This window comes from Salvelinus alpinus, chromosome 11 (assembly GCF_045679555.1).
Source record: "Salvelinus alpinus chromosome 11, SLU_Salpinus.1, whole genome shotgun sequence".
NCBI classification, from domain to species: domain Eukaryota; kingdom Metazoa; phylum Chordata; class Actinopteri; order Salmoniformes; family Salmonidae; genus Salvelinus; species Salvelinus alpinus.
This window is the reverse complement of record NC_092096.1, coordinates 42,183,818-42,327,996: the sequence shown is the minus strand read 5'-3', so window position 1 is coordinate 42,327,996 and position 144,179 is coordinate 42,183,818. Positions and strand designations below refer to the sequence as shown.

Sequence of the window (144,179 nt, the reverse complement as noted above, 5' to 3'; positions counted from 1 at the left end):
ACACAGGAGGCAGATGGTTGGAGTCTTACAATGTTTAATAATCCAAAGGGGTAGGCAAGAGAATGGTCATGGACAGGCGAAAAGGTCAAAACCAGATCAGAGTCCAGGAGGTACAGAGTGGCAGACAGGCTCGTGGTCAATGCAGGCAGAATTGTCAGGCAGGCAGGTACAGAGTCCAGAAACAGGCCAGGGTCAAAACTGGGAGGACTAGAAAAAGGAGAATAGCAAAAGGAGTACGGGGAAAAACACACTGGTTGACTTGACTAAACATACCAGATGAACTGGCACAGAGAGACTGGAAACACAGGGATAAATACACTGGGGAAAATAAGCGACACCTGGAGGGGGTGGAGACAATAACAAGGACAGGTGAAACAGATCAGGGCGTGACATATACGTACATATATTAGAAAAAAACTTTTTTTGTAAATAATATGATTAATATCATTTTAAACACTTCTACATTAATGTGGATGCTACCATGATTACGGATAATTTTTAATGAATCAATTCAAAATAAATCAAACTGTATTTGTCACGTGCCGAATACAACAAGTGTAGACCTTACTGTGAATGGTTACTTACAAGCCCTTAACCAACAGTGCAGTTCAAGAAGAGTTAAGAAAATATTGACCAAATAAACAAAAGTAAAAAATAAAAGTAACAAAATAACATAACAATAACGAGGCTATATACAAGGGGTAACGGTACCGAGTCAGTGTGCGGGGGTACAGGTTAGAGGTAATTTGTACATGTAGGTAGGGGTGAAGTGACTTTGCATAGATAAATAACAGAGTAGCAGTAGTGTACAAAACATACCCCAAACACGCATACTGACACAACACAAACACACAACACATGCATACACATTACACACATGTACACACACTTTTACACTACATTTGTAGTGTAAAACCACACTCTCTTTTCACTCTTATTATTATCTATCCGGATGCCTAGTCACTTTACCCTGCCTAAATGTACATATCTACCTCAAATACCTTGTACCTCTGCACATTGATCTGGTACTCCCTGGTGTAAAGCTCCATTCTTGTGTATTCCTCATGTGTTACTATTATTATTATTATTTATTTTACACTGCGTCGTTGGGAAGGGCTCGTAACCAAGCATTTCACGGTAAAGTCTAAAGCTAGAGCCATTATCAAGAAGTTTGGACCTCTTGGTGTAATGGTTAAGGTGTTGGCTTGATAGTAGCTGGACCTGGGTTCAAGTCCCAGTAGGGGCTACCACCTGAATTTGTGGCAATATATTCCTCACAGTACACTAAATCCAGCGCTATTGTTGCTGCTTCATCAGTCAAAGAAAAAGGGATCATTCTCTTATCCTCCTTGAGTGCTTGTGTTTGTTCCCTGGTAATACAGGTTAAAGTCTCTCAGCTCTACATGAAAAGAATCATCAGTCGGTAACAGCAGATCAGTAGTCCCAGTCCTGCACAACCCCTTGGCAGTCAAAAGCTTGTTGTCATGCGCAATGGGAAGTGACATGTATTGTTGCATTGTGGTTAAGAGGTGATGACACTGACAGGCAGTGTTATGTTGTTGACAACAGGATCTCTCTATGGAGAGATGAGACAGGAGAGGGGATATGGCTGGTGTTGAGCCCAGAAGCAGTGCTTATCTGTACAGATCACCTCCACGTGAGTCTCCGACTCCGTCTTAAATGTCACTCAGTGTCGCCCAAATGTAGTACACTACTTTTGACTGAGCCTATGTGGCTGCCAAAAGTAGTGCACTGTCACGGCCGTTTAAAGGAGTGGACCAAGGTGCAGCGCGATTGGAATACATCTTTTAATTCAACGAACAAAACTTAACTAACAAACTAAACGTGAAGCGGGCCCCGGACAGGAGGGAGACTCCGGCAGCTCCGGACAGGAGGGAGACTCCGGCAGCTCCAGACAGGAGGGCGTCGCTGGAGGCTCCAGACTGAAGGGCGTCGCTGGAGGCCTCGTGCCATGGATCATCACTGGAGGCTTCTTGCCATGGATCATCACTGGAATAGAGAGACACACAGGAGGCCTGGCTCTGGGAGAAGGCACCGGACTCACCAGGATGGGGAGACATGCAGGAGGCCTTGTCCTTGGCCGAGGCACCGGATACACTGGGCCGTGAGGGCGTACCGGCGGTCTCGAGCGCAGAGCTGGCCCCACCCGTTCTGGCTGGATGCCAGCTTCCACCCGGCAAATGCATGACGCTGGCACCGAGCACACCGGCCTGTGAATGCCCCGCCTCGACACCGTGAGCATCACCCCATAGCACGGGGCCTGACCAGTCCCATGCTCGCCACGGTAAGCACGGGGAGTTGGCTCAGGTCTCCAACCTGACTCTGCCACACTCCCCGTGTTCCCCCCCATTTTTTGGGGGGGGGGGGTTGCCTCTCAGGCTTCCTTGCCAGCCGTGTTCCCTCGTACTGCTGGTTCCCCTTTCCAGCTGCTGCCGCTCTCCTGGCTGCCTCCACCTGTTCCCATGGGAGGCGATCCCTTCCAGCCAGGATCTCCTCCCATGTGTAGGATCCCTTGCCGTCCAGGATGTCCTCCCATGTCCAGTCCTCTCCTCCACGCTGCTTGGTCCTTTTTTGGTGGGTAGTTCTGTCACGGCCGTTTAAAGGAGTGGACCAAGGTGCAGCGCGATTGGAATACATCTTTTAATTCAACGAAGAACACTTAACTAACAAACTAAACGTGACGCCAACGTAGTGCTCACAGGCAACTAAACATGGACAACTACCCACCAAACCAACATGGAAAATGGCAACCTAAATAGGCTCCCCAATCAGAGACAACGATAAACAGCTGTCTCTGATTGGGTACCCACTCAGGCCACCATAAACCTACAACCCCTAGACAATACCAAATCCCCATAGATAACAAAAAAACCCTAGACAAGACAAAAACCCTAGACAATACAAAAACTAAACAAACCACCCCTTGTCACACCCTGACCTAACCAAATAATAAAGAAAGCAAATATAACTAAAGTCAGGGCGTGACATGCACTTAATATAGGGTGTCATTTGTAATTTGTCCTGAAGCTCATGACAACATACTCTAAAATGAAGTATCCTATGCCAAAGCACAAGCAACTCCCCCACACTCGGGAATGGGTCAAGACTGGAGTTCTGTAGAAAGAGGTTCCTGATATTTGGTGTCTAGACACTTAGAGGCACTGTCTGTCATGTCTACATGACCACACGTGACTACTGTGACCGCAAAGTCTCTCCCGAGACACACACACGCCCCTCGATGTGGAAACGTTACTGCTTGGCTTACAGAAGTTCCACCATCTTGTCATGCAAAGAAAAGAGTGGGGTTATTTGAGTGCGACCAGAGAGCGTACATTCTTCGAGACTGTGTGTTTAACACAAACAAAAGGCGGACAGCAAACATACCAATGTGTGGTGATGGACAGATCTATTTGACATGGCCTGTCATACAGTACAAACACACACAAGCACATACACACCCACACCGGTTTCCTTGGATACAAAGAGCAAGACTTGTTTACTTCTTCAGCACCATATGCATAGCCACTCTAGTACCTACATGTACATATTACCTCAATTACCTTGACTAACCGTTGCCCCTGCACATTGAATCTGTACCGGTACCCCTTGTACAGTGGCTTGCGAAAGTATTCACCCCCCTTGGCATTTTTTCTATTTTGTTGGCTTACAACCTGGAATTAAAATGGATTTTTGGGGGGTTTGTATCATTTGATTTACACAACATGCCTACCACTTTGAAGATGCAAAATATTGCATAACTATTCACCCCCCCCCCCCCCCCAAAGTCAATGTCAATGTCTCTATAAGCTTAGCACATCTAACCACTGGGATTTTTGCCCATTCTTCAAGGCAAAACTGCTCCAGCTCCTTCAAGTTGGATGGGTTCCGCTGGTGTACAGCAATCTTTAGGTCATACCACAGATTCTCAATTGGATTGAGGTCTGGGCTTTGACTAGGCCATTCCAAGACATTTAAATGTTTCCCCTTAAACCACTCGAGTGTTGCTTTAGCAGTATGCTTAGGGTCATTGTCCTGCTAGAAGGTGAACCTCTGTCCCAGTCTCAAATCTCTGGAAGATTGAAACAGGTTTCCCTCAAGAATTTCCCTGTATTTAGTGCCATCCATCATTCCTTCAATTCTGACCAGTTTCCCAGTCCCTGCCGATGAAAAACATACCCACAGCATGATGCTTGGGGTGATGAGAGGTGTTCTGTTTGCGCCAGACGTAGCATTTTCCTTGATGGCCAAAAAGCTAAATTTTAGTCTCATCTGACCAGAGTGCCTTCTTCCATATGTTTGGGGAGTCTCCCACATGCCTTTTGGCGAACACCAAACGTGTTGGCTTATTTTTTTCTTTAAGCAATGCCTTTTTTCTGGCCACTCTTCCATAAACCCCAGCTCTGTGGAGTGTAAGGCTTAAGGTGGTCCTATGGACAGCTTTGCAGCTCCTTCAGGGTTATCTTTGGTCTCTTTGTTGCCTCTGATGAATGCCCTCCTTGCCTGGTCCGTGAGTTTTGGTGGGCGGCCCTCTCTTGGCAGGTTTGTTGTGGTGCCATATTCTTTCAATTTTTTTATAATGGGTTTAATGGTGCTCTTTGCGAAGTTCAAAGTTTCTGATATTTTTTCTTAACCCAACCCTGGTCTGTACTTCTCCACAACTTTGTCCTTGACCTGCTTGGAGAGCTCCTTGGTCTTCATAGTGCCGCTTGCTTGGTGGTGCCCCTTGCTTAGTGGTGTTGCAGACTCTGGGGCCTTTCAGATCAGGTGTATATATACTGAGATCCCGTGACAGATCATGTGACACTTTATTTAACTAATTATGTGACTTCTGAAGGTAATTGGTTGCACCAGATCTTATTTAGGGGCTTCATAGCACTTTTCCGTTTTTTGTGTTTTCACATTTTTTGAAACAAGTTATTTTTTAAATTTCACTTCACCAATTTTGACTATTTGTGTATGTCCATTACATGAAATCCAAATAAAAATCAATTTAAATGACATGTTGTAATGCAACAAAATAGGAAAAATGCCAAGGGTGGTGAATACTTTTACAAGGCACTGTATATAGCCTCGCTACTGTTATTTTACTGCTGCTCTTTAACTATTTGTTATTACTCACTTATTTTTCTTAAAACTGCATTGTTGGTTAAAGGATTGTAAGTGAACATTTCACTGTAAGGTCTACACCTGTTGTATTCGGCGCATGTGACAAATACAATTTTATTTAATTTGATACAAACCACACAAACACATCCATGCTAACGTGTATCAGTGCTGATTTAAAACTGCAGCAGTGTGTTTTTCTGCTGTAAATATTTCCACCAACAACACCATTAGGAAAAGCCAATTACAGTGAGAATGATTAGCAATGTTTCTCTCTCTCGTTCTCTGCTTTCCTCAGCAGCTGTTCAGCCTGCTCTGTCTGATATGAATCATGTTAGAGCCAGATGCTCTATACCACCGGATTGATTAGGGAGTAATGGCTTAGCAGTAGTAGTGTGTGTGTGGGGTGTGTGTCCGTGTGCGTGCGTGCGTGGTGTTATGGATCTGCACAACGTGTGTGTATAGGAGTTGCCAAGGAATTCACGAAGGAATTCACAATCCATTGGGAACAGGTTAAAGTGTCTTTTAGGTGATTCAACATTCCCAACACATATTCCCTCTCGGGCTGTCATTCACTCACCCTTCTGTGGGAATGTTTTCCTCATCAGCCTACATTAGTATTCAAGCACACTACTTTTTTAGCATTGAACGACAACACACGGGAACACCAAGGTTATCATCTATGGGTGTGTTCGTAAAATTCAATCTGGAGTGCGCTCAGAGTGCATTCGCGTGCGTTCGTAAATTCAGAGCGTTCTCATATTGTCCTTTCATAAGTTCAGAGCGTTTCGCGTTTCGCCTCGGACGCTCTGGCCGAGGAGTAGGGTTGATCCAAGCATTCTGACCTCACAACGGCAGTCAAGCACCCAAGCACCTGGCTAACGTTGGCTAGCTACTTCCAGACACAAATGAGAGAACACCTCACTCTGACCATTTTACTCTCCCTAGCAGAGCTGGTTAGGCTGTTTTCATGTTATCCAGTGCTGTGCTGCTGGCAACAATTTAAGCTTTCATGCCGACATTTACTGACACCGGCCATATTCAACGGGTGTTGAGCGTTCGTAAATTCATCAGTTATTCTGCACTCTATCACACTCAGACGAGAGTGCTCTGAAATCAGAGTAGATGGCCAAAGAACATTACAAACGCACTCTACGTCTCTCTAGCTATAGCTCTATAATCATAGTCATTCTAATTCTATGCCTGTAACACCCAAGTCATCCACCGTTGGTCAGTTCAGATATGACTGTATAGCAGTGTAATGTGAAGCTGAAATACTGGCGTGGCCGTTTGAGGAAGTGTTTGACTCTCACCTCATGGCGAAGCTGTATGCAAATAACAGAGGCAGGATCGGTGTGTGTGTGTGTGTGGTGTGTGTGTGTGTGTGTGTGTGTGTGTGTGTGTGTGTGTGTGTGTGTGTGTGTGTGTGTGTGTGTGTGTGTGTGTGTGTGTGTGTGTGTGTGTGTGTGTGTGTGTGTGTGTGTGTGTGTGTGTGTGTGTGTGTGTGTACTGTAGATAGAGGCTGGAGGAAGGGAGGGAGATGTGTTACAGGGATAGAGAGAGGGATGGAGATGAACAGGGAGGTGTAAATTGCCAGTCTGCTTCATGGGACTGGCCCCAAAGTAAGCTAGGAGAAATGGAAGAGGAGTGGAGGGGGGGTGTTATGGCCTGTGAAGGGGCTAAACTGCCCTATTCCACTTCTCACAGATGGGCTCATGCAAAACAGGACCGTTTCTTCTCCAGCCTCCCAGGCTAAAAGCCCCATTGATCCAACATGTTACTTTACAGAGCAGGGAGAGAGAGAAAGGGATATAGGAGGGCGGATAAGGAGAGATATAAAGCAGTACATGAGGGGGTAGGAGAGGGATTGCAGGGTAAAGGGAAGTCAAGGCAGGAGTTCAGGGGCATGCAAATTAGCAGCAACACAAGGCCTTGGACTGGAGAACACTGTGTGGGCTGGTCTTAATCTCAGGTGGAAGTTGCCTCTAAACATTGAGAAATAGCATTGCTTTCGCAACTAATTAGGAACATCAGGTTAGCTTCACCATATTCTGTTCTCACCCAGGGGTCTTGAAGAGTGTTGAACGTTCTGCCTCAGTGGTTTCCTGTGGTGTCTCATCAACTGCCACCCGAGACAATACAGCCCACAGCTACACTCGTAGCCCATTACTCACATTACACCAGATTCACACCTTCTAAGATGCCATGTTTTATTCATCTCTAGAGATTAGGCGTCTATAAAGACATCTACACGTTGCCTTGGGAGACAAACATGGAAATTAAATGATTACGCATCTTAATCAGCCTTGTTATCTCCACTGCCCAGTTATCTTCAATCCCTAGTAAACACACGCACGTGCGCACACACATGGATGTATGTGGATAGTGTGCTCTATCGAATGCACTCTAATCAGTCCACACAACACACATATGCACACCAACTGCACGCACACACACACACGCACATATGCATGTACGGACAGACACAAACATATTCCTTCTTGGTATTGGCTGGGTGGAGATAGATGTTGGTAAGCAATGCCGACAGTATCTGCGGTATCCTGTGTGTGTGTGTGTGTCAATCAGGGCCTCTCGCTGCCCCATCGGTATGCAGGTTTGCTTATCCCCCCGAGGACAGTGGGAGTGTGAGATAAGGTGCGTATGTCTATGCATGCTTGCATAGACATACAGGATACCTCAGGATACTGTCGTTGCTTACCGACATATCCACCCAGCCATGGAATACTAAAAAGGATATGTTTATGTGTCTGTCCTCGTGTGTGTGTGTGTGTGTGTGTGTGTGTGTGTGTGTGTGTGTGTGTGTGTGTGTGTGTGTGTGTGTGTGTGTGTGTGTGTGTGTGTGTGTGTGTGTGTGTGTGTGTGTGTGTGTGTGTGTGTGTGTGTGTGTGTGAGGATCTAAGGGCAGCCCATGATATGTGGTCAATCTCTGGCTGTAACCATGCTCCCCTCTCCCCTCCTCTGACCGTGGTCTGGTTCCCTGTTTAGTACAGGAGAGAGGAAGAAAGAAGAGGTCTGTTATCTCTTATTGTCAATCTGTGCTTCTGCAGACCTCTCCTCTGTGTTCAGTATTGAAGACATGTTTCTTCTCTACAACTCTCCAACACCACTCTGCCCTCACCCTTTCAAAAACTGAAACAACATATATTTCTCTCTCTCCCTCCCTCTTGTCCTCCCTCCTCTCTCCTGCTCCTTCACCTCTCCCCTCTCTATTTTATCCTGTTTTTACTCAGGAGTCTTCCATGTGAAGAGCACCCAGCCAGTCATCGGCTGACTTGTTTTGAGGCTGTTACTCAAAACAATGACTATGTAGTTCATACTTGAGAAAACCAGTGCGCGTGACTACACTCAAGCAGCAAAGTAGTTTAAGAAACTACTTGTGAGGGAATCCTGTCCTGCCTGAGGAGCTCAGCAAGTGTCTTTGTGTGTCAGACCTAAAGCGTTTCTCTGGATTAATAGACTGCGGAAAGATCAATGTCGAGGGCCAAATGAGCTGGAAAATAAGAGACTGAGAAGAAAAGAGAGGTTTTCTGCAACTGATGTCACTTTTTATACTGTAGCTTTTTACCTCGCATTAACCAGCTATCAGGGTAAATTGTATTAGTCATGCACAATTTCACAATGTTCTGCACATTTTTTGTTTTCTTAAACGACAGAAATTGTGCCTGACACTGGCCTGTAGGTTGTTGCAAGTGTAATGTTTGGGAAAATTAGAGCCAAAGCCATATTCAGATGCATTGGAAATATGAAATGCAAGGTAAATCTTCTTCAAAGGGAGGAAGAGTTAAGCATCGACCCTCTGGAGTCAAACATTAAAATTCATCTATCGACCCAAAACGTCTTGACAAGCGGCTAAATTTAATTTAAGATGTTCTCTCAGTGGTTCCCCTGGCGCTATAGAATCAATGATATTTAATTCTGTGTTAAAGATTTTGTACAGGGAATACAGTTATTCAAAGCGGAAGTCACAATCATCTGAGGTAGCAATCCACCTATTAGACTTGTGTATCCAACCTTTAGCATGTATGACCTAATAGCGGATTAGTGGATCCAAGTCATCCGGTCCTGGGTTCGTATCCATAAAGCATCTCAGAGCAGGAGTGCTGATCTAGGCTCAGGTCCCGCGTCTCCATGTAATGTTATTCATAAAGATCTAAATGGTTAAAGTCATCTCAGATCAGCACTCCTACTCCGAGATGCTTTTAACACTGGCCCCGAGTGTTTGGCGGTGAATCTGTATTTGTGTTGTTGGTGTCTCTCTCACAGCCTAATCGACTCTCCTCTCCACAATGCAGCTGTGGATTTCTCATCACCATTAGTTGGTGAGAGGGGGAGGTGTGACCCTCCATAGTGGCGGTGTGTTGAGTCTCAGCTGGCTTGACTACAGCGGCATTATACCTCTGCTGTGGTTCCCTTTTTGCAGTTACTAGGAGCTAATAACTTCTGTGTTCTTAGCCTTTGAGAGCTTGCTGATGTACAGACTACACATACTAGTCAACAGGCCTGGGCTCAAATTTGACTTGAAATAATACTTCATTTGGGCTTGATTGAGCTTGTTTGGTGCCATGGAACCAATGGAATGGTTGCAAAACCATCCACATGTGTGTGTCCCTGTGAGCTCTGGTATGATACCCTCTGTATTTTATTGGCTCTCATACAATATTTCTGATAAGCTGGAAGATTGGCTGATCAAGTCTCCTCTCATTAATATGTGTCATGTGTGCCTGAGTGGTCCAGGAAATTACTTTAGGACTGAAATAAAGTAATTACAGTTGTCTGTGTCGTCCGAGGTACGAGCGAGGAATTCAAATTGCATTCCCACCCGAGAGCCAGAAAGTGATGCATTGCTGCATGTATCTACTGTAATGTTTTACTGCTGCTTTGATTATCTCGACCCCAAAGATTGAATCTACATTTTCAGCACTGTGAGGTATTGTTGTCCGGGTACATAGAAGGGACTCTGTATGGTGAATCTGCTCCAGCAACACTAAGCTTTGTTGTGCTCAGAAGGAATTGTAAATTAAAACCCTGGTTAGACCTTACAGAGCGAAATGAGAAGTACACACACATACAATTATATGAGGATACACACCTCATTATGGGGTAGTACCTAACTTTAGTAGCCTGATCATACATTCATAAATATGGTAATTTGAATTCAATGAATACCAACGATATTATCATAACCACAATATCTTGGGCTATATGTCTCGCTTAAGCAAATAGAACGTGGGTGTTATCTGAGGTTACTCGAGCAATTTAAAGTATTTCTGCAGTTGATGTCTCATCGTGTCTGTCTGTGCTAGGGGCCTTAGCCTCACCAAGTTAATTTGGAGGAACTCGGCGATCCTCTGAACTGAAACTAATTCCCCAATAAGTGACTGTTATTCAGGGTGAGGGGACAGAGGACTGACTGATAGCAATGCTGCTGGAGGTCTGTGTCAAGGAGGGGAGAGAGAGAGAGAGGGAGAGAGAAAGAGAGAGAGGTGGGGGGAGAGAGAGAGAGAGGTGGGGGGAGAAAGAGAGAGAGAGAGAGAGAGAGAGAGAGAGAGAGAGAGAGAGAGATATGGCTGTATGTTGTATTCAATGGCACTAGCAGCCCAGATAGTAACCATACTTTACAGAACTGTGTGTGAGAGAGATTCACTTTAAAGGCAGTTATTTAATTAAACACAGGGTCAGATGGGTGTGTGCCAGGTTGCAGTGTCTATCTGCTATCTTAGGAGAGCATGAAAGAAATGATTCAATACAGACAGAAAATGATTAGGTCTGTGGTGTGTGTGTGTGTGTATATTTCCATGTCGGTGTGTGTACACCTCTAGGGCTAACTGGACGCAAATCAAATCGCTGCAATAATCTCATCAACCGCTGTGTTACATTTGACAGATCATCTCAGCGAAGCAGGGAGTGAAAAACACAGTAATGACACATTCAAGAGACTAATGACTAATTATAGAATAATACCCTTAATACCCTGGCTGTTATCTAACTGAGTGCTACACGGACCCAAAGCTGAGATAGTTCATTAGATCCTGCTGAAAGCCTGGCTGGAAGATCAAAGGGGTTTCTGGAGACTTCCTAACATCGAGAGGAACACGGAGACTCTATCCGTCAACCAAATGGAGCGGTCTTTACCTGAGTTAGATACTGCAACGACCTCTATCTTTATGTCATCATGTAAGGAGGACTACATCTACTGTGTGTCTGAAACGTGTCTGATTAACATGACTGCTCGTGAGCTCTCTTCTGACATGTTTTATGACCGCGGTACACAGGTCTTAGAACTGAGTGTTTGAGATGTGTTGTAGAGGCACTCTGTTGGGAATTCTAAGGCAAAAAGGTGATGGCCTCAAACATAGCTACATGTACACACAAACACGGTCCCAGATGTGTGTTTTGACCTCATGTTGAAAATCCTCTGTGTCCCTGCGCCTGTTCTCTGTCGTTTGCCCAAGCCCAGTTCACACACACACACAGCTTTGTAGCTGTATCAAAGCATTAACTATAAACATGCTGTATTACCCCTAAGCTTTAGAGATGGGTTTCTTATTTTTACTGACTACGATCAGCGGTCCAAAACCTGATGCATGAATTAAGGATAATGAGGAAAACGTGTGACTTCAAAGGAGTGGGAGCAGTTAAAAAGCCTTAGACTTGTGGCAATGTGCCTCGCAACCGATTTGTTTACACACGACTCCAACCCCAAGAATTGAGACTGAAAGAAACACATTTGTGGAAAAATTGCTTTCTGTTTGAGAGAGAGAAAAAACATGTTGCTTTGGCAAATGTGTTTTGGAGCTATTCATAATCAAATCGGTCACATACACATATTTAGCAGTTGTTATTGCGGGTGTAGCGAAATGCTTGTGTTCCTATCTCCAACAGTGCAGTAGTATTATCTCACAATTCAGCAGTAGTATCTCACAATTCAGCAGTAGTATCTCACAATTCAGCAGTAGTATCTCACAATTCAGCAGTAGTATCTCACAATTCAGCAGTAGTATCTCACAATTCAGCAGTAGTATCTCACAATTCAGCAGTAGTATCTCACAATTCAGCAGTAGTATCTAACAATTCAGCAGTAGTATCTCACAATTCAGCAGTAGTATCTCACAATTCAGCAGTAGTATCTCACAATTCAGCAGTAGTATCTCACAATTCAGCAGTAGTATCTCACAATTCAGCAGTAGTATCTCACAATCCAGCAGTAGTATCTCACAATTCAGCAGTAGTATCTCACAATTCAGCAGTAGTATCTCACAATTCAGCAGTAGTATCTCACAATTCAGCAGTAGTATCTCACAATTCAGCAGTATTATCTCACAATCCAGCAGTAGTATCTAACAATTCAGCAGTAGTATCTCACAATTCAGCAGTAGTATCTCACAACTCAGCAGTAGTATCTAACAATTCAGCAGTAGTATCTAACTGTAATGCGATGCTACTGGCGGCAGAGAAGTCAGGCGCAGGAGAGCAGAAACTGATTTACAACGGTTGTGTTTAACAACCATAAACCACATTAAACAGAAGGATAAAAATAAATGGGTCAAACAAAACCCGGTAAATACCAGCATATCATGCACAAGCACTACAACAAACAATTACGGACAAGGACATGGGGGGGGGGGGGAACAGAGGGTTAAATACACAACATGTAATTGATGGAATTGGAACCAGGTGTGATGAAGACAAGACAAAACCAATGGAAAATGAAAAGTGGATCGGCGATGGCTAGAAGGTCGGTGACTGTAGTATCTAACAATTCAGCTGTAGTATCTAACAATCCAACAGTAGTATCTCACAATTCAGCAGTAGTATCTCACAATTCAGCAGTAGTATCTCACAATTCAGCAGTATTATCTCACAATCCAGCAGTAGTATCTAACAATTCAGCTGTAGTATCTAACAATCCAGCAGTAGTATCTAACAATCCAACAGTAGTATCTAACAATCCAGCAGTAGTATCTAACAATTCAGCAGTAGTATCTAACAATCCAGCAGTAGTATCTAACAATCCAACAGTAGTATCTAACAATCCAGCAGTAGTATCTAACAATCCAGCAGTAGTATCTAACAATCCAGCAGTAGTATCTAACAATTCAGCAGTAGTATCTAACAATCCAACAGTAGTATCTAACCATCCAGCAGTAGTATCTAACAATCCAGCAGTAGTATCTAACAATCCAGCAGTAGTATCTAACAATCCAACAGTAGTATCTAACAATCCAGCAGCAGTATCTAACAATTCAGCAGTAGTATCTAATAATTCAGCGGTAGTATCTAACAATCCAGCGGTAGTATCTAAGAATTCAGCAGTAGTATCTAAGAATTCAGCAGTAGTACCTAACAATCCAGCAGTAGTATCTAATAATTCAGCGGTAGTATCTAAGAATTCAGCAGTAATATCTAACATGCCAGCAGTAGTATCTAACATGCCAGCAGTAGTATCTAATAATTCAGCGGTAGTATCTAAGAATTCAGCAGTAATATCTAACAATCCAGCAGTAGTATCTAAGAATTCAGCAGTAGTATCTAATAATTCAGCGGTAGTATCTACGAATTCAGCAGTAGTATCTAATAATTCAGCGGTAGTATCTAATAATTCAGCGGTAGTATCTAATAATCCAGCAGTAGTATCTAATAATTCAGCAGTAGTATCTAACAATCCAGCAGTAATATCTAACAATTCAGCAGTAGTATCATACAATTCTAACAATACCAATTCAGAACTGGACTCCAATCCAGGGAATATAAAAGGTTTGGGAAAGAAGCCTGCTTCCCCATCTGTCCCCATCCATCCTGTAACTGTGGAGCAGGTGTGTCTCATGTATGAGTAACGATAGGTCTGATTTGAAGGCTCTCCCACTTCATTGGGTTGGTTTGAAAGCCGTCTATTTTTATTGGCTAGTTTGGCCAGTTCCTTTTGTGAACAACCCCGCCCAAGCCCTGAACTTTGACTTCCCTGATGGATGTCTGCTGTGGCGAGGATAGTAGCGCGTGAGTGTGTGTGCGCTCGTGGGGCGTGCGGGTGTGTGTGTATCCGTGCATATTCGCGTACGCACATTTGAGACTGTGTGTGTGTGTGTGTGTGTGTGTGTGTGTGTATTCCTCTGGATGAATGGACTCCGTCCACCTGTCTCGTCTCGTGCTATGCCGTCTCTCTTTCTATCATGAATCACAGTTATGAGAGACGGTTAGTCATGTTTGGGTTAAACTCAGTACCTGTTCCCGTCAACACACTGCCCTCGCGGTGGAGACCAGACATACAGTATGTGCCCACACCTTTCACCTATGTGGTTGTGGGTGTGTGTCTACCTGTGCTGTGGGGTTAATCAGCTCTAGTGTCTTGACATGCAGGTGTTAGGATGATGGGGTGTCGTTTTCCTAACCATCCATTCACTCCTCCTCTCTATCCCTCTCTGTCTTCCTCTTGCTCTCTCTATCCCTCTCCCCCCACTCTCTCTGTCTCTCTCTCCATTGAGGGAAGCCAGGAGTGACGGATGCAATCATGGATGGAGAGTGACAGGCGGTCGCAGGAGTGATTTGGTATGCAGTGGCCAACTCCCTCTCACACACACACTGGGCCCCTCTCACCTTCAGACCAAGGTAGGATTTGCTTTCCCTCTCTCCTTCTCTCTTTTCTCTTCCATCCCTCTCTGCCGCTCTCCCTTCTCTCTCTCTCACACACACACACACACACTGCATCAGGGCCTCAGGTAAGGGACCTCTTAGTGCCAACAGATGTTTACAGTCAGATTGAGGAATATTCATGACCTGTTGTTGACATTTTCTCCCCGAATCCTCTAAACGGAGATTCGTGCTTGTTTACAAAGCGCTTAACATTGAAAAGGTTACGAAATGCACATACTGATTATTTATGGTCACAAGGGGCTGAAACAGGGGCAATTTTAAACCTAAATATATGAATTAAAATGTATTTACCGCTTTGAGATGCTTTAATTCCTCTCAAGCCTCCCACACGACGTAGCAGCCTACTGTACATCACGTTAACATTCACCACAGCAACCATTTAATTACAGTAAAATGGCTTCACTTTATCATGTTATACTTATCATAGATAAAATACTGTCAAATAATGAATTGTTCACCAACTAGCAGAGAGTTTACCATAACCCCATCATGCTCGTATGTGTTATACAGTATATTCCATAGTCTTTTTTATTTATTTTTATTTAACCTTTAATTATACCTGTTATTCTCATTGAGATAAAATCTATTTTTCAAGAGAGACCTGTATATCTGGTATTGTCAACACTGAGGTTTTTACGATTTAACGTCTGAGAATCCAAGCCTGAAAGCCTGAGTGTATTCCAGTCCCAGACACAGTGTTATATTAGCATTCTGCTCAGGCTGAACCACTGCTCACTGCTCACACATTGAATTAGTGTGTGTGTGATACAAACACACACACATACACACAGCCTGCAGCTCTTAGATCAGACATGCAGCACAGGGTTCGATGAGGAATCCAATAGTGTCATGCTCCTCTCTCTTTCTCTCAATCTCTCTCTCAATTCAATTTCAATTTAAGGGCTTTTATTGGCATGGGAAACATATGTTGACATTGCCAAAGGAAGTGAAATAGATAGTAAACAAAAGTGAAATAAACAATAAAAAATTAACAGTAAACAATACACTTACAAAAGTACCAAAAGAATAAAGACATTTGAAATGTCATATTATGTATATATACAGTGTTGTAATGATGTGCAAATAGTTAAAGTACGAAAGGGACAATAAATAAACCTAAATATAGGTTGTATATTTGTTTTATTTGTTTACCTTTATTTAACTAGGCACGTCAGTTAAGAACAAATTCTTATTTACAATGTGTAACGATTCTCTAGCTCTTCCTCCTCCTCGGACGAGGAGAGGAGAGAGGGATCAGAAGACCAATGTGCAGCGAGGTATGATGACATATTATTTATTACAAGGAACAGACGAAGACGGAAAACTCTTGAACAACAATACAAAACAAACGAAGTAGACAGACCTGGACTACGAACTTACACGTAACGAAGAACGAACGAACCAGTACTGACTACAAACAAAACGAACGAACGAACGATACAGTCCCGTATGGTGCAACAAACACTGACACAGGAAACAACCACCCACAACAATCAATGTGAAAACACCTACCTTAATATGGCTCTCAATCAGAGGAAATGAAAACCACCTGCCTCTAATTGAGAACCATATCAGGTCACCCTTTAACAAACATAGAAACACATAACATAGACTACCCACCCAAACTCACGCCCTGACCGTCAAACACATACAAAATAACAGAAAACCGGTCAGGAACGTGACACAATGACAACCTACCAAAAGGCAAAATGCCTCCTGCGGGGACGGGGGCTGGGATTTAAAAAAAGTATATATATATATATATATATATATATATATATATATATATATATATAAATATAGGACTAAAGACACATCACAACAAGGGAGACAACACAACACTACATAAAGAGAGACCTAAGACAACATAGCCAGGCAGTAACACATGACAACACAGTAGCAGCACAAAACATGGTACAAACATTATTGGGCACAGTCAACAGCACAAAGGTCCAGAAGGTAGAGACAACAATACATCACGCAAAGCAGCCACAACTGTCAGTAAGAGTGTCCATGATTAAGTCTTTGAATGAAGAGATTGAGATAAAACTGTCCAGTTTGAGTGTTTGTTGCAGCTCATTCCAGTCGCTAGCTGCAGCGAACTGAAAAGAGGAGCGACCCAGGGATGTGTGTGCTTCGCGGACCTTTAACAGAATGTGACTGGCAGAACGGGTGTTGTATGTGGAGGATGAGGGCTGCAGTAGATATCTCAGATAGGGGGGAGTGAGGCCTATTTACAATGGTGTTTGTTCTTCATTGGTTGTTTTTTTCTTGTGGCAACAGGTCACAAATCTTGCTGCTGTGATGGCACACTGTGGTATTTCACCCAATAGAAATGGGAGTTTATCAAAATTGGATTTGTTTTCGAATTCTTTGTGGATCTGTGTAATCTGAGGGAAATATGTGCAGAAGATCTAGGTGCTGCTGTTGGCCCTCCTTGGTTGGGGACAGAAACACCAGATCATCAGCAAACAGTAGACATTGATTTCAGATTCTAGTAGGGTGAGGCCGGGTGCTGCAGACTGTTTTAGTCCCCTCGCAAATTCGTTGATATATATGTTGAAGAGGGTGGGGCTTAAGCTGCATCCCTGTCTCATCCCCCGGCCCTGTGGAAAGAAATGTGTGTGTTTCTTGCCAATATTAACTGCACACTTGTTTGTGTACATGGATTTTATAATGTCATATGTTTTCCCCAACACCATTTACATTTACATTTAAGTCATTTAGCAGACGCTCTTATCCAGAGCGACTTACAAATTGGTGCATTCACCTTATGATATCCAGTGGAACAACCACTTTACAATAGTGCATCTAACTCTTTTAAGGGGGAGGGGGGGGTTAGACGGATTACTTTATCCTATCCTAGGTATTCCTTAAAGAGGTGGGGTTTCAGGTGTCTCCGGAAGGTGGTGATTGACTCCGCTGACCTGGCGTCGTAAGGGAGTTTGTTCCACCATTGGGGTGCCAGAGCAGCGAACAGTTTTGACTGGGCTGAGCGGGAACTGTACTTCCTCAGAGGTAGGGAGGCGAGCAGGCCAGAGGTGGATGAACGCAGTGCCCTTGTTTGGGTGTAGTGCCTGATCAGAGCCTGAAGGTACGGAGGTGCCGTTCCCCTCACAGCTCCGTAGGCAAGCACCATGGTCTTGTAGCGGATGCGAGCTTCAACTGGAAGCCAGTGGAGAGAGCGGAGGAGCGGGGTGACGTGAGAGAACTTGGGAAGGTTGAACACCAGACGGGCTGCGGCGTTCTGGATGAGTTGTAGGGGTTTAATAGCACAGGCAGGGAGCCCAGCCAACAGCGAGTTGCAGTAGTCCAGAGTGGAGATGACAAGTGCCTGGATTAGGACCTGCGCTGCTTCCTGTGTGAGGCAGGGTCGTACTCTGCGAATGTTGTAGAGCATGAACCTACAGGAACGGGTCACCGCCTTGATGTGAGTTGAGAACGACAGGGTGTTGTCCAGGATCACGCCAAGGTTCTTAGCACTCTGGGAGGAGGACACAATGGAGTTGTCAACCGTGATGGCGAGATCATGGAACGGGCAGTCCTTCCCCGGCAGGAAGAGCAGCTCCGTCTTTCCGAGGTTCAGCTTGAGGTGGTGATCCGTCATCCACACTGATATGTCTGCCAGACATGCAGAGATGCGATTCGCCACCTGGTTATCAGAGGGGGGAAAGGAGAAGATTAATTGTGTGTCGTCTGCATAGCAATGATAGGAGAGACCATGTGAGGATATGACAGAGCCAAGTGACTTGGTGTATAGCGAGAATAGGAGAGGGCCTAGAACAGAGCCCTGGGGGACACCAGTGGTGAGAGCACGTGGTGCGGAGACAGATTCTCGCCACGCCACCTGGTAGGAGCGACCTGTCAGGTAGGACGCAATCCAAGCGTGGGCCGTGCCGGAGATGCCCAGCTCGGAGAGGGTGGAGAGGAGGATCTGATGGTTCACAGTATCAAAGGCAGCCGATAGGTCTAGAAGGATGAGAGCAGAGGAGAGAGAGTTAGCTTTAGCAGTGCGGAGCGCCTCCGTGACACAGAGAAGAGCAGTCTCAGTTGAATGACTAGTCTTGAAACCTGACTGATTTGGATCAAGAAGGTCATTCTGAGAGAGATAGCAGGAGAGCTGGCCAAGGACGGCACGTTCAAGAGTTTTGGAGAGAAAAGAAAGAAGGGATACTGGTCTGTAGTTGTTGACATCGGAGGGATCGAGTGTAGGTTTTTTCAGAAGGGGTGCAACTCTCGCTCTCTTGAAGACGGAAGGGACGTAGCCAGCGGTCAAGGATGAGTTGATGAGCGAGGTGAGGTAAGGGAGAAGGTCTCCGGAAATGGTCTGGAGAAGAGAGGAGGGGATAGGGTCAAGCGGGCAGGTTGTTGGGCGGCCGGCCGTCACAAGACGCGAGATTTCATCTGGAGAGAGAGGGGAGAAAGAGGTCAAAGCACAGGGTAGGGCAGTGTGAGCAGAACCAGCGGTGTCGTTTGACTTAGCAAACGAGGATCGGATGTCGTCGACCTTCTTTTCAAAATGGTTGACGAAGTCATCCGCAGAGAGGGAGGAGGGGGGAGGAGGGGGAGGAGGATTCAGGAGGGAGGAGAAGGTGGCAAAGAGCTTCCTAGGGTTAGAGGCAGATGCTTGGAATTTAGAGTGGTAGAAAGTGGCTTTAGCAGCAGAGACAGAAGAGGAGAATGTAGAGAGGAGGGAGTGAAAGGATGCCAGGTCCGCAGGGAGGCGAGTTTTCCTCCATTTCCGCTCGGCTGCCCGGAGCCCTGTTCTGTGAGCTCGCAGTGAGTCGTCGAGCCACGGAGCAGGAGGGGAGGACCGAGCCGGCCTGGAGGATAGGGGACATAGAGAGTCAAAGGATGCAGAAAGGGAGGAGAGGAGGGTTGAGGAGGCAGAATCAGGAGATAGGTTGGAGAAGGTTTGAGCAGAGGGAAGAGATGATAGGATGGAAGAGGAGAGAGTAGCGGGGGAGAGAGAGCGAAGGTTGGGACGGCGCGATACCATCCGAGTAGGGGCAGTGTGGGAAGTGTTGGATGAGAGCGAGAGGGAAAAGGATACAAGGTAGTGGTCGGAGACTTGGAGGGGAGTTGCAATGAGATTAGTGGAAGAACAGCATCTAGTAAAGATGAGGTCAAGCGTATTGCCTGCCTTGTGAGTAGGGGGGGAAGGTGAGAGGGTGAGGTCAAAAGAGGAGAGGAGTGGAAAGAAGGAGGCAGAGAGGAATGAGTCAAAGGTAGACGTGGGGAGGTTAAAGTCACCCAGAACTGTGAGAGGTGAGCCATCCTCAGGAAAGGAACTTATCAGGGCGTCAAGCTCATTGATGAACTCTCCAAGGGAACCTGGAGGGCGATAAATGATAAGGATGTTAAGCTTGAAAGGGCTGGTAACTGTGACAGCATGGAATTCAAAGGAGGCGATAGACAGATGGGTCAGGGGAGAAAGAGAGAATGTCCACTTGGGAGAGATGAGGATCCCAGTGCCACCACCCCGCTGACCAGAAGCTCTCGGGGTGTGCGAGAACACGTGGGCAGACGAGGAGAGAGCAGTAGGAGTAGCAGTGTTATCAGTGGTAATCCATGTTTCCGTCAGTGCCAAGAAGTCGAGGGACTGGAGGGACGCATAGGCTGAGATGAACTCTGCCTTGTTGGCCGCAGATCGGCAGTTCCAGAGGCTGCCGGAGACCTGGAACTCCACATGGGTCGTGCGCGCTGGAACCACCAGGTTAGGGTAGCGGCGGCCACGCGGTGTGAAGCGTTTGTATGGTCTGTGCAGAGAGGAGAGAAGAGGGATAGACAGACACATAGTTGACAGGCTACAGAAGAGGCTACGCTAATGCAAAGGAGATTAGAATGACAAGTGGACTACACGTCTCGAATGTTCAGAAAGTTAAGCTTACGTTGCAAAAATAAAATAAAATCTTATTGACTAAAATGATATAGTACTGCTGGCGGTGAAGTAGGCTGGCTAGCAGTGGCTGCGTTGTTGACTGTTTGAAAGTGTAGCTGGCTAGGTAACCTATAGCTGGCTAGGTAACCTCGACAATTTCTCAAAACTACACAATTATCTTGGATACAAGGACAGCAAAGACAACTATGTAGCTAGCTAACACTACGCTAATCAAGTCGTTCCGTTGCAATGTAAGTTGTAATGTGAGTTTCTACAGTGCTGCTATTCGGTAGAAGTTGGCTAGTTAGCAGTGTTAGCTAGCAGTGTTGACTAGGTAGGAGAACGGCAGCGCGGCGGACGAAAATAGCTGGCTAGCTAACTAACCGAATAAGCTAACCGAAGCTAACCGAATAATTACTCTAAACTACTCTAAGCTACACAATTATCTTAGATACAAAGATAGCAAAGACAACTATGTAGCTAGCTAACACTACACTACACTAATCAAGTCGTTCCGTTGTAATGTAATCGTTACTGCAGTGCTGCTATTCGGTGGCTAGCTGGCTAGCTAGCAGTGTTGACTACGTTACGTTACGTTACGACGTTACGACGAAAATAGCTGGCTAGCGAACCTCAATAACTACACAATTATCTTTGATACAAAGACGGCTATGTAGCTAGCTAAGATCAAACAAATCAAACCGTTGTACTGTAATGAAAATGAAATGAAATGGAAATACTACCTGGGGAGCCCAGCGGGAATGCGACTACTCGCTCCAAACCGGAACCGGAACACCACTTTCCATCAATTTGTGTAGCAAGCCCTCGTGCCAAATTGAGTCGAAATATTTTTTGAAATCAACAAAGCATGAGAAGACTTTGCCTTTGTTTTCTTTTGTTTGTCAATTAAGGTGTGCAGGGTGAATACGTGGTCTTTTGTATAGTAATTTGGTAAAAAGCCAATTTGACAATTGCTCAGTACATTGTGTTTGCTGAGGAAATGTACGAGTCTGCTGTTAATGATAATGCAGAGGAATCTCCCAAGGTTGGTGTTGGGGTCAAATTTGTCTACACTTTTGTGGATTGGGGTGATCAGTCCTTGGTTCCACATATTGGGGAAGATGCCTGTAACGGCGTTCCTCTTCATCCGAAGAGGAGGAGCAGGGATTGAACCAAAATGCAGCTTCGTGATATGACATGATATTTATTGAACAAGACAAAAACAAACTATACTTGAATAACTAACAAAAATAACAAACGACGTAGACGAACCTGAACATAAGAACTTACATGACACGAAGAACGCATGAAACAGGAACAGACTACATAAACCGAACGAACGAACGAACAAACAAACAAACCGAAACAGTCCCGTGTGGCGTAACATACACAGACACTGACACAGGAGACAACCACCCACAACAATCAATGTGAAAACACCTACCTTAATATGGCTCTCAATCAGAGGAAATGAAAACCACCTGCCTCTAATTGAGAACCATATCAGGTCACCCTTTAACAAACATAGAAACACATAACATAGACTACCCACCCAAACTCACGCCCTGACCGTCAAACACATACAAAATAACAGAAAACCGGTCAGGAACGTGACATAACCCCCCCCCTCAAGGTGCGTACTCCGAACGCACCACCAAAAGTCTAGGGGAGGGTCTGGGTGGGCGTCTGACCACGGTGGTGGCTCAGGCTCTGGGCGAGGTCCCCACCCCACCATAGTCAATCCCAGCTTACGTCTCCCCCTTAGAATGACCACCCTCATATTACACCCACTTAATTTAAATGGTAACCTTAAGATAAGGGGCAGCACCGGGACAAGGGGCAGCACCGGGATAAGGTAGCTCAGGACAGAGAGATAGCTCAGGACAGAGAGGTAGGTCAAGATAGAGAGGTAGCTCAGGATAGAGGGGCAACTCCGGACTGAAGGGCAGCTCCGGACAGAGAGACAGCTCTGGACTGAGGGGCAGTTCTGGATAAATGGCAGCTCTGGGCTGAGGGGCAGCTCATGACTGGCTGACGGCTCTGGACGCTCATGGCTAGCTGACGGCTCTGGACGCTCATGGCTAGCTGACGGCTCTGGACGCTCATGGCTGGCTGACGGCTCTGGACGCTCATGGCTGGCTGACGGCTCTGGACGCTCATGGCTGGCTGACGGCTCTGGACGCTCATGGCTGGCTGACGGCTCTGGACGCTCATGGCTGGCTGACGGCTCTGGACGCTCATGGCTCGCTGACGGCTCTGGACGCTCATGGCTGGCTGACGGCTCTGGACGCTCATGGCTGGCTGACGGCTCTGGACGCTCATGGCTGGCTGACGGCTCTGGACGCTCATGGCTCGCTGACGGCTCTGGACGCTCATGGCTCGCTGACGGCTCTGGACGCTCATGGCTCGCTGACGGCTCTGGACGCTCATGGCTGGCTGACGGCTCTGGACGCTCATGGCTGGCTGACGGCTCTGGACGCTCATGGCTGGCTGACGGCTCTGGACGCTCATGGCTGGCTGACGGCTCTGGACGCTCATGGCTGGCTGACGGCTCTGGACGCTCATGGCTGGCTGACGGCTCTGGACGCTCACTGGAAGCCTGGTGCGTGGAGTAGGCACTGGTGGTACTGGGCTGGGGCGGGGAGGTGGCGCCGGAAATACCGGACCGTGCAGGCGTACTGGCTCCCTTGAGCATTGAGCCTGCCCAACCTTACCTGGCTGAATGCTCCCCGTCGCCCGACCAGTGCGGGGAGGTGGAATAACCCGCACCGGGCTATGTAGGCGAACCGGGGACACCATGCGTAAGGCTGGTGCCATGTAAGCCGGCCCAAGGAGACGTACTGGTGGCCAGATATGTAGAGCCGGCTTCATGGCACTTGGCTCAATGCTCAATCTAGCCCTACCAGTGCGGGGAGGTGGAATAACCCGCACCGGGCTATGCACACGTACAGGAGACACCGTGCGCTCTACTGCGTAACACGGTGTCTGCCCGTACTCCCGCTCTCCACGGTTAGCCTGGGAAGTGGGCGCAGGTCTCCTACCTGCCCTTGGCCCACTACCTCTTAGCCACCCCCCAATAAATTTTTGGGGTTTCTTCACGGGCTTCCGTGCTAGCCGCGTACCTTCATATCTCCGGTTCCTCTCTCCGGTTGCCTCCGCTCTCCTCACTGCCTCCAGCTGTTCCCATGGGAGGCGATCCCTTCCAGCCAGGATCTCCTCCCATGTGTAGCAACCCTTGCCGTTTAACACGTCTTCCCATGTCCATTCCTGTTTAGTATTCCACTGCTCGAACTCACGCTGCTTGGTTCTGGTAAGGTGGGTGGTTCTGTAACGGCGTTCCTCTTCCTCTTCATCCGAAGAGGAGGAGCAGGGATTGAACCAAAATGCAGCTTCGTGATATGACATGATATTTATTGAACAAGACAAAAACGAACTATACTTGAATAACTAACAAAAATAACAAACGACGTAGACGAACCTGAACATAAGAACTTACATGACACGAAGAACGCATGAAACAGGAACAGACTACATAAACCGAACGAACGAACGAACAAACAAACAAACAAACCGAAACAGTCCCGTGGCGTAACATACACAGACACTGACACAGGAGACAACCACCCACAACAATCAATGTGAAAACACCTACCTTAATATGGCTCTCAATCAGAGGAAATGAAAACCACCTGCCTCTAATTGAGAACCATATCAGGTCACCCTTTAACAAACATAGAAACACATAACATAGACTACCCACCCAAACTCACGCCCTGACCGTCAAACACATACAAAATAACAGAAAACCGGTCAGGAACGTGACAATGCCAGAGCTAAGAATGATGTTAAATAGTTTAAGTATAGCCAATTGTAATTTGTGGTCTGTATATTTTATCATTTCATTTAGGATACCATCAACACCACAGGCCTTTTTGGGTTGGAGGGTTTGTATTTTGTCCTGTAGTTCATTCAATGTTATTGGAGAAGTTCAATGTTCTGGTAGTCTTTAATAGTTGATTCTAAGATTTGTATTTGATCCTGTATGTGTTTTTGCTAGTTTGCTCTTTGTTCTTTGTTATAGAGCCAAAAAGATTGGAGAAGTGGTTTATCCATACAGTACATCTCCGTTTTGGATAGAAACTATTTGTATTGTTGCTTGTTTAGAGTTTTCCAATTTTCCCAGAAGTGGTTAGATTCTATGGATTCTTCAATTACATTGAGCTGATTTCTGACATGTTGTTCCTTCTTTTTCCGTAGTGTATTTCTGTATTATTTTATTGATTCACCATAGTGAAGCTGTAGGCTCAGGTTTTCTGGGTCTCTATGTTTTTGGTTGGATAGGTTTCTCCATTTCTTTCTTAGGTTTTTACATTCTTCATCAAACCATTTGTCATTGTTGTAATTTTCTTAGGTTGTCTGCTTGAAATGTTTTGATTTCATAGGGAAGCTGAGAGGTCAAATATACTGTTTAGGTTTTCTACTGCCCGGTTTACACACTGAAACATTTTGTCCAGGAAATTATCTAGAAGGGGTTGAATTTGTTGTTGCCTAATTGTTTTTTGGTAGATTTCCACACTACTCACCTTCCATCTACAGCATTTCTTAATGTTATTCAGCTCCTTTGGCTTTGATACCTCATGATTGAGCAAAGCTCTTTTCAAGTAGAGTGTGATTTTGCTGTGATCTGATAGGGGTGTCAGTGGACTGACTGTGAACTCTCTAAGAGACTCTGGGTTGAGGTCAGTGATAAAGTAGTCTACAGTACTACTGCCAAGAGATGAGCTATATGTGTACCTACCATAGGAGTCCCCTCGAAGCCTACCATTGACTATGTACATACCCAGAGTCCGACAGAGCGGCAGGAGTTGTGACCCGTTTTTGTTGGTTATGTTGTCGTAGTTTTGTCTAGTGGGGCATACGGGGGAGGGAATGTTGTCGCCTCCGGGTAGGGGTTTGTCCCCCTGTGTGCTGAGGATGTCAGGTTCTTGTTCAGTTCTGGCATTTAGGTCACCACAGACTAATACATGTCCCTGGGCCTGGAAATGGTTGATCTCCCCCTCTAGGATGGAGAAGCTGTCATAGTTAAAGTATGGGGATTATATTGGGGGGATATAGGTAGCACACAAGGAAATGTTTCTCTGTTGAGATAATTTCCTTACTAATTTCTAGCCAGATGTAAAATGTTCCTGTTTTGACTAATTTAATAGAGTGCTCTAAACCAAATTAGCATACCCCATGAGTCTCTTCCCTGTTTCACACCTGGTAGTTTGGTGGATGGGACTACCAGCTCTGTGTAACCTAGAGGGCAACCAGTGGGTCAATCTTCTTTATACCATGTTTCTTGTAGGATGACAATGTCTGTATTTCCAATTTCTTTGATGAAGTCTGGGTTCCTGCTCTTTAGACCAAAGGCAGATGACCTCAGACCTTGTATATTCCAGGATGAGATAGTAAAAGCTTTGTGTTCCATATTGTCTATTAGTTGTTTTTGTGTGGTTTAGGCCCGGACAATGACAGTAGTCTCTCTCTCTATCGCTCTCACTCTCTCACACACATGCAAACACACACACACACACACTCATATCCTACGCAAACTGCATTACAATAATCATGTCAAAGTCACAGCATTGGTATTCTGAGGATGTGTCAGTGAGAAAAACAAGCCTGTAGAGGTGTAGAAGGTGCTCCTCCAAAGTGAGACGATACACCAAAAAAATGATATGAAATAATGGTCACCCCCTTCACCATGAAGTACAGGATATGAATAGCATGATGCAGGGCTATGGTTATGGACATCATGCTGCAATGAGGACTATTTTAGGATTATTTGCAGCTAAGATTAGCTATCTGACAATGAGGTGTGTGGGATGACCATCTCTGTCTAGAACTGTATAATATCTATTTCACACACACACACACACACACACACACACACACACACACACACACACACACACACACAGCTTTATATTAAATAGGGCCAAGGGGATTCAGAGTGTAGGAACTGCCTCCGCTCTCAACATAAATCCTCTGAATGGTGATACAGAGCTACTATGTAGGAGGTTAGATACACCAGGGAGCTGAAGCATGTACGGACCTTTCACTCAGTGTGTATGTAGTCTGCTGTATATACAGTAGAATCCCAATGCATATGTAGGTAAGTCTTTATTCACCACTTACTTTGTCATTAGCCAATCTACTCCCGTCTGAAGGAGCATAGCACGCACACACACACACACACACACACACACACACAGACAGACAGACAGACAGACAGACAGACAGACAGACAGACAGACAGACAGACAGACAGACAGACAGACAGACAGACAGACAGACAGACAGACAGACAGACAGACAGACAGACAGACAGACAGACAGACAGACAGACAGACAGACCGCACGCACGCACGCACACACACAGACACGCGCACGCACACACACACACACGCACGCACACACACACACACACACAGACACACACACACACAGACACACACACAGACACACACACAGACACACACACACACACAGACAGACAGTAAGACAGTAGCCACCAGACAACTGAAGGCTCTTTGAGGGTTCCTCTTTTAATTTGTCTTGACTTGAGAAGGTTTTATATATTACTGACAACAGGAACAAACACAGTTCTCGCTTTGATGTTCTCTTCTAAGTGTCAATCACATCCTATTGTGTGCATAGTGTGTGTGGATGATGTGGGAGAATGTTGTCTGTTTGGGTTTCTGCTTGGTACAGGGTTCTCCTATAGTGGGGCGAGAGGTGTCTGTGGGTGGGTGTGTGCATGTAAGCTCATGTGTTTGTTAATATGGGCTTTTCCTGCCGAGCTGTTAGGTGTGTATCTAACTATCCCCCCTGTCTAAAGGGTTTGCATAGCAACATACAGCAGACAACAGACTCAGGGTGCACCAACATCATCCCTGATCAGCCCTACAGGCAGGCAGTGACAGACTCCAGACTACACACAGTAATTTACCCCTCCCTGTCCTCCCATGTGAAGGATCTGCCCTGCAATTTACCCCTCCTCGCCCTGTGGCACCATGTAATACACATGTCCCAGCACACAGCACCATGCAATCTACTTCGCATCTCCCGCTTGACTTTGCCTTGGAGAGGAACACACAGACAGAGCTACACCGGGGAATTATGACCTCTATGACGAAAGCAGTCAAAACAACAGGACTGTCTGGCATTTGGCCTTTCTCTGTTTAATTATCTGTGTGGATGATCTCAAGCTGTTATGACTAGAGTCTAAAGGATATCAGGAGGGTGGGGACGGTGGTAGGGGTTTATGTCATCTAAAGCGACATATATTTAATATGTAATACACTTGCAACCATCCCTTCGATTTAACCAAGGAGATAAAATGAAGAGCCATTGTAGAGAAGCAGAGGAAAATAACATATAGTAAATGGTGGAGAATGTATGTTTTTGGTGTGAAAGGGGGGATTTAGCTATGCGCTCTCTCGGTTGTCTTGGAAACTGACTCGCATCCCTGCGTTGCCTCGTTTTGCCGAAAAGAGTAAAAGAATGAGAGAGACTGAAACATCCAAGAGAGAGAGAGAGAGCAACCGAGAGAGAGAGAGAGAGAGAGAGAGAGCAACCGAGAGAGAGAGAGCAACCGAGAGAGAGAGAGCAACCGAGAGAGAGAGCAACCCGAGAGAGAGAGAGAGATAGCAACCGAGAGAGAGAGCAACCGAGAGAGAGAGAGCAACCGAGAGAGAGAGCAACCGAGAGAGAGAGCAACCGAGAGAGAGAGAGAGAGAGAGAGCAACCCGAGAGAGAGAGCAATCCGAGAGAGAGAGCAACCCGAGAGAGAGAGCAACCCGAGAGAGAGAGAGCAACCGAGAGAGAGAGAGCAACCGAGAGAGAGAGAGCAACCGAGAGAGAGAGAGCAACCGAGAGAGAGAGAGAGACATTAGAAGATTCATGTCATTTGACAACAGTCATCAAAAGGTGTCTTAAATGTCCTGATGTTTACGTGACAGTAAAACTTATGGCTTCAGTACATCAAAGAAACAAAAGCAACAACACAATGGTTCTCCAGAGGGATGGCAGCCTAACACTTGTGTCGTACAGTAATAAAAGGGATCCTCCTCAAGGGGAGGGAGAAAGAGAAAGAGTGTATCTCATTTAGCCCACCCTAGCCTGGGTAATAGATACGCCACACAGAGAGCATAGACACACACACACACACACACACACACACACACACACACACACACACACACACACACACACACACACACACACACACACACACACACACACACACACACACACACACACACACACACACACACACACACACACACACACGCACACGCACACAACTCATGTGAAGTAGAAGGGATTGATAGACTGGATAGACTCTCTGCGAGCAGAGACAGTGGGTTTGGCTGGAGGAAGACATTGTGTGGAAAACCCTTCCTCTGGGATCACTTACCACCAAAGTGAGAGCAGTTCTTCCTGATTCTGCTGTACAGTAGATACAGTACAGACAGACTACATACTGTACAGTACCAGTCAAAAGTTTGGACACATCTACTCATTCCAGGGTTTTTCTTTATTTTTGCTATTTTCTACATTGTAGAATAATAGTGAAGACATCAAAACTATGAAATAACACATATGGAATCATGTAGTAACCAAAAAAGCGTTAAATAAATCAAAATATATTTCATATTTGAGATTCTTCAAAGTAGCCACCCTTTGCCTTGATGACAGCTTTGCACACTCTTGGCATTCTCTCAACCAGCTTCAAAAGGTAGTCACCTGGAATGCCTTTAATCTACAGGTGTGCCTTGTTAAAAGTTCATTTGTGGAATTTCTTTCCTTCTTAATGTGTTTGAGCCAATCAGTTATGTTGTGACCAGTTAGGGGTTGAATACAGAAGATAGCCGTATTTGGTAAAAGACCAAGTCCATATTATGCAAGAATAGCTCAAATAAGCAGAGAGAAACGACAGTCCATCATTACTTTAAGACATGAAGGTCAGTCAATCTGGAAAATTTCAAGAACTTTGAAAGTTTCTTCAAGTGTAGTCGCAAAAACCATCAAGTGCTATGATGAAACTGGCTCTCATGAGGACCGCCATAGGAAAGGAAGACCCAGAGTTACCTCTGCTGCAGAGGATAAGATCATTAGAGTTAACTGCACCTCAGATTGCAGCCAAATAAATGATTCACAGAGTTCAAGTAACTGACACACCTCAACATAAACTATTTAGAGGAGACTGCGTGAATCAGGCATTCATGGTTGAATTGCTGCAAAGAAACCACTGAAGGACACCAATAAGAAGAAGAGACTTGCTTGGGCCAAGAAACACGAGCAATTGACATTAGACTGGTGGAAATCTGTCCTTTGGTCTGATGAGTCCAAATGTGAGATTTTTGGTTCCAACTGCCAATTCTTTGTGAGACGCAGAGTAGGTGAACGGATGATCTCCACGTGTGTGGTTCCCACCGTGAAGCATGCAGGAGGAGGTGTGATGGTGTGGGGGTGCTTTGCTGGTGACACTGTCTGTGATTTATTTAGAATTCAAGGCACACAACCAGCATGGCTACCACAGCATTCTGCAGCGATACGCCATCCCATCTGGTTTGCGCTTAGTGGGACTATAATTTGTTTTTCAACAGGACCAATGACCCAAAACACACTTCCAGGCTGTGTAAGGGCTATTTGACCAAGAAGGAGAGTGATGGAGTTATGCATCAGATAACCTGGCCTCCACAATCACCCGACCTCAACCCAATTGAGATGGTTTGGAATGAATTGTACTGCAGAGTGAAGGAAAAGCAGCCAACAAGTGCTCAGCATATGTGGGAACTGCTTCAAGACTGTTGGAAAAGCATTCCAGGTGAAGGTGGTTGAGAGAATGCCAATAGTGTGCAAAGCTGTCATCAAGGCAAAGGGTTGCTACTTTGAAGAATCTCAAATATAAAATATATTTTTATTTGTTTAACACTTTCTTGGTTACTACATGATTCCATATGTGTGATTTCATAGTTTTGATATCTTCCCTATTGTTCTACAATGTAGAAAATAGTAGAAATAAAGACAAACCCTGCAATGAGTAGGTGTGTCCAAACTTTTTGACTGGTACTGTACATACTGAGTGAAATCTCCATAACCTACCTCTAGCCAGTTCCCTGATGTATCCAGCCTCACACAATGTGGCCCTGCTACTATGACCATGGAGAGGATTTACTTTCAAAGCCGAGTGTTCGTTCCCCTTCTCTCAATCCCCACGGCCCTTATTTCTAAGTACTGGGCCTACATGGAGAGTTCAGTGTGTTTGTGTGTCTGTGTGTGTCTGTGTGTGTGTGTGTGTGTGTGTGTGTGTGTGTGTGTGTGTGTGTGTGTGTGTGTGTGTGTGTGTGTGTGTGTGTGTGTGTGTGTGTGTGTGAGAGAGAGAGAGAGAGAGAGAGAGAGAGAATGAGAGCCCAGGGAGGGGAGATTAAACAGTTTTATGGGAGTGGGAGTCGGAGATGGCCATGTCATTATGAAATCACCCTTGTGCTAGAATCAGAAACCCACAATGAGCCACTGGTTATTCAGTATACAGGGACCACTTTGTCCAGAGTGTGTCAGTCAACCAGGAAACTAATTATGACCATGGTGATAAAGGTGATTTCACTTGTGGTGCCAAATTGTCGACCTCGTGTATGTTTTTTGCCAGCGTGCAGAGTCGTGTCTGTTTTTTGGCTTAGCTGAGGGGCTGTGTTTTGCCAAGCATATGTTCCCAGGCTGTCTCCACACTCTGCACGGTCGCATGCACGCACACACACACACACACACACCACATGGTACAGGTTGTCACACTGCCGTTAGAAAGTGGGAGATTATACAACTAAATTGACACCTGGGGCGAGCATCAAGACACACACAACCCATGCACTGTAAAAGAAAAAATGATCTAGGTGTCTCAAATAATTATTATTAAGTAACTTGTTCCACAGCCTATTTTAGTCTTCATTTAAAGTGTTACATGAACATTTTGAGTTGGCCCAAACTTGGCTCGAACTTTAGAAACCTCAGTCAACTTAAAATGATGTGTTTGCTCAACTTGTCTAATACAGTATGTTAATCCAACTAGAAATGTATATTGGGCATCTTAACTAAAATGGTTGTCTCGAACACACAACCAATGCTTTTAACAAACAATGTTTTCAACTTATATATTTGACACAGGCCGACCAGTGGAGGCTGCTGAGGGGAGAACGGCTCGTAATAATGGCCGGAACGGAGCAAATGGAATGGCATCCTAAACCTGGAAACCATGTGTTTGACGCATTTGATACCGTTCCACTGATTCCGCTCCAGTCATTACCACGAGCCCGTCCTCCCCAGGTAAGGTCTTATGGTGACGTAGCAGGAAGATAGGAATGCCGTGAACACAAGAGGTTGTGAGTTCAAATCCCAGGTGAGGACATGTTGAATAATAATTACTGTATAAATGAACATGCACAATGTATGTCAACGTGTGTCGAATATGTAAGTTGAAAACATAAAAGCATTTTTTTTTTGTGTGTGGGTTTCCCTAACCTTCCCCACAGCCTTGTTTAGGTAAGATGCCCAAATAATTATTTCTCGTTGAATGAACATATGAGACAAGTTGAGCAAACACATTTTAAGATAATGGAATTTTAGCCTAAGTGAAAAGTTGAGTAAACTAAAAAAGTTACTTTAAGGTTGAGGAAGTTAGAATTTTGTCCTCATATGTACCCACATTTCAATTACACACTGAGTATAAAAAACATTAAGAACACCTGCTCTTTCCCTGACTGACCAGGTGAATCCAGGTGAAATCTATGATCCCTTATTGATGTCACTTGTTAAATCTACTTCAATCAGTGTAGATGAAGGGGAGGAGAGGTTGAAAAAGGATTTTCAAGTCTTGAGACAATTGAGACATGGATTGTGTATGTCTGTCATTCAGAGGGTGAATCGGCAAGACAAAAGTTTAACTGCCTTTGAACGGGGTATGGTAGTAGGTGTCAGGTGCACCGGTTTGTGTCAAGAACTGCAACGCTGCTGGGTTTTCCTGTGTATCAAGAATGGTCCACCACCCAAAGGACATCCAGCCAACTTGACACAACTGTTGGAAGCATTGGAGTCAACATGGGCCAGCATCCCTGTGGAACGCCTTTCAACACCTCGTAGACTCCATGCCCTGACGAACTGAGGCTGTTCTGAGGGAAAAAGGTGTTCCTAATATTTATTTATAAGAAAAAATATATATTTCACCTTTATTTAACCAGGTAGGCTAGTTGAGAACAAGTTCTCATTTGCAACTGCGACCTGGCCAAGATAAAGCAAAGCAGTGTGACACAGACAACAACACAGAGTTACACATGGAGTAAACAATAAACAAGCCAATAACACAATAAACAAGTCAATGACACAGTAGAAAAAAGAAAGTCTATATACAGTGTGTGCAAAAGGCATGAGGAGGTAGGCAATAAATAGGCCATAGGAGCGAATAATTACAATTTAGCAGATTAACACTGGAGTGATAAATGAGCAGATGATGATGTGCAAGAAGAGATACTGGTGTGCAAAAGAGCAGAAAAGTAAATAAAAACAATATGGGGATGAGGTAGGTAGATTGGGTGTGCTATTTACAGATGGACTATGTACAGCTGCAGCGATCGGTTAGCTGCTCAGATAGCTGATGTTTAAAGTTAGTGAGGGAAATAAAAGTCTCCAACTTCAGCGATTTTTGCAATTCGTTCCAGTCACTGGCAGCAGAGAACTGGAAGGAAAGGCGGCCAAATGAGGTGTTGGCTTTGGCGGTGATCAGTGAGATATACCTGCTGGAACGTGTGCTACGAGTCGGTGTTGTTATCATGACCAGTGAACTGAGATAAGGCGGAGCTTTACCTAGCATAGACTTATAGATGACCTGGAGCCAGTGGGTCTGGCGACGAGTATGTAGCGAGTGCCAGCCAACTAGAGCATACAGGTCACAGTGGTGGGTGGTATAAGGTGATTTGGTAACAAAACGGATGGCACAGTGATAGACTGCATCCAGTTTGCTGAGTAGAGTGTTGGAAGCTATTTTGTAGATGACATCGCCGAAGTCGAGGATCGGTAGGATAGTCAGTTTTACTAGGGTAAGTTTGGCGGCGTGAGTGAAGGAGGCTTTGTTGTGAAATAGAAAGCAGATTCTAGATTTGATTTTGGATTGGTGATGTTTAATATGAGTCTGGAAGGAGAGTTTACAGTCTAGCCAGACACCTAGGTATTTATAGTTGTTCACATATTCTAGGTCGGAACTGTCCCGGGTGGTGATGCTAGTCGGGCGGGCGGGTGCAGGCAGCGAACGGTTGAAAAGCATGCATTTGGTTTTACTAGCGTTTAAGAGCAGTTGGAGGCCAGGGAAGAAGTGTTGTATGGCATTGAAGCTCGTTTGGAGGTTAGTTAGCACAGTGTCCAAGGAAGGGCCAGAAGTATACAGAATGGTGTCGTCTGCGTAGAGGTGGATCACAGAATCACCCGCAGCAAGAGCGACATCATTGATATATACAGAGGAAAGAGTCGGCCCGAGAATTGAACCCTGTGGTACCCACATAGAGACTGCCAGAGGTCCGGACAACATGCCCTCCGATTTGACACACTGAACTCTGTCTGCAAAGTAGTTGGCGAACCAGGCGAGGCAGTCATTAGAAAAACCAAGGCTATTGAGTCTGCCGATAAGAATACGGTGATTGACAGAGTCGAAAACCTTGGCCAGGTCGATGAAGACGGCTGCACAGTACTGTCTTTTATCGATGGCGGTTATAATGTTTGGTATACTCAGTGTATGTAAATATTTTATGATCAGTGAATGCCATAATGTAGTTCTTTTGTTAGATACTTATCTATATTAGCTGAAATATTTATTCATTAAAATTTCAACACAATTTTAGCTGTCGCACTAGCTGTTCGGTACGAACATGGCATTGAATCATTGGAATTTGTCATGATATACAGAAGTTCCCTCCCAGGCACATGTGGCTAGGCAACCCCCACGGACTTGCCTAGGCAGGTCATGGCTAAAGCCAGTGTGAGGAACTTGCTACCAAATGTTTGTGCTATGAAACTAAATAAATACTGCACTCTGATCCACCAAACTTATTTGCTAGATTCATGATAGATTTGTTAGACAAAGAAAGGAATGTAATGTAGTTTTAATGGGATTTGCAGCTGTTGTTGGTAAGTAATGAATCTGATCGCTTCTGATATAACTTACTCATCCTTTAATAATAGTTAGTTGAAACAACTTGAATTGTTTACAGTGTGTCTGAGATTTGGCTTAAAATGTGTTTTTGCCTGAGGTGTTTACAGTGGCGATTTTAGCATGTAAATCTTGGTGGGGCAAAAAAAATAAAAGTGGGATGCATGCCAGCAAAGCCACTACACAACACAACACTAAACAATACAGGAATTGCACTATAACGGTGACAAACGGTGCCCACAAACTGTTAGGGCCTACATAAAGCTGTCCCAACAGCAGAGTCCCAACAGCAGTCCCAACACTTTACCACTGCTACAGTTCATTCAGCCTCATTTACTGCCCTTAAAAAAACATCGCTGATATGCCTGACTTGCTTAAACAAATGTGGATTCTACTGACAATTGAGGTGTACACACTATGGCATAAGGGGATGAGAAGAGGCAATCCGTAATTTCGATTATGACATTAATGGGCGAGCCAGGACAGACGTGGTCAATATAACTATTTGTTCAGCACTTTTGAAATGTACAGCGACAGTACTCAGAACATTGGCCTTTCTTACAGGGGGCATATAAGCAGACAATGAAAGCTCTTACAATATTCAATGATTACATTTCTCAAAACAGCTTATAGGCTACATGTGCACCACCGAATCAGAACAGTAAGCGAAATTAAGAGGTGAAAATAGACCAAATTATTAGGGTGAGGCACATGGGCTACTAACAGCATACATTTAGTATTACCTTCTTAGATACAGTATACATATCTCCCTGGCATATTACATAATTTATGCAGCAGCATACAAGACATTTTTGGACTCACCTTGTTGTGATGTGCTCACTTGAACAGGTGGGTGGCGCGGCGGTCCTTCGTGGGCAATTTTTGTCATCAAAGAAAGAGAAAGAGGCCAGATTTACAATTCTGAGTTGGATGACCATTCAAAATGTATTTCCCAGTCTGAGCTCGTTTATTCCCGACTTCCCAATAGCAATGCTGGCAGTTAGCCACTGTCATCGATTCTTTCCAAACCACTAATTGTTGAATTTGCGATTTCCTACTTGTTGTGTAATGTTTATGTCCAATGGCCGATGAGCACCGATACGTTTTATCTATCATTTCTCTTCATTATTTCTTTTCATATGACAAGGATTTAAAAGGATTTGCCAGTAGATTGTCAACTTGATTCATGATGATGACTGCTGGCTAAGACTTTGAAAGTAAGAATGTTGACATAATCAGTCCAATCAAATCTACTGTACATATAACATGATTTGATGTCATTTTATATGTGGCCAATGAGCTTGAGCCATCTTGGAAGGGCACTAATAATGTAACTATATGGCAGAACCCAAAGGGCTTGAATCTTTGGTGACGTAGTGTCCCCATGAGTGACAGAACACTGAGCCAATCACGGCACAACGCTCCTATTTTCAGCTGGCTTGCCCCAACACCACAGAAAGCACTGAGCTAGGCTGAAACACCTGTATTTTGGAGCTGCCTTACTACAGGAAACAAAAAAGAGACTGTTTGTATGCGGCTTTATTAACTCAGCGATATATATATTTTTGTACATTGTTTGCAAACTGATATATGACTCGTATTAATGCCAAAATGTTTATGAGTTGCATGTGCTGTAATCAATTATGTGTATAAACCCTGGATGACTGACAGGGGCGCTGTATTGAAGCACCACATTTTGGTACTCCTCGTCCATTGTAAAAATAATATTTTGGAAGCTATAGAAATGCATTCCTTTTTGACTAGTACATTCTATTACAAACACATTAATGCATACTTTTAAATTATATTATGTGAACTGAACATAAACATTTTATATTTATGGAAACCTATTCCTTAAAGTATTTTTTGGAGAGTACTTATGTTACTGTCCCCACTACAAAAAAGAAATACTAAAATTACACTTAATCTTGTCCTTGAAATGTTATTGAAGTACTGTAGAATTCCATTCGTTCCTACAGTATGGAGGACTGCTCCTTCTGAGGAGTACCAATATGTCACGGCTGTTGAAGGAGGAGAACCAAGGTGCAGCGTGGTGAGCGTACATTTTCTTTTTATTAGATATAAATGACGCCGAACAAAACAATAAACACTACAAAACCAAACCGTGAAGCTCAAAGGCTATGTGCCCTAAACAAAGTCAACTTCCCACAAACACAGGTGGAAAAAAAGAGCTACCTAAGTATGGTTCTCAATCAGAGACAGCGATAGACAGCTGCCTCTGATTGAGAACCACACCTGGCCAAACACAAAGAAAAAGAAAACATAGAAATAAAGAAACTAGAATGCCCACCCTCGTCACACCCTGGCCTAACCAAAATAGAGAATAAAAACCTCTCTATGGCCAGGGCGTGACACAATATGGCGGCCAGTTGCTTCAAAGCCTCTATACACATCCTTGGTATTAATGTCTCGTCTTGTTAGGGTTTGGGGTTTGGTAACACTTTAGAACTGTCATTAATAAGCCAATCTAAAGGCTCATAAATTGCTTTAGAAATGCAATTTACTATCTAACTATCTAATCTATCTTTATTTTTTACCCACCATAGAAATACTATTTCCACACTGGCACTCATGCACGCACGCACACACACAACCTCAGTAGGCTACAGTGCGTTTTGTGTTCAGGATAGATGAGCCTGTTTCCTGCTCATGTCTTTGAGTGAAAACGGCCCGACTATGAAAGTGCCTTTTTTAGATGGAGAAGTTCTGCTCCAATTCCCCGGACGATATATTCACCCTGCTGTTTGAAAATGGATGGAATCGCCTGATAGTACTGCTTTCCATGTTCTTGTTGGAATCAGTGGTAAGATTTTTTTTACCATGGCAACATCTTTGTCTACTACACGTATGGGCAAAATGGAGAAAAGACCAGTTTAAAACCAAGACAAAGATTTCTAAACCATTGGATAATTGTAGTACGCTAGGCATTTATTCATTGTTTTTGTACTCTTCTGATATTATAGGATGTTAAAAAAAATTGGCCAATCGGTTGGTATTTGGAAACATCTCATTTTGGACTTGGTGTCAATTTACACTGAGTGTACAAAACATTAAGAACACCTGCTCTTTTCATGACAGACTGACCAGGTAAATCCAGGTGAAAGGTATGATCCCTTATTGATGGCACTTGTTAAATCCACTTCAATCAGTGTAGATGAAGGGGAGGAGACAGGCTAAAGAAGGATTTTTAAGCCTTGAGACAATTGAGACATGGATTGTGTATGTGTGCCATTCAGAGGGTGAATAGGCAAGACAAAATATTTAAGTGCCTTTGAACGGGGTATGGTAGTAGGTGCCAGGCGCACTGGTTTATGTCAAGAACTGCAACGCTGCTGGGTTTTCCTGTGTATCAAGAATGATCCACCACCCAAAGGACATCCAGCCAACTTGACACAACTGTATGAAGCATTGGAGTCAACATGAGCTAGCATCCCTGTCGAACGCAACTCAATATTAGGAAGGTGTTCTTTATGTTTTGTATACTCAGTGTATAGTTTATACAAAACACGCATAATCTATTACCAGAATTACTTTCTAAACCTCATTTAGCCACGCAATCCAAAGTCTGACTGTCAAACTTCTGGAACCATGGGCTGACATTTTCCCAACATATGGGTCATAGAATCTCCACAAATGTTGATGACGTATACTGTCGCGTTCCGGGGCTTGGGCCTCGCTTCCTAACCATTTGGTGACAGCCAGACAGAATCACCTGAAATTGCACACACACACATGCACACACACACACTTATGTTTTTCTCTTTTCCTTTCAGAGTACCTGTCACCCCCCCTCCTGTGACGGCGGTGAACTTGACACTTCCAAAGGAGCAGGAAATTACGTTTGGGGGTTTCGAAGGGCCTTTTCTCCTCAGTCTCCCATTGAGAGGGCCAGACATGGCTGATGTGGGCTGCTTTCTGACTGGGAGCTGCTCTCTCCTCTCCCTCTTTTCTCTCTCCTTTCCCTCCTCTCAGCTCACCTCTTCCACTCTCCATATTCCCTCATGTCACTCTCCTGTCCCTGTCGTTTCGTTTCCCCTTTGTCGTTCTCCTCTCCTTCTAGCTGGACCTCCCCTCCCTCCATCCCCATAGCTCCGTGCCTGCACCAGTGAGGTGAATAGTCCACTGAGCATGAGGTCTAGAAGCCACCTAAACTATTCATCGCCCCTGTCACTTAGCGCCCGCCTCAACCAAGTCCTTTTAACGGGGCTATTGAGGGCAGCCATTGGGCTGGGGAGAAAGATGTCTGCATCTAAAATGGCACCCTATTCCCTACATGGCGCACTCCTTTTGACCGCAGCCCTATGGGCCTCAGTCCAAAGTAGTGCACTATGTATGGAATAGGGTGCCGTTTGGAATACGTGCATTAAGTCCCATCCATTTTTCTCAGCCGGTGCTTGTTCAAAGTGCTAATGGCCATGACGGCAGCATGTGTGCCTGTGCACAGTTCTGGTATGAATGAGTACACATGTCTCCTGTCTGGACTGGTCTACTACTCTGCTCTACTTCATAGTGAAGGCTCACCTGTTCACACGCGAGTTCCTGTTGATAAAAAATACTTAATTTACGGGTGAAATATCTTCAGTGGTGTCATAATCCAATTTTTATTTAGTAGTAATGCCATCAGAATTTCTCTCTCTGGCTTGTGGGGGGAAAAAAATCACACACTCCATCTTGGCAATGCAAGAAAGTAATGACTTAAAACATGAGCATGGCAGCCAAGGTTACAGAGACATTATCACTCTGCATGGGGGTCTGTGGTTTTACACAGCGGCATCCTACGCTGAAATCTGGCTGAAACAGGAAACAACACACACTCCCACAGACCTGACCGTGTTGAAATCCTCATACACCTCAGGACCGGAGGGAAGCCCAGAGAGAGAGAAATGGGAACAACAGTATAGTGGTTATAACCTGTCAGTAGTGGTTATAACCTGCCAGTAGTGGGTATTACCTGTCTTAGAAAAGAAAAGCAGCACAGTCTCATGCCTCAGATGCAATACGTTTAATAAACCAACATTTTTGACAGCTATGCTGCGTGCTTTCCTCAGGGTTACCTGTCTGAACCTGTCAGTAGAGGTTAAGATCTGTCACTCTGTCACTATGTCTCAACTCTGTCTCAGTTCAGTCTCAGCCCTGGTTCAGCTCCACAGCCAGAGTGTGATTGTACAGCCATGCTGGCAGCTGACAGGAATTCTAATGGAGAACACTGGGCTCTCGCTCCCAGAGCAGCGCATGTACAAGACAAGGAGATAAAATGAGAGTATGAGACGTATTCTTGGACGAGAGAGGAGGAGAAAAAAAAAGAGATGGCGTCTGAGTGGACTGCAGATCTGCGCTGGACAATTTCTTTTCTGAAAAGGGAAAGGGAAGGAAAGGGAAAGGGGGTACCTAGTCGGTTGTACAACTGAATGCATTCAACTGAAATGTGTCTTCCACATTTAAAACCCAACCCCTCTGAATCAGAGTTCAGCTTTCAGTATACAGCATCTGGAAATGGATGGTCTTAAGTCCATCTTTTTATTCCCTTCTCATTGCTAAGGTTGGGATGTGGAAAGGATATGCTGATCCTAGATCTGTGGCTAACTGGAGTTTTTCAGCAGTGACTGATCTGCGTCCCAAATGGCACCCCTTTCCTTACGTAGAGCACTACTTTTGACCAGAGCCCTATGGGCCTCACTCCCCCCTATCTGAGATATCTACTGCAGTCCTCATCCTCCACATACAACACCCGTTCTGCCAGTCACATTCTGTTAAAGGTCCCCAAAGCACACACATCCTTGGGTCGCTCCTCTTTTCAGTTCGCTGCAGCTAGCGACTGGAACGAGCTGCAACAAACACTCAAACTGCATCGTTTTATCTCAATCTCTTCATTCAAAGACTCAATCATGGACACTCTTACTGACAGTTGTAGCTGCTTCGCGTGATGCATTGTTGGCTCTACCGTCTTGCACTTTGTGCTGTTGTCTGTGCCCAATAATGTTTGTACCATGTTTTGTGCTGCTACCATGGTATGCTGCTGCCATGTTGTGTTGCTACCATGTTGTTGTCATGTTGTGTTGCTATCATGCTGTGTTTTCATGTGTTGCTGCCATGCTATGTTGTTGTTGTTGTCTTAGGTCTGTCTTTATGTAGTGTTGTGGTATCTCTCTTGTCGTGATATGTGTTTTGTCCTATATTTTAATTAAATGTTTTATTTTTAATCCCAGCCCCCGTCCGCGCAGGAGGCCTTTTGCCTTTAGGTAGGCCGTCATTGTAAATAACAATTTGTTCTTAACTGACTTGCCTAGTTAAATAAAGGTTATATAAAAAATGTAAGTAGTGCACTATATAGGAAATAAGTTGCCATTTGGGACGTAACCCAGGTGTAATAAAGCTCCAAGCAGCAGTGGTCTGAGACCAGGAAGTCATCTGACTGAGGCTCTAATAGAAGCTGACACGTCTCTTCTCCTAACTGGTGGAAAGTACTCTCCTTTCTTCTTCTACCTCTCATTTCCCCCTCATCCTTTCTTCTCTGAAACAGAAGCCCTGGAGACCTGATTTCCACCTCTGTCTCTTTCTTCCTTTCTCTCTCTCTTTCTCATTCTCTCTCTCTTTCTCATTCTCTCTCTCTCCACCCGTCAGACTGACTCTTTGACTCTATGCTAGACAGCTGAGGTAGAACCTTCTGGCCCTTATATTAGCCTGTATGAGAGGAAAATACCACAGTAACCCACCCTTTTGCTGGTCTTTTAAATTTCCTCCTTGGGAGGACAAAATAAACTATTATATTATATATTACAGTTGACATATTCAATACAGCATAAACCTGAGCAGCTTGAGATTCAGGCCTTGGGGTTTACTAATGTATATAACATTCTACAACACCGCCACAATACTACTGCACACTGTGGCAGGGGACATCGATTAGTGAGTGTCACACTATGTGAACACAATCAATCAAATCATTTCACGGGAGAACAAACTTGCAAGGGAAAAAAACGTATTGCATAAATGTTATGACACTGCAAAGTGTTGGTATGGCTGCAGGCTGTGTTGTCTTTACGTTTTCTGTAATATGTAAGTAACGATGCATGGGAATCGTGGAGAGAGAACAGCCATTGATTGTAGTTGGAGGCGTTTTGTCATTGAGATCTGTTTGTGGACCCTGTTTAGTTTTCTCATAGGTTTCTTCATATTGGAAGAGAAGCAACATTTAGGGGTGGAAATATGTGGATTGTTGGTTTATTATGTATGCTGTGAAATCTTCTCTCCATTGACAACAGAGGAACCTTATCGTCAATAAAGTATGTTCAACATCAAAGCAAATCTTATGTTTTGTGACAGCCTCAGAGGAGACATAGAGAAGACACACACACACACACACACACACACACACACACACACACACACACACACACACACACACACACACACACACACACACACACACACACACACACACACACACACACACACACACACACACACACACACACACACACACACACACACACACACACACACACACACACACACACACACACACACACACACACACACAATCCTCTCCGTAGCGCTGTGAGTAACTCTGAAAATACCATCAAATTGTGTTGCCTGGTGTAATGTTGCAGTTTTGTCTCCTCTCTGTTGTTCACTTCCCTTATCTCTCACTGGCTTGTTTTCAATCGAGACCAATGCTAGAAGGAACACAGCTCCTTTCTCTCTCTCTCTCTCTCTCTCTCTCTCTCTCTCTCTCTCTCTCTCTCTCTCTCTCTCTCTCTCTCTCTCTCTCTCTCTCTCTCTCTCTCTCTCTCTCTCTCTCTCTCTCTCTCTCTCTCTCTCTCTCTCTCTCTCTCTCTCTCTCTCTCTCTCTCTCTCTCTCTCTCTCTTTCTCCTCCCTCTACCTCTTTCTCGCTGTCTCCTCCCTCTCTTTATTCTTTGTCTCTCGATTTCTCCTCCTTTTCCCTCTCCCGCGCTCCCTGTCTTCTCCCTCTCTTTCTCTATCTCCCCTCCTGTTCATCTCAGATGGCGTGTAGGATTCTCCTCACATCCACAGTTCTCTCTCTCTCTCTCTCCCTCCCTCTTTCTCTCCTTTCCTCTTTCCCTCGCTCTAACAGCGTGGTGTATGACTGCAGCAAGCCACAGTTCCGAGTCCCTCTCCAACCTACCTGCAGCACACACACTGTGTTTCGAGACAGCGTCGACCTATGTGCAGTGCAGTCTCAAACAACACAACACCCGTATGATTGAGCACGTCTGGCAAATTTATTTTTCGTGGTCAAAACCAGGGGTTGGAACAACAACAACAAAAATCTAATTGTTTTGTTATGAACAGAACCATATTTATTTTCATTCCGTTCCACTGTTCCGGCCACTGTTCCGACCACTGTTCCGGCCACTGTTCCGACCACTGTTCCGACCACTGTTCCGACCACTGTTCGAACCAAAAGAAAGTAACGTTTTACATCATTCCTTTCTGTTCTTTTTTAAAACATTTAATTAGACATTAAATTACTTCAACAATCAGTGTGGATAGAGCAGCTTGCTATAGAGCGGGCAAGCTATTCTTAATGTGCAATGAACAGACAAATGTAGGGCGCGAGATGCGAGTAAAATTTTGCGGGTGGGGAGAGAGCCAGAGATGGTGGAGGAGGAGGCTTGGTTTGAAGTGCTGGGCATCATGTTATGACATGCATTATCTGAATTAGGCCCACACAATTAGGAGCGGCTTTTATGAAGGCACTTTGAATGTCTTTGAACATCCGAGAGATGGTTTAAAGGTCGACTTTGGACATGTAAAACTCTGCCCCTTTCTACATTTTCAAACAGAAATTGGGTGTGCCTTTGGTGGTTTGTCGATGTGTCATTCTGGTCAGGCGCGCTGCGTCAATCATATCTAGTTCGTTAGCTAAGCTAGCCACCTTAGCTAGCCAGTAACTCTTCCAGTATGTTTTGACGTCATTTCACAGGAGTGGTTTTTGGATGGAAGCATTAGAGATCAGTAAGAAATGGCACTTCTGTAGACAAATATCTTATCCATTCTTAGCATTAAATGGCCTGGTATGATGGTGCATTGATCAGTTATATACTGAACAAAAATATAAATGCAACATTCAACAATTTCAAAATTTTTACTGAGTTACAGTTCATATAAAGAAATCAGTCAATTGAAATAAATTCATTAGGCCCTAATCTACGGATTTCACATGACTGGGCAGGGGTGGAGGGCATAGGCCAATCAGAATGAGGTTTTCCCCAAAAAAGGGCTTTATTACAGACAGAAATACTCCTCAGCATGCTGTGCTGAGGGAATAAACACACACTCATGCACACACTTACACACACACACACACAGACACACACACACACAGACACACACACAGTCTTGTATAACTAACCTTGTGGGGACACACAATTCAGTCACATTCAAATTCCTATTTTCCTTAAACCTAACCCTGACCTTAACCCTAAACCTAACCCTAGCTCCTATCCCTAACCCTAAACCTAATTTTAATTCTAACCTTAACCCTAAACCCCCTAGAAATAACATTTGACCTTGTGGGGACTAACTAAATGTCCCCAGTTGGTCAAATGTTTGTTTGTTTACTATTCTTGTGGGGACTTGTGGTATAGTTAAACACTTCCGCACACACACACACGCTCACGTGCACACACACACACACACACACACACACACACACACACACACACACACACACACACACACACACACACACACACACACACACACACACACACACACACACACACACACAAACATGTCAATGTCAATGATACAATGGAGGCCACGTCATTAAAAAACACACGCTAACCTGCAGAGTGATAAATGATCACATCTAAATTTGGAAAGACATAGATACAAACAGATCACTCTCGAGTCAGATGTTAAAAGAATGTGTCATTTAGCCTATTCAAAACAAAAACTATGTTTCAAGTCAGGAATAGGCAGTTCTGATGCCGAAAAATATAGGAAATTCTTGCCTACTTCAACTATATTTTGCCTACTTCAACTATACATGGTAACAAAAACGTACTGAAAACACTACCAAGATTAGAATTTAGTTCAACTATCACCAAGCTACTGCATAATGTAGTTACAGTTTTTAACAATCACTTTGGCACTAATTTCAGAACCTTGTGGTCATTTTTCAAAACTCTAGACACAAAACTCAAAACGGTCATCACTTGTAACTCAGGCTGTCCAATGTTCAAAACATTGCATTGTGTCACGCCCTGACCTTAGAGAGCCTTTTTATGTCTCTATTTGGTTTGGTCAGGGTGTGATTTGGGGTGGGCATTCTATGCTTTGTTTTCTATGTTTCTTTATTTCTATGTTTTGGTCGGGTATGGTTCTCAATCAGGGACAGCTGTCTATCGTTGTCTCTGATTGGGAATCATACTTAGGTAGCCCTTTTCCCTCCTTTCAGTGTGGGTAGTTAACTTTGTTTGTGGCACTAATGCCCTGTAAGCTTCACGGTTGTTTTTCGTTTGTTGTTTTGTTGGCGACATTTTAAATAAAAAGAGAAATGTACGCTCACCACGCTGCACTTTGGTCTTCTTCCAGCATCGGCCGTGACAGAACTACCCACCACAAACGGACCAAGCAGTGTGGTAAGGGGGAGCAGCGTTTTCAGGAGGACTGGACATGGGAGGACATCCTGGACGGCAAAGGATCAGGAGCTCCATGGGCTCCATGGGAGGAGCTCCTGGCCGGAAAGGATCGCCTGCCGTGGGAGCAGGTGGAAGCATCGAGGAAGGTGGAGGCAGCGAGTAAAGGGGTACAGCGTTACGAGGGAACACGGCTAGCACGGAAGCCCGAGAGGCAGCCCCAAAAATGTTTTGGGGGGAGCACACGAGGAGATTGGCTGAGTCAGGTTGGAGACCTGAGCCAACTCCTCGTGCTTACCATGGGGAGAAGCGTGGTACTGGTCAGGCACCGTGTTATGCGTTGGAGCGCACGGTGTCTCCAGTGCGGGTTCACAGCCCGGTGCGCTACATCCCAGCTCCCCGCATCTGCCGGGCTAGGGTGAGCATCCAGCCAGGATGGATGATGCCGGCTCAGCACGCCTGGTCTCCAGTGCGTCACTTCGGCCCAGGATATCCTGCGCCGGCTCTGCGCACTGTGTCTCCGGTGCGTCTGCACAGCCCAGTGCGTCCTGTGCCAGCTTTTGCAGGGCGAAGATAACCATCCAGCCAGGAAGGGTTGTGTAGACTCTACGCTCGAGACCTCCAGTGCGCCTCCACGGCCCAGTGAATCCGGTGCCTCCGCCAAGAACCAAGCCTCCAGTATGTCTCCCCAGCCTGGTGAGTCCTGTGCCTGCTGCCAGAACCAGGCCTCCTGTATGTCTCCCCAGCCTGTTGAGCCCTGTGGCAGCTCCACGTACCAGACTGCCCATACGTCTCCTCACTCCAGTGATGATCCATGGCAAGGAGCCTCCAGTGATGATCCATGGCAAGAAGCCTCCAGTGATGATCCATGGCACGAAGCCTCCAGTGATGATCCATGGCACGAAGCCTCCAGTGATGATCCATGGTACGAAGCCTCCAGTGATGATCCATGGCAAGAAGCCTCCAGTGATGATCCATGGCACGAAGCCTCCAGTGATGATCCATGGCAAGAAGCCTCCAGTGATGATCCATGGCAAGACGCCTCCAGTGATGATCCATGGCACGAAGCCTCCAGTGATGATCCATGGCACGAAGCCACCAGTGAGGAGTCATGGCACGAAGCCTGCAACCAGGGTTCCCGGTCCGGAGTCTCCAGCGACGGTCTCCAGTCCGGAGTCTCCAGCGACGATCCCCAGTCCGGAGCCTCCAGCGACGGTCCCCAGTCCGGACCCTCCAGGGACGGTCCCCAGTCCGGAGCCTCCAACGACGGTCTCCAGTCCGGAGCCTCCAGCGACGGTCCCCAGTCCGGAGCCTCCAACGACGGCCTCCAGTCCGGAGCCTCCAGCGACGATCCCCAGTCCGGACCCTCCAGGGACGGTCCCCAGTCCGGAGCCTCCAGCGACGGCCTCCAGTCCGGAGCCTCCAGCGACGGCCTCCAGCCCGGAGCCTCCAGCGACCCGGAGCCTCCAGCGACGGCCTCCAGTCCGGAGCCTCCAGTCTGAAGCCTCCAGCGACGGTCCCCAGTCCGAAGCCGCCAGCGAGGGTCCCCTGTCCGGGGCCCGCAGCCAGGGTCCCCAGTCCGGGGCCTGCAACGAGGGTCCCCAGTCCGGGGTCGGCGGCAAGGGTCCCCGCACCAGAGGCACCACCTAAGTGGGGGGAGCCAGAAGCGGAGGGGGGTCTACGTCCCGCACCAGAGCCACCGCCGTAAAGGAAGCCGTAAAGGGGTACTGTCACGCCCTGGCCATAGAGAGGCTTTTATTCTCTATTTTTGGTTAGGCCAGGGTGTGACGAGGGTGGGCACTCTAGTTTCTTCATTTCTATGTTTTTCTATTTCTTTGTGTTTGGCCGGGTGCGGTTCTCAATCAGAGGCAGCTGTCTATCGCTGTCTCTGATTGGGAATCATACTTAGGCAGCCTTTCCCACCTGCGTTTTGTGGGTAGTTGTTTTCTGTATAGTTTAGTATCCTTACAGAACTGTTCGTTTTTCTCTTTGTTATTTTTGTTCTAGTGTTCTGATTTAATAAAATATCATGAACACGTACCACGCTGCGCTTTGGTCCACTCCTTCTTCATCAGACGAGCGTGACAACGCACAAGATACTGATAGTTTCCCTGTGTAGTTGTTCGTAATATCATTAAATATTGTAGTACAAAATATGTGATACATGTTTAATTATGCTACTACACGTAAATACATCACTGTAAAAGGACTAGTGGAGAGAATACTACAGACACAGTGGAATCATTGAACAAAATATGAAATTTATATGAAATACAATAAAATCACAACATAGGGTTCTTTGAATCAAAGCAACAAAAAAAATGCTACAAAAAAGAAACAACTTTTAAAGGTCAACTGCAGTGTTCCTCACCTGGCTTACTGTAAAAAGCAAAACAAAAGATTGATTACTGTACTTCTATATTTCCATCAACCCTGTCTTGTGGATTTGGCCACAGGTTCTCATCCACATCACAATGGATATTTTCATTAGCCAAACATCTTGGGAAGAATCTTTGGGCATGGCGAATCCAGGCCTGACACTGGTCTGCCGTGATGTCATTGCATGCGTCATCCATGGCCTGGAGAAGGGTGGCTTGTTCGTGAGGGCCCCTATCATATACCTTCCACCATGTGGAGAAAAAATCCTCAATCGGGTTAAGGAAAGGAGAGTATGGGGGTAAGTACAGGGTGGTAAATTGTGGATGGGCCTGAAACCATGCTTGCACCATTTGAGCATGGTGGAACCTGACATTATCCCACACAATGACATAGGTCATGCCATCAGCTCTACAGACCTGATTTAGCTAATCAAGGAAGGTTACATTCGAACAGTGAATCATGTGGCTGCCTGCAACTCAATATATAGAGTATATAGAGTAGAGAGCTTTAGATGTTGTTCGACCAAACATTAGAACGGGCAAGATGCGTAATCTAAGCAACTTTGACCGCGGTATGATTGTTGATGCTACACATGGTGATTCCAGCATCTCAGAAACAGCTGCCTTCCTGGGATTTATACGCACTACAGTCTCTAGAGTATACAGAGAATGGTGCGATAAACAAAACACATTCAGTGAGAGGCAGTTCTGTGGGCAAAACACCTTGTTAATGAGAGAGGTCAGAGGACAATGTCCAGACTCATTCAAGCTAACAGAAAGGCCACAAATGCTCAAATAACAGTTGTTTAAAACAGTGGTGTGCAGAAGGGGATCTCTTAACGTACAACACTGTGAATAATTCAGGCTGTTGTGGATGCAAAAGGGGGTCCTACCCAGTACTAGATAGGTGTACCTAATAAAATGGCCGGTTAGTGTACAGTAATGTCAAATCTGAAAACATGGTCTGGAAAAGTGGTACATGTTGGGAAAGAAACAGTGTCTGATAAAGAATGATGATGAAATATTACATCCATAGATAATGTAGTCCAATGTTCCACGGTAATTGGTGTCAATGGATGCAAGATGCAATAGATGGTATAAAATACAGTATATACATATGAGATGAGAAATGCAAGATATGTAAACATTATTAAAGTGGCATTATTAAAGTGACTACTGATCCATTTATTAAAGTGGCCAATGATATCAAGTCTGTATGTAGGCAGCAGCATCTCTGTGTTAGTGATGGCTGTTTAACAGTCTAATGGCCTTGAGATAGAAGCTGTTTTTCAGTCTCTCAGTCCCAGCTTTGATGCACCTGTACTGACCTTGCCTTCTGGATGGTAACGGGGTGAACAGGCAATGGCTCGGGTGGTTGTTGTCCTTGATGATCTTTTTGGCCTTCCTGTGACATCGGGTGCTGTAGGTGTCCTGGAGCGCAGGTAGTTTGCCCCAGGTGATGCGTTGTGCAGACCGCACCACCCTCTGGAGAGCCTTGCGGTTGTGGGCGGTGCAGTTGCCATACCAGGCGGTGACACACCCCGACAGGATGCTCTCAATTGTGCATCTGTAAAAGTATGTGAGGGTTTTCGTTGTGAATTCATGGTCAGATTTGCCTAAGGGAGGGCGGGGGAGGGACTTGTATGCATCGCAGAAGTTAGAGTAGCAGTGATCCAGTGTATTGCCTGCACGAGTGCTACAATCAATATGCTGATAGAATTTAGGTAGCCTTGTTCTCAAATTTGCTTTGTTAAAATCCCCAGCTACAATAAATGCAGCCTCAGGATATATGGTTTCCAGTTTGCATAGAGTCCAATGAAGTTCCTTGAGGGCCGCGTCGTGGTATCGGCTTGAGGGGGGGATATACACGGCTGTGACAATAACCAACAAGAATTCTCATGGGCGATAATATTTTGGGATTTGATTGTGATTAATTCTAGGTCAGGTGAACAAAAGGACTTGAGTTCCTGTATGTTGTTACGATTACACCATGAGTCGTTAATCATGAAGCATACCCCCCCGCCCTTCTTCTTCTCAGAGAGATGTTTATTTCTGTCGGCTGTACCGACTCCAACAACATATCCCGAGAGAGCCATGTTTCCATGACATAGAGTATGTTACAATCCCTGATATCTCTCTGGAAAGCAACCCGTGCCCTAATTTTGTCTACCTTGTTATCTAGAGACTGGACATTGTCGAGTAATATACTCGGAAGCAGTGGGTGGTGTGCATGCCTCCAAAGTCTGACCAGGAGCCCGCTTCGTCTACCTCTTCTGCGGCGACGTTGTTTTGGGTCGGCCTCTGGAATCAGATCACACGCCCTGGGTGGTGGTGCGAACAAAGGATCCGCTTCGGGAAAGTTGTATTCCGGGTCGTAATGTTGGTAAGTTGACGTCGCTCTGATATCCAATAGTTCTTCCCGGCTGTATGTAATAACACTTAAGATTTTCTGGGCTAACAATGCAAGAAATAATACATTAAAAAACAAAATATTGTATAGTTTCCTAAGGACTAGAAGCGAGGCGACCCTCTCTGTCGGCGCCATCTTGCTACTAGTTGAACTACAGTACATGAAGTTCACTATTCCCCAACATTGGTATGCACATGGCATGGGATGTGTGTGCGTGCACGTCCGATGTGTGTGTGTTGGATTTGATGAGATGAGTCGAGGACTGAGCTCAGTCCTATGTGGGCCTTACAGTACAGCTAATCCCTGACTCTGGTTCCAACTCACTGACTGTCTGCATCTCTCTCACTCGCTAAGTCTCTCTCTCTCTCTCTACAGCAGTGGTTCTTAACCTTGTTGGAGGTACTGAACCCCACCAGTTTCATATGCGCATTCACCGAACCCTTCTTAATTGGAAAAATAAAATATGATTTTTTCAAATTCAAAACATAGGTATATATTTTACTGGTGCACAAAATGAACCGTGCATCAACATCAACACCGTGTGTTCAAAGAACAAAATCATCAAAACATGATTTTCAAACAAAAACATAATAATGAATATTTACTGCAAATCAGTTTGACTTCTGCTGTTGCCTTTCAGAGACCAGTTCAGAAATGCGCGGCTTCACCTTGGCAAGTGCCACTCTCATGTCATTTTCGCAACAAAGTCTGTTCCTTTTCTTCGTTTTTATGTCCAGTATCCTCGAAAATGATTGCTCGCAAAGATATGTTGTAACAAACGGTATGAAAATCTCCAGAGCTTTCTTAGCAATAACAGGGTACGTTACCATTTGTTGACACCAAAACATTGAAAGTGTTGTTGTTCTGAAGAGTTGCTGTTGAACCTGGCTCTGCTGAATTTCAATGATTTCATCGAGGTATTCATCATTGACATCTGTTGTCTCAACACTAAACGTGAACGGCTGTCTCACCCATGCTGGATATGACTCTCTTGTAGGGAAGTATCCTTCGAGAGACTTTGCAAGCTCATCTAAGTGCGTGGAAATTGCTTGCTTCAGTTCCACGGGTACAGAAATGTCTCCGATTCCAGATACATCTTCGATCTTACTTACACAGTCGTCCAGCAGGGGAAAGTTTGCGAAGTTATCGTTCTCTGTTCGTCGTTTCCATAACGGTAGCATTTTTTGAAAAGCCTTCAGGTTTTCCTCTGCTTCGATGATGTTGACTCCACCGCCCTGCATCTTTTGATTGAGATGATTGAGAGCTGCGAAGATATCAGCCATGTACACTAAAATGAGAATGAACTCAGAATTTTTGAAGCAATCTGCATGACAATGTTGGTGCTCTTGCAAAAACAGGGATAATTCCACACGCACGGCAAAAACACGATTCAGCACCTGTCCCCGGGATAACCACCGAACGTTAGAATGGTACAGAAGTACCTCGAATTCAGAGCCCATTTCTTTACACAGCTCACTGAAGATGCGGTGCCTCAGAGCACTAGTTCGCACATAGTTCACGCATTCCACTACAATTTTTAATACTTCTGCCAGTTTTGGAGGCAAGGTTTTTGTTGCCAACGCATGCCTGTGCAGAATACAATGCGTAACAATGATGTGTGGTGCATCGGCTTTCACTAGCGCACCAAAACCAGACTTTCTTCCCAGCATGACTGGAGCTCCGTCCGAACAAACTGCAGAAACCATATCCCACGAAAGATTGTTGTCTTTGAAGAAGTCATCCACAAGTTTCTTCACGTCGGCTGCCTTAGTTGTTGTTGTAAGAGGCTTACAAAATAAAAAATCTTCCTTTATCACGTTGTCTTTCACATAGCGCACGAATACAGCAAGCTGGCTTAGATTGGAAACGTCTGTGGTCTCGTCGAGTTGAAGGCTGAATTTTGCCGGGCTTGAAATCAGATCTGCAACTACTTGAGCCAAGATGTCTTTGCTCATGTCCTCTATTCTGTCGCTGATGGTGTCATTTGAAAGAGGAATTTGGGATAACTTAACTTCAGCCTCTTTTCCCAGCATGATATTTGCCATCTTCAACACAGCTGGTTTTATAAGTGTTTCACCAATGGTGTGTGGTTTGCCCTGCTTTGCGATCAGGTAAGCAACTCCGTACGATCCTGTGAGGATCGGTTTGTTGATGGGTACAAAGCCGAGAACAGGCAGAGTAGCCTTTTCATCAAATCTGTCTCTCTTCACCTTGAATTCAGCGAGCGTTGTGTTCTTGTATTTTCCATCTCCATGCAGCTTAATAAGGAAGTGTTCTCTTAGTTTTGCCGGTGCTAGACTAGAATTGCTCGACTTGGCATTGCAAATCATGCAGTTAGGACGCTGACTCCCATCACGTTCCGTTATACATGTGAATCCATATTGTACATATTCGTCCAACCACTTTCTTTTTTTGCTCGACATAGTAAGTATGAAGGGATTAAAATATTAAGAAAGAAATCACAAGACGTACCATCACGACAGTCACAAGTCGACTACTGAGCGCACCAAATTCCCTGCAGCACAGATAGGCCAAGCGATGTAGCGTGATCACCTGCAGCCAATGATGGCCAAGCGGGGCGTGTCATCACGAATCATATGAGTCGGATGTGTGTCTTGACCTCCGCCGAACCCCTGAGACTGACTCACCGAACCCCTGGGGTTCGATCGAACCCAGGTTAAGAACCACTGCTCTACACCTATTTCTCTTTCTCTATAGCTCTCTCTCTCTACACACCTCTATCTTTCTCTCTCTCTCTTTCCATCTCTTTCTGTCTCTCTTTCTCTCTTCGAAACCCAAGTCCCCAATTGAGCAGTGGAGGCTCCTCAGAGGAGGAAGGGACCGTCCTCCTCAGTGAATTTCATAAAAATAAAAATGGTAAAATGTGTCCTTTTTAAGTAAAACTATGCTAAATATAACCACGTCAACAAATAATGTATTACAGTTTTCCCAATTGTTAACACAAGTTTGCTGAAGCTACATCTCATGTAGTCAAAACTCTAAACACAAAATACAAAACAGTTAGCCAATTTCCCCAAACCCCACAGACCTCTTGCAAAATGAAACACAGCAATCAAAATCATGTACTCCCTGCTCAAAAATAGAACTCTGCCTACAAATGAGACACCCACACACATCAAATTAATCTAACTTAGTGACAACCCGAGATCGCACTAATGTGACATGTTCAAAACACTAATATGAGAACCTATTTCAGTGTAAAGACTAAGATGTTCTTGTTATACTGTATATTGTTTGTGTGTACTCAAACAAGAAAAGAACACAAATTTAAAAAATGTGGTTTTATATTTCAACATGACTCAGTACATGTCAAACAGCATACTGTAAGCACACAGTAAGATTGCAAAAATACAGTAAATATATGTTGCATATGCAAAGGAAGAAAAACAGGCCTATACTGTACTGTATGTCAGGTCAACTGTACGGAATAGAAACAAATAACTGTCGAAATACAGTAAAATCGAAATCATAAATCAAGAAACAAATACTCCATTGCGAAAACAAAATCAGTCATGTCTGTTGTTTAGGTCCAGCCACAGTTTTTCATCAACATCACAGGCGATATTCTCCTTGGTCAGACAGCGGGGGAAATATATTCTGGCATGACGCATCCACCCCTGACAGGAGTCTGCTGGAACGTCACCACAGGCCATTGCCTGGAGATGGGCCATATGTTCATGGGGTTTGTGATCATACACCTTCCACCGCCATGCTAAAAACAACTCCTTAATGGGGTTGAGAAATGGGGAATATGGTGGGAGATGTAAACCAGTAAACCTGGGATGGTCATGGAACCAGTTGTGGACCTGAGCAGCCCGTTGTCTCAAATTAGAACATACATTTGATACTCAGGATCACCTGGCTCTCTTTGCTCTGGCTGAAAAATATTGTCATGTAAGGTGTTCAGGAAATTAAAGAAATGGGCAGTGTTGTATGGTCCTAGGGTGGCATGGCGGGGGAGGACCCCATTGTGGCGCATAGCTGCGCATATGGTGACATTTCCCCCGCGCTGGCCAGGTACCTCAATGATGGCGCGTTGACCAATGATGTTCCTTCCTCTCCTCCTCATCTGTGCTAAATTGAATCCAGCCTCATCTATGAATCATAGTTCCTAGGGGATGGGACTTGCATCCAACTCCATGATTCTCTGAAATGACAGTAAATACTGTAATTGATGTGTAGTAAAGTTCACTGGCAACATCAATGAGTCTCTAAAGTTTCAAGAGAGTAATACTAGTACATTACCTACTTGCACATATCGTGCCGTTTATCCTTCGCTCTTTGGGAATTCATTTCAAATGGGTCTCTGTGGATCTGCTTCCTCCGAAGACAGTGTTTCTTAAGGATGGTTATAAGCTCACTCTGATGTTATCGAATACGGCAGTGTTTTCAATAATCTGTTGTTCTGTAAATAGACGCGTTCGACAAAAACAAAATAGCATCCAGTACAGTAAACACTACAGAAATACAGTATACAAGATAAACATGTTACAAAGTCGTATAGCTCCCAATGTTATGCATACAGAAAAAACATGAAACATTTACTTTGTTTCCCCTTACAGTATGTATTGGAATCTACAGTCTTTACTGTGCTTTGCGTTGTACTATTGTCAAGTAATAAAGGTAGTAGATGGGTATGTACTGCAGACATTGGACCTGTTCTCATCATGGAACGTCCAGATGATGGATGCTATGGTGAAGCTGCTCCGATTGGGCTGCACTCTCTGCCCAGTCTCTCTCAAGGTCAAAGCATGGTTGACCACAAGGTCCACCACAGTCGCCCGATTTTCATCAGAGATTACTCTCCTTGTTCTTGGTCTTCCTCCACCTCCACCTCTACCTCTACCTCTACCTCTACCTCTACCTCTACCTCTACCTCTACCTCCACCTCCACCTCCACCTCCACCTCCACCTCTACCTCTACCTCTACCTCTACCTCCACCTCCACCTCCACCTCCACCTCCACCTCCACCTCCACCTCCCACTCCACCTCCACCTCCACCTCCACCTCCACCTCCACCTCCACCTCCACCTCCACCTCCACCTCCACCTCCACCTCCACCTCTACCTCTCTCTGCCAAATTTGCTTCTATTGTTCTCCAAACACAGGAGTTCTCCCCTGTGGCCTTTGTATCCATAGCAAAGGTCTGATCGCAAAGTGAACATTTACACATTTAGTGTTTGCACGTGAAAAGTGAAAGTGATGAATTGGTCATTGAGCCTGGCTTGTTGAACAGTGTTGCTTTTCATTTGAACACATGATATTTTAGTTGTGAAGGTTGTGCCAACGGTAGAGAATTGTGTGTTGTGTTTTGCCAAATGTTTGTTATAGAATTGCAATCTGAGTGTAAAGCAAAACATGTGCCAGTAGTACTGCAGATTGGCTGTATGGTTCAGCCAAATGAGTTACAGGTTTGGGTCATTGTGCCTCATGGGCCAGTTTTAGTGTGTAAACAATTGGGAAGAACTGTAAAACACACTATGTTGCACTGTCTGCACTGTCTGTCACCTGTGTCGAGATACAACTGAATGCTCCAAAGTCTCATAATTATTGCAGAACTTAAGATTTCGCTGCACAAATGCCATAACACGGACAAACACACAGGGGTTTTAGCACCATCATAGAAGACACTCTCTGGCGCAGAGCGGGCCGGTGTCTGGAGAAGACTTTAATCAGATGAGAGTGCATTACCCTGCTCTCCTTCTTCAGCCTCGTCTCAGAGCAAAACATATTATATTTGACAAAAATCCATACCACTCCATTTGGTGTGATATGTTACTTTATGATAGATTTCAATATTTTATCCTTTTAGTATGATCTATTACGTTCGACTGCTTTAGTTTGATATGTTACGTTTGGTATGGTTACATAAGACAGTAGGATACTTAAGGCAAAGACTAAAAAAGGGTGGTTGGAGGGTGGTTGGTTGCACATGACGTCTACTGTTACAAACCCAAAGGTTGCATGTTTGAATCTCATCACGGACAACTTTTGCTAATTAGCAACTTTGCAACTACTTACTACTTTTTAGCTACTATGCAACTACTTAGCATGTTAGCTAATACGTCTCCTAACCCTAACCTTAGCCCCTAACCTATTGTAGCATATCATACTTAAGAAGTCGAATGTAGCATATCACAATAAAGCAGTCGAATGTAATATATCGCTAAACAGGTTAAAGCAAACTGGTGCAATCAAGATGTACGATACACTACGTCCTACAATTCGTAATATATTGTGTGACTGCAATTACATTTGTAGGCCAATGTCATTTAACCTAATGTAAAGTAACATATCATACTAAATGGAGTGGCATGGATTTGACAAAAATATAATACGTTTTGCTCTGAGACCAGTTTGCTCTCTCTCTCTCTTCCCCCTGTAAGACAGTATCATGTGATAACACAAGTACTCTACTCCTCTAACCGCTTTCTCTCTTTATTTCTCTCTCTCTCTCTGGCCTCACCCATTATCATCCAACTACTACGCACTATTCACAATGATTATATCTACTACACGGAGGGAAAGGAGAGAGAGACTAAGAGATGAGAGAGAGTCCCTCATTCACTGTGCTATCTATCTCTCCTTAGACAAGGGACAGAAGGGTTGAGAAAGAGAGAACTCCCTTGAGAAGCCTGTACAGCCTCACTAGGCCAATGCAATCTACTTGTGAATCTGTGGGCCTGGTGACAGGACATCTGCTCCTTTCTGCATTGATTAGTTTGCCTGGTCAGATAAACCTGGAAGATGATGTAACAGTGAGGACAAATGTGGGATCATGTATGAAACGTCAAAATCAAATCAAATTTGATTTGTCACATACACATGGTTAGCAGATGTCAATGTGAGTGTAGCGAAATGCTTGTGCTTCTAGTTTCGACAGTTCAGTAATATCTAACAAGTAATGTCTTTATTCTTTTGGAACTTTTGTGAGTGTAATGTTTACTGATCATGTTTTATTGTTTATTTAACTGTTGTACTTCATTTGCTTTGGCAATGTTAAAATATGTTTCCCATGCCAATATATCCCTTGAATAGAATTGAGAGAGAGAGAGAGAGAGAGAGAGAGAGAGAGAGAGAGAGAGAGAGAGAGAGAGAGAGAGAGAGAGAGAGAGAGAGAGAGAGAGAGAGAGAGAGAGGAGCACAGATGATAAGCTTCTGCTAAAGATGTTCCCTCCTGTCCCGACTAGTCCAAGTGATTAATGACATTCTCTCTCTCTCTCTCTCTCTCTCTCTCTCTCTCTCTCTCTCTCTTCTCTGTTTTAGCACAGTGGACACTGCCTCTCTGAGTGTAGTTGGAGTGAGCTATGGTGGTTTGGGTGTATAAGGCTGCCATCTAGAGGTGCAGTAATTGTAAGAACACAATTGTTATTCAGGACCATCTTTCTCTCCAAAATATCCACCCAGAATTTTAGATGTATCGCACACACACACACACACACACACACACACACACACACACACACACACACACACACACACACACACACACACACACACACACACACACACACACACACACACACACACACACACACACACACACACACACCCTCCCCCATACATCCATAACAGAATAAATACTCCCCCCTCCACTCTCTCTCTGAAATATATATGAATACACTTCCCACATTGCTTTTCCCAAAACAACTTTTCTCTTTCCTCTCTCTACTTTATTCTGTGTTTCCAGACTGAGTCCCTAAGTAGGAAGTAGCTCCCAAAGTTCCTGTGGGGTTCTGGGAATCAGCTCTGTGTAACATTTTTTATTTATTTAACCTTTATTTAACTAGGCAAGTCAGTTAAGAACAAATTCTTATTTACAATGACGGCCTACACCTGCCAAACCCGGATGACGCTGGGCCAATTGTGCGCCGCCCTATGGGACTCCCAATCACGGACGGTTGTGATACAGCCTGGAATCAAATCAGGGTGTCTGTAGTGATGCCTTTAGCACTGAGATGCGGTGCTAAAGGCCTTAGACCGCTGCGCCACTTGGGAGCCCAACATGAATAGTAACGTCATTTCCTGGACGTCTGTTGTAGTGTTGTCTTATGGATACAAGAGACAGAGTAGAACTCATTTTAATTGTGTTAGAAGTGCTCCATAAACAGTGACTTTCTTTCTATTGACCACATGGAGGTGCTATAAAACCCCACCTAAATCAGGTCCTAACTGCAGAGCCTATCACTGGATAGAGGGTGCATCTCAAAAGTCTAAATTGGCTTCCTCTCCTCCTCTCCTTGTCTCCCCTTCTCCCCTTCGTATGCATTGAAGGAGACAGAATAGACGAAAGCAGCATAACAATGTTTACCTATCAGGTGTTTGCCCCAAACAGAACAAATCTTCCATATGGGTGCAAAGGAATGAGAGAAGATGAGGAGAGGAGGAGAGGAAGCCAATTTAGACTATTGATACGCACCCAGAGTTCACCAAAAGGCCACCAACTCTTCCGTAGATAGATAGTGTTATTAAGTCAGCTAATTGCGCATCGTAAACCAACACAACACGTAAACACATGAGCCAAAACGCTACGATGATCAATGAACACATTGATCTTTTCTGGGCTTTTCTAGTAGCCCCATCCTCATTATGAGGTATCGTTCATTTTGACTAATTTTGCAATTAAACACAAGGACACCTCGGAAAATGGAATATCATTCCGGGCATGTTTATGAGTTTGGCAAAGAGGTTCAGCTGGCTTAACTCTGGTTGCTAAATCTCTTTCTGCTGTAGCCAACTTTGTGGCATGTCAACAACAAAGAATTCTGCCCGAGCAGAAACAGAACGCTACCTTTTATAGCTTAGCTACACTCCTGAGTCTTAAATGATCAAATGATCATCTTCAACGTTTCTCGACATTGAATGAGAACAGTCAGCTGTCAAGGTAAAGGAGTTTATGGCAGTGTGTGAGTTACACAGTAAACCTGCTCCTCCTTCTATTGATCCTAATGATCCACTGTATTAGCCTACAGACCCTATCTGTCTTTACCTGGGGACACAGTTATGACAGCTGATAGGAGTTACGTGACAGAGAGGTAGAGAGACTAGGAAGGAAGATAGACAGACAGAAATCGACCTACGGCGAGAGAACAGGCTGGACAGAAAGAGACACAGAGAAACAGACAGAAGGAGGTATACAGATACAAAGGGAGGAAGAGAGAGACCGAGAAGAAAAGAGCGATAGAACAAGACAGCAAGAGAGTGAGAGAGAGAGAAAGAGAGAGAGAGAGAGCGAGAGACACAGAGAGAAGCAAGTCTGTATTCTAGACTACAGACAACCAGTGAGGGGACCAGGAGGTGTAACAAGGAGACAGTTGTACCCCGTCTACAGAGCTCTGATTAGCAGGCTGGGTCACCCTCTACGGAGGAGACTGGAAGTCAGTGGAGGGGAACCAGATAGGCCAGTGGTGCAGGATATGTCAGTGCACCATGGAGGCCCACAGAGACAGACTCCAGAGTGTGTGTCCCCCCAAGGTGTTGTCTCACTCCATCGAGCGGATCCTGAGGAGAACACCGTGTCTGGATGGGGAGGAGAGGGGGGGCGGAGGAGAGGAGGAGAGAGGGAGCATGGCGGGAGAGACGGGGTCTGTGTGTGTGAAGACCACCGCTGAGCAAGAGCCTAAAGTCAACAGATGCCCAGGTGTGTTTAGTCAGTGGTTCCAAAGGCTCGGTTTGTTGGAGCACGCTGTGGATTTGATTAACTGTATGATGTGCTTTTGATCAAAATATCTGCTAAATGACCTTATTAGTAGCAGTAGAAAACTTGAATTCCCAAAATACAAGTGGGAACTCATTTGAATGAAGCAAGATCAATAGATAAGGACATTACGTATTCAATAGTGTAGATTGTGTTTCTTGTGCTACAGCCTTCTAAACTGTAGAGTTTAACTCGGAGTTTGGAAACAGAGTGAGTAAATGGCATTGTAACAGTGTTGAATGAGGAAAGGGTGCTTTATATTTTATTTGAAGAAGGTTTAAGTTTGTTCTGGCTAAGTGTTTCTATACTCTCCGGTGTCCTTAAGCTCAGTCACTGCAGAGGCAAGAGTCAGAGGTTGTTTTATGGTTTCGTGCTTTTTTTTCTACCCTTTTATATGGTGGTGCTTTGATGTTGATGTTGAAAAATGTCTTGTTCGTGATCCATAAACGCTCAACGCTCCGTCTTTTCTGAAAAGCTTGGGGGAATTGGATTACTGCAAATTCCATTCTGGAGGAACATTAAAGAAAAACGACAATAAACAAAAACAATTATGATTAGAAATACACTTGAGACACAGTCATGGGAATTACTGTATAGCTATGGGTTGTTTTAACCTTCACCTAAGGACAAAAATGTTCCGCAAATGTGTTACCACCTGTATATTTAGTGCACAAATAATAACTTATTTCCTGTCATAACCGTTTCTGTAACTGTCAAGGTCTAATTGTATTTGGATAGTTACCTGTAAATACTGTAGACTAGCTAAACGGCCAAACACATGTACAGAGTTTGCTAAATATCTGCTTTCCATTTCGAAAGCAATAAATTGTGTGTGTGTGTGTGTATGTGTGTATGTTTTGTTTGGAGTAGTGTCACGGAGCAGCAGTCGGCGGGTACGAACCACATTCACCTCGGTCCAGCTAGAGGTGCTAGAGAGGTCCTTCCAGGATAGCCAATACCCTGACATACATTCCAGAGAACTACTGGCCTCCCAAACACAGCTGTCAGAGGCACGAGTACAGGTAAGTACACTACTGTGTGTATTTGCGCGTGTGTGTGTGCGCATGTGTTTGGTTGGTTTCTTGATGGTCTTTTTTTTTGTTATTTTGTTTCTGTACTCTAGCACTTTGAGTTTGAAAGGATACAATGACAATGAGGGTGAAGTGCAGACTGTCAGCTTTCATTTGAGGGTATTTTCATACATATCGGATGAACCATTTAGAAATTATAGAAGCTTTTGTACATAGCCCCCCCATTTTCGGGCTTCAAAAAACATTGCACAGTTTAACATAATGTAGAATAAAGTAATCATTGTTAATATTTGGTCACATATCCTTTGCATGCAATGACTGCTTGAATTCTGCGATGCATCGACATCACCAGACGCTGGGTATCTTCCCTGGTGATGCTCTGCCAGGCCTGTACTGCAGCCATCTTCAGTTCCTGCTTGTTTCGGGGACTTATTGCCTTCAGTCTCCTCTTCAGCATGTAAAATGCATGTTCAATTGGAATCAGATCCGGTGATTGACTCGGCCAGTCAAGGATTTTCCACTTTTTGGCCATCAAAAACCCCTTCGTTGCTCTAGCAGTATGTTTAGGCTCATTGTCTTGTTTCATGATGAAGTGCCGTACAATGAGTTTGGAGGCATTTGGTTTTATCTGAGCAGATAAAATATTTCTGTAGACTTCAGAATTCATTGTTCTACTTCTGTCTGCCGTCACATCATCGATGAAGACAAGTGAGCCTGTTCCACTGGCAGCCATACAGGCCCAAGCCATAACACCCCCTCCACCATGTTCCACTGGCAGCCATACAGGCCCAAGCCATAACACCCCCTCCACCATGTTCCACTGGCAGCCATACAGGCCCAAGCCATAACACCCCCTCCACCATGTTCCACTGGCAGCCATACAGGCCCAAGCCATAACACCCCCTCCACCATGTTTCACTGGCAGCCATACAGGCCCAAGCCATAACACCCCCTCCACCATGTTTCACGGATGAGGTGGTATGCTTTGGATCATGGGCATGTCTTTTTCTTCTCCACACTTTCCTCTTTCCATCACTCTGGTACATGTTAATCTTTGTATCATCTGTCCACAATAGTTTTTTTCCCAGAACTCTTGGGGCTCTTTTAGGTGCTTTTTAGCAAACTGTCATCTCGCCTTTCTGTTCTTCAGGTTTATCAGTGGTTTGCATCTTGTAGTGTACCCTCTGTAGTCCTGCTGGTGTAGTCTTCTACGTATGGTAGACTTTGACACATCTACACCTGCATCCAGGAGAGTGTTTTTAATCTGTTGGTCTGTTGTCAGGGGGGTTTTCTTCACCATAGAGAGTATTCTCCGGTCATCCAATACAGTGGTCTTCCTCAGTCTACCGGGTCTTTTGACATAATTGAGTTCACCGGTTGTTTTTTTCTTGTTAATGATGAACCAAACTGTTGACTTGGGCATGCCCAGGGTTTTTGCAATGTTCCTGATTGATTGATTTTCATTTCTGAGTCTTATGACGGCCAGCTTCATTTGCATCGACACTGCTGTCTTCCTCATGTTGTCACACCCCAACAACAACCTCCAAAGGCAATAGCAAAGTCTAGAATCAATACTATTCATCAACAGCTCTCCTGCATTCACTAACGACACAAATTAATACACCTGCCTAACGACACACATCTGTGAAGCCAATTCAACAAATACTTGTAGTACCTTAAAATGTGTGGACCATGTACAAAAGGTGCTGTCATTTCTAAACGGTTCAACCGATATGTATGACAATACCCTCAAATTAAAGCTGACAGTCTGCACTTCACCCTCATTGTCATTGTATCCTTTCAAACTCAAAGTGCTAGAGTAGAGAACCAAAATAACAAAAAAGTGGTCACTGTCCAATGAATTATGGTGCTCACTGTATCTGCTGTGTGTTGTCATCCTGACCCAGATATGGTTCCAGAACCGCCGGGCCAAGTGGAGGAAGACTGGAGCTCTGGGAGAGAGCAGAGGATTGGACAAACTCTTAGACATCAACCAACAGCCTGAGAGGATAGTGCCGCTTCCTCCCCTGATTGGATCAGTCCAAACCAGGCCACACCCACTACAGCACAAGCTCTTCATCTCCAGGCCACCCTACCATCCCATTGGTGTTTACCAGAACTTCCTGCCCAAGCTCCACCCAGCCCTGGTACCCTACTCTGAGCCCTACCTGCTTCCCCTCCCAGCCCAGTCCTAGTTGACCCCAATGACACACACCATACCTGGACACACACTCAGCTGACAGACACACACACCGGATGTCTTGTATGTCAAATATGTCTGTCCCTGTACATATGTGTTTTCTGTACGTAAAACAATTCTACTCATTCAGAAATTGGCTATTTTCATTAATTTCATACAAAGTATCATAAATAAAGGTCTTCAGTCTGAGCATGATTAGCTGAATCAGGTGTGTTATTGTAGGGCTGGAATGAAACACCTAGTAGCTCTCCAGGACCAGAGTGGGAGAGTTGGAGACACATGTCCCAGACTGATCCTGGGTTCTCTGGGATTCTGAGAAACACTCTGACTCAGTCATCATCATCAGTATTACGTCATTTCCAGAGTCAACCATATAGTTCCTTGAATCTGAGTAGTCCTCTCAAAGGGTAAAGTAGTTTATGTGATATGATATGATTAATAGGACAATGTTCTGGAGTCTTTAAACAATGAACATTTATGGGTGACGATTGCCAAGGAAACCATTATATATTATCATGAGGTATTTATAGTAGAATCTCAATAAACTACATGTAGCCCACACATACGGTGCCAGGGTTTGGGAGAAAGAAAGATAGGGAGAGAGAGAGAGAAATAAAGAGAGAGGGAGAGAGAGAGAGAGAGAGAGAGAGAGAGAGAGAGGGTTATTTCAGATGATATGGGGCCTATAAAAGGGATACTGTGTTGAGATTTCAGATTAGTACTCAATTGATTTATTGCACTCTACATATATGGTACTACCTTATCTTAATTCACCTGGGGTGAATCTGAGGGCAGGGCATGTGTACAGTCATCATCTGAGACACACACACACACACACACACACACACACACACACACACACACACACACACACACACACACACACACACACACACACTACCAGGTGTAGAGTCATCATAAAACAATTGTATAAGATGGTTCAATGTTTCAGTGTTGCAGACAGAAATAGAGTAGATCAGTAGATCTCTGAGAATTATGTTTTTAACAGCAAGTTCTGGAAATGTCATCCCAACTGAACACATGATCATCTACAGTGCCATGCAAAAGTATTCATCCCTCTTGGTGTTTTTCCAATTTTGTTGCATTACAACCTGTAATTTAAATTGATTTTTATTTGGATTTCATTCTGACTTACACAAAATAGTCCAAATTGGTGAAGTGAAATGAAAAAAATTACTTGTTTCAAAAAATACAAAAAAAATGTAATAATGGAAAAGTGGTCTGTGACCCCTTTTTTTTAACTAGGCAAGTCAGTTAAGAACAAATTCTTATTTTCAATGACAGGCTTGGAACAGTGGGTTAACTGCCTTGACAGACTTATACCTTGTCAGCTCGGGGATTTGAACTTGCAACCTTTCGGTTACTAGTCCAACGCTCTAACCACTAGGCTACGTTGCCAACCCATGAGACTGGGACAGAGGTTCACCTTCCAGCAGGACAATGACCCTAAGCATACTGCTAAAGCAACACTCGAGTGGTTTAAGGGGAACATTTAAATGTCTTGGAATGGCCTAGTCAAAGCCCAGACCTCAATCCAATTGAGAAATGTGTGGTATGACTTAAAGATTGCTGTACACCAGCAGAACCCATCCAACTTGAAGGTACTGGAACAGTTTTGCCTTGAAGAATGGGCAAAAATCCCAGTGGCTAGATGTGCTAAGCTTATAGAGACATACCCCAAGAGACTTGCAGATGTAATTGCTGCAAAAGGTGGCTCTACAAAGTATTGACTTTGGGGGGTGAATAGTTATGCAGGCTCAAGTTCTGTTTTTTTTGTCTTATTTCTTGTTTGTTTCACAATGAAAAATATTTTGCATCTTCAAAGTGGTAGGCATGTTGTGTAAATCAAATGATACAAAACCTCCAAAAATCGATTTCAATTCCAGGTTGTAAGGCAACAAAATAGGAAAAATGCCAAGGGGGGTGAATACTTTCGCAAGCCACTGTAAAAGTTTCTCAACTCCAGTCCTAGGGAAACAACTGGTCAATGGCTTGATGATTAGTTGAATTGAATTGAATCGGGTTTGTAAGAGTCAATGAATGGGCTGGAGTCAACATGTGCAGTCCTGTGCTGTGAGGCCTCAGGGCTGGTGTTGAGGAACCCTGATTGAAATATTTCACTGAGGTGGTTTGTTCCATCCTTCACCTGACCAGGTTAGAAAAAGCTGTAGCCTATTTACGAAGGCGCACTTGCCTTGACTCAACAACATTTCTTCCCTCTGCTGAACTTTTGACCCCCTCTTATCTGTATTTTCAGGCGCTTAGCATTCGGGTGAACCCTGTGTTATAACAGTCTTATCAGACGAGCTAAGATGTGTCTCCGTCCACAGGCTAACGTTATAACACACACACACCAGTTTGGCCAAAGGCTGGCAGATTTCTGTGGGTGTTATTGAATTTTCCAAGAATTTGTTTGGTGTGTTTCCGAAATGCCTGAAGTGCTGAGCTTTAACCAACGTCCAAAGTTCAAAGTCATGCATTCCAAATGGAGGAACATTTCATTTCTATTTTACAGTTCTGTATAACTGGTTTATTATGGTGTGAACAGTGAGTGGTACACTATATATATATATATATATATATATATATTAATGTATTGATTTATTTTTAAATAAGATGTGCTTGTTGCTATATCACTTAATTTTCAAATGTATATCAGGAAACAATAAAAATAGCTAATGGACTGAAGTAGGCTACTGAAAGCTGATAAACATTACAAAGATGGATCATTCAAACTCATATTTTAAAATAAATTGGACATATATTTTGATGAGCTTGGCATGTGTGTCCTCTTGTGGTTCAATAAGGGTATCGCAGCTGTGAGACCTTATTGCTGTGTTCCTGGTTTGAACAGGTGGTAGTGCTGTAGGACTTAAAATAAGCTACTGTAGAGATGCTATCTCCACTTTTGTTTCCTCTCCTGGCTCAAACATGATATTGTTTCCTGTCATCTTTCTCACTATGATTTGTATTAGTGGCCTATCTGGAGCAACGTATAAATGAACATCATAGGGGCATTGCAGTTGACAACTTAGGATATAGACTAAAATATACCAGGGGTCCCAATAGGGACCATATACAGTGCCTTCGGAAAGTATTCAGACCCCTTGACTTTACAATTAAATCCTTTTTTCCCTCCTCCTCAATCTACACACAATACCCCATAATGATAAACAGGTTAATGAACGTTATGCCCAAAAAATAGAAATAAAATAATTATATATACATTTACATAAGTATTCAGACCCTTTACTCAGTACTTTGTTGAAGCACCTTTGGCAGCGATTACTACAGCCTCGAAACTTCTTGGGTATGACACTACAAGCTTGGCACACCTGTATTTGGGGAGTTTCTCCCATTCTTCAGATCCTGCAGATCCTCTCAAGCTCTATCAGGTTGGATGGGGAGTGTTGCTGCACAGCTATTTTCAGGTCTCTCCAGAGATGTTCGATCGGGTTCAAGTCCGGGTTCTGGCTGGGCCACTCAAGGACATTAAGAGACTTGTCCCGAAGCAACTCCTGCGTTGTCTTAGCTGTGTGCTTAGGGTCGTTGTTCTGTTGGAAGGTGAATCTTGTCCCCAGTCTGAGGCCCTGAGCACTCTGAAGCAGGTTTTCATCAAGGATCTCTCTGTACTTTGCTCCGCGTTCATCTTTCCCTCGAACCTGACTAGTCTCCCAGTCCCTGCCGCTGAAAAACATCCCCACAGCATGATGCTGCCACCACCATGCCTCACTGTAGGGATGGTGTCATGTTTCCTCCAGATATGACACTTGGCATTCACGCCAAAGAGTTTAATCTTGGTTTCATCAGAATCGTGTTTCTCATGGTCAGATATGTTTTAGGTGCCTATTGGCAAACTCCAAGCGGACTGTCACGTGCCTTTTACTGAGGGTTGGCTTCCGTCTGGCCGCTCTACCATAAAGGCCTGATTGGTGGAGTGCTGCAGAGACGTTTGTCCTTCTGGAATGTTCTCCCATCTCCACAGAGGAACTCTAGAGCTCTGTCAGAGTGACCATCGGGTTCTTGGTCACCTCCCTGACCAAGGCCATTCTCTCTCGATTGCTCAGTTTGGCTGGGCGGCCAGCTCTAGGAAGAGTCTTGGTGGTTCCAAACTTCTTTCATTTAAGAATGACAGAGGCCACTCTGTTCTTGGGGACCTTCAATCATGCAGACATTTTTTGGTACCCTTCCCCAGATCTGTGCCTTGACACAATCCTGTCTCGGAGCTCTACAGACAATTCCTTCAAACTCATGGCTTGGTTTTTGCTCTGACATGCGCTGTCAACTGTGGGTGGGACCTTATATAGACAGGTGTGTGGCTTTCCAAATCATGTCCAATCAATTGAATTTACCACAGGTGGACTCCAATCAAGTTGTAGAAACATCTGAAGGACGATCAAAGGAAACAGGATGCACCTGAGCTCAATTTTGAGTGTCATAGCAAAGGGTCTGAATAATTATGTAAATAATTTTATTTTTTTAATACATTTGCAAACATTTCTAAACACATGTTTTTGCTTTGTCATTGGGGTATTGTGTGTAGATTACTGATTCATTGTTTTAATTTAATCAATTTTAGTTTAATGCTGTAACATAACAAAATGTGGAAAAAGTAAAGGGGTCTGAATACTTTCCGAAGGCACTGTATAGGGACTATATATAGGGATATATCAGGGGTCCTTGGGTGAAAAGTATTGGGAACCCCTGTTGTAGGGGGATGGTATAAAACAAATGATTAGACCTATAGCTTTCTTGCCACATTAGTTTATTAATAACCGTGATCACCAACGGTGAAGAAAGGGTGTAAAAGCAACAGATGTCATCGTCAACATAAACATGGTCCTCCTTGTCTGTGGACCAACCCAGCGTGACGAGCAGTATTCACACCGTACAGCAGAGGGAGAGATGTGCGGGTGAACGGTCGACGTCACAGCCATAGGCAGCAGAAGGATGGGCGAGAGTTGTGTGTACCTTGCCGCTGCTTCATGGCAATAGAGAGAGATGGCGTCCGCATCCCGATGAATAAGCAAAAAAAGAAGAGGAAAAAGGGTGATGCTGGACCCTACTACGCCTAGAGGGGAAACCGTTTAATTCAACACATCAGCTATGGAGGGATTCATCTCTCGTTCACAATCATTTCGCTCCGGGGATGTTAACGCCCTTTTCATGCGTTTTTAAACTCCTCGTCTGATTCCTTCCAACGGAGGTGTGGGGATTGTTGTCCGGTAGGCTACATCTGTTTTCTTCCTCCGCTTCTCTGCCCATCCGACGCAGGGGCGAGGAGAAGAGGAGAGAAGGGGAAGAGAGGGAGAGCGATGGCTGCTGGAGGAAGATGCGGGGAGACGGTGGAACAGTGCCGGGCAGAGGTGGAGCGTTTGACCCGTGAGCTGGCGGAGGCGAACCGGGAGAAGATCCGGGCTGCGGAGTGCGGTCTGGTGGTTCTGGAGGAGAACCAGACCCTGAAGCAGCAATATTCGGATCTAGAGGCCGAGCAAGAGGGGCTTCGACAGGAGCTGGAGCAGCTACAAGAGGTATCAACCACTTAAAACACGCTATTAAATAACACCCTAAGTTAACCATAAACATTGGCGCATGTGATATAAGTTCAGTGCTTCCTAGAAATGTATTCGTAAACATGCATTTATTAGTTAGCCTCCAAATCCAACTTCCTTTTACCCCCCAGGCGGGTAGGCTACATCCCTTCCAATGAATGGGTGATGTCAGCAAGATTCCCCCCCCATCCACAGAAGTTGGCACCAGTCAGACACCACACCACGGGTCTGAGTCTGTCAGAGATACACAGGCCTCAGCAGAGAACTGGAAGGGGACGGAGAGGTCTTTGTTGTCCGAGCAGGGAGTAGCGTAGTAACTTGATGCTATGCGCAAGTCTGACGCCCAGGTATGGGCTTTCCAAGGTGTGCTAATGATGCGCATTTTGGTGCAATGGAATATCATATGTTTGCTGTGGTAGGCTACTTTGTGTGTGTAGATGGATGTAAACTATGGTTGTTAATTATGTGTCAAACAGCTTTTGCATGCCTATTTTAACAGATTTTTAAAGAGATACTGAATTCTGCAATACACTTGAACGCCTATGGGGGGAAGTGTTATCCGTCTATTCAAAAAGTAGGTCTGTGGAACATTGTGTAAGTTATACAGTATACTTAGTATCACTCTAGTACACAATTCCCTATCTGACTGGCAGACTCACTAAGTGCTAAGTGGCACACCCACATTTGGGTTAGTTATGTCCTACTCTAAGAGTCACACCTCTCTAAAATAATTGGAGGAGGACAGTGCTCTCTCTCCTCTCCTCTGTTACTCTCTCTCTCTCTCTCTATCCTTTGTTCTCTGTTCAGAATTGGTGTCTGTCTCTCTTCTTCCCCACATCTTTTTCTCTGATTGTTACCAGTGAGCACGTGCTTCACAGTAAATCAGTTAGTATTTGCAAATTCACTAGAGTTTGATATCAAAACAAAACAACATTACAAAGCAAATCAAGGGCATCATCAAGCCTGATGGAACTTGATTTAAGCAGAATGCCATATTACTGGTCTAATCAATGCAAGCCTTTTCACCTTTACACTACATATAATCATAATACATATTTCTCCATCAGACCTGGGTTCAAATACATTTGTATATGAGTATCGGGTGTAAAAGTTTGAAAAAATCTGAGTATTTGAGTATTTCCAAATACACAGCCCAAAACAAGTACTTTTTCTTTTTTGTATAAACCAAATAGTCGACCAAATACTAATTTTAAATACCTGGGTAAATGCATGAGAGTGTATTTGAGTCAGTGTACTGTATTTACATTTTTTAAATACTTTCCAAGAGTATTTCCAAATATATTAAAATTACTTTTCTTTTCAAAGAAAAATATATATTTTTGAATACCCTCAAATATATGTAAAAGTAATTGGGATATTTTAATAGTATTTTAACCCACGTCTTCACTACCATGGTTGGTCATTTATTCCTGTTCATTTCAATAATCAATTCATGCTAATTAGCTACGCTGTGCCAAGGTGTAATACATTTTTTACAAATACTCTGTCGATCTGCAACAAACAGTATTTTCTTTGCCGTATGGAACCCTATGGCAGTATTCATTCACTGGTTTGTTAGCTATAATACAGATGGGTGTGTCTGTAGGCAGCTGATAATGCATTTACAGTAACTGAAGGTCTGTGTGTGTGTGTGTGTGTGTGTGTGTGTGTGTGTGTGTGTGTGTGTGTGTGTGTGTGTGTGTGTGTGTGTGTGTGTGTGTGTGTGTGTGTGTGTGTGTGTGTGTGTGTGGCATACATTCTGGAGTGCTATTAGATTGGTTTGGACGTGGTGTAGGCAGCCAACAATGAAGGCATGCCTGTGACTTGTCCTGTCCACTCTGTATATGTCATATGCATGGCAACAATAACGCCACACAGTGAGGCCATTTTAAGACATCTCAGGTCAGTTTAAACCATGTGTATTTAGATGTAAATCAGCTCAGCATTTGCTGTAGTACCCCGTCTTCCACTCTCTCTATCCCCCCCCCCCCCCTCATTCTGTTTTCTGTGATACTGTGAAGGACGTCACACTGCTTGCTGAAAAGCTATATATTCACTGGTGCAAGTGGGGACACTTCAGGCTGAGGAGTAAGTTTCACACATCCCCATTTGCTACACCACCCCCAGTTCTCTCTCTATTTCTCTCTGTCCCACTTCTGCTCCTCTCCACCCTCTCCCCCTCTCCTCTCCTCCTCTCTCCCCCTTGGCCATGGCCACTGATCCTTGGAGAAAGTTTTCATCTGGTCTAGGTTTCCATCAGAGTCAGCTCAATACCTAATTTCATCTCAATTAACTCCTATCGATCACTAGGTTTCTCAGGCATACCGCTGCTACTGGGGAAAGGGCTCAACTGATCGCAGAATGATCTCTCTAGATTGGACCGTTTGTTGACAGTTATCTCACGTCGCTGTAATAAGAGGTTTTCCTTACCACTTTGAGAACAGGTAGATTTCCTACCTTTACTAGTCCTGTGGGTAGTAGTCTTTCACACGGTGGTCTGGTCCAGTTGGTGTAGCAGGGAAAAGCTCATCGTAGCTAGAAATGCCTCATCAGCTTCCCTAGGACCTGAAGTAACTGAATGAACTGTCACTTCGTAAACTGAAACTTTGATTGGTTTATTGGGGCTGACAGTTGGCTTTGGGGTGCAGAGTTATACTTGGGACGTATGGCAGTATGCAGGGTTAGTACCTGCTAAAATTGGAAGTATCAAACAACCACTTCTATAGGTTTTCCTTGATGTGTTGTGAGCTGGACTACTCTGTTCCTCATTGCTCATTTAGACCAGGTTCAGTTTAGAAGGAAAGCTACTTTAGCACAGACATGCATGCTGGAAACAGTCCACCATGACCACCGTGTTCCCTCTCTGAGCTTTACTGGAAACAGTCAACCATGACCACCGTGTTCCCTCTGTGAGCTTTACTGGAAACAGTCCACCATGACCACCGTGTTCCCTCTGTGAGCTTTACTGGAAACAGTCCACCATGACCACCGTGTTCCCTCTGTGAGCTTTACTGGAAACAGTCCACCATGACCGCCGTGTTCCCTCTCTGAGCTTTACTGGAAACAGTCCACCATGACCACCGTGTTCCCTCTCTGAGCTTTACTGGAAACAGTACACCATGACCACCGTGTTCCCTCTGTGAGCTTTACTGGAAACAGTCCAGCATGACCACCGTGTTCCCTCTGTGAGCTTTACTGGAAGCAGTCCACCATGACCACCGTGTTCCCTCTGTGAGCTTTACTGGAAACAGTCCACCATGACCACCGTGTTCCCTCTCTGAGCTTTACTGGAAACAGTCCACCATGACCAACGTGTTCCCTCTCTGAGCTTTACTGGAAACAGTCCACCATGACCAACGTGTTCCCTCTCTGAGCTTTACTGGAAACAGTCCACCATGACCAACGTGTTCCCTCTCTGAGCTTTACTGGAAACAGTCCACCATGACCACCGTGTTCCCTCTCTGAGCTTTACTGGAAACAGTCCACCATGACCAACGTGTTCCCTCTCCGAGCTTTACTGGAAACAGTCCACCATGACCACCGTGTTCCCTCTCTGAGCTTTACTGGAAACAGTCCACCATGACCAACGTGTTCCCTCTCTGAGCTTTACTGGAAACAGTCCACCATGACCACCGTGTTCCCTCTCTGAGCTTTACTGGAAACAGTCCACCATGACCACCGTGTTCCCTCTGTGAGCTTTACTGGAAGCAGTCCACCATGACCACCGTGTTCCCTCTGTGAGCTTTACTGGAAACAGTCCACCATGACCACCGTGTTCCCTCTCTGAGCTTTACTGGAAACAGTCCACCATGACCACCGTGTTCCCTCTGTGAGCTTTACTGGAAACAGTCCACCATGACCACCGTGTTCCCTCTCTGAGCTTTACTGGAAACAGTCCACCATGACCACCGTGTTCCCTCTCTGAGCTTTACTGGAAGCAGTCCACCATGACCACCGTGTTCCCTCTGTGAGCTTTACTGGAAACAGTCCACCGTGACCACCGTGTTCCCTCTCTGAGCTTTACTGGAAACAGTCCACCATGACCACCGTGTTCCCTCTCTGAGCTTTACTGGAAACAGTCCACCATGACCAACGTGTTCCCTCTCTGAGCTTTACTTGAAACAGTCCACCATGACCACCGTGTTCCCTCTCTGAGCTTTACTGGAAACAGTCCACCATGACCACCGTGTTCCTTCTCTGAGCTTTACTGGAAACAGTCCACCATGACCACCGTGTTCCTTCTCTGAGCTTTACTGGAAACAGTCCACCATGACCAACGTGTTCCCTCTGTGAGCTTTACTGGAAACAGTCCACCCCAGACCACCGTGTTCCCTCTGTGAGCTTTACTGGAAACAGTCCACCATGACCACCGTGTTCCCTCTGTGAGCTTTACTGGAAACAGTCCACCCCAGACCACCGTGTTCCCTCTCTGAGCTTTACTGGAAACAGTCCACCATGACCACCGTGTTCCCTCTGTGAGCTTTACTGGAAACAGTCCACCCCAGACCACCGTGTTCCCTCTCTGAGCTTTACTGGAAACAGTCCACCCCAGACCACCGTGTTCCCTCTCTGAGCTTTACTGGAAACAGTCCACCGTGACCACCGTGTTCCCTCTGTGAGCTTTACTGGAAACAGTCCACCCCAGACCACCGTGTTCCCTCTCTGAGCTTTACTGGAAACAGTCCACCATGACCACCGTGTTCCCTCTCTGAGCTTTACTGGAAACAGTCCACCATGACCACCGTGTTCCCTCTGTGAGCATTACTGGAAACAGTCCACCATGACCACCGTGTTCCCTCTGTGAGCTTTACTGGAAACAGTCCACCATGACCACCGTGTTCCCTCTGTGAGCTTTACTGGAAACAGTCCACCCCAGACCACCGTGTTCCCTCTCTGAGCTTTACTGGAAACAGTCCACCCCAGACCACCGTGTTCCCTCTGTGAGCATTACTGGAAACAGTCCACCATGACCACCGTGTTCCCTCTGTGAGCTTTACTGGAAGCAGTCCACCATGACCACCGTGTTCCCTCTGTGAGCTTTACTGGAAACAGTCCACCATGACCACCGTGTTCCCTCTCTGAGCTTTACTGGAAACAGTCCACCATGACCAACGTGTTCCCTCTCTGAGCTTTACTGGAAACAGTCCACCATGACCAACGTGTTCCCTCTCTGAGCTTTACTGGAAACAGTCCACCATGACCACCGTGTTCCCTCTCTGAGCTTTACTGGAAACAGTCCACCCCAGACCACCGTGTTCCCTCTGTGAGCATTACTGGAAACAGTCCACCCCAGACCACCGTGTTCCCTCTCTGAGCTTTACTGGAAACAGTCCACCATGACCACCGTGTTCCCTCTGTGAGCTTTACTGGAAACAGTCCACCCCAGACCACCGTGTTCCCTCTCTGAGCTTTACTGGAAACAGTCCACCCCAGACCACCGTGTTCCCTCTGTGAGCTTTACTGGAAACAGTCCACCGTGACCACCGTGTTCCCTCTGTGAGCTTTACTGGAAACAGTCCACCCCAGACCACCGTGTTCCCTCTCTGAGCTTTACTGGAAACAGTCCACCATGACCACCGTGTTCCCTCTCTGAGCTTTACTGGAAACAGTCCACCATGACCACCGTGTTCCCTCTGTGAGCATTACTGGAAACAGTCCACCATGACCACCGTGTTCCCTCTGTGAGCTTTACTGGAAACAGTCCACCATGACCACCGTGTTCCCTCTGTGAGCTTTACTGGAAACAGTCCACCCCAGACCACCGTGTTCCCTCTCTGAGCTTTACTGGAAACAGTCCACCCCAGACCACCGTGTTCCCTCTGTGAGCATTACTGGAAACAGTCCACCATGACCACCGTGTTCCCTCTGTGAGCTTTACTGGAAGCAGTCCACCATGACCACCGTGTTCCCTCTGTGAGCTTTACTGGAAACAGTCCACCATGACCACCGTGTTCCCTCTCTGAGCTTTACTGGAAACAGTCCACCATGACCAACGTGTTCCCTCTCTGAGCTTTACTGGAAACAGTCCACCATGACCAACGTGTTCCCTCTCTGAGCTTTACTGGAAACAGTCCACCATGACCAACGTGTTCCCTCTCTGAGCTTTACTGGAAACAGTCCACCATGACCAACGTGTTCCCTCTCTGAGCTTTACTGGAAACAGTCCACCATGACCACCGTGTTCCCTCTCTGAGCTTTACTGGAAACAGTCCACCATGACCAACGTGTTCCCTCTCTGAGCTTTACTGGAAACAGTCCACCATGACCAACGTGTTCCCTCTCTGAGCTTTACTGGAAACAGTCCACCATGACCACCGTGTTCCCTCTCTGAGCTTTACTGGAAACAGTCCACCATGACCACCGTGTTCCCTCTCTGAGCTTTACTGGAAACAGTCCACCATGACCACCGTGTTCCCTCTCTGAGCTTTCCTGGAAACAGTCCACCATGACCACCGTGTTCCCTCTCTGAGCTTTACTGGAAACAGTCCACCATGACCACCGTGTTCCCTCTCTGAGCTTTACTGGAAGCAGTCCACCATGACCACCGTGTTCCCTCTGTGAGCTTTACTGGAAGCAGTCCACCATGACCACCGTGTTCCCTCTGTGAGCTTTACTGGAAACAGTCCACCATGACCACCGTGTTCCCTCTCTGAGCTTTACTGGAAACAGTCCACCATGACCACCGTGTTCCCTCTGTGAGCTTTACTGGAAACAGTCCACCATGACCACCGTGTTCCCTCTCTGAGCTTTACTGGAAACAGTCCACCATGACCACCGTGTTCCCTCTCTGAGCTTTACTGGAAGCAGTCCACCATGACCACCGTGTTCCCTCTGTGAGCTTTACTGGAAACAGTCCACCGTGACCACCGTGTTCCCTCTCTGAGCTTTACTGGAAACAGTCCACCGTGACCACCGTGTTCCCTCTCTGAGCTTTACTGGAAACAGTCCACCATGACCACCGTGTTCCCTCTCTGAGCTTTACTGGAAACAGTCCACCATGACCAACGTGTTCCCTCTCTGAGCTTTACTGGAAACAGTCCACCATGACCACCGTGTTCCCTCTCTGAGCTTTACTGGAAACAGTCCACCATGACCACCGTGTTCCCTCTTTGAGCTTTACTGGAAACAGTCCACCATGACCACCGTGTTCCCTCTCTGAGCTTTACTGGAAACAGTCCACCATGACCACCGTGTTCCCTCTCTGAGCTTTACTGGAAACAGTCCACCATGACCACCGTGTTCCTTCTCTGAGCTTTACTGGAAACAGACCACCATGACCACCGTGTTCCCTCTCTGAGCTTTACTGGAAACAGTCCACCATGATCACCGTGTTCCTTCTCTGAGCTTTACTGGAAACAGTCCACCATGACCAACGTGTTCCCTCTGTGAGCTTTACTGGAAACAGTCCACCCCAGACCACCGTGTTCCCTCTGTGAGCTTTACTGGAAACAGTCCACCATGACCACCGTGTTCCCTCTGTGAGCTTTACTGGAAACAGTCCACCCCAGACCACCGTGTTCCCTCTCTGAGCTTTACTGGAAACAGTCCACCATGACCACCGTGTTCCCTCTGTGAGCTTTACTGGAAACAGTCCACCCCAGACCACCGTGTTCCCTCTCTGAGCTTTACTGGAAACAGTCCACCCCAGACCACCGTGTTCCCTCTCTGAGCTTTACTGGAAACAGTCCACCGTGACCACCGTGTTCCCTCTGTGAGCTTTACTGGAAACAGTCCACCCTAGACCACCGTGTTCCCTCTCTGAGCTTTACTGGAAACAGTCCACCATGACCACCGTGTTCCCTCTCTGAGCTTTACTGGAAACAGTCCACCATGACCACCGTGTTCCCTCTGTGAGCATTACTGGAAACAGTCCACCATGACCACCGTGTTCCCTCTGTGAGCTTTACTGGAAACAGTCCACCATGACCACCGTGTTCCCTCTGTGAGCTTTACTGGAAACAGTCCACCCCAGACCACCGTGTTCCCTCTCTGAGCTTTACTGGAAACAGTCCACCCCAGACCACCGTGTTCCCTCTGTGAGCATTACTGGAAACAGTCCACCATGACCACCGTGTTCCCTCTGTGAGCTTTACTGGAAACAGTCCACCATGACCACCGTGTTCCCTCTGTGAGCTTTACTGGAAACAGTCCACCATGACCACCGTGTTCCCTCTCTGAGCATTACTGGAAACAGACCACCATGACCACCGTGTTCCCTCTCTGAGCATTACTGGAAACAGACCACCATGGCCACCGTGTTCCCTCTCTGAGCTTTACTGGAAACAGTCCACCATGACCACCGTGTTCCTTCTGTGAGCTTTACTGGAAACAGTCCACCATGACCACCGTGTTCCTTCTGTGAGCTTTACTGGAAACAGTCCACCATGACCACCGTGTTCCCTCTCTGAGCATTACTGGAAACAGACCACCATGACCACCGTGTTCCCTCTCTGAGCATTACTGGAAACAGACCACCATGACCACCGTGTTCCCTCTCTGAGCATTACTGGAAACAGACCACCATGGCCACCGTGTTCCCTCTCTGAGCTTTACTGGAAACAGTCCACCATGACCACCGTGTTCCTTCTGTGAGCTTTACTGGAAACAGTCCACCATGACCACCGTGTTCCTTCTGTGAGCTTTACTGGAAACAGTCCACCATGACCACCGTGTTCCCTCTCTGAGCTTTACTGGAAACAGTCCACCATGACCACCGTGTTCCCTCTGTGAGCTTTACTGGAAACAGTCCACCATGACCACCGTGTTCCTTCTGTGAGCTTTACTGGAAACAGTCCACCATGACCACCGTGTTCCCTCTGTGAGCTTTACTGGAAACAGTCCACCCCAGACCACCGTGTTCCCTCTCTGAGCTTTACTGGAAACAGTCCACCATGACCACCGTGTTCCCTCTGTGAGCTTTACTGGAAACAGTCCACCCCAGACCACCGTGTTCCCTCTCTGAGCTTTACTGGAAACAGTCCACCCCAGACCACCGTGTTCCCTCTCTGAGCTTTACTGGAAACAGTCCACCCCAGACCACCGTGTTCCCTCTGTGAGCATTACTGGAAACAGTCCACCATGACCACCGTGTTCCCTCTGTGAGCTTTACTGGAAACAGTCCACCATGACCACCGTGTTCCCTCTGTGAGCTTTACTGGAAACAGTCCACCATGACCACCGTGTTCCCTCTCTGAGCATTACTGGAAACAGACCACCATGACCACCGTGTTCCCTCTCTGAGCATTACTGGAAACAGACCACCATGGCCACCGTGTTCCCTCTCTGAGCTTTACTGGAAACAGTCCACCATGACCACCGTGTTCCTTCTGTGAGCTTTACTGGAAACAGTCCACCATGACCACCGTGTTCCTTCTGTGAGCTTTACTGGAAACAGTCCACCATGACCACCGTGTTCCCTCTCTGAGCATTACTGGAAACAGACCACCATGACCACCGTGTTCCCTCTCTGAGCATTACTGGAAACAGACCACCATGGCCACCGTGTTCCCTCTCTGAGCTTTACTGGAAACAGTCCACCATGACCACCGTGTTCCTTCTGTGAGCTTTACTGGAAACAGTCCACCATGACCACCGTGTTCCTTCTGTGGGCTTTACTGGAAACAGTCCACCATGACCACCGTGTTCCCTCTCTGAGCTTTACTGGAAACAGTCCACCATGACCACCGTGTTCCCTCTGTGAGCTTTACTGGAAACAGTCCACCATGACCACCGTGTTCCTTCTGTGAGCTTTACTGGAAACAGTCCACCATGACCACCGTGTTCCCTCTCTGAGCTTTACTGGAAACAGTCCACCATGACCACCGTGTTCCTTCTCTGAGCTTTCCTGGATGAAAGGGCAAAAGAGAGACTCTGTCATAAATGATTCATCATAGCATGCTCTGCTTTCATCATGGTAGTGTTGTGCTAGACTGTCAGATTTATTTAATGGGAATGTACAAGCCTGATTGGTAATTATCAACTCAATTACCTCACAAGGTCTCCTCAGTGTACAGGTAGCAGGAGTCAGTGTATCTAAGCACTATTGGGTCTGCAAACCTTTCATCACTAATTGCTATCAGCAGGTTTGATGAAAGGATGCTCATGAAAAAGCAAAGGGAAAAGATCACTTTTGGTGGTGGTCGTGGTACAGATTGATTAGTTAATCAATGGAATGGACATTTCTAATTACAAAGGTTCAATTGATAAAATGACCATATATAATAACACATTTGTGATGTATAATGTTTTTCTTCAAGAGAATGTCCAGGTGCCAAGTGGTTATGCTAGATATTTCCCTTAGTCAAATTGAAGCCTGCATTTAAACCACCATTTTCTAATTCAGACATTAACCTACAATGACATAGTCTGTCTTCTGCTATTCGGATTGTAAAACATTAGGTAATTGAGTCCTGGTATAATATAATCTAATAGCCATTGGTTAAAAGCAGGATATGACCCAGAAGGACCAGCCTTGGCAATAAAGATCTACTGACTACTTAATGTTAATCAGCTTGCTCCACAGTAGCCCATTAGATTCGTTTTGAAGGGAGGTATATTTAGTCTCCACTCATGTTATTTATTTGCTTTGGGAACATAACGTACACTCACTCCATCCAGGAAATGGTGCATTAATTTGTTCATTGGAAGTGGTTTTCAAAGAGTAGGCTATAGTACTATGTAGTACAGTGAGCTCCAAAAGTATTGGGCCAGTGACAATTTTTATGTTTTGACTCTGTACTCCAGCACTTTGAAATGATACAATTACTATGAGGTTGAAGTGTAGACTGTCAGCTTTCATTTCAGATTATTTTGTGTTCAGTAGAAATGAATGGGAAATTATGTTTTGTGTCATTTTGGAGTCGCTTTTATTGTAAATAAGAACATGTATGTTTCTAAACACTTCTACATTCATGTGGATGCTACCCAGTGGTGACCCGTTATTCAAGGCAGAGCCCCACCTGTTTTGAGCCCAACACTTTTAGGTAAAAAAGTGTTGGGGGGCTTGCCTGTTTGCCTATTATTTTGGCATTGATACGTGTCAAATATCAGTTTGCAAACAATGTAAAAAATAAAAATAAAAATGTAATTCAGTTAATTAGAAACATATTATACAGTATAAGTGACTCCAAGATGACAAAATACATTATTTACCATTCATTTCTATTGGGCACAAAATAATCTGAAACACAACCAAAACAAACAGCAAATGCATCAAACAAATTTGTAGTCACAAGCTTGATATAGTCATTGTGTGCTAGGAATATGGGACCAAATACTTAACTTTGTACTACTTTAATACATATTTAAGTGAATTTGTCCCAATACCTGACAGTCTGCACTTGTATAATTTCAATTCCAAAGTGCTGGAGTACAGAGCCAAAATAACTTATAATGTTTCACTGTCCCAACACTTTTGGAGCTCCCTGTATATGTACAGTGCTGTATGTTTACAGAGCTACTTCACTTAGCAAATGCAATCTCAAATGGAGAGGGAGAGAGTATAAGGCCAGGGAGGGAGAGAGAGAGAGCGGGAGAGAAGTGTTTAAGGAATATCAGTAACTGTTAAGAGTCCTTGAAGTGAGCATTTTCCATTTCCTGTGTAAAGTGCACCAGTGTCTGGGAGGAGCTGGGTGAAGTAATAACAGGCTATCTACAATTGACAGGTCAATCTACACCTCTCTGCTATACATTGCTTTATCTAAGCCTGTAAAGCCTCCCTCACTCTATAGCTATACATTACACACATATTACATCATGCTACATACACACACCTGTATCTAAATCTGCCCCATATTCCTCTCTGCTATACATATTACACACACACACACACACACACACACACACACACCCTAACCCAATTAGAGTACTGCTGTGTTATCGACTATATTCTCACCATCAACATTTTCCTAAATCCATCCGTCTCGCCATCCTATAACATGGTCCAATGGTCTTTATATTGTTCAATAAACCCTAGGCTATCAGTGATAGTGTAATGAGCTTATTGGAGTGCATTGTCTCTCTACTTGTCTCTTCTTGCATTAAGAATAAAAAACTTCAGCGAGCAGGCCTTTCTAATCGACCTGGCCCGGGTATCCTGGAAGGATATTGACCTCATCCCGTCAGTAGAGGATGCCTGGTTGCTCTTCAAAAGTGCTTTCCTCTCCATCTTAAATAAGCATGCCCCATTCAAAAAATGTAGAACTAAGAACAGATATAGCCCTTGGTTCACCCCAGACTTGACTGCCCTTGACCAACACCAAAACATCCTGTGGCGTTCTGCATTCGCATCGAATAGCCCCTGCGATATGCAACATTTCAAGGAAGTCAGGAGCCAATATACTCAGTCAGTTAGGAAAGCTAAGGCTAGCTTTTTCAAACAGAAATTTGCTTCCTGTAGCACTAATTCCAAAAAGTTTTGGGACACTGTAAAGTCCATGGAGAATAAGAGCACCTCCTCCCAGCTGCCCACTGCACTGAGGATAGGAAACACTGTCACCACCGATAAATCTACGATAATCGATCATTTCAATAAGCATTTTTCTACGGCTGGCCATGCTTTCCACCTGGCTACCCCTGCCCCGGCCAACATCTCAGCACCCCCTGCAGCAACTTGCCCAACCCCCCCCCCCCCCTCCCCCTGCTTCTCCTTCACCCAAATCCAGACAGCTGATGTTCTGGAAGAGCTGCAAAATCTGGATCCCTACAAATCAGCTGGGCTAGACAATCTGGACTCTCTCTTTCTAAAATTATCCACCGAAATTGTTGCAACCCCTATTACTAGCCTATTCAACCTCTCTTTCGTATCGTCTGAGATCCCCAAAGATTGAAAAGCTGCCGCGGTCATCCCCCTCTTCAAAAGAGGAGGCACTCTAGACCCAAACTGTAATAGACCTACAGTGGGGAGAACAAGTATTTGATACACTGCCGATTTTGCAGGTTTTCCTACTTACAAAGCATGTAGAGGTCTGTAATTTTTATCATAGGTACACTTCAACTGTGAGAGACGGAATCTAAAACAAAAATCCAGAAAATCACATTGTATGATTTTTAAGTAATTAATTAGCATTTTATTGCATGACATAAGTATTTGATACATCAGAAAAGCAGAACTTAATATTTGGTACAGAAACCTTTGTTTGCAATTACAGAGATCAGACGTTTCCTGTAGTTATTGACCAGGTTTGCACACACTGCAGCAGGGATTTTGGCCCACTCCTCCATACAGACCTTCTCCAGATCCTTCAGGTTTCGGGGCTGTCGCTGGGCAATACGGACTTTCAGCTCCCTCCAAAGATTTTCTATTGGGTTCAGGTCTGGAGACTGGCTAGACCACTCCAGGACCTTGAGATGCTTCTTACGGAGCCACTCCTTAGTTGCCCTGGCTGTGTGTTTTGGGTCGTTGTCATTCTGGAAGACCCAGCCACGACCCATCTTCAATGCTCTTACTGAGGGAAGGAGGTTGTTGGCCAAGATCTCGCGATACATGGCCCCATCCATCCTCCCCTCAATACGGTGCAGTCGTCCTGTCCCCTTTGCAGAAAAGCATCCCCAAAGAATGATGTTTCCACCTCCATGCTTCACAGTTGGGATGGTGTTCTTGGGGTTGTACTCATCCTTCTTCTTCCTCCAAACACAGCGAGTGGAGTTTAGACCAAAAAGCTCTATTTTTGTCTCATCAGACCACATGACCTTCTCCCATTCCTCCTCTGGATCATCCAGATGGTCATTAGCAAACTTCAGACGGGCCTGGACATGCGCTGGCTTGAGCAGGGGGACCTTGCGTGCGCTGCAGGATTTTAATCCATGATGGCGTAGTGTGTTACTAATGGTTTTCTTTGAGACTGTGGTCCCAGCTCTCTTCAGGTCATTGACCAGGTCCTGCCGTGTAGTTCTGGGCTGATCCCTCACCTTCCTCATGATCATTGATGCCCCACGAGGTGAGATCTTGCATGGAGCCCCAGACCGAGGGTGATTGACCGTCATCTTGAACTTCTTCCATTTTCTAATAATTGCGCCAACAGTTGTTGCCTTCTCACCAAGCTGCTTGCCTATTGTCCTGTAGCCCATCCCAGCCTTGTGCAGGTCTACAATTTTATCCCTGATGTCCTTACACAGCTCTCTGGTCTTGGCCATTGTGGAGAGGTTGGAGTCTGTTTGATTGAGTGTGTGGACAGGTGTCTTTTATACAGGTAACGAGTTCAAACAGGTGCAGTTAATACAGGTAATGAGTGGAGAACAGGAGGGCGTCTTAAAGAAAAACTAACAGGTCTGTGAGAGCCGGAAATCTTACTGGTTGGTAGGTGATCAAATACTTATGTCATGCAATAAAATGCAAATTAATTACTTAAAAATCATACAATGTGATTTTCTGGATTTTTGTTTTAGATTCCGTCTCTCACAGTTGAAGTGTACCTATGATAAAAATTACAGACCTCTAAATGCTTTGTAAGTAGGAAAACCTGCAAAATCGGCAGTGTATCAAATACTTGTTCTCCCCACTGTATATCCATCCTGCCCTGCCTTTCTAAAATCTTCGAAAGCCAAGTTAATAAACAGATCACCGACCATTTCGAATCCCACCATACCTTCTCCATTATGCAATCTGGTTTCCGAGCTGGTCATGGGTGCACCTCAGCCACGCTCAAGGTCTTAAACGATATCATAACCGCCATCGATAAAAGACAGTACTGCAGCCGTCTTCATCGACCTGGCCAAGGCTTTCGACTCTGTCAATCACCACATTATTATCGGCAGACTCAATAGCCTTGGCTTCTCAAATGACTGCCTCGCCTGGTTCATCAACTACTTCTCAGATAGAGTTCAGTGTGTCAAATTGGAGGACCTGTTGTCCGGACCTCTGGCAATCTCTATGGGGGTGCCACAGGGTTAAATTCTCGGGCCGACTCATTTCTCTGTATATATCAATGATGTCGCTCTTGCTGCTGATGATTCTCTGATCCACCTCTATGCAGACGACACCATTCTGTATACATCTGGCCCTTCATTGGACACTGTGCTAACAAACCTCCAAACGAGCTTCAACGCCATACAACACTCCTTCCGTGGCCTCCAACTGCTTTTAAATGCTAATAAAACTAAGTGCATGCTCTTCAACCGATTGCTGCCCGCACCCTCCCGCCCGACTAGCATCACTACTCTGGACGGTTCTGAATTAGAATATGTGGATAACTACAAATACCTAAGTGTCTGGTTAGACTGTAAACTCTCCTTCCAGACTCGCATTAAGCATCTCCAATCCAAAATGAATTCTAGAATCGGCTTCCTATTTCGCAACAAAGCCTCATTCACTCATGCTGCCAAACATACCCTGGTAAAACTGACTATCCTACCGATCCTTGACTTCGACGATGTCATTCACAAAATATCCCCCAACACTCTACTCAGACTACATCCAGTTTGCTATCACAGTGCCATCCGTTTTGTCACCAAAGCCCCTTATACCACCCACCACTGCGACCTGTATGCTCTCGTTGGCTGGCCCTCACTACATATCCGTCGCCAAACCCACTGGCTCCAGGTCATCTATAAGTCTTTGCTAGGTAAAGCCCCGCCTTATCTCAGCTCACTGGTCAACATAGCAACACCCACCCGTAGCACTCGCTCCAGCAGGTATATTGCACTGGTCATCCCCAAAGCCAACACTTCCTTTGGCCACCTTTCCTTCCAGTTCTCTGGAACGAATTGCAAAAATATCTGAAGCTGGAGTCTTATATCTCCCTCTCTAACTTTAAGCATCAGCTGTCAGAGCAGCTTACCAATCACTGTACCTGTACACAGCCAATCTGTAAATAGCACACCCAACTACCTCATCCCCATATTATTACTTATCTTCTTGCTCTTTTGCACCCTAGTATCTCTACTTGCACATCATCATCTGCACATCTATCACTCCAGTATAAATGCTAAATTGTCATTATTTCGCCTCTATGGCCTATTTATTGCCTTACCTCCCTACTCTTCTACATTTGCACACATTTTACATTGATTTTTCTATTTTTATTTTCTATTGTGTTATTGACTGTACGTTTGTTTATGTGTAACTCTGTGTTGTTTTTGTTGCACTGCTTTGCTTTATCTTGGCCAGGTCGCGGTTGTAAATGAGAACTTGGTCTCAACTGGCCTACCTGGTTAAATAAAGGAGAAATAAATCAAAAATAACTGAATGATCAATGTGTGACCCTTGTGAAGGGAGTTTAAAATGGGAAAGGTTTTATAGTCACATGTTGGAAGCAAGGGCTGTTAAAGGGGAAGTAGGGGGAAAGGTTTTGTGTTTGATTGAAAAAAAATATGAAAAATTCAGCGTGCATTAGCACTGCTGTCAGGCTAAAAGCAGAAGCGCCCAGCACAACCCTCAACTCCCATGATGTCATACACAAACAACCAATGGGATGGTATCCTTCTCTAGCTTGACAACTCTATTATGAACTGTATATAATCAAGTTGTCCCCAGACGCTGATCCCAGGTCAGTTTTGTGTTCTAAGGCCTAATGGTTAATTTTAGAATGTGTGGGATGGTAAGCTGATCCTAGATCAGTGTCCGAGAGCCACTGCTACCTGGACCTTACCTTGACAGGAAGCAAATGGATCCATGTCTGCATGTCTATACTAAGGCATTAGTGTGAGTTATGGTATAGCTACTGACCGTCTATCATTGACTCTCAGATCAAGGAGAATGGCTTAGATCTATTAGGAAACACCATTAGCCACACTTGGGTACCCAAATGCATTATGTCTTTCCCACTGTGGGGTATAGTGTAGTTGGCTGGGAATCTATCCCTCATCTGATCATGCTGCTATTGTGCAGAATGATCTGAAACACTAAAGTAAGTACTTCTTCACACTTACTGTAGTATGTCACCTGAATCTTTTCAGTTTATTGTGGAGTCACTGTGGGCAAAGGAATACGTGAGGCCTACTTTGACTGAATGGCTAAAGTCTCACAGACCTTTCAAACCCCAGAGTGGATGAAATCCCTTAACAGTAGGCTAACTGTTTTCTTCAACAGCTACTGTAGCTGGGCTGCATCCAAATGGCACCCTATTTACCCAAGTGGTTCATTTAATTTTGGCAGTTACATGTACAGTGCAATGTCTACAGAATGAATTGTCCTTGAATCACCACTCCACTCCCCTCCCTCCAGCCCACCTCCTGTCGCCCAGAGGGGGGGGCTCGGCTATAGACTGATTACTCTAGTCCAGAGGTCCTCCACTGTCACTGTGTCATCGACCGACCAGGCAGGAAAAAAGTCAATTAACTAACAGTGATATGTCCTTCATATCGATCGAACTGGGCCCCATGCTGTGAGTGTAGTGTGGTGACGCTAAGATATGACAGCTGTGGTCACCAACCCTTGTCCTGGGAGAGTTATAGGAGGTGCAGGTATTTGTTCTAGCCCAGCACCCTGATTCAAGCATTCCATAATAATCAAGACCTTAGTTACAGTAGTTGAATCGGGTGTGTTTTAGAGCTGGGCTGGAATGAAATCCTGCATTGTACATACTAGGGGGTAGAAGATGGGCTGTGTATCTAACAGGAGTGTGTGTCTCCAGGACTGTAGACCAGTGTTTCTCTCCACAGGTGCTGTATTAGTCTGGCACGGGTCAGATGGCTCCTGACAGATCCAAGATGGCGTGAAATGGAGAGTTTAACAGGGTGTCACTGTGCCAGAGCATGGCCCTGTGTGAGCTCAAAGAGCTGCTAATGATGACATCACCCCTGTTAATGAGTGTGTCAGATGAGTCCGCCTGAGGGAGAGGGGACGGGGAAAGGGTACTGTCTATCCATTATAAAGAGAACCGAAGAGGGAAGAAGGGTAGAGAGACAGGGCAGTATGGTGAATCCGTCTATTGTCTTGGGAAACGCCTGTCTGTGAGAATGGTTGCTGAATACTGCTGTGTGTATGTGAGTGTCCAATTATGTAACACAGATCAAATAAAGCGTATGGGTCACTTTCATTCGACCCCTTTGGTTGATGTGTGTTGTTTGGTCTGTTGATACCTCAGCAGAAAGCTATGTGAATCCTTGGCACTGGCAGTCCACAACACTGGCTAGCTCTACAGGGAGGGACAGTGTGAGAAACTCAGAGGTACGGCCCATTACTGGTCTCTTAGAGTAGTTGTCTAAAGACACAAAGGAGAGGGAAAAAGGAGAGATAAAGCGAAATGGAAGAGGGAGGGAGATAGAGGGGGACTGTATAACAGGCAAAGTGCAAGAACCAATTTCAAAATGTTAATATCTCTCCCATTCTTCTCTGTCAGGCTGGCCGTGAGGGAAAGAGAGAGAGAGAGGTTGGGAGAAAGTAAAATAGTCTGTGATTATAGTAACTAACAAAGCTAATTTCCCCGCCATCTTTTCTGCAGACCGTGGTATCCTATGAGATAATAAAGACTGAGAGGGCCTCTGTCAGAGGAGCAGACAGTCTGTCTCTTTCTCTGTCGCCGTCTGGTGGCTCCCTCCGCAGGGTGTGGTCTCGTAGTCAGTCTCCGTGGTCCAGTCCCGTGTGGCTCAGTTGGTAGCGCATGGCGCTAGCAACGCCAGGGTAGTAGGTTCGATTACTGGAATTTTCCAATGCTGGAAATCTATGTGTAAAGGATTTCGCGCTGCTTGCTTAGCGAGTAACACGTCCTTGCGATTTGGCCCATATCTGGCTCCAACTCGGGACCTCTGTCTCACAAACACACGTGACCATCCTCCCTCAAGCGTCTTTTTTTCTTTTCTTCCCTCAAGCGTCTTAGCTGATCGCGCCACCTAAAAAGCTAGCTGAGGAGGCGACGCAAACGGGACACCTTAAGGCTGAGGAGTACGTTTCACACATCCCCATGTGCTACATATGCACTCACTACTGTGAGTCGCTCTGGATCAGAGTGTCCGCTAAATGACAACAATTCTCTCTCTCTTTCTTGGAGCGTTACACCTCCGTTTGCATGAGGGGGGCCAAGGGCTGGTGGACACTGGGTCCAGAGTGACAGCTTCCTGTGCTTTGGGTGTTCACAGAGATGTTTCATGGAGGAGCAACATTTTCACAACCCACTGATCCAGATCAGAGTGCTGACCTCTGCCAGCGTGTGAGAGCGTGGTTCACTGGGTCGGGTGACCCGCAAGAAGAGGCTGGGTGGAAATCTGCCGGTGACATGGTGGACGATTCCTCCATAAAGTCCGCCAGGCTGCTGCAGCAGGTGTTGGAGGGAGTCCATTCTGCACTGCCGTGCTTGTTTAGAGAGATGCTGGGGATTAAGCAGAGACGGGACCGTCGGGGGAACACCAGCAGGGTGAGGGAATGATCCTGTAGTTCAAGACTCCGGGCTGAGGATGGGCTGAGGGCAACATGGTGGCCGGGGGGATTTGGGACCTGGCTATTCTCTGAGAGGATGTTTGCGCTCCTTGTATACGCCTCCGATAGAAAAAGCGTACTGTTGATCTACAGTGGAGGATAATTCACGGGGTTATCACTGCGAACAGATACGTGTCGCACCTTGATCCATCGGTGGGGGTGGGGGGGGGGGGTCTTCTGTTGGGAGGAGGAGACAGTTTTTTTTCTTGTTCCAGGCTGGTTGTCTTTTTTCTGTCCTGGGTGGGTGGTGTACAGGGCTAGGGTTGGGGCTGACTCTGGACCTATACGTTGGAGGGTCTAGGTATAACGTAGCCTACAGGGAAAGGGACTGCCTAGTAAACTACCTGTTGGGGCAGATACACATGTCAATGTGGAAGACCAGGAAACATGGGGGGGGGGGTACGGACACCAGAGCTGTGCTGCTGGGGCGGGCTCGGCCCACACTGGAGCATGTACAGTATATGGGGGCTGGTGAACCGTCTGGGGGACTGTGGGGGCATCAGGGGGTTCTATGTACAGTGGACGAGGAGGGGGCTTAGTTTTAACTTTCTAGGTACGTTCAAATGAAGTGAAGGTTTGGCTTTTAATGATGTAACTATTGGGCCAAGAAAGGTAGTATTTTATTTTTCGAAGTTGAGTGGGTGACGGAGGTGCTGTGTCACCCTAAGGTGCTGTGTCAGCAGGATGTCTCTCTGAAAGTAGGACACAAAACAGTGTAACAGATTTTTTAGTGATGCCTGGAAATACTGTAGGACTATATGAGTGAGTGGCACAGATTTCTATTTAACACCTGGACAACGAGTGAGTGTAACTGGTTAGAGATCTCTGAATGACTCGAACATCTATCTGTCTGTGATGAGAACTGGAGTGAAGAAGGGGACTAAAACAGACCCAGTTTACTGTAGCAATGTTATAATGACGCACACACACCTCAGACGCCACAAGTCTGTTATTGTCTGTGGTATTATTTACTTTGTCATATTGGAGATTCCAGGAAACGACTGGTTGATCATCAATATATTGAGAGGCTAATATCACTTACATGGTATATGATGTAATCTGATGTCCCCTGTGCTTTCTCTCCTCTCTCTCCTCTCACTTCTCTCTCTCTCTCTCACACGCTCTCTTCTCTCTCTCTCTCACACACTCTCTCTCTCTCTCTCTCTCTCTCTCTTGCACACTCTCTCACACACTCTCTCTCACACACTCTCTCTCACACACTCTCTCTCACACTCTCTCTCTCTCTGAGACGAGGACAAACCTAAAACAGAGAGAGAGAGTGAGGGAAGGAGAGCGAGAGAGAGAGAGAGAAGACGGAGAAGAGAGAAAGCACAGGGGATGACATCAGATTACGTCTCAGACAGTCTGCCTCTCTGTGGAAACCAATACCAACCTGCGGGTTTGAACCGCCATGTTTTCAACCGGGCCCACCTTGTAGAGGGGCGGACTTCAGAACCAGCAGCTGCGGTTTGATCATTCCATCTCTACTGTTAACACCAACCACCATCTTTGGATGAAGACCATAGACTGTGTTTGACTGCTTGACCAGGCGTCCCTGAGTGTGTCTGTGTTTGTCTGTTGGAAAGAGCCCTAAACCCTCCCATGTGCTCTTAATACCTCTCTAGACTACAGCCCTAAACCCTCCATGTGCTCTTAATACCTCTCTAGACTACAGCCCTAAACCCTCCCATGTGCTCTTAATACCTCTCTAGACTACAGCCCTAAACCCTCCATGTGCTCTTAATACCTCTCTAGACTACAGCCCTAAACCCTCCCATGTGCTCTTAATACCTCTCTAGACTACAGCCCTAAACCCTCCCATGTGCTCTTAATACCTCTCTAGACTACAGCCCTAAACCCTCCCATGTGCTCTTAATACCTCTCTAGACTACAGCCCTAAACCCTCCCATGTGCTCTTAATACCTCTCTAGACTACAGCCCTAAACCCTCCCATGTGCTCTTAATACCTCTCTAGACTACAGCCCTAAACCCTCCCATGTGCTCTTAATACCTCTCTAGACTACAGCCCTAAACCCTCCCATGTGCTCTTAATACCTCTCTAGACTACAGCCCTAAACCCTCCCATGTGCTCTTAATACCTCTCTAGACTACAGCCCTAAACCCTCCCATGTGCTCTTAATACCTCTCTAGACTACAGCCCTAAACCCTCCCATGTGCTCTTAATACCTCTCTAGACTACAGCCCTAAACCCTCCCATGTGCTCTTAATACCTCTCTAGACTACAGCCCTAAACCCTCCCATGTGCTCTTACTACCTCTCTAGACTACAGCCCTAAACCCTCCATGTGCTCTTAATACCTCTCTAGACTACAGCCCTAACCCCTCCCATGTGCTCTTAATACCTCTCTAGACTACAGCCCTAAACCCTCCCATGTGCTCTTAATACCTCTCTAGACTACAGCCCTAAACCCTCCCATGTGCTCTTAATACCTCTCTAGACTACAGCCTTAAACCCTCCCATGTGCTCTTAATACCTCTCTAGACTACAGCCCTAAACCCTCCATGTGCTCTTACTACCTCTCTAGACTACAGCCCTAAACCCTCCCATGTGCTCTTAATACCTCTCTAGACTACAGCCTTAAACCCTCCCATGTGCTCTTAATACCTCTCTAGACTACAGCCCTAAAGCCTCTGTGCTTCTCCCTGACTAGAGCATCCTAGCAGTACGTCTGCTGACTCACCCTCTTCCTGTAAATGATGTCATTTGTTTATCTTCAGAAGGAGCAGAGAAAGTGTCCTCTCCTCTGAGGAATAATATATTGAGACATCTCCTCTCACCACTTCCTGACATCAAAAAGCAGGAATAGCCAGACAGAGACATAGCCGCACTAGGATAATGTTTGTCCTAGCCAGGCAGAGACATAGCCGCACTAGGACAAGGTCTGTCCTAACCAGGCAGAGACATAGCCGCACTAGGACAAGGTCTGTCCTAACCAGACAGAGACATAGCCGCACTAGGACAAGGTCTGTCCTAGCCAGACAGAGACATAGCCGCACTAGGACAAGGTCTGTCCTAGCCAGACAGAGACATAGCCGCACTAGGACAAGGTCTGTCCTAGCCAGGCAGAGACATAGCCGCACTAGGATAATGTCTGTCCTAGCCAGACAGAGACATAGCCGCACTAGGACAAGGTCTGTCCTAACCAGGCAGAGACATAGCCGCACTAGGACAAGGTCTGTCCTAGCCAGACAGAGACATAGCCGCACTAGGACAATGTCTGTCCTAGCCAGGCAGAGACATAGCCGCACTAGGACAATGTCTGTCCTAGCCAGGCAGAGACATAGCCGCACTAGGACAAGGTCTGTCCTAGCCAGGCAGAGACATAGCCGCACTAGGACAATGTCTGTCCTAGCCAGGCAGAGACATAGCCGCACTAGGACAAGGTCTGTCCTAGCCAGGCAGAGACATAGCCGCACTAGGACAAGGTCTGTCCTAGCCAGGCAGAGACATAGCCGCACTAGGACAAGGTCTGTCCTAGCCAGGCAGAGACATAGCCGCACTAGGATAATGTTTGTCCTAGCCAGGCAGAGACATAGCCGCACTAGGATAATGTTTGTCCTAGCCAGGCAGAGACATAGCCGCACTAGGATAATGTTTGTCCTAGCCAGGCAGAGACATAGCCGCACTAGGACAAGGTCTGTCCTAGCCAGGCAGAGACATAGCCGCACTAGGACAAGGTCTGTCCTAGCCAGGCAGAGACATAGCCGCACTAGGACAAGGTCTGTCCTAACCAGACAGAGACATAGCCGCACTAGGACAAGGTCTGTCCTAGCCAGGCAGAGACATAGCCGCACTAGGACAAGGTCTGTCCTAGCCAGGCAGAGACATAGCCGCACTAGGACAAGGTCTGTCCTAACCAGGCAGAGACATAGCCGCACTAGGACAAGGTCTGTCCTAGCCAGGCAGAGACATAGCCGCACTAGGACAATGTCTGTCCTAACCAGGCAGAGACATAGCCGCACTAGGACAAGGTCTGTCCTAGCCAGGCAGAGACATAGCAGCACTAGGACAAGGTCTGTCCTAGCCAGGCAGAGACATAGCCGCACTAGGATAATGTTTGTCCTAGCCAGGCAGAGACATAGCCGCACTAGGATAATGTTTGTCCTAGCCAGGCAGAGACATAGCCGCACTAGGACAAGGTCTGTCCTAGCCAGGCAGAGACATAGCCGCACTAGGACAAGGTCTGTCCTAGCCAGGCAGAGACATAGCCGCACTAGGACAAGGTCTGTCCTAACCAGACAGAGACATAGCCGCACTAGGACAAGGTCTGTCCTAGCCAGGCAGAGACATAGCCGCACTAGGACAATGTCTGTCCTAGCCAGGCAGAGACATAGCCGCACTAGGACAAGGTCTGTCCTAGCCAGGCAGAGACATAGCCGCACTAGGACAAGGTCTGTCCTAGCCAGACAGAGACATAGCCGCACTAGGACAAGGTCTGTCCTAGCCAGGCAGAGACATAGCCGCACTAGGACAAGGTCTGTCCTAACCAGGCAGAGACATAGCCGCACTAGGACAAGGTCTGTCCTAGCCAGGCAGAGACATAGCCGCACTAGGACAATGTCTGTCCTAACCAGGCAGAGACATAGCCGCACTAGGACAAGGTCTGTCCTAGCCAGGCAGAGACATAGCCGCACTAGGACAAGGTCTGTCCTAGCCAGGCAGAGACATAGCCGCACTAGGACAATGTCTGTCCTAGCCAGGCAGAGACATAGCCGCACTAGGACAATGTCTGTCCTAACCAGGCAGAGACATAGCCGCACTAGGACAAGGTCTGTCCTAGCCAGGCAGAGACATAGCCGCACTAGGACAAGGTCTGTCCTAGCCAGGCAGAGACATAGCCACACTAGGACAAGGTCTGTCCTAACCAGGCAGAGACATAGCTGCACTAGGACAAGGTCTGTCCTAGCCAGGCAGAGAGTGCCTTGAGAGAGGCTACATATTGGGATTTGCAGCAAATAAAAAGGCTTGGTGGCACCGTGGCTTGTTCTGCTCTGCTCTGTAACGCCCCATCTGTCTCTAGTCAAGCGGGGAGAATGTTCTACTCTACTGTCAGAGGAAATTGGATGAGCAGCGTTAGGGTAGGCGTCCCAAATGCACCCTATTTCCTATATGGAGCCCATATGGCTCTGGTCAAAAGTAGTGCACTATATAGGGAATAGGGTGCCATTTGGGATACTCACTCAGCTTCTCTTCTCCACTTAAAGTGAGTGGCTGCGATAAGAGTTGATGCCATTGTAATGACATTGGAGGGGGACATTGTTTCTTTCAGGATGACATTTACTCAACCCGTAGAGGTGTAGAAAAAGACAACTATGATTTAATGTGGCTTTTAGCTTGATGTATGCGGTCATAGTGTAAGTTATTCCTTGTGCATGTATACAGGTATGACCCACCTCTTTGACCATAGATTGGTAGACCAGTTGCTTGCCATGGGTACTATAGGCACTGTATTTCACTTTACTGTGGACTGTACTGTACTTGCGTTTTAGAAATCCATCTTTTTGTAAGCTGAAATTTGATGTGCTCTCTTTATTAAAGGACACCTTTCCTAAAACGCATATAGTGACATCTGACAGAGTGAATGATTGTGTGTGTGTGTGTGTGTGCGAGCGTGCACACGTGCGTGTGTGTGTTTTGGCAGATGAAGGGCAGTGTATCATCAAACCACACATGACCTTTAAACCTTGAAAGGTCTCGTCCCTTTTCAGTTGCAAACAGCTTCAGAACAGAACATATCACAGTCATAAACTACACAGCATCCCAACGTTCCTCAGTATCTCCAATAGTTCTCATGTTTAATTATGCTGAATCTGTTAGTTGACACAAATACGTCTCCGTGCAAACTCATTACTCTGTTACAGTGTGGAACCGTGAGTCTGAATCGCACCGCTGAAGCTGAACTAATAGGGGGAGTGATGAATAGCCTGTGGTAGTCCACTGTGGAGTCCCTGCGTGGCTGTTTCTGTAGACTGTACTTATTCAGTGGGCCTGTAGGGAATATTACGATTGTCTTCCCTCTTGTCCGACTTTACGTTAAAGCGCAATTAATCCTATGTATTTACATGGTCATTATATTTAGCTTCCGTTTAGGTTCAGCGCCACGTCATTTAAAGTGCTTCCACACTGAAAAGTGAGTCAAATGTGCTTTGTCATTCGTCTGTGTTCCGTTGCTAGAAGCTCAGAGGAGAGCAGGATTCTTTGCCTCTCTCCGTTTCTCTACTTCCCCCAAACAGTCTTTGTTTTATCCCTCCTTCCCTTGAGTTCACCGTCGCTCTGCACCGCAAATAGATGTTCCTACTCTATGATGTTCTTCCTCTCAGCCTCTTGCTGAGCTGTGTATTGATTGGTGGAGGTGTGCGTGTGCGTGTGCGTGCGTGTGTGTGTGTGTGTGTGTGTGTGTGTGTGTGTGTGTGTGTGTGTGTGTGTGTGTGTGTGTGTGTGTGTGTGTGTGTGTGTGTGTGTGTGTGTGTGTGTGTGTGTGTGTGTGTGTGTGTGCTAGGCGACGGAACAGTTTCAGATGGTGATTGCTCTTTACCTCTCCATGTATGTTTTATAGGAGTCCGAAAATAACATTTACATAACCAGGACAAAACAAAAAGATATGCTACTGAAACGCCATAACTTCTCTCTCGCCCCTCCTCTGCCTCTGCCCAGGCGTTTGGCCAGACCTTCTCCACCCAGCGCAAGGTGGCTGCGGACGGGGAGACCAACGAGGAGAACCTCTTGCAGGAGTCAGCCACTAAGGAGGCATACTACACGAGTCGCCTGCTGGGGATCCAGTCAGAGCTCAAACAGAGCCGGGCCGTCACAGTCAACACGCAGGCCGACAACGAACACCTCAGTACACTGCTGCAGGAGCTCAGAGAGGTGAGGCACCAGGGGTTAGAGGTCGGGGGGTGGGGTTTAGAGGAGACTCAGAGCAGTGGCTACTTACTATATACATGTATGCACAGATATTGGTGGTGGTGGGCCCACTATTTGATCTTAAACACAGTTTAGTATGTGTGGCTTATATATCCCTATCAATGCAATCGGTCAATCAATAAAACATATTTAGGATATCCTAGGCTATAAAGTCCTTTTCACGTCAACATTTGTCACAAAATGCTTTCCAGTAAATCCTTGTTGTGTTTGATAGTAAACCAGTCCAGTGTTGTTTTGTGATAATAACCACAGGTCTTGTGTATTTGCTAGTAGCCAGGGTTGTGTGTGTTAACTAAACCCTGGTGTTTGTGTCTGTCCTGTAGAGTAATGAGATGTTGGAGCTGCAGCGGAGCCGGATGAGAGAGGAGATCAGGGAGTATAAGTTCAGAGAGGCTCGACTCCTACAGGACTACACTGAGCTGGAGGAGGAGAACATCACCCTGCAGAAACTAGTGTCCACTCTCAAACAGAACCAGGTGAGAGAACATACAGTACATACACACGCATGGGGTTGCACACACACACACACACACACACAAACGCACACCTACACGCGCATGCACACACAGACACACTCAGACTTACACATACATGTGGTTACACACACACACACACACACACACACACACACACACACACACACACACACACACACACACACACACACACACACACACACTGTGTCCCCTTCCCTAACACCACATTATGCCTCTCCCTCTCTGCTTACCTCTTCCTACCCTCCCCCTTTCCACTCCCTCCCTCCCTCCTTCCCTCCCTCCCTCAGGTGGAGTACGAGGGGTTAAAGCATGAGATCAAGGTTCTGGAGGAGGAGACCGAGCTGCTGAACAGCCAGTTAGAAGACGCCTTACGTCTCAAAGACATCTCCGAGGCCCAGCTAGAGGAGGCCCTGGACTCCCTGAAGAGCGAGCGGGAGCAGAAGAAGCACCTCCGCAAGGAGCTGGTCCACCACCTCAGCCTGTGTGACGTCCAATACACGGGCAGCGCCCACCTCACTTTCACCTCAGCTCCACCTAGTGGCACGGCTACGCCTGTCTCCGCCCTGTCGCCCAACTCCGAGGAGCTGGGCAGATGTAACGGGCATCTACATGGAGGGTCAGGAACTGGGACGGGGACTGGTTCGCTGCCCAGGGCCAATGGAGAGTGTCGGGGAGCGGGGAGGAAAGGAGAGGGCATGGTGTCGGATCTGTTCAGTGAGATGAACCTGACAGAGATACAGAAGCTCAAGCAGCAGCTGCTACAGGTGGGTGGAGAAGTACAGTTCACTCAGTTTGAATGAGTAGAGTGGACTTTCGGGAGCCTCTAGAGTTTGGTGCTCAGATTTCTCAGTGTTATAAAGCATGTAACAATGACACACAGGAGGATATCAGAACACCGTGGCAATACTCATTCTAACTCATGAATGTAGACATAAACAATATTACAAAGTGAACACACCGATGCCGTACGAATGAACACGTCTATATCCCCTCATATTGTAGATGTAGGAATAAGTGTTGAATTATTCAGACTAAGAGACTGCTGACATAACCTCACTGCATACAGCGCTCTCTCTCTCTCTCTCTCTCTCTCTCTCTCTCTCTCTCTCTCTCTCTCTATCTATCTATCTATCTATCTATCTATCTATCTATCTATCTCTATCTATTGGCCTGCCTCTCCCTTTCTCTGCCTCTGAAGACTATAAATAATAAAGGTTATCCCAGCAGTCAAATAAAGTGTTGTAGCACCAGTGAGAAGCTGTGGGATCAGCCGTTACTGGACCACTGGCTGTTAGATGGACTCTAATCAAAATGGCCGCCATTTTGTTTCATAGTGGGTGTCTTCTCTTCCATAGTTTCCTCCAGCCCAGTGGGCCAGTGAGATGAAGATGTGGGGTTGATGTGTGTCCAACCATTTACTGCAGTCCCTGTAGGTGAAACTGCATCTCCCCACTCATTCCCTCAGCCTCGTTCCGATTGGCTGGACTGGAGGAAAGGCTTATTTATATCCTCACTGACACACTAGACTATTGATTCACCCTCAGTAGTGTGCAAGGTTTACTGTTCCCTCTAGTGTGCGGTGTTTAGGCCCTGCTGAAAAAAACAGCATAGGCCAGCATACATTTCAAGCTGGTCCGTGCTGGTATTTGCTGGTCTATGCTGCTTAGTGCTGGTTAAGCTGGTCTGACAAGCATGGTCTAGCTGGTCAAGATAGTCTGTCCAGCATGGTCTAGTTGGGTATGGAGGTTTACTAGAATAGTCTAGCTGGTTTTGCTGGTGACCAGCCTTCGCTGTGTTTTGGGGCTGGAGATGATAAAGAAAGCGACTAGTTTAACAATAGGCTGAAAATAGCTGTTTGTGTGTGTGTGTCCATAGGCAGAGCGGGAGAAAACAGGGCTGTTGATCAGCCTGCAAGAGTGTCAGACGCAGCTGCAGCATACACAGGGTGCCCTGAACGAGCAGCACGAGAGGGCCCTCCGCCTCAGCGAGAGAGTCACCGCCCTCAGGCACCTGCACCGGGAGGCCCATCTCGCCCAGGAGGCCCAGCACGACCAGGAGGCCCACCACCTCAACCGAGAGGCCCTGATGGAGCAGGGAGAAGAGGAAGAGGAGGAGAAAGAGAAGGGATTAATACACAGCAGGGGCCAGGCATTCTGCCACCAGACCCCGGGTCTGGAGATCCTCCAGTGTAAATACAGGGTGGCTGTAACCGAGGTGGTCGAGCTAAAGGCTGAGCTGAAGTCACTGAGAGAGAGGTACAACCAGTGTGTGGAGGGCGGGGTGGAGGAGAGGACGCGCGGAGAGGCCCAGCACAGATCTCTGGAGCAGCAGGTGGGGAGGCTGGAGAGGAGCTGCCGGGAAGGTAGGGAGAAGGTGGGGGGCCTGGAGACGGAGCTGAGAACAGCCAAGAACATGGCCAGCGAGAGCCAGGGGGCGCTCAACGCAGCACAGGACGAACTGGTCACCTTCAGCGAGGAGCTGGCTCAACTTTACCACCACGTCTGCCTCTGTAACAACGAGACGCCCAACCGGGTGATGCTAGACTACTACAGACACGGCAGAGGACTAAGGGGTATCAGTGCCTCGCTCAAGGGTGACGACACCCGCGTTCTACTCACGCCCCGCCTTGCCCGGCGGCTCGCAGCCGTTGCCGCTGCAACCTCGTCGTCCACGGCGGAGTCTCGCAGCCCCTCGGAATCCCCATCCAAAGAGCGGTTGTCAGGAGAGGGAGGCCGGGACGGGGGGAGGGACAGAGACAGTCCTGTACCCCGCACCCCTCCTACGGGCTCCCCCAGCATCAGTGCCTCTTCCTCATCTTCCTCATCATCATCGTCGCCTGCGGTAGAGCCAGCTGGAGACCTGCGTAGGGAACCCATGAACATCTATAACCTCAACGCCATCATCAGAGAGCAGGTGACTCCATTTGAATCATTTGAATAAACATGTCAAACTGTGTATTTGCCATACGCGAACAGAATATAGTTTCACTATTCGTAACACATTTACTAGCAAGCATATATCATTACACCTTTTGATTTCATTGGCAGTTCAAACCTGAAACAGTTTATCACAGTTTGTATGCCAGGTGTCACCTTTAACCTTCCAAATGGTCATCATGAAGCTAACAGACACAGATGTCAGTGTATCTGACTGACAACATTAGCAAATGTCCGCTAACCATCTCCCTTGATGAACATGCTGTAGGTGAGGCACCTCCAGAGGGCAGTGGACCGGTCACTGCAGCTGTCCAGACAGAGGGCTGCAGCCAGGGAACTGGCCCCACTGTTTGACAAGGACAAAGAGGCCTGTATGGAGGAGATCCTGAAGCTCAAGTCCCTGCTCAGCACCAAGAGAGAACAGATCGCTACCCTCAGACTGGTGCTCAAAGCGAACAAACAGGTCAGACATGGATATGGTATCCGAGATATGGATACCTATGGACTTGGATTAAGCATCACGCTGGTCATTCGCTGTCTAACACGGCCTTGCTAGAATCTACTTTGAGGCTGGTCACAAGAAATCTCCAAAAGCTGTAGATGGTTCTCACAAGGCTACCAGGCTACAGTAGCCATTAGGATATATAGAGTATATAGAGACTGCTGTCACAGTCACACTAATGTCCTCGTTTTGAATTTTCAATGGGACTTTCTGTTTAAATAAAGGTGAACGAAATGTCCCTGTTCCCTTGTTCTTGCAGACTGCAGAGAATGCCCTGGCCAACCTGAAGAGTAAGTATGAGAATGAGAAGCACATGGTGACAGACACCATGATGAAGCTGAGGAACGAACTGAAGGCCCTGAAGGAGGACGCTGCCACCTTCTCCTCGCTCAGAGCCATGTTCGCCACCAGGTGACTATTTCCCTCCTCCCTCCATCCCTTCATCTGGCTTTCTTTTATTGAACCCTTACTGTTCACTACCAGGTGAGAGACCAAGGACCAGGGATAGATTGTTAAAGGGATAGACTAGTTCTACATCCGACCTTTACTATTTCTCCCCGGATCTCTTCATTCTTCTCTACTTCTTCTTCTGATCGCGTTATTTCTTCTGAACCCATCTCCACCTACACTGTGTAACCAAAACTTTTGTTTTTTGCAAGCACCCAACCCCTCTCCTTGAAACTTCTCAGGTGTGACGAGTATGTGACTCAGCTGGACGAGATGCAGAGGCAGCTGGCTGCGGCGGAGGACGAGAAGAAGACCCTGAACTCCCTCCTGCGGATGGCCATCCAGCAGAAACTAGCCCTGACCCAGCGTCTGGAGGACCTAGCCTTCGACCAGGAGCAGTCGCACTGCACCCGCGGCGGCAAGGTGGCCCGCATGAAGAGCAGCACCCCCAAAGTAAGTTCTGCTCCTCCCTCCAGCCCCACCACCGGCGCTGGCGCCCCCTTAAGCCTGACCTCTGCTACTACAGACGCCCTAGCTCTGAGCTCCCCTACGTCACATCATAGACATCCCGTCAGCCCCTCCTCCACGGCCCCCTCAGGCCCCAAAGTACCAGGCAGCCCCCCCTCCCTGGAGGCGCCCTCCTCCTCCTGGACCCCCCCATCCACTCCCCACAGGCTGGCTCACTCCCAGTGGGCACTGGGTGTCCGGACGTTAGAGGTCGACTCCCACAGTTTCAGTCTCGACTCCAATAGTTGTAGTTTAGAACGTAGCAGTACTGGGCTCTCCAGGCATTACTCCTCAGACTCACGGCCGTCTCCTAGCAGGGGTGCTCAGCCTGGCTCGGCCCCCTCCTCCCCCTACCGTTCTCCCATACTGGGGTCTCGCCGGTTGACATGGAGCTCCCCTCGAACTCGCCCCCTTACCAACCTGACGCGTACCTCAGCCCTTTATACCCACTCTTCGTACACCCCTTCCTCCCTTTATACCCCCTCCAGTTCCTATACCCCTTCATCTGCTCATTACTCTCCTTCATCATATACCCCACCCTCTTCGTACACCCCCCACACTTCATATAGTCTCACCAGCAGCTACAGTCCACTCTACCCTAGGTACTACGGTTCCCATCGGCCCCCTCACTGACACTAAACCACAGTTCCCATTAACCTCCTCACTGACAACACTACAAATCCCATGAGTCCCCTCTCTAAACAGAACTACAGATTCCATCGGCCCCTTCGCAGACACTAAGCTACAATTCCCATCAACCTCCTCACTGACACTACTACAAATCCCATCAGCCTCTTTAATGATGCAAAACTACATTTCCCATCAGCCCCTAAGAGAGTGGGTGGGGCTCACAGAGAGGAGGACAGACTGGTTTCCTGTTTCTTGTGCCTAAGCCTCTGGCCTCGATGCAGCATGTGGATGTGGCTCTGTATCGGCGTGAATGTTCAGACTGACTCTGCTCAGGGATTTAACACAACATGGAGCACAAGTGGCCCTGCCTTCCTCTTATTCACAGACTGTTGACCGGTCTAAACTACAGGAGAGACAGGACACTTTACAGACTATACATACACAGTAGTTTTGGTCTTGACCTTTAAATCAAATCACCATCCACACAAGCAAGTGAATATGTGTGCAGGACCTTACCGCTGTTTGGAAAGACGGATGAGAAGGACGTTTAGGTTAACTGGACAATTTGATGGAGTTTGTTCACATGTTTGACTGAGGTCTCCACAGATCAACCACTTGACAGTGTTATTCGCTCTCTCTGTTTTTAATGAAAATCACAGATACTGTAACCAAATGTCATTCAAAGCAAGTATTGGATAAGACAGATCAATGATTATGGATTGTTTGCTATTTTTAATTGTTCAGTTATTACTCACAGCTCTGTACACACTGTCCTCACAATGTTATTGCAGTCATCCTCACATCTGCTGTGTAAACCTGGCACATATTTAGAGTCTAGCACCACCCAATGGCAGTTTGTAATATCACTGTATATTCAGAACTTAGACTGAAGACTTCCGTCGAGGTTGAATATCATATTAAACCTGTAACATAAATGACCTGGAATCAGCACACCATGATGGTTTTAATGTTAGCATTATGAGACAGAGCGAGATGGGTGATTCTGGGTTTCATATCAGTCGGCGAGACAGACAGTGAGCTGTGTCTACGTAGCACCCCTAGTGCCTCGGAGGGTAACTCCAGAGGAACACAGCAGCATAGATGGATGAATGTAATCAATAGATAACTCACTTACCACCAAACTCAGGGAAGCTGACACACACACTTTTCAACTGGGGTTCAACAAGGATGTGTTGTTAACCAGAATTATCCTTACGCTGTTATAGAAATATAGACCAACATTTGAATGACATTTAGGCTATGGGTTAGTTAGTGTAGAGCTACTGTATGATGCATAGATGGGATTCCACAGGTTCTGCACACGTGAGTGTGTCACCTGTGTATGTGTGTGCCTTAACTACAGCACCTGATCAGTACAACCTGATCATGCCAACAACAACAGTTTTCATATTGTTTTTCTGACCCTATCCAATAGGTTAGAATGGACAATAACAAAGCCTTGCCAGATGATCAGCGTAAGTGTCTGTAAACAGTGCTCTTGATGAGGGATACACTGCTACTGGGTGTTGGCCAGTGAATAGCCTTTGCCAACTTTGGCCCAATCCATGCACAGTTTGGTGTTGACAGGAAGAACTAAGGGGATGTGGCTGACGTGCAAACCGATATTTCATTTTTGAATTGGTTAAAATGACGTTAAGGTTATGAGTTTGGTTAAGGGTCAGTTATAGATTTTGGCTAGTTGGGCTGTCAATGGGATGCTGGTCAGAAAAGTCTCCTTAGTCTCTCCCCGTTTTGACTCCCCTCTCTAGTATTGACCCAGTCCAGTCTCCCCCTCCCCCATCAGTCCCAAGTCTGGAGCCCAGAGTACCACAACAACACTGTGTGTCTATACTCTAACAATCCCAGTCTCCATTGGTTCAAGTGATCTACATATACCCCAACACGTTGTTATAACAGGCAATATGGAAAGAAAAAAACGCATTTGACAGGACTCCTCTCAGCTACTTTGTTGACAACGTTAGGTGAACATTCACATATTTTTCGTATCAGAAATACTCACTGTTCTTGCACTCATTGTTGGGCTGATTGAGCTGGTTGAATGTTTTTCTCCAATAGTCATCTAATGGTGACTGTACAGAAACACAATGAACACTAGATTTGGCGTGGGAACCACCTCAGTGACCTTCCCGTTTTTATACATGGAGTTTGTATTACTCTGTTTGATGTATTACCCTTCATCACGTTAGCAATTACTTGACTGAGTCTGTCCTACACTCCAGTTTCTACATCTGCACCATCTACCTGCCTTGACACAACACTGTATGCCTGTTACTTTGAGCAGAACACCTTTGTAGTTGTAGTATAGTGTAGGTTATAATATGGAACATTTTCCATCGTAGGGTAAATTAGCTGGATATAGATCTTTTCTGCAATAAGGGAATAAAAAGTGAAGGGTTGTCAAATATCAAATAGATGCTAGGGGTCGCTGTCTTAGCTTCTCAAGAAAGGAAACCAGTGTGACCTCCTCTCTGTGAAACCCTCCTCGTTCCGCCCGACTCGCACTCTCCAATACACACACACACACACACACACACACACATCACATGCTCACCAAACTCATTCCTGTTTTCGGTCCCGCTACATCATAATTCCATCCGTACATGCAAGAGGATTTTAATCCTGTCAAATGCGTTTTTACCTCCTTTCCGATTTATTCGTTTCCCACCGCATCTATTGGCCTGTGATTTCTCCCTCTATGTGAATACAGTGAATGCCATTTTCCTCTTCTGCTCTCTGTTTCAGGAGTCTTTCAGTCTTTCATAATGTGGAACATTTTCAATCTAAACATCCTTGCCTGTGCTAATGCCATATCCATTTCCAGGCAGACTGTTAATAGTTACCACTGATTGTCAGCCTGTTAGCTTTTGAGCACTTTATATGCATGTGTATATAACACAGAGTATTGGAAAGCTGTATGCTGTGTACAGTGCTATGTTCATACTCTTCGTATATACTGTAAATATCATGTATAAACGACCTGTATTTTGTGTGTCGTCGTCTTTTCTGTTTTGAGTGGCCTTGAGCATCTCTCTCGTGTGTTCTAGGGAGGAATTCCTTATGATCTCAGTTTCATGAAGTAGCTGTCGTGTGTTCCACTCAGATATGCATAGGCCTACTTTACACAGCCTGCTCAGTTATTGCACAAGCACACGGGTTAATCATAGCATACTGTACGCGTACATTCCATTGAACAGTACAATATATCAAATACATGAGTTGTTAGGCGTTTGGAAATATTTAAGAATAGGAACATTCTCGCAGAATTAAAAAAGAAAAACGAAATGTACTTCTTGAAAACGCTGACACTGGGGTGATTTTCTTTGGTAAGTAGTCTGTATTTTCCCCCTTGGATATGATCATCTGTGATGTCCCCTGCTCCCCATACCTGTCACCTCTCTACAGTACTGTCTCTCCATCTAATCTGTCAGTCTCTCATAGATCGTCAGAAGTCTGCTGCCACAGTGCCGCCAGTCTCCTCACAGCTAAGGTGGGAGAAGGCCTCCCAAGCCAGCAGGTAAAGGATTTAGACCAGAATTTAGTGCCAGTCTGTTTGTGCTATCATCCCAACTCCTCACTCATTGTCATGCCACAAAGAAACAATGAGTTGGCAAGAGCACAAACAGATCTGGAACCAGGCTAAAACTCTACATGGGACTGAAACGTTGCATATGTTTACAGTATATGTTAATTATTCCATGTCATTTTGCTTGTACGGTATAGCCAGGGTACAGCATCAGGAAATCAATCCTGTGTGTTTTGGGTGTGTGTGTTTTTTACGCCTTTCTTGACCTACCATGAACACTATAAATGAGTCTGTTTTTAAATCCTCATTGATACGTCCTTTTGTCTGTGAGTGATTGAGGTAGATGTCTGAGATCTTTGTCAGGTACAGTGTATCTCCTGTTATCTCCTCTCCTCTTCCTCTTGTCTTCTGGTTGTCTCTGGTCATGCTCCTCCCAGACGTAGCATTGTGTCGGCTATCCGGGAGTACCGAGCTCACTGCCCCCTGAGCAGCTACAGCAGCAGTCCTCCACGAGTGCCTCTCCTTTGGCTCGCCCAGCCGCCTTGTCCCCCTGGTCCTCTATAACCCTGGGACTACGACACCCTGACCCCATCACAGGACTCTGCAGGGCAGAGCCAGAGAGCAGTGCCTCTCACTGTGGAAGAGAAGGACGACACTCACAAAGACTTATAAGAGACTGTCTGACTGAGGGTCTGTGGGAGAAAAGAGCGACATGCAGCCATCTTTACTACCGCGCTAGCTATTAGTCATTATTCATCATGTATTTGTCTATGATGTTTTGGGGGTTGTTGAAACATACTTTTATGTTACGACCAGTGATGATCATTTTGTTGGGTTCAAGAGGTGGACAACTTTTGGGTTTTTGCTGAATGTATAGCTAGCTGTACAATCATTAATGGTACCATACAGTATGTAGTGAACGCCAAGGTGGCAGAGGGCAAAGCCATAACTGTGTATTTGAAATGCATGTAAAAGGTATTAGCTTTCGCAAACCCAGATTGTTTGAGTCATTTTTCTGCTCTTTTTGGATTGGATTCATTGCTTGTCCCCACCCCTCACCAAGATCGTAGCTTGTTTTTTATATTCTATGGAATTTCTTTAAAATGCACTTTGCTCGCACGCACCCTACGGTGTGTATATATAAATGTTTCTATTGCACTTTGAATGTGTTTTACAGGATAAGAGATTTCCAAACATTGTAAAAGCTGACAGTGTTTGTACCGTTATCATCCTTCCTTGGTTCTACAGTATCTATGTTGAAACAGCATCTGCGTCCCAAATGACACCAATAATCCCCAAAGTAGTGCACTACATAGGGAATAGGGTGCCATTTGGAATGTGCTTTTGGTCAACCTGTTTCTCTGAAGGCCTCAATCAACCTCCTGATTTACAAGCACAAACTGACCAATGCATTCCAATACTAGTTGTGATCGACTGTTAACCCCACTGGGTTAAATAATGATGTTGAAAGTAGATCTCTATCCAAGATTGCCTCTTGTTTTCTACATCCTGCATATGGAAGTAACCATGCTGGATCAGCGTGTAGACAGATTTCGCTATAGAATAGTAGTACTAGTAGCACTGTAGTTGTAGAGTAGAGGTAGTTGGCAGTTTATGCTGTACTGTATTCAACCATGATGCTATGTATGCTAACCTAGAAATACCAATTTGGAGCTTTTCTCAAACCACCACATAGCTACTTTTAACCATCTATATAACACGTCCAGTCACAGCTCAGAGGCTTGGCAATGGGATGAATTCACACACCTCAACCTCGCTTTAGACTGAACACTCTGTTTCTACAGGATCTCTGACCAGACCTGTGGTTGCTAACTACAGTAAGGTTTCAAAAACGTTGGGTTTTGTCATCCTGTTGTGTTATTCTGGTGAATGCTGTCCTATCTGCTCCATTCCCTACATCTGTTGCACCTGGAAGCCATGTAACAAACTGGCAAAGATCGCACTAGGCTTCTCAGACATCACACGAAGCAGATGAGGGGAGGGGAGGGGTTTTGTGTAACCAGCTAGAGACTGTATTAACCCACAGAGCTAAAAACCCTAGGCATTAGTTTGGGAGAGCAAACTGGCGTTGGAGCCCAGGGGCGAGAGTAAGGGAAAGGGGATATCTAGTCAGTTTCACAATTGAACGTATTCAAACGACATTTGTCTCCCGCATCTGTTTAGCGGATGGCGCAGTTAGCAGTCACAATGTCTCCTCAATCATGAGGATATCAGGAGTATTCTGTATGTTCTAACACTGTGGTTCGCTCTGTCTATTTTCCCCACCATATGTATTGCTCATGTGTATGAAGGTTTCTTTAAACTTATCAGATGGTTCAAAGACCATTTAAGTTGTACATAGGCCAACTGGACATACGGTAAGCTATGGAGAAAATGATGAATGTTACTAGCTACTTTTCCTAGACCTGGAGAGTGTAGTAGACGGGGCACAAAGATGAAGCACTGAACGTGGTTTGCACAATTTCAACACTACTCGACACCTCAATAAAAAAACATTAAACATTCAGACAGCAATATATAAATGTATGGTATCTTCAAATCATTTTTATTGCATATTAAACCATGTAAATCCTACATTTCAAAATACAATAAATCCCCCCTAATCTTATAGGGGACTGCTAAACATTTGTGTATCTTTTTGTAAAACTTTACCATCAACACCTTTGGGGAAATGGCCTACAGTATTGGGAGTTTCCTCTACCAAAGGCTCACAGGGGGCGGAGGGTTTATAAAACGGGGGCGGTTTTTGTGCCATTGTTAAGATCTATCGGGATTCGATTCTACTGATGGAGATTCATGGCATGTGGAAATCGGTATTGGACTTTTGGAATGTGGTACGCTTATTTACGTTTTTGTTGAAGGAGCAGCTCCGTAATTACCTGCGTAAAGCCCTCCGGCGTTCGTGGACTACGCGCCTCGAATCCGATCATTATTCACGCTCAAGGGAACAATAAGTGGTATAAAAGTTATTTTTATAAATAATATTACCATGTTTGACGGTGACCTGGGGGAGAGTGTGAAGACCACTCCTCGTGAGACGGAGGAGTTTAGGCGGACGGCGGTGAGGAGAAAGTCGAAGGGAATACCGCGGGAGACTGAAGGTCAGCCTTCTCAAACTGCAGTTGTGTTTGGAAACGTTGAGTGAGCGCGTCAGCGCAAATATAACTCACTGCACAGATTTCAAATGTATCCTACTATAGCCTAGGATGTCTGTGTTTTTTTGTAATGCATGTTATGATGGATTTAACTCATTTTGAGCAGAATAGTGGAGATGGATCTTCTGTGGCTCCTGACCCGAAGTCATATTTTGAGGAAACGGTGAAGATGCCCACAGCCAAGTTATCTTTAGATAGACATTCTGACCAGAGAGAGGCAAACACTTGTGTGGTGTGTTGACATGGACGAGGTTTACATGTCATTGGAGAGCCCAATCTAATGCTGTAGGAACTGTCTGGTCATCTCTGCACAGTAGTCACGGCCCCAGTGTCTCCTATTTAGTCCCTCTAGCTGAGTGCTTTCAGTCATGGCCACAGCTATTAGCGCCTATTCTTTACAAAATAATCCACTGTGTCATTCTCTAATTGTAAACTACTCATGCAATGTATTATTAGTGGTTGAATTACCCTACACTTTTTTTTTTTTGTGTTTGTGACTCATGTGCATTGAAGTGGGTGAACTCAGCCATGTCTAAGGCAGAAGAGGAACATGTCAGTAGTTTCACTGGTTATGCTAATCTACCACTGGCATGCCCTGGAGGCTGTGTCCTGACAACATAACAACACTAGTTGTGTTTGTTAACAATGTTCTAGGTATTGTGTGTTTGTGTGCAAATTGTCAGCAGCTGGGCTCAGCTCTTCGGGTTACTGAAGTTGAGCTACACTGAAATCTCCTTCTTGACCTGCACAAATCTGACTGGATTCTGCCTGTGGCTCTCTAGACCTAGTCTATGTAGTTCTGAAGCCATAACATAGTGTCTGTGATGTCGGCCAAGGCATTGACTGAGCACAGCTGACTGGTATAATATGTTACAGTGATTTACTGTCCCTCAGATGCCGATGTGCAGTTTGTCTGTGGAGAACTGTATTTCTCATCAATATCTCCTCACTGGACAATAGTCTCACGTTTTGTTATTTCCCCCAGTAATAAGATGGAGACGGTAGGTCCTAGGTCAGAAGGGTGGGAAAAAAATTCAAATAAAAGGTTGAAGATTCAACCTATGTAAGATGCTAACCAAATACTCTGAGTTATTGATGGAACTGTTTTTGTCACCTGATTTCACTCAGGAAACTCCTCCCCTTACACTTCCTCTGACAAGACAGTCACACACTGACCACTCAGAGTCCGAAAGGGACACTCGCTGATAAGCAGTGAGTGACTGTGTTTGAGTGTGTATGAGTCTTCGAGACCGACGCAGGACTCAATTCAAGAACAGCAGGTGCGTGTGCGTGAGCTCCTCTGTCCTCTCTGGAACAGTGTATACGAGAAGAGAGGAGGCTTCTGTCAGAGACAGACAACACATCTTGTGGATTTAAGTTGTGGGCTTTTTCTTGGATCAGAAACATGCAAATGACAATCATTCAGTTGGTTCACTATTTCACAGTGCCATTTTAAGCCAGCGAAGTAACATTCGATTTAACTGGCCACTGTATGACAAACACACAGGGTTTGAGTGTGTCTGAACACAAACTGTGCCAATACTGAAGAGTCAGCGTTATTATGCTAAACTCATGTTGGCATGAGCAGGTCCCTTAGAAATCTGGTTTCCCAATGAAAGAAACCTCATTGAAAAGAGAGTGACCTAAAAATAAAAAAAAATCTGAATGGTTTGTCCTCGGGGTTTCGCCTGCTAAATAAGTTCTGTTATAATCACAGACATGATTCAAACAGTTTTAGAAACTTCAGAGTGTTTTCTATCCAAATCTACTAATAATATGCATATCTTATCTTCTGGGGATGAATAGCTGGCAGTTTAATTTGGGCATCCTTTTCATCCACAATTCCGAATGCTGCCCCCTACCCTAGAGAAGTGAAGACATGTAGCCTATTATCTCTCCAGCGAAGTAAGAAAGAAAGGCTTTAACATGTTGAGGGAAGTGAGAATGAAAAGCAGTCAGGTGACCGGGAGAAACACCATCTCAGCAACACGTGTTGAGTTGAACACTGTTTCACTTTGATTCCTGGCGTTGGTTATAATATCAGTGAGCTTGACATTGTTTTTGTCCCGGAATGCGGTTGTTAATCTTTCATTTCTCCTTACAACATTGGGGAAAACTCCTGAAAGCATTGGGAACTCGTAGAAAAAGCACGCTAACGACTTCAGTGAAAGAACAATGTCCGCTTACCATAAATAAAGGCCGCTTCATTTACAAATGAATTCAGAGGCACCATATTTGGAGAAGACAGCAGTCTAGTAGTGAGCTACATCCTATGAATACTGTAACAAGGTGACACAGTTCTCTTGCCCTAACACTTTTTTTTACTTTTTTTTCACACTGTTTATTCAGTTTTACACACAATTCACTCATTAGTCAACACAATATAATTAACCAAAAAGAAAGCGGTGGGGAGGACAAGTCAAAACTTTAAAGATACCCTACTTTACACAAGGTACAACTGTTAAATGGGCAATCTGCAGTTCAAACAACAACAAAACAGCCACCGTGCTAATGTTCCTGTAAAAACCGCTGGAGAATCGGGGTGGAGAAATACAACCACTTTCACATTCATAGACCGCGCTATGGATGCAAAGACTGACCATCCACTAGACCAAAACTATATAGTTTTAACCATTCTTTTTGAGGCTATAGTGTTCGTTTGCAAGTACATTGTTCACAAACAACGGGGCATGTGGCTCTGTGTATAGTACTGTAGCTGTGGGAGCACCATTACCACAATTGGAGAGGAGGTCAATGGAAAGAGCCCTGCTAAGAAATCCCTACTCAAACCACAAAGCACAGTACGGGGACTGAGGGGAGTGTGGTTGGTTTAAAATGCAGTGTTAAAATACCACTACAAATGCCCAGTAGACTGCACTGCAAGATAAATGTAGCCTGGTCCTAAATCTGTTTGTGCTGTTTTGCCAACCTCTATGGTCATTGTCATGCCAATAGGAGTTAACAAGACAGCACAAATACACTGAACAAAAATATAAACGCAACTAGCAGCAATTTCTAAGATTTTACTGAGTTACAGTTCATATGAAGTAATTAGTCAATTGCTTATTTCAGCTCATGAAACATGGGACGAACACTTTACATGTTGTTTTATATTTTTGTTCTGGAACCAGGCTAGGATAGATCCCTTACTCAGCTTCTCCCTCCCTGTCTCCAGTGTCTCCCTCCCTGTCTCCTAAACCTGCCCATCTCCAGAGCCCTGGGGAGAGCCCTGCCAAGGGGCCAGAAGGAGCTCTACTCACAGGGAAGGGATCAGGACCCCAAGCTAGGGGGCTAACGGTCCACAGCCCAGGAAAGTGTCATGGGACCAGGCCAAGCCACAGCCAAGTGAAGGGGGTACCAAAAGGGACCCAGAGCCCAGGAAAGGGACTACGTGTCCACAGCCCAGGAAAGCGCTCCAAACTAGGATCTCAGTCCAAAGGGAAGGGAGCAGGATCCAGGCTGAACCAGCTGAGAAGCCCTGGGGCCAAGATGAAGAGACATGGACACATGGCAGGATCACCCTGCAGCCTGCCTGACCTCATTCACCTTGAGGAAAACCAGTCTGTGCTCAGATCAGCTAACAGCAGCCCAACACATACCACCACCTCTATAAGCCTGGACCAGCCTAGAGACCCAGACAGTGGGTCTACCGACAGCTCCCACACAGGACTGGATGCTCACAGCCACAGTCCAGACAGGGCAGTAGTAGTGGCTCATAGGGAGGGCAGAGCGAGGGAAATCTCTCCCATAAATATGAATGGTTTGGACCTGATGAGGGACGCTGTACTGGTCGATGGCCATGTAGGAGACGGAGGGAAGGTGGATACAGGGCTCAACGTGGACCTGTCCCCCTCTCACAGAACTGAGACTGGGACTGAGGAGGCCAAGCTTCAGGAGAGCTCTACAGATGAGAAGAAGATGGAGGGAGGGAGTGAGGAGGTGAGGGTGCAGGACTCCACTGAACAGAAGCTGTATAAGATTGCCAACGAGCTTCTGCTCACAGAGAGGGCCTACGTTGCTCGCCTTCACCTGCTAGACCAGGTCAGTGTGTCACTGTCAACTTCACTGTTTCTGTTCATCCACTGTGGTTATCGCCACATGACTTGATCGGTATGTATTAATTAGCAGTGTTTTAACACTGCGCGTGTGTGTGTGTGCAGGTGTTCTATGCACGGCTGACTCAGGAGGCCGGTAAAGGCTTGTTCCCTGTAGATGTGGTGAGGACCATCTTCTCCAACATCTCCTCCATCCACACCTTCCACAGCCAGTTCCTACTGCCAGACCTGGAGACGCACATGGGCCAATGGTGAGACAACCCAAATAGATGATGTCGCAATTGAAGTACATGAAGTAATTATTTACAATGGAACTGAAGGACGTGATTGGATTGGAACCTTGTTATTAAATGAAAATATGGTTATATTTTATGTAATTCGTCTAGCCTCACAAAGACCACAGTGGTTTTAACATTCCTACTTTAAATCGCTAGCATCCTATCTAAACAGTGATTAAATAATCATTTTTTTGACCTTTGATCTCCGACCCTTGACCACACAGGTCTGTGAGCCCTCGTCTGGGTGATGTCATGCAGCAGCATGCTCCCTTCCTCAGGATGTATGCTGAGTACGTGATGAGCTTCGACCACGCCATGGAGCTGCTTAGAGTCTGGACGGAGAGGTCCGCACCATTCAGGAACGTCATACAGGATATACAGGTACGTTGGCTGGGCAGGGACACCGAGTAAATCTCTATTCACACTTTACCTGAATATCTTTATTCATTCTCTTCATCTTCATATCACTATTCACCCAATGGAAATCAATAGCTGCTGACTTTGCAGTGGTGGAAACATTTAGTCGGTCTTGCCCTGTTGTTGATTTTCTGTTATCTTCCAGAGTCAGGAGGTGTGTGGTAGTCTGACCCTGCAGCACCACATGTTGGAGCCGGTCCAGAGACTACCTCGTTATGAGATGCTGCTGAGAGACTACCTCAAGAGACTGCCTGATGATGACTCAGACCACAGTCATGCAGAGAGTGAGTTGACACCTGCCTTACTGTAGCATAGACATAGTCCAACATACAGTAGATCCACAAAGGCTGGCCTCACTCTTACTTTAACAGAGATCAGGTAGTCCTCATCGCAAGCGAAGACTCACGCAGCGTCATCACAGTTACTACAAGTCTGAGGAACTGTCACAGAAACCATAATAGATTAGGTTTTGTGGTTTTGCTATCCTAAAAAAATATAAAAAAATAAGGTGTTGTTCTCTTTGTCTGCCTTCAGAGTCTCTGCAGGTCATCTCCATGGCAGCAACGCACTCCAACAGCGCCATCCGCCAATCAGTACGTGCAGAACTAATATGCTAATCCTCTACTCACTGCAGATAACAATTGTCAGTACAGTATATCTAGAGACCATTTCTATTTAGGCATAGTGTTACTACTGTTAAACACTGTTACCATCCTGTACTTTGTTATTTTGCAATCGGTTGGAACAGAAGTTTGTGATCTGCTTTGTTGTCTAACATCCTCCGCTCTGCTGTGTTGTCCTCTAGGAGAATCTGAAGAAGCTGCTGGAGATCTACGAGATGTTGGGGGGGGAGGAGGAGGACGTGATGAACCCCTCCAATGAGTTCATCCGGGAGGGACGCATCCTGATGCTGGCTGCCAGGCACTCCGCCATGGAGAGATACCTCTTCCTGGTTAGACCAACTCACAATATTTTAACCTTTATTTTACCAGGAAGTCCCATTGAGGTCAGACCACCTCTTTCCCAATGGAGACCTTATGGCGTTTAGGAGGACACAACATTACATCATGTTGCTCTAGAAATGTATAGTGTAGAACAGACATGATTTTCTGCTATGTATAATTTGAAATTAAATCATCTCTATTTCATCAGAATCTTGCACTTCACTGACTAGGAACCACTGAACATCCATTTAACCCACACATGTCAAACTCATTCCACGGAGATCGGCTTTTCGCTCCACCCTTGTGCTTGATGAATTAAGGTCACCAATTAGTAAGGAACTCCCTCACCTGGTTGTCTAGGTCTTAATTGAAAGGGGGGGGAAAAAACCTGCAGACATTCTGCCCTCCGTGGAATGAGTTTGACACTCCTGCATTAACGGGTCATTCAGGAGACTCTTGTGGCGCATACTTAAAACCCTCATGTCTTTCTTGCCTCTCCCTCCCCGTGCTGTCCATCCAGTTAAACAACATGCTGCTGTGCTGCACTCCTCGGTTCAGCCTGGGGGGGCAGCGGTTCACCGTGAGGACACGGATTGACGTGGAGGGAATGACTGTGCAGCGCACCACCAATGAACACCATCCCCACACCTTCCAGGTATCTGGCAAAGAGAGGACCCTGGAGAGGACCCTGGACCTACAGGCCAGGTGAGGGGAGGCGGGGGGGTCACAATAATATAACTCACCTGAAGGTCTTGGATGGATGTATATATTTTGTATCAATGTTAACATGTGGCGTCGTCTTTCCAGCTCTGAACAAGACAAAGAGGACTGGATAAAGGTAACAGTGCTTTGTCATATTTTGAAACCCGTTTAAATGACCAATGGCACATAATGAGTATATAGGGAGAGTACACATGGTCTGACGTGCCTTGTACTTTCAGGCTTTTCAGGACACCATTGGTGTTTTCCGGCAGAAGAATGAGACTTTTAAGTCAGCTTCTAAAGAAGTAGAGGTATCTGTAAGGATCCCTTATTTTTGTGCAAAACAGAGACGGATAGAATGTTTTCTTCATTTCTTTTGTGTGTGTTTCTCCATCTGTACAGTATGCTCGCTGTATTCATATAGAGGGATAAATCACAGGCAAATGGGTGTGGAGGGAAACTGATCATTTAGCAAAAGGGAAGGAGAAGCAACTCATTTTGAGATCCTCTTGCATGTACGGGTCGAAAAACAACTTGGCGAGACAAACTGATTTTGTGTATGTGAACAGACGGAGGAGCTGGGTCGGCGTGCCCCTCGATGGATCAGGGACAGTGAGGTGACCATGTGTATGAAGTGTAGCGAACCCTTCAACGCCCTCACCCGATGGAGACACCACTGCAGAGCCTGTGGCTGTGTGAGTTAACAGACACATGGGTACATAGGCATACAGATGCATACATTCACTTTACCTAAGGCTGGGCTAAGGTTATGATTAGTTGAAATGGCATTCACGCTCCGTTTACTTCCATTCTTTCGAACATAACCAGACAGATATGACCATGACTTCCTGTGTCTCCACCTGTCTGTCAGGTGGTGTGTTGGAGGTGTTCAGACAACAAAGTAACTCTGGAGTACGATGGCAACAAGGTGAACAAGGTGTGTCTAGACTGCCACGCCGCCCTGATCCTCCGGGCCAACAGAGAGGAGAGGGGAGAGGGCAAGGAGGGGGGACATTCTAGAGGTTCCACACCCCACCTCCCCATTTCCATCCCTGCCCTTTCCCCAGGATCTGAAGGCCTTGTCTAGGGTCCCCTTGCGGGGGACATGTGACGGCGGTTGTCAATGAAAATGGGAAGGTGGTTAATGGGATGACAACGCCATGGTTGGCAATGTCAAGGGGACTGTCATCAATGGCAACGGAAGTGTCACTGATAATGGTTACGGGTGTGTCGCCAATAGAAACGGGGTGGCTGTCAATGACAGTGAGGAGGCTCGCTTGAACAGCCTCAGTGTTCACACACTATCCCCAAGTGTCTGTACTTGTGTTCACTATTATGGCCTTAATGAGATAGTGAGCCCCAAAAGTATTTGGACAGTGACAATGTTAAAGTGCAGACGGGTGACATGTTTAGAAATTACAGCACTTTTTGTACATAGTCCCCCCCATTTTAGGGGACCAAAAGTGTTGGGACAAATTCACTTATGGGTATTAAAGTAGTACAAAGTATGATGACATCAAGCTTGTGACTCTACAACCTTGTTGGATGCATTTGCTGTTTGTTTTGGTTGTTTCTGATGCTTTTGTTCCAAATAGAAATGTATGGTAAATAATGTATTGTGTAGTTTTGGGGTCACTTGTATTGTAAATAAGCATATAATATGTTTCTAAACACTTCTACATTAATGCTAATACAGATAAGTGAATTTGTCCCAATACTTTTGGTCCCCTAAAATGGGGAGGACTATATACAAAAGGGGATGTTTTGTTGGATGAAAATACCCTCATTAAAGCTGACAGTCTACACTTAATCCCATAGTCATTGTATCATTTGAAATCCAAAGTACAGAGCCAAAATGTCACTGTCCTAGTACTTTTGGAGCTCTGTATACCGTAATGAGATGTATTTTGTATAAAAACTCAAGAGATGCAATGTAAGAGTATTCTGGCTATTCCCTATCTGGATCAGAAAATCAAGTAACCTTGTAGTTTGTATTTGAAATGATATACCTTTTTGAAAAAATAAAGTTAAACTTGTTCAAAAGTGAAGCAAGGTGTTTATTGGACTAGAAAAGTTTGAAACGTATCAGTTAAGTTTCTTATGTTAGCAGTATGTGTTATTAAAGAGATTCTCCTGTACTTTTTTTGCCAGTAGTTCTGAAAGTAGCACTCATGACCCAACAATGGTCCATCACATGTGCAGGTACAGTTGAAGTCGGAAGTTTACATACACTTAGGTTGGAGTCATTAAAACTCGTCTTTCGACCACTCCACAAATTTCTTGTTAACAAACTATAGTTTTGGCAAGTCGGTTAGAACATCTACTTTGTGCATGACACTAGTCATTTTTCCAACAATTGTTTACAGACAGATTATTTCACTTATAATTCACTGTATCACAATTCCAGTGGGTCAGAAGTTTACATACACTAAGTTGACTGTGCCTTTTAAATAGCTTGGAAAATTCCAGAACATGGCATGGATTTAGAAGCTTCCGATAGGCTAATTGACATCATTTGAGTCAATTGGAGGTGTACCTGTGGATGTATTTCAAGCCCTACCTTCAAACTCAGTGCCTCTTTACTTGACATCATGGGAAAATCAAAAGAAATCAGCCAGGACCTCAGGAAAAAAATGGTAGACCTCCACAAGTCTGGTTCATCCTTGGGAGCAATTTCCAAATGCCTGAAGGTACCACGTTCATCTGTACAAACAATAGTACGCAAGTATTAACACCATGGGACCAAGCAGCCGTCATACCACTCAGGAAGGAGACGCGGTCTGGCTCCTAGAGATGAACGTACTTTGGTGTAAAAAGTGCAAATCATCCCAGAACAACAGCAAAGGACCTTGTGAAGATACTGGAGGAAACGGGTACAAAATTATCTATATCCACAGTAAAACGAGTCCTATATTGACATAACCTGAAAGGCCTCTCAGGAAGGAAGAAGCCACTGCTCCAAAACCGCCATAAAAAGCCAGACTATGGTTTGCAACTGCACATAGGGACAAAGATCATACTTTTTGGAGAAATTTATTCTGATCGGATGACACAAAAATAGAAGTGTTTGGCCATAATGACCATCGTTATGTTTGGAGGAAAAAGGGGGAGGCTTGCAAGCTGAAGAACACCATCCCAACCGTGAAGCACGGGGGTGGCAGCATCATGTTGTGGGGGTTCTTTGTTGCAGGAGGGACTGGTGCATTTCACAAAATAGATGGCATCATGAGGATGGAACATTATGTGGATATATTGAAGCAACATCTCAAGACATCAGTCAGGAAGTTAAAGCTTGGTCGCAAATGGGTCTTCCAAATGGACAATGACCCCAAGCATACTTCCAAAGTTGTGGAAAAAATGGCTTAAGGACAACAAAGTCAAGGTATTGGAGTGGCCATCACAAAGCCCTGACCTCAATCCTATAGAAAATTTGTGGGCAGATTTGAAAAGCATGTGCGAGCAAGGAGTCCTACAAACCTGACTCAGTTATACCAGCTCTGTCAGGAGGAATGGGCCAAAATTCACCCAACTTATTGTGGGAAGCTTGTGGAAGGCTACCCGAAAAGTTTGACCCAAGTTAAGCAATTTAAAGGCAATGCTACCAAATACTCATTGAGTGTATGTAAACTTCTGACCCGCTGGGAATGTGATGAAGGAAATAAAAGCTGAAATAAATCATTCTCTCTACTATTATTCTGACATTTCACATTCTTAAAATTAAGTGGTGATCCTAACTGACCTAAAACAGGGAATTTTTACTAGGATTAAATGTCAGGAATTGTGAAAAACTGAGTTTAAATGTATTTGGCTAAGGTGTATGTAAACTTCCGACCTCAACTGTATGTGCACTACGTCATTGCTCTCTTGATTCATCTCGCCCGGGCGCCCGTGTAGGTGTGTTTTGCATCCGCTGGAAGTTGATTGCCTTCTATTTGGAACCGCGCTGCCTCCCGGGTTTGAGCCAGGTGCACTTTTCTAAGCCCACTGCCTTCCCAATGAGACATTTTTGGAAAATTCTGCCTTGTCGACAAAATGACAGAGCAGATTACTGTTCCATTTGGGAAGGGCGCTCCTCCCTCCCCGCTGTCGCCCAATGATGTAAGGGGCCATATACCGGTGCCTTGCCAGTTTATAATAATAGAATACACCCTTTCTCTGCTGTGGCCACTGAGCCGTTGGGCCCGCCCTGCGACATCATTGGATAACGGCCTCTTGCTAGCTCAAATACGAAAGGCTGAAGCTCATTGGCAAGAACTTGCATTGCCAGGAGGCTGGCCCATGTAGGGGGAAATATAGGGAAGTGGTGCAACACAGCTTCAAGAAAAGTCACTTTCAATCTAGGGATTTCGTGTCTAATTGATGTAAAAAAGTAATTATTCTCATAGATTATGCATGTATGAACTAGAGCGTTGGGCCAGTAACCGGAAGGTTGCTGGATCAAATCCCCGAGCTGACAAAGTAAAAACCTGTCCTTCTGCCCCTGAGCAAGGCAGTTAACCCACTGTTCCCCGGGTGCCGAAGACTTGGATGTAAATTAAGGCAGCCCCCCCCCGCACCTCTGATTCAGAGGGGTTGGGTTAAATGTGAAATACACATTTCAGTTGAATATATTCAGTTGGACAACTGACTAGGTATCCCCCTTTCCCTTTCCCTTTCCATTGAATACATCCAGCCCAAAGTGGGAGGTTTAAAAATAATTTCACCAAAGTACAGGAGCATCTCTTTAAGTAAATATATTCCTATGGAGAAGTTCTACACGTTTTATGGAGATGGAGACCTTCCACTATATACACTACATGACCAAAAGTATGTGGACACCTGCTTGTCAAACATCTCATTCCAAATCATGGGTGTTAATGTGGAGTAGGTCCCTCCCCTTTGCTGCTATAACAGCCTCTCCACTCTTCTGGGAAGGCTTTCCACTAGATGTTGGACCATTGCTGCGGGGACATAGTACCCTCCAAGCTTATTATCAAGCTGGAGGCCCTGGGTCTCAACCCCGCCCTGTGCAATTGGGTCCTGGACTTTCTGATGGGTCGCCCCCATGGTGAAGGTAGGAAATAACATCTCCACTTCGCTGACCCTCAACACTGGAGCCCCACAAGGGTGCCTGCTCAGCCCCCTCCTGTACTCCCTGTTCACCCATGACTGTGTGGCCATGCATGCCTCCAACTCAATCATCAAATTTCAGACAACAGTAGTGGGCTTGATGACCAACAAAAACGAGACAGCCTACAGGGAGGCACCTCGGAGTGTGGTGTCACGGAAACAACCTCTCACTCAACATCAACAAAACAAAGGAGATGATTGTGGACTTCAGGAAACAGCAGAGGGAGCACCCCCCTATCCACATCAAAGGGACAGCAGTGGAGAAGGTGGAAAGTGTTAAGTTCCTCGGCGTACACATCACAGACAAACAGCACCTCTTCAACCTCAGGAGGCTGAAGAAATTTGGCTTGTCACCCAAAAACCTGACACACTTTAACAGATGCACAATCGAGAGCATCCTGTCAGGCTGTATCACAGCCTGGTATGGCAACTGTACTGCCCTCAACCGCAAGGCTCTCCAGAGGGTGGTGCGGTCTGCACAACGCATCACCGGGGGGCAAACTACCTGCCCTCCATGACACCTACATGACCCGATGTCACAGGAAGGCCAAAAAGATCATCAAGGACATCAACCACCCAAGCCACTGCCTGTTCACACCGTTACCATGCATAAGGCGAGGTCAGTACAGGTGCATCAAAGCTGGGAGTGAGAGACTAAAAAACAGCTTCTATCTCAAGGCCATCAGACTGCTAAACAGCAATCACTAACTCAGAGAGGCTCCTGCCTACATGGAGACCCAATCACTGGCCACTAACAAATGGATCACTAGTCACTTTAAACAATGGCACTTTAAATAATGCCACTTTAATAATGTTTACATATCTTACATTACTCATATCATATGTACAGTATATACTGTATTTTATACCATGTATTGCACCATGCCTATGCCGCTCGGCCATTGTTCATCCATATATTTGTATGTACATATTCTCATTCACCCCTTTAGATTTGTGTATCGGGTAGTTGTTGGGGAATTGTTAGATTACTTGTTAGATATTAATGCACTGTCGGAACTAGAAGCACAGATATTTCGCTACACTCGCATTAACATCTGCTAACCATGTGTATGTGAACAATAACATTTCATTTGATTTGTTGAAAGTCACTGAGCTCTTCAGTAAGGCTATTCTACTGCCAATGTTTGTCTATGGAGATTGCTTGGCTGCGTGCTCGATTTGATACACCTGTCAGCAACGGGTGTGGCTGAAATAGCCGAATCCACCCATTTGAAGGGGTGTCCACATACAGGTTCAGTTCTCTCACACCTTTTCCCTGCGTCAGCTGAAAATGATTTTTAGTTCAACATGTTATATTTTTCTCCTGTTACGTCACAAACATGTTACATTTCTCCTACATTGCCTACCTACATTTTGTAGTTGTGTGTGTTTGAGGGGTGTTTTTCTGGGGCATGGGCTCAGGGAGACTGTGGAGGGGGCAGAGAGTTTGATTGAAAGCCAAGAGATTGAAGCTACAGACACAACCCACAAGCACTAGCAGTCAGATCACCACCACCCCTGACATCTGGGAAGAGCTGAAGCAGCTGAGAAAAATGGTGCACAACCCGGGAACCATCGTGGTGAAGATGAGGAACATGGAAGCCAGACTGGAGAGGAAGAATGCAGGTACAGTGCATTTGAAAAGTAATCAGACCCCTTGACTTTTTACACATTTTGTTATGTTACAACCTTATTTTAAAAGTGATTTTCTTTCATCAATCTACAGACAATACCCCATAATGACAAAGCAAAAACAGTTTTTTTTGAATTTTTTGTAAATGTATAAATAATAAAACATTTGAAATTTCACATTTACACAACTATTCAGACGCTTTACTCAGTATTTTGTTGAAGCACCTTTGGCAGCGATTACAGCCTTGAGTCTTCTTGGGTATGATGCTACAACCTTGGCACACCTGTATTTGGGGCGTTTCTCCCATTCTTCTCTGCAGTTCCTCTCAAGCTCTGTCAGGTTGGATGGGGAGCGTCGCTGCACAGCTATTTTCAGGTCTCTCCAGAGATGTTCGAGTCCGGGCTCTGGCTGGGCCACTCAAGAACATTCAGAGACTTGTCCAGAAGCCACTCCTGCGTTGTTTTGGCTGTGTGCTTAGGGTCATTGTCCTGTTGGAAGTTGAACCTTCGCCCCAGTTTGAGGTCCTGAGCACTCTAGAGCAGGTTTTTATCAAGGATCTCTCTGTACTTTGCTCCATTCATCTTTCCCTCTATCCTGACATGACGCTTGGCATCCAGGCCAAAGAGTTTCATTTTTGTTTCATCAGACCAGACAATCTTGTTTCTCATGGTCTGAGAGTCCTTTAGGTGCCTTTTGACAAACTACAAGTGGGCTGTCATGGGCCTTTTACTGAGGAGTGCCTTCCGTCTGGCCACTCTACCATAAAGGCCTGATTGGTGGAGTGCTGCAGAGATGGTTGTCCGTCTGGAAAGTTCTCCCATCTTCACAGAGGAACTCTTGAGCTCTGTCAGAGTGACCATCGGGTTCTTGGTCACCCTGACCAAGGCCCTTCTCCCCCGATTGCTCAGTTTGGCCGGGTGGCCAGCTCTGGGTAGAGTCTTGGTTCTAAACATCTTCCATTTAAGGATGATGGAGACCACTGTGTTCTTGTTGACCTTCAATGCTGCAGAAATGTTTTGGTATCCTTCCCCAGATCTGTGCCTGGACACAATCCTGTCTCGGAGCTCTACAGACAATTACTTCAACTTCATGGCTTGGTTTTTTCTCTGACGTGCACTGTCAACTGTGGGACCTTATGTAGACAGGCATATGCCTTTCCAAATCATGTCCAATCATTTGAATTTACCACAGGTGGACTCCAATGAAGTTGTAGAAACATCTCCAGGATGATCAATGGAAACAGAATGCACCTGAGCTCAATTTTGCGTGTCATAGCAAAGGGTCTGAATACTTATGTAAATAAGGGATTTCAATGTTTTATTTAATCAATTTTAGAATAATTTCCGAATGCACTGTATGTGTAAATATGGAATTTGTTTCATTATGATATTGATTCAGTGGAGGACAACAGCTTTTGAGTGTTTATTTGAATTGTATTTTTATTCCATCCATTGGTGCCAGATTGAGTGCCAGTTAGAGGGAGGTAGGGGAGCTGAAAACTGATAATACAGGTAAAGGACTGACCGATACAGATCCCTGTGTGTTTGTTGAATGTGTAACCTGTTAGGTATTTTAATGTCTACTTGCTAAATGTTTGTCTACTACAGTCTTTTATTGTAAATTGTAAAGTGTTACGTCTGTAGTGTATGTTTTGTTGTGTTTATGGGACCACAGGAAGATTAACTGTTGTTACGAGGAACCAAATAAAGATACAGATCTCACTGGGGACAGACGTCAGTTTAATGTCTAGTTGTGATTTACATTTGGTTGAGTTATCAAGTAATGTGAATTTATCGTGAAATCAATCAAAAAAATTCACCATGTCATTGGATTTAGGTGAAAATTTGGCTGAAAAAAAGACAACATTTCCTTACGTAGATTATTTTTTCCAAATACAATCAGTTTTCCACGTTAATTCAACGTCATCACATTGATTTGTTTGGTTGAAATGACGTGGAAACAACAATATTGATTCAACCAGTTTTTGCTCAGTGGGATATAGGCTACTGTATGTGTAGGCCTACGGATGTTCATTTGGTTCACTGCGGATGTTCATTTGGTTCGCTATGAGTTTGGTTCAACAGTTTTGAGCATTGTTTTTTTCTCCATAATTCCAGCCATGGGGGTCAGAGTAAGTGCCAGTGAGGAGGTATAGGAGCTGAAGACTGAAAATTCAGGTAATGTGCATTCTGTATAAGATTGGAAGTTAATTTGGTTCATTATTATATCGGTTCGTGAAAGATCTGTGGCTCTATTCAATCTGTATTGCTGAAGCCTTACAGATTGCGCTAAAAGAAACGTAAAGATAATTTCCGTTTGAGCCGGCAAATGCAGTCTCCGCTAATGTGAGAACATTGCCTTTCAATCACCCTGTAGCGCTGAACTTCCGCGATACGGTTTGAATAGAGAGCAATTGAACGGCTTTTGAGAATTCCTGACCATAATTCCAGCCATGAGTGCCATACTGAATGCCAGTGAGGAGGAGCTGAAGAGAAAGAATGCAGGTTCAAGTCAGTTGGCCAAAAACTGTTTCTCATTTGTTTTTTATAGGCAGTTTATTTTATTGGGTATTTCTCATATTATTTTTTAGTTTGTTTCCTTTCATATTATTTTAGCCCTGGACACCAGCGTGACAGGCAGTGAGTGGCAACAGGTAATTAAACTATGTAAAAAAACATTATACTTAAGGTAGGTTTAACAAATGTTAAGTTTACTAATGTATCCTTTCCGGCAATCAAAGCATTGGAGGCCAGACTGTCAGTGAGAGGGAGGTGGGAGAGTTGGAGAGAGAGAAGGCAGGTATAACCGATACAGAAAATAAGTTGTTTTCCGGTCAAAAGGGCTGCACTTGTTTGTAACCCGAGGAGGTTGGGTGGCTGTTGGTGAATGTTTTTTTTTTAGCTTCTTAGCAGAATAATGTTGGCTTTCATGGGCTTTATTTATCTTTCAATAATAAGTGCCAATACTGACACCACACTTCTACAGAGAAGTCTTCACCAACATCAGCAAGGCCTACAACCCAACTACAGGTAGCCTACTAACCACACAAATCAACACACACTGAATCCAGCATTACCAACAGTTTCTCTAGCCCTGTATATACCTGCTGTAAACATGCGTCCTGATCTTGTCTTTTTACACTTTTAAGATTTGATCACAGTCACATCACAATGCGTCTTTTAATCGTCTACACTTGTTTAAAAATGTGGGCACAATCAGAATGTGGACAACATCAGTACAAAGGCCGCATGTTAGAACCAGGTGTAAACAGGGCTTCTGAGAAACGGACAATGCTGATCCCTCCCTCTCCTCTGATGCAGGTATCTTCACACCGCCAGTAAGAGGGAGTCTAGTACATCAGATTCACTGCAATGGATTACCTCACATCGCCGTTCATCTTTACCACAATGACAAAAGTGTTCTGCTAAATGACCAATACGGTACCCATGGAGATCTTCTGTACTTGTCTAATGCATTGACTCTGCTGGAGGAGGGGGATGCGATCTACAGTACATGTGTCTCCCCTCAGGCTGGGTGCTCTTTTATCATTCTGATAACTACAACACCTTCAGTGGCTTCCTGCTCTTCCCTATGTGAAGGGAGCACTGTAAATAATGTCATAATTTCTGACGTGAACAGTTCTGATGAATCAATAAGGAGCATCACTAAAAAAAAAGCCAGACAATTTTTTTGTTACATTTTTTTTTCAACATTCTTTGTAATTTAGCAGACGCTCTTAGGGTTAAGTGCCTTGCTCACGGGCACATTAACAGATTTTTCACCTATTCGGCTCTGGGCTTCAAACCAGCGACCATTCGGTAACTGGCCCAACGCTCATAACCACTAGGCTACTTGCCACCCTCAGTCATTCACAGTTTACCATCATTGGCGTAAAGTGTCTCTATCACAGGAGGTTGGTGGAACCTTAACTGGGGAGGACAAGCTCGTGGTAATGGTCGGAGCAGAATCAATGGAATGGTATCAAATACATTGTTTCCATGTGTTTGATACCATTCCATTTACTCCATTCCAGCTGTTATTATGAGCCGTCCTCCCCTCAGCAGCCTCCACTGGTCCATTACTGTACATCTGCTTTTCTTCGAATTTCTGACAGTCAGAATTGCAGAGGCGCAAACCAAAAAACAGTTTTAAACCTCAACAAAAATGGAGACAGTATTTTTTGTTACCATTCCCTTCGTATGTTTGACATCGAGAGCTGCGGCAACACTTTGTTTTGAACCCACAACCTCTAAGCTTCGAGGTAGACATTGAACCACCACCATCACATTGTTTAAGCCTTCTCTTTTGTATGTTTGACAATGAGAGTTGCGGAAACGTACACAATAGCTGAGTAGATGAGGTTCGAAGCTAGAACCTCTTGGTCTCACGGCATTAATTGAACCACTGCACCACCACCTTCATCACATTTGATACCATACTCTGTATGTTTGACATCGAGTTGCTGAAACGTACACAACAGTATACGAAATTAAGTTTCATCCTACAACCTCTTGGTCTGAAGGATAGTACATAACCATTGAGCCAGCACATTCACATTTTTCACTCTTCGTATATTTGACAGAGAATTGAGGAAACACCACAAGCATACGTTTAAATTTGAGCCCAAAACCGCTTGGTCAAATGGCTGTGATTAAAAGTACATTTTTAAAGTCATATAAAGCTGTTACATTTCTATGTTGGACGTCATAAGAAAGTGTGCTGGTGAGTCCTGACCCCTCTTTCACCAGAAACCAAATCCACATGTGAACTAGTGTTGTGTACGTAGGGCTCGATTCAGTCCGTATCACGGAAGTTGCGTGACTGAAATGTAAAGGTCATTTCCGAATGAGTTGACATATGCAGCGTTTACCGTGAATGCAGTCTCCATGAACGCGTAAACATTGCCTTTAAATGTATATCACACTGTAGCGTGGATCTTCAGCGCTATGGATTGAATCGGGCCCTTAGTATCAGGTCTGTAGGATCATGATTATGGATGGTGTTGATGGCCATTTCTATACAATGCTGACCACAGTGGTTTTGGGCTTAGTAGTGACTTAATGGGATAATTTCATAACAAAACACATTCTACAGATCCCTTTCTATTTACAGACAAAAGTTTGGTGATTTCTTCTCTCAAAAACATAAATAAATAGATGTCCTATTAAGAGAAGTGACAAATCCTCCCTCAGTTTGAGGACATGACCACAGACTTTAGATTTGACTCCCCATTTGAAAACATAAGGAAACCTAAGCATGACTTCCTTGGTAAGTTCTGCTCATAGGCACCGAATCTCCAGAGTTCCAGGATGTTTCTGGTTGGCTCCACTCCTCCAGAAAAAGAGGGTTGGGGATAGACATGAATGACATTCCTCTGTACTGTACATTTTATTGACAGGCAGGAAGGCGATGGTTAACAATCCAGACTGAGCATCCATGAATGTCACAGGACAGTACCAAGAACCAAATTCCATTAGTCTTTTCTTGTTCAGTGGGTCTCTCCGTTCATTTGCTTTTTTGACCTGAGGGTCTCCCTTATTTATAAAGCATCTCAGAGTAGGAATGTTGATCTAGGTTCAGGTCCTCCCTGTCCATGTAAGTCTTATTCAATGAGCTCTAAAAGACTAAACGGATCTGAGATAAGCACTACAACTGGGACGCTTTATGAATACAGGCCCTTGTCTCAGCCTTGCCAAAGTATTGTGACCTCTCAGTCCAGACTCCAGACTGTCTGCATTGAGTCTGTGTGTCTGAGTGTGCAGGATCCTGTAGGTCAGTCAGTGTGCCACCCAGGCCTCAGCTGCAGCAAGGGTGCTCGGTGACCAGGAGGCTGTCATAGCCGTATGTCTCCAGCAGGTGGAGCAGGAAGAGCCTGTCTCCGTGAGGGTCTAGCCCCATGGCCCTCACACTCTCCTGGGTTAGGATGGGCTCAGGTCTCCCTGCCACCTCACTCAGCGTCTGGAAGATACGGTTATTCTGCTCCAGGAAAAACCTACAACGGTAGGGAAAAAATGAGAAATACTTATTTTTTAAAACAATGTTTTCGTGGACATTTTATTTTGTTTATATATAGAAATAAACTGCTTAAGTGTAAAAAAATATATATATATATAATTTTGAAGGGTTCTTTATAAACGCCAGTTGTAGACTGGATCCTGGTGTAATATACTGACAGAATGAAGTGGTCCTCTTCACTGGACACACAGTCTCCATTCTCCTCCTGAGAATATAACAGCATCTGCCTTGAAACACCATGTTATCATTATTATCATCACCTCTGTATCGACTACAAGACGATAACATGAACAACATTCTCCCCCTCAGGTTGTTTTGCAGACTGTAATGTACCTCTGTTCAGTGAGTTTGCGGTACTTCTCTCGGTCTGCAGCGCTGAGCCGTAGTAAAGGCTTCAGACTCTCTCTGGTCGTCCTCACATTCTGGTTATCTACATAGACGTCGTACAGGTCACGCTTCTCCTCAAAGATCTTCTCTGTGGTGCCTACACACACACACACACACACACACACACACACACACACACACACACACACACACACACACACACACACACACACACACACACACACACACACACACACACACACACACACACACACACACACACACACACGCCCCTCAGTTGTATTGAAAAAGTCTCAAGTGTATTCCGCTCTGTCTCTCATAGATGTGAAAGAAATAGACCGGTTGTAGAAGTGATAGCAAGACCCTACAATGCATCCATCATATTGCTTTCACCCATCTTCAGTTTTCAGAACAGTGCAGATGAATGGAAGGGGATGTTTAAGACTATGTAGATGCCCTATTTCCTGACTCCAGACACTCACATGCTACGTAGGACAGTTCCGTATCCAGGGTATCGATGTCTGCCACGTTGACATAGAAGAAGGGGCGGAACTCTGGCACGGCCACGCCCACCCCCGGGATGGACACGTTGGCCAGGCAACAGCAGCAGTACACTAGGGAGGACAGGAAATAGAGAAAGTTAATTAAAATGTGTATAAAAGTGTATGTTTAAGAGTACATAGGTGAGTAGCATTGTGTTCTTTTGAGCATGAAGAAAACAAACGCAACTGAGAAGTTACTGTGTATGTCTGTGTCTGGCTTGCGCCCGTATCAGTGAGTGTGTGTGTGTGTGTGTGTCTGTGCGTGTGCATGTGTTAGTGCTCCCCCTCACCTCTATAACAGACCACGCCCACAGGTGGAGGAGAGAAGATGAGGATACGTCTCCTCAGCAGAGCTAACTTCCACAGGACCATGATCTGCTCCCCAAAGAACTGGATGAACTGAGACATGCAGCCAGCTGGGTGGGTGATCTGGAGGGAGGAGGAGAGCTACTGTCATCGTCATCATCATCACCACCACCATCAATACTAGCAGCACAACAACACACACACAGAATCCCACCACCTGAAATACCATTTCATATTTGCGTAATAGTAAACCACACCCTCTCACCTTCATCTCAGGGTGCATACAGTGGTTGAGTGCTGCTCCCCAGGGACTGCCAGGACATGCAGTAACCACACTCTCCCCATCGGGGGGCAGCACTGATCTCTTATCCTCAAAGAACGCCTCCAGAGGAGAGTACTGGCCAGGAGTTTTCAACTGGAGCCTGGATCAGACACACACACACATGTACGCACACACACAAATTGAAAGTAATACAGGCAATGTAAGCAGAATGCATGCAGGTAATTATATTCGAGCAAGGGCCTGAGAAGGACAGGAAAAGACAGGCAGACAGAAAGAATGAGACTGGGATTGGGATTCACATCAGGGGGCTCTAATATCACCTCTGAAGGGTTAATCCCAAAATATGGTCCATTTAACCCAAGATTAATCAGTGGTAATCCAAGATTTGGGTTCATTTGTAGCTATCTAATGTAAAGTCATTGTGTATCTGTCTAGGAATGGGTCTGTTTATGTGTCTGGGGGAAGATTACCATAGTGGGGTCTCTCCTTGTCACCCTATAATAACAGAGCAGGTAGAAGTTGCGCCTCAACACTGATACAGGAACAGTTGTTTCCATCCCCCCCTAATGATAAATTATTGGGAGTATGGTAATCTGATCCTAGATCTGTTGTTAGGGGCAACTTCCACTTCGAGCTATGCTAACATCGTCAGCATTCTCTCTTCAACTCTACTAAGGGTTGACATCTAAATGGCAATCTGTGTGTATAACATTGACGACTGAAAATGTGAGTTATGCATGCAGAGTAGGCCTCATGTTAGGATTCATCCTGGCCTATCAATGCAACAGTAGTGTCCTTGAAATAACAGATGAGCATGCTACTCACACTAAAAATGATGGGCTAAAAACAACCCAATGTTGGTTATTTGGTGAGCCAGAGCTGGTTAAATAATGGACGGAACATATGTTGGGTTATTTTGACCCAGCCAGTTGGGTTGCATGAATAGACCAACAAATTGGGATTACCCAAATATGGGTTAATTTAACCATCAATTGGTTATTTTTTCTCTATGCTGGGTTGACCTAGCAGCTGGGTCTTTTTTAATGTAATCCTTTGGTTATTTTCAGGATGCGTGGTTTATTAGGGGCGTGGCTTTCAGATACCTCTTATTGGCCACCCATGAGGGTAAATGTCAGTCCTGTTCATCATGTTAAGTTTACTTACTGCAAATAAAAATATTCCTTTTTATTAAAGATGCCCTATGCAGAAATCGCTCTGCCATTTTCTGGTTGCTAAAATTCTAATAGTTCGCTTAATTTCAGTTTCTGTGACAAAACAAGCAAGTATAGTGTAGAGAATCATTGTACCATCTAAACCAGGGCTTCCAAAACTCGGTCCTGGGGTCCCCCAGGGTGAACATTCTGGTTTTTGCCCTAGCACTATATAGCTGATTCAAATAATCAAAGCTTGATGAGTTGGTATAATAAGGTATACCACCTTATTGGATCCCATAGGCTTTTAGTGAACTCATACACTTCTGTAAGCAGCTACAAAAATGCCAATGTTTAACCATAACATGTGATAACTATGCAACAGAAGAGATGAATAGGAATTACATTTACACTCGTGGGTGGCTAAAAAGAGGAAGTGAGAGGAAGAGCAAAAAAGAGAAAGGGCTATCTGGAAACTACATTATGTCTGTGTCCAAAATGACACCCTATTACCTAATTAGTACAATACTTTTGACCAGAGGGTGCCAGCACAACTTTTGACTCTGGTCAAAAGTAGTGCACTATATAGGGAATAGGGTGCCAATTTCAGACTCAGCCTATCTTGTTGAGCAGGATATGTGACAGATTGCAGTGTGACACCTCTCTCACACACCATGTTTAATGCATGAGATAATTATAAACACCAGGGAGACGACTGTGACTTGAGGGAAGATAAAGAGAGACTGGCATGAGAGAGGATACAGAGAGTGACAGAAAGTGAGAGAGAGTTAAAGAGAGAATGGGGGATATAGAGTACAAGAAACAGAGAAAGAGAGATCCAGAGACAGACTGGGAGAGGGGGAGAGAGGGCAGAGGGTGAGTGAAAGAGAGAGTACAAAGAGAGAGATCCAGTGACAGAAAAAGAGAGAGTGAGGGGAAAGAGCAGCGACCAAAAAAAGAGAGAAAGACAGAGAACAAAAAACAGAGATAATTTATATTATCGATAGATAACATAACTTAAACAGGTTCTACCTGACTTGGTGTTCCAGGAAGCTCATGTATCGGTACAGCAGGGTGTAAGAGGTTGACAGGATACCCACAGACTTCATTCTTGCCCCCCTCTCCACCACACTATCCACCACCATGTTGGCAAAGCACGCCAGGCCAAAGTACCCGCCCTTACGGAAGTATCTGTGGGGGCCAGAGAGAGGACCATGAGTTGAGCCAAGGGAACATACTGCCCTGCCAGTTGGCCGATTTTTCTGCTGACCATCAGTTCTCAAGTTTTGCTGTCCTGTCAAGGAGGCACAGGGGGTGCATCTAAATGTTCAGTCTAAAAGGTCTTCCTCGCCTTCACTTGTATGCTTTCCTTCATCAGCTTTGCTATTAAATAACAGGGCAGAAGGCTGATGCCTGGTAGCGTTCCCCCATTTCAAATTAGTTTAAACAAAGGACACGAGGACAGGAAGCCTATTAGACTACTGAGATGCATCCAGGATAGGATACAAAGAAAGGATGCCACTTTATACTATTGATATGCACTCAGGATAGGTTAAAAAAATTAAGGATTCAAGTTTATATGATTGAGATGCAGCCGGGTGTACTTACATAAAGTCACTGGAGACTCTGTGGGAGCCGCTGGCCATAGCCTTGAACTCTACTCCCTCCAGGTTCATGTCCCCTGGCAGACACCACTCTAACATGTTACCTAAACAGTAAACACACGCACACACACATAAACAGGAGTGAAATTAGGCAATACTGTAGCTATGGTTACCACAACAACTGTCCTAAAATGTGAAAGTTTTCACAAATGTGCAAACCTGTATGTAGATCAACCAACCAAACATAGGCCTCAAACTATTTGGAATAGGCCATCATTACCAAATGAAGTCAATGCCCTCATTGATTAAAGTAATTCAATCTGCAGTGAAATCCACAGGCTGACTCCCTCTCTCTCCTACTCACTCATTAAGAATGTATAGTCCCAGACAGTCTCAAGACTACATACATAACAACTCATTGGTTGTAAAGCCGGTGGTCAGACATTATCAATAGATGTGTATATCTAGCCTACTATGGCTTATACCTCTCTGATATTCCCGAGGTGAATGACAGGGGTTGCCTTTAGGGTGTGGTCATAGAGAATTCACACATCCCCTGTGACTTTGGGGTTCCTGAGTAAAAATATAGAGGTCTTTGTGTTGAAGAGCATCCTCAAGGAGTAGGCGAATACCACATTATGACCATTGCAGCCAATGGTTGGGGACATCAATTATCTGGCCTAGTTCAAATGAATCCATCCCAAGCTCTCTGATGCAATTTCTGCAAATAATAACCAGTAGGCCTATAATGAACAATAAAATCATTATTATATGCATGGATGCTATAGGCCTATAGATGTTACAAATTGATGGGTGTGACCATGCAGCTGCTTCTCTAGGCGGCAGCACAGCACGAAAAAAGATCCCTCACCTGATCTTGTATCAAATGTCACCACAAACACGGCCACGATCGGATCCTTTTCCTCCCATTTCACCATGTTATCGGGCGGCACCTCTCCTTGTCCTGAGGCCGGGGTATGGTCATCCTTGTCGGGACACTGAGCATCCCATTCCGCAGGGATGGGGATCGTGCTCCTGGATGAGAGGGATGTGTCTATGCTAGAGACCGCTGATGTTAAAAACCCAGGACCCCCTGGACTGGTGCTCCACCCTATCCCCGGCGCAGTGCATCCCAACGCCCGACTATTGGCAGGGCTCGGCCCCTTGACGTCCTTCTCCTGTTCTGGTGTGTGAACAGGCTTCTCCGCCGGAGGAACCTCCTCCCAGTCCAGTAGCGGTGCCCGGTCAGACTTCTCCACCATTGCGGCTCAGCTATCGGCGACCCCGGGCTTGACTCTGTGACGAAGGGATGCAGGAGAACAGAATCGTGTACAGACACGGAGCGGAGAGCCCATTCGTAATGCATTAGCTACGCGTTGGTTGAAATAAATCCATACTCACAATTGCAAATGTTAAATTGATTGATTCCGTTGAAACACAAGCTGTCTACTTTGTGTATCATAGCCTGCTCCTTTTGCATAGGGCCATCCAATGATGTACATCCACTTAGGTATAATAAGAGTCTACATAAATTATTCTTCCGTTCTTTTGGAGTGCGTTCAAGATTCCACAATATTATACGTGCTATTGGCAGCTCCTCATGAAAAACGATTTGAAACGTTGGCATCTCGAATACAGCTCATTGTAGATCTCTAGTTCCGAATCAACGCACATTCAATATAGTATTTTTCTATCGAAACTCACAACTAAATACTATGGGGACAATTTTCTATTAAACACATCATATTTATCGTTTCTTGCAATTGTGTTTGAACTATTTAACATTTCAAAATATTTGTCTGACGTTGAATGTACGGACAATGAAACCGGAATACCATTAATGACGTGTTCCTGCGACACGTCACTGAATTCCAACAGCTACGGAAGCGGTGCCGTGTCGCGATCTACAACGTCGTTGATCAAGGGTTCAGTGTCTTCAGAATGGGTACGTTTTTAAAATATATTTTTAATCTCTTTGAGAACTATAATAGGAATTCGCACGGTTGTGTTTTATGTAGAAATTCAGGCTATTCTGCCAGCTCCTGCTACGCACCATGCAACTGGGCCACTTGCTATGTAACATAAATAGATAGCTAACAAACATACACGTATTAATAATTGTTGTCTCGCGTACAGCTACTCTGTTATTAAGTTGATGAAGCTATTCAATTCCTCTAAGGTGTCTGAGACATTAATTGTAGTCGCGATTCGTAAATACTGACAGTCTAGCCATACATTCTAGCTAGCGTTAGCTGTACTGCTAACTCCCTGTGCCAACATGCTGAGTACTTGTAGTCCAGCTAACGTTACAGCGTCAAATAGCCCAATAATTAGTTGACTAACGTTAATCAGTAGTTATCTATTCGACTAGTTTTTTAATGGTAAAAAGCAGAATGTGACATCGTCTACCAATGGATCTGGACCTTTTATAGCACAGACAGAACAGGAAATAGCCAAAGACACTAGCTAGCTAATATAGTCATTAGCTAGTGTGCTTACCCCTACTGGTTCAGGCCCTGGTTCAACTGTTCCCCTCAATCGCTACAGTAGCATTACTAACGTTAGCACTAGCTCTGGAAAACCTTATTGTTCTGTGTGAATTTCGGGCAGACTAGACGCTGTGCTGCGTATTGCTGCAGTTCAGAGTGCGGATTGCACATTTTGTAAATTTAGACAAAAAAGGTGAAGGGGGAAATCTTAAATTGCACCACCATCTAACCCTGCACCTATACACTATCCCCAACCCCCCCCCCCCCAAAACACCACACCATCCAACTACTTTGGCCCTAAACGATCTGACACCAGGCCCTTCCCTCAAAACTTCAGAGGTTCTACACTAAAATCTCTCACCCCAAAATATGTATCTGCAACTACCAAGTCTATAAACGCAATAAATCCTAACTTACTAAAACCCATTCTCTCTCTGGTTCTCTCTCCTAGTCTCCCAATCGAATCGCTCACTCTAGGGCTATCATCTACTCCCTTCACTGCCTCAGCATAGGAAACTTTCTGCCCCACTGGCAATCTCAACCTGTCTCACAGGGCAATTGGGATCCACAGCTGCATGGGCGCTCCCACAGTTGACACGCAGTGCTTTCTCTATCCCAAATGTACACTCCCTCAGACACTTATCTCACATCATGGGATCACCCTTATACTCACTGCTGCAACATGTCTGAATCCTTGGCACCTGAAGCACCGTAGCGGGTTCAGAACATAGGCCCTCACAGAATAGCAAACCTGACCTTATCAGGTATAAATTCTGTGTCAAAGCTCAACAAGACAGCCGGGGTATTCTCAGTCTCGCCGGGGTATTCTCAGTCTCGCCGGGGTATTCTCAGTCTCGCCGGGGTATTCTCAGTCTCACCTTTGCCTCCGGGTCTACGTCTCACCAAAAGGCCGGCGTCTCAAACGCCAGGATATTATTTTTCATTTGGTCCACCTCTACACTCAACGCTACCCCACTGATCACTTCTTTGAGCGGTCCCTGCTCCGGAGAGAAAAGCACAGGTTGAACCCCAAGACGAGTCACACGCGCTTCCGCTGACTACCTCATGAAGCTGGTTGAGAGAATGCGAAGTGTGCAAAGCTGTCATCAAGGCAAAGGGTGGCTACTTTGTAGAATCCCAAATATAAAATATATGTTCATTTGTTCACTTTTCTTTTTTTTACTACATGAGTCAATATGTGTTATTTCGTGGTTTTGATGTTTTCACCATTATTCTACAATGTAGGAAATGGTAAAAAATAAAGAAAAACCCTTGAATGAGTTGGTGTGTCCAAACTTTTGACTGGTACTGTAAGTCCACCTGCATCCCTTCTGGAAACTGGGGGAGCGTCAAAGACGTCATTATCTCAACTGTTCGGCACAGTCCCGTTGTGAGTACTCTGGAATACCCTTCTCTCCATATGGTTTTTAGCGGGTTCGCTTCACCCACGGCTGGCCGTGTGATCTACAATTCCGACACTGTACAAGAAACATCAATCATCGCTTCCTAAATGCTTTTCTGAACATATGGCCCTTATCTTTCATATCAGCGAGAAATAATATTTTAAATAAAGATACACTTATGGTGTGTGCCTCGAGTTGACGAGAACTACACTTCCACCCCAGTTACGCTTACACTCAGGTTTTCGGAGCGCTAGATTGATAATTAACACAGGTGGTTACCTCTGTCTTATGTCTGTCTATCGTAAACAAGCGCTGTAACGTGTTAATGTAGGGTTACTGTTCCCACACGGCCAGAAAGATGCGTAACTTTCCAAAACCTGACAGCATGTTAACATTTTGACCAAGCGTCAGAGCTCTTGACAAAAGTCAGCCGGGAAGAAGATACCTTCATCGATAGGTGCTAAATGTAGTTATTGTCTGTCTAACTCCTCTCATGTCCATGTGCTGTAGGTGGGTGGTTTTCCAGTCTCTTCTCTGGCCTGTTTGGCACCAGAGAGATGAGGATCCTGATCCTGGGGTTGGACGGAGCTGGTAAAACTACCATCCTGTACCGCCTGCAGGTCGGAGAGGTGGTCACCACCATTCCAAGTACGTAACTCTTTTCTTTCTACTTCGAAACATTGCTCACGCAATATCTGTTGCCCAGGTGCATGCATGGAAAATCAATTCATGTTAGTGTGCTCCCCAATGAGTTGAATTGGTCTTCCCACGTGTTTGTAGGCAATGTAAAAGAGAGAGCCGGTTAAAGTGCATTCTTTTCTTTGCCATGTGTGCTCAAGGTTTTTAAATCTCTGCCATTGTGCTGATTGTGTTGTACAGCAATCGGCTTCAACGTGGAGACGGTTACGTACAAAAACCTGAAGTTCCAGGTGTGGGATCTTGGTGGACAGACGAGTATTAGGTAACTATATGAATATCACAACAAGTGTTTCCTGTTTATCAAATGTTACTAGTCACATGCACCGAATACAACAGGTGTAGTAGACCTTATAGTACTTACGAGCCCCCTAACCAACAATGCAGTTTCAAAAAAATATGGATAAGAATAAGAGATTAAAAGTAACAAGTAATTAGAGCCGCAGTAAAATAACAATAGTGAGACTATATACAGGGGGGGAACCGGTTAGTTGAGGTAGTATGTACATGTAGGTAGTTATTAAAGTGACTATGTGTAGATGACAACAGAGAGTAGTAGTGGTGTATACACACATAGACATTGTTGAATTTTAAAAGGTAGACCGAAGCTTCCTCAAGACAGCACAACTTTCCATACATTATTGTGCCATACCTCTTTACAATTTAGAGGGTTTGGCCTACTTGACTCTGCCCTTCGCTCTCCCTCTAACCTTCGTGTCTCTCCTTCAAACCCTTGTATCTCTCTCCCAGGCCATACTGGCGTTGTTACTACTCCAACACGGATGCTGTCATCTACGTGGTGGACAGCAGTGACAGAGACAGGATGGGCATCTCTAAGTCTGAGCTTGTCGCCATGCTGGAGGTAGGTCATGTGGATAGGCCTGCATTCATAAGAGTGCAGGTATAATGACCATTGTTTGAGGTGCTCTGGAGGGCAAATAGTAATGCTCAATGTATTTTCTCCATATGACTGACTATCTCTCTCGCTCCCTGTTTGTCTCTTCAGGAAGAGGAGTTGAAGAAAGCCATCCTGGTGGTGTTCGCTAACAAGCAGGACATGGCGCAGGCCATGACCCCGGCTGAGGTGGCCAACTCCCTGGGTCTCCCCGCCCTCAAAGACCGGAAGTGGCAGATCTTCAAGACCTCCGCCACCAAGGGCACGGGCCTGGACGAGGCCATGGAGTGGTGAGGGTTTGCTTTTGGTTGACATTATAGTCATGTAGCAGAAGCTTTTTTTTTTTTTTCAACAACGATTTTATTATACTTGCATTTAACCTCACTGAGTTCTCATTGTCTAGAACAGGCTGTCAACCGCACAGTGGGTGAAATAATAACCACATAGCATATTAATAGGTAGAATAGAGGTGTCCTGTCCTCGTGTCACCCCCCCTTCTCAATAAACCCACAGTTGACATTGCGCAACACCATGTCATAATATTATTCAACAATGTTTGCTCTCTCTCCCTCTCTCCATAGGCTGGTAGAAGCCCTGAAGAGCAGGCAGTAAAGAGCCCCCACACCTCTTGTTCTCTGTAAATACTCCTGACCTCCTGTATAAAATACTTCCTGATTGGACCGCTCAGGAGGACCAGTGACTGTACTCCTTCCAGGGGCACGTTCAGTACGCAAACGTTGTAGATAGAAATGTCATGAATAGAGCTGACGTGATTTCTTACTCTACGTGTCACACGTGTTTGTTCTACACAACACATTTCTATCTGAAGGTTTCACAACGTTGTGCCCTGCTGAAAACAGCCCTGAAGCCTTCACCATGCCTTCCTGTCTGGGATAGAGAGGCTGCAATATGGTATACTACCTGGTCCCAAAATAATGTTATCACCCCAGCCCATAGCCCCGGTGTTTGCAGATCTGAAGGGAACCAGATAATGTGGTGATGGCTTCACACGTAATTAAATGATATAGTATCTGTTGTGGAGCTTCTGACATTTTTGGTGAACCCTTCCAGCTCCTTCTGACCTGTAAACACCCAAGGGCTAGGGGGGTTGGTGTTGGCTCAGGCTCAATTCTCAGTGGTAAAGAACTGACTGGCCCCTTCAAGGAAGAGGACCTGAGCGATGACAGACTGACCTATGGCGATGTTACTGCAGCTGGTGCTGTTTTTGTATTGTACTACTCATGCTGAATCATGTCTTTTTTTTTCTCCTTTTCTAAAACTTCTGTTGGGTGTGTAATTAAAGTTTGAGGTTGTTAGTTTAGGCCTTTTCATTGGAATGCTCAAACTTTAATAATCAGATTGTGTAAATGCCACTAGCCAGTTGTTGAACACTAACCGCTTAATTTGTATGCTACAACTTTTATTGCATATTTATAGGAGCTTGTACAGCCAAGACAACCCACAATAAAACTGATTTCACACTGAGTATAGAAACCTTTGTCGTCAAATTACTTTCATCCCACCCAAGATAAGCCATATTCAACTGTTCAAAGAAAGTAGCACTTATTTTTAATTTAAAAAAGTTACATTTAACTGCACAAACATATATCAAATCCTTGGCTTGTGACTGTCAGCTCCTGCATTAAGCAGGACATGATTGCCTGGTCTTCTCATCCATCCTTGCTGTATAATGGATAATAACATCATTTCACCATCGCCAAGTCCTTGAGTGAGTTCCTCTGTCTCTTGGCTTTGTAGCCAGGCCTCAGGAACTCAATCTTCCTCTTCTTGGCCTCGATCTTGTTCTTGTGTTTCTTCAGCTTCTTCCTGGCTGCGATGTCAGGGTTAGCCACCGCCTGAGAGAGAAGAGTAAAAGGTGAGATGCTTGGTATCCAACATTACCCTGCCATTATGTATTGTATCACTAGCTCAAAGATTGCAGGTTGTCAAAACATGTAAATACAGATTAATTATATCTGATTAATAAGTTCAGGGTGTAATATTAATCTACAATTTGTGGGTAACAGGGATATTGGTATCCACCAATGTTATATTGTTCAACAATACCTTTTCTATTTAAAAAAAGTCTCTGCCACATGACAAAATCTGTAGAATTGCAGGTAACGAGCACTGCCAAAGTCTGAATGTATGCTATTTTTATCTCACTCGAATTGTGTTCTGTTTGAGAACCCCTGCCATAGAGTACAAACCTGTATAGCTTTGTGTTTCTTGCGGTTGGCCCTCCTCTGTGAGGCATACTTCTGAACGGCTGAGAAGGCCAGGGAGAAGGTCTGCAGCCCCACCTGCTTCTTCAACAGCTCTATCAGCTCCTGGGACAGGTTTTTCAGGGTAGGGTCTGGGGAGTAAAACGTCTCATTAAATAGAGCACTAATTTTATGCATCTCTGTGACCAACACCTACAGAGGGATCAGTCGGAAGAGAACTACACAGAATAACAAGAGAGACCAGTCAGACAATAAGCACACAGAACAGGGAGAAAACTGAAAGAACAGAGAGAGCCTAGTTATGAATTTGAGGAGTGGTGAAAGGGAGAGGAAGATGACAGTGTTGTGTTAGCTTGATCCTCGTAGCTGTTATTAAATGATGAGGACAGTATTACAGTATGCTACCTTGGTCTGCATAGGTGCTGTCCAGTTCTCTGTAGAGAGGGGCGATGATGGTGGTGAGGTAAGGACCCAGCCTGTCTTTACCCAGGTCCACAGCTATAGCCCCCAGGAACTTAAACACACATGTTCTCTATGGGGGGGAGAGAAACGACAAATAACAATACAAACATTTATTGCAGGTATTCATCAACTCACCATCAGTAAATAAGCAGTGGTGTTGGGAAAATATATAAAAGGACCACGTATTGGTGTGTTTGTGTGTACCTTGAGGGGTATCTTGGGCGTGTCTGCAGCTTCCCTCTTAGCCATTAGAGACAGCTTCTTCATCATCCACAGTAAGGATGGAGGACGATCATCCTTCTCTTCCTCCTCTTCCTGCTTCTCTTCCTGCTTCTCTTCCTCTTTTTCTTCATCACCTTTCTCTCCTTCGTCATCCTCTCCTCCGTTCTCCATCTCTTCTTCCTCCTCTACTTCCCGGGCAGGTGTGATTTCAGACTCAGGTGAGATCAGATAGATCACCTTGGCGACGAACAGCAGGTTCTTGATCACCTGGGGAACGGCAGACGAGACCATCCAACCTGTCAATCGAACTACTGCCTGACGGGTGACACCTCAGACTTAAATAGTCTGTTTGTAATATCGCCGTCTTTACCTGTTCTCCTGTTGACGTGTCTAGGTACTTCGACTGGAGCTGGTGACAGAAAGACAGGACCAACTCTCTCATCTGGTGGAGGGAAGGAGAGGGGGACGCCAGGTAAAAGACACATAAATCAGTATCGCTAAACATCACTTGAGTCACACCCTTGTTTACAATACAACGCATTCATTTATCTCCTTGTTATTCAAACCCCCAAAAAGTTGTTCTCCCTGTTCCGCCCATCTTGATGACACGTTTGACCTTGGTCACTCTAAGCAAGTCAAGTCATCGGTCTGCATCTTTGGTTAAGTGATGTTCAGACCCGTCTCACCTTCTTGTCTAGGTTGGTAGTAAGGAACGTGGTCGCCACAGGTTCTGGTGTGGTGGTGTTGTTGGCACAGCCCTTCTCTGTGGTCTCCTCTCTCCAGCGGGCAACCAGCTGGTCTGGCCGGTGGGCAGCAAACAGCTGACCAAACAGTTGAGAGGCGGTCAACCACACCCAACAGTGAGGGTAACGCAGGTGGGTCTCAACATGACCTGGTGGTGGGGGGGGGGGGGGGGGAATGCATTGCTCCGTTACACAAAGGGGAAGTCAGCAGTTAAGAGGGTAAAATATTACATTCAACGATCGATGAAGATCTATAGGTTCTAGACTTTATCATCAACCCATAGAACAAGAGAGACATTTCAGGGGAAAACGTGTCGGCACATGGGTTTAATCACACTGCTATACAGAGCAGGCAATAAGCTTAACATACCACAGTACTGTAGGCCTATTTATCTCACCCCAGACAACGGAGATGCCGGAGGTGATTTTCAGACTGGGCCCATCTGATAGATACGTGATGTTTGATCTACGACATGGCAAGACCGCACAAACAGACGTGGATCCAGGCTAGAGGTAGTAGTGTCTTACCCAGGATGTTAGTGAGTGTGTCTTGAGGCTTGCTGAGCTCCAGTAGGCTACAGTCCTTGGTGAGTTTGGTGACCAGCGTCAGGTAGCTGAACAGCAGTCTGTCTGCTGCCTTCTCATCCTGCTCCTCCTCAATCTGACAGACACACAGATATAGAGCTGCTGTTAGCACAGGCTATAGAAAATAGTCAATCAAATACAAATGCTTAGGTAATGCTTTTGAAAGTGTAACTGTTCACATAGTTTATATAAAATAGTTCATGTTCGACTCACGTCTTCAAAGTTGTCGGGGTGGATCTCTTTCTCGATGAGGGGCAGCAGGGCATCTAAACGGCGGCCAAACTGAACCCCCTCTACCTCCACAAACAGCCCACACACCTGGGCCCCCAGACGACGCAGAGACACCTGGGGGTAGGGGTCAGAGGTTACAGCAGGAGGACATGGGGTGCATCTCAATAGTCTAAAGTGGATTTCCCTCCTTTCCTTTATTTGCACTTCATCAGTCATTTACATTGCTTTATTAGACCCGTAGAGAAAGACAAGACTAATGTGTGTGTGTGTGTGTGTGCGTCCATACCTTGTCTCCAGACAGCCAAGCGTTAACCAGGGTGAACAGGGTGTTCTGGTGTTGCTGGTCCAGTTGACTCAGCAGTGATTTGATGGCCACGGCGGCCATCTTCTTACAGCGAGCCGAGTCATCGTTCACCATGGCCAGTGCCAGAGGGACGAAGAACAACCCACTGTGCTGCAGCAGCAGGTTCTAGGACAGAGACGAATCAGTTACACACAGGAGTAGAATTAGGTTGTCCCAAAGGACTGATCTAAGGTCAGTTTTGAGTTTATTCCCTCTAATGGTTAGCATGTGGGATCTGTTTCTATAGGCGACTTCTACCAGGAACAGTGGGTATAGAAAGCGACCAGAGTTACTGCAACTCTAACTTATGGGATGTGTGTGTCAGGAGGATTGTTGTGGATACCTGAGGGAAGGTCTGGAAGATATAGGCCATCATCTCCAGAGCAGCCTCTCTTCCTGTGTCAAACTCATAACTAACACAGAGAGAGAGAGAGAGATTAGTATCAAAAGTTACAAACTTTTAGACTTACATCTAAAATAACGAATCCCTTTAAACACAAATATATCCTACCTGAGCTGGGCCACGATGAAGTCCAGATGTGATCTGAGTTTCTTCCCCAGAGGATAATCCAGGATATACTTCTGGTAAATCTACAGGTGAAAATAACAGAAAAAACTCAAATAAGAATCTAAAAATGCAAAAATGTGTTGCCTTAATTAAGCACAGTTAAATCACTGTTTTAACAAGGCACCCTCAAAAATAAAATGCAAATGGTAATATACAGGTTTAAAAATGAATATAAAAAGAAACAAAACCGTACATGTCTGCACTGGACCCTGATCATGCCGTTCTGCCCGGTAACAGACAGCTTGGCCACTTTCTTCATCAGCTCCTCCATCTCTGGTACTACCAGCTTCCTGGACAGGATGGCCTGTAGGGGGAGATAGAGAGGATACAGTACAGATGAAGAATTTCATTATACACTTTGAATGCAAATACATCTATATGTCTGGTTAAATAAAGGTATAGAAAATGTTGGGGTCTGATGCATTAGCTGTAGCAATACAGTATGGTCTTCAACTCCATCTCTCTCCTAGATTTGGACAGGTGGAGAGGGGAGGGCGACGGCTACCTTTAGCAGGCCGAAGGCTGTCGCCTGACGTGACTGGTCATAAATGTCCTCCTCGGCGTATCCCAGCAGCACTTGCAGCTGCGTCTCAGTTATCTTGTGTGCCTTCGTGGTCTTTACTAGGATGGTGATGGACTGACAGCGAAAAGAAGGATCATTCAATTATTTGTCATAGCCACATTTCTGTCATTTCAAATCATTAAAACGTACAACATGGCATGTTTTTGCATTGCGGAATGAATGTACTGTTTATATTTTATTTAAGCAATAAGGCACCTTGGGGGGGGGGGGGGTGTGCCCGGAAGGCCTTATTGCTATTATAAACTGGTCACCAACATAATTAGAACAGTAAACAAGTCGTCATACCCGTGGTATATTTAAGCAATAAGGCTAAGGCTATACCACGGCTAAGGGCTGTTCTTAAGCACGACGCAACCCGGAGTGCCTGGACACAGCCCTTAGCAGTGGTATTATAAACTGGTTACCAACGTAATTAGAGCAGTAAAAATAAGTTTTGTTATACCCCGGCTGTCAGCCAATCAGCATTCATGGATTGAACCACCCAGTTTACAATGTCTCATATACCACGGCTTTCAGTCAATCAGAATCCAGGGCACGAACGGCCCCGTTTATAATTGATACTATATTAAAATGTATTCATTCAACCATTTCCAGGATAGAAACAAACACTTGTGCTACCTTGAAGCAGTTCTGGACAAGTTGGAAGTTCTCTCCGCGGGCAGCGCCAGCCTTGGAGTAGTCTTTGAGCAGGACAAACAGCTGCTTAGTGAGCTGGCCTGCATTCTGCTCTACAGCTGGCATGGGGAACCGCAACAGGAACGTAAAAGCTAAGAGAGCCTCTGTTATCACCTGGAGGCACGGAGAGAGAGAAATACACTCAGATACAGACACACACACACACACACACACACACACACACACACACACACACACACACACACACACACACACACACACACACACACACACACACACACACACACACACACACTACTGACCTTGACGTGCATGGAGTTGAGACAGTCTAGTAGCAGAGCAAAGAAGGGATCCAGCATCTCAAGAGCAGAGGCCTCAGAGGAGTTGACCTTGGACTTCTTCAGACTCATATGGAGCAGCTAGACAGAGAAGGAGCGACAACAGTCAACCAACATTCAACTGACCACAGATGAATGAACAGTAAACCACTATTCAGCCATGGGTTACTATCTGTTCACGGGACTGGTCCGTTGTTTATCTTAATGCCTGCCTGCCGCAAAACACTATTTCATCTTCTAGTCAAACTGTGTGAAAGCCTGTGAGAAAGTTTTAGGGAGGGTAGCTCGGTTGGTTTACCCGGAGTCCAGTGTCCACTAGGATGTGCATGTTGGTGCGGCTGCTGACGGGGGCTTTAAGTCCTCCTCTCTTTGGGGTGGGGGGCAAGAGGAGACAGCTGGGAGGAGGCAGGCGAGGGTCCGGGGGCGCCTGGGGCTTTTTGTCCCTACACACAAACATAGACACAACGTCAAATATTTGCGTGAGACTCAGTGAGACAGAGCAAGGAGAAGGGAGCATGCATGCAGTGTGAGTTTGTACATACTTGTTCCGCTTGGTGACGAGGGGCAGACTCTCTGAGACCAGGCCGTGGCTGAGCAGTAGTATAGCCTGATGGTCCATGGCCTGGTTCACCAGTAGACCTGACACTATCCTCTTCAACACTGCATGGGCACGACGGGCTGTCTTCAGATTGGCTGTGTTCTCCAGGATCTAGAGACAGACAGAGACACAGAGAGAGAGAGAGGTGGAGACAGAGAGAGAGAGACAGAGAGCGAGAGATAAATAAAGTCACATACACACCGTTTGCAGAGTAATCTGTTGATGTCCCTGCTATCTGAGGAATTTCAGACACATCTAAGTGATACTTACGTCTTTCATTGGCAGTATGAGTTGTATGACTCTGTCCTTGCCAGAGTACTGGCCCAGGAACTCATAGGAGTCCATACTCTTACTGTGGCGAGCCTCCATCAGCTTAGAGACGATCCC

At 45.4% G+C, this 144,179-nt stretch overlaps 6 protein-coding genes and 1 non-coding gene across 13 annotated transcripts in view; 4 read left to right on the top strand and 3 right to left on the bottom strand.

Moving 5' to 3' along the window:
- The first annotated feature begins 59,436 nt into the window (after positions 1-59,436).
- LOC139533422 (intestine-specific homeobox-like) lies at positions 59,437-63,475 on the top strand. Its single transcript, XM_071331452.1, has 3 exons — positions 59,437-59,992; positions 60,920-61,071; positions 62,988-63,475. The coding sequence occupies exons 1-3, from the start codon at positions 59,782-59,784 to the stop codon at positions 63,273-63,275; spliced, it is 651 nt and encodes a 216-aa protein (XP_071187553.1). The 5' UTR covers positions 59,437-59,781; the 3' UTR covers positions 63,276-63,475.
- Positions 63,476-68,138: 4,663 nt separating this feature from the next.
- LOC139534206 (protein bicaudal D homolog 1-like) lies at positions 68,139-106,856 on the top strand. 6 transcript variants are annotated; one of them, XM_071333117.1, is made up of 10 exons: positions 68,144-68,832; positions 94,880-95,092; positions 95,473-95,625; positions 95,934-96,410; positions 97,522-98,559; positions 98,851-99,045; positions 99,344-99,495; positions 99,774-99,984; positions 104,118-104,203; positions 104,650-106,856. In XM_071333117.1, exons 1-10 carry the CDS (start codon positions 68,617-68,619, stop codon positions 104,774-104,776), a joined length of 2,868 nt encoding a protein of 955 aa, XP_071189218.1. In that variant the 5' UTR covers positions 68,144-68,616; the 3' UTR covers positions 104,777-106,856. The 6 variants fall into 6 exon arrangements, with proteins under 6 accessions (XP_071189214.1, XP_071189218.1, XP_071189213.1 ...); XM_071333114.1 differs by lacking the exon at positions 68,144-68,832 and adding an exon at positions 87,590-88,142; XM_071333115.1 differs by lacking the exon at positions 68,144-68,832 and adding an exon at positions 87,592-88,142 and having other exon boundaries at positions 104,128-104,203; positions 104,650-104,785.
- Positions 106,857-106,984: 128 nt separating this feature from the next.
- LOC139534207 (FYVE, RhoGEF and PH domain-containing protein 4-like) lies at positions 106,985-115,828 on the top strand. Of its 2 annotated transcripts, none has more exons than XM_071333119.1 (12): positions 106,985-107,334; positions 110,564-111,429; positions 111,549-111,694; positions 111,946-112,102; positions 112,284-112,422; positions 112,673-112,731; positions 112,944-113,090; positions 113,603-113,787; positions 113,890-113,920; positions 114,024-114,095; positions 114,354-114,479; positions 114,656-115,828. In XM_071333119.1, the coding sequence occupies exons 1-12, from the start codon at positions 107,223-107,225 to the stop codon at positions 114,869-114,871; spliced, it is 2,256 nt and encodes a 751-aa protein (XP_071189220.1). In that variant the 5' UTR covers positions 106,985-107,222; the 3' UTR covers positions 114,872-115,828. The 2 variants fall into 2 exon arrangements, with proteins under 2 accessions (XP_071189220.1, XP_071189219.1); XM_071333118.1 differs by having other exon boundaries at positions 114,024-114,101.
- An 8,366-nt stretch (positions 115,829-124,194) lies between these two features.
- Positions 124,195-132,440, bottom strand: LOC139534204 (DENN domain-containing protein 11-like). Its single transcript, XM_071333109.1, has 10 exons — positions 132,177-132,440; positions 131,647-132,071; positions 130,780-130,879; positions 130,204-130,362; positions 128,003-128,159; positions 127,722-127,860; positions 127,372-127,503; positions 126,875-127,025; positions 126,700-126,768; positions 124,195-126,518 (listed from the first exon to the last, which is right to left on the bottom strand). Exons 2-10 carry the CDS (start codon positions 132,035-132,037, stop codon positions 126,323-126,325), a joined length of 1,494 nt encoding a protein of 497 aa, XP_071189210.1. The 5' UTR covers positions 132,038-132,071; positions 132,177-132,440; the 3' UTR covers positions 124,195-126,322.
- Positions 132,441-132,580: 140 nt separating this feature from the next.
- On the top strand, positions 132,581-137,752 carry LOC139534205 (ADP-ribosylation factor-like protein 1). Its single transcript, XM_071333110.1, has 6 exons — positions 132,581-132,720; positions 135,178-135,315; positions 135,547-135,628; positions 136,114-136,225; positions 136,370-136,548; positions 136,840-137,752. The coding sequence occupies exons 1-6, from the start codon at positions 132,717-132,719 to the stop codon at positions 136,868-136,870; spliced, it is 546 nt and encodes a 181-aa protein (XP_071189211.1). The 5' UTR covers positions 132,581-132,716; the 3' UTR covers positions 136,871-137,752.
- Positions 137,364-144,179, bottom strand: part of utp20 (UTP20 small subunit processome component) — a 23,657-nt gene continuing 16,841 nt past the window's right edge. The window contains exons 41-58 of the mRNA XM_071333108.1: positions 144,063-144,179; positions 143,737-143,903; positions 143,493-143,637; positions 143,159-143,275; positions 142,839-143,009; positions 142,143-142,274; positions 141,831-141,941; positions 141,581-141,660; positions 141,413-141,482; positions 141,013-141,195; positions 140,709-140,840; positions 140,439-140,571; positions 139,854-140,059; positions 139,538-139,609; positions 139,150-139,434; positions 138,889-139,015; positions 138,469-138,614; positions 137,364-138,114 (exon numbers count right to left, since the gene is read on the bottom strand). The exon at positions 144,063-144,179 is cut by the window's right edge and continues 51 nt beyond it. Of these exons, the coding sequence (XP_071189209.1) occupies positions 137,962-138,114; positions 138,469-138,614; positions 138,889-139,015; positions 139,150-139,434; positions 139,538-139,609; positions 139,854-140,059; positions 140,439-140,571; positions 140,709-140,840; positions 141,013-141,195; positions 141,413-141,482; positions 141,581-141,660; positions 141,831-141,941; positions 142,143-142,274; positions 142,839-143,009; positions 143,159-143,275; positions 143,493-143,637; positions 143,737-143,903; positions 144,063-144,179 (2,547 nt within the window). The 3' untranslated portion in view covers positions 137,364-137,961. The remainder of the gene's footprint in view (positions 138,115-138,468; positions 138,615-138,888; positions 139,016-139,149; positions 139,435-139,537; positions 139,610-139,853; positions 140,060-140,438; positions 140,572-140,708; positions 140,841-141,012; positions 141,196-141,412; positions 141,483-141,580; positions 141,661-141,830; positions 141,942-142,142; positions 142,275-142,838; positions 143,010-143,158; positions 143,276-143,492; positions 143,638-143,736; positions 143,904-144,062) is intronic.
- On the bottom strand, positions 140,220-140,347 carry LOC139534986 (small nucleolar RNA ACA64). Its single transcript, XR_011667070.1, has one exon. It is a non-coding gene; the product is annotated as a small nucleolar RNA ACA64 (small nucleolar RNA).

Bases quoted from the DNA above. Each gene is read 5' to 3' on its own strand.
- LOC139534205 (XM_071333110.1), top strand. The intron at 136,226-136,369 runs GTAGGTCATGTG...TTGTCTCTTCAG, and splicing joins AGCTTGTCGCCATGCTGGAG to GAAGAGGAGTTGAAGAAAGC. The intron at 136,549-136,839 runs GTGAGGGTTTGC...CTCTCTCCATAG, and splicing joins CTGGACGAGGCCATGGAGTG to GCTGGTAGAAGCCCTGAAGA.
- LOC139534206 (XM_071333112.1), top strand. From the start codon at position 87,870: ATGTTTCATGGAGGAGCAACATTTTCACAACCCACTGATCCAGATCAG. The intron at 95,626-95,933 runs GTGAGAGAACAT...TCCCTCCCTCAG, and splicing joins CCACTCTCAAACAGAACCAG to GTGGAGTACGAGGGGTTAAA. The intron at 99,496-99,773 runs GTGACTATTTCC...GAAACTTCTCAG, and splicing joins AGAGCCATGTTCGCCACCAG to GTGTGACGAGTATGTGACTC.
- LOC139533422 (XM_071331452.1), top strand. From the start codon at position 59,782: ATGGAGGCCCACAGAGACAGACTCCAGAGTGTGTGTCCCCCCAAGGTG. The intron at 59,993-60,919 runs GTGTGTTTAGTC...TGTTTGGAGTAG, and splicing joins TAAAGTCAACAGATGCCCAG to TGTCACGGAGCAGCAGTCGG. The intron at 61,072-62,987 runs GTAAGTACACTA...ATCCTGACCCAG, and splicing joins TGTCAGAGGCACGAGTACAG to ATATGGTTCCAGAACCGCCG.
- LOC139534207 (XM_071333118.1), top strand. From the start codon at position 107,223: ATGTTTGACGGTGACCTGGGGGAGAGTGTGAAGACCACTCCTCGTGAG. The intron at 111,695-111,945 runs GTGAGACAACCC...TTGACCACACAG, and splicing joins GAGACGCACATGGGCCAATG to GTCTGTGAGCCCTCGTCTGG. The intron at 112,103-112,283 runs GTACGTTGGCTG...GTTATCTTCCAG, and splicing joins ACGTCATACAGGATATACAG to AGTCAGGAGGTGTGTGGTAG.
- LOC139534204 (XM_071333109.1), bottom strand. From the start codon at position 132,037: ATGGTGGAGAAGTCTGACCGGGCACCGCTACTGGACTGGGAGGAGGTT. The intron at 127,861-128,002 runs GTGAGAGGGTGT...TCCTCCCTCCAG, and splicing joins GTATGCACCCTGAGATGAAG to ATCACCCACCCAGCTGGCTG. The intron at 127,504-127,721 runs GTGAGGGGGAGC...TGTCCTCCCTAG, and splicing joins GGGCGTGGTCTGTTATAGAG to TGTACTGCTGCTGTTGCCTG.